Below are 144,179 nucleotides of genomic sequence, written 5' to 3' on the forward strand. Positions count from 1 at the left end.
AGGGAAAGCAGGGTTAAAAATACCTGCCCTCATTTTGTGGTCTTAACTAGGGATTCTCCCAATCGGCAGTCATGTGAATCCAAACAACAAGGTAGGAGGAGGGGAAAGTGACTGTATGGGAGGCGGGAACCTATTCTCTGTTCCCTTTCTTGGATAGGAGGCTCCTTCCTCCAGAGAAAGCACTTCCTTTGGAGTATGGAAACCTTTGTATCCAACCCCTTGACAATAAGAATATTGTAGTATTAGTAGATATTTGGAAAGATTCCACAGTTGTTTGATGCGTCAGCCCTCAATGCAATTGAAAATCTTGTTTAAAGGCTAAAGCTAAAGTAATTAATTAAGAGAGAAAATAACTTGAATATTGTATGAATTTTGCTTCATTCAAAAATGTAAAGATAAAATGTTTTAACAGGAGCTGCTCTTCAGTTAAACAATTGCTCCCAGTTCACAAATTTATCAAAATAACTGCAGCGATGTGTGATTGTTTAAGTTCTGCCAAGACTAAAAACAAAACAAAACACATAAACAAGAAACAATTTCATATCAACACAGGTCATTGCATAGAGCTAAAGGATCGGATGGCCTAGCCCATTACTCACTTTCCCAAGTGTTGGAGCATAATTACCTTTAAGAGGAGATAATTTCAGTTCACAAGGTTTGCTGTTTTAAGTCTTTCAGGAAAATGTGAATTGTCCATTGACAGCAGTTTGAAAATGTGACACTGGAGCCAGAGTGAATTAAATGGAGGAACTACACAGTCTAAACAAACAGAAGTTCTCTTTATCAGAACAGAGGTCTGACAACCATGTGGCACAAACCATGGTCTCATAAGCATTTACACATAATGTACTAGCCACCTTTTTTAAAGAACTTTTAAAAATATTGCTCAAAAAAATTCAGACATAATATGCACTGTAAAGCATCTCTTCTCTTTAAATATCATTCCAAAAATGTTTCTTAGAGCAAATGAATAGACACACTGGTATTTGCAATTATATTTTTGACTCTTTTAAAGTTGCTGTTCCAGAGTAACCAAGAGCAGTGCTCTCCCACCCACTGTTTTTAATCCAGTCTATGTTTGTGTTAATGCATGAATTTTCATGATAGCCTGATTTAATTACATAACTTTCCCCTTCTAACAATAGAAAATGGATTTCCGCCTTTCTCTCTTCCTGTTCACCTGTCCCTAGCATACTCACTGTTGAATCTTTAAAGGTACTACAACCTCAACTGCTTAAAACTGATTCTTATTTTTAGGAAACTATGCTGTTTCTTGCGAAATGCTAACACACAAGCAAATGTGACTTGATGATGTGACTGATGATGGCACACAATATTATCATCCCATGTCCTTTGTCTTTATCAGTCATAAAGTAATGGCCACCATTTGGGACTGATTCCAGAATGACTTTAGCCCCTTTCAGACAACACACACACAGCAGACACATGACGAAGGAAGTGAGCATGTGGCCCCCTTACACTACAACTGATAGCCTCACACTCCAAAGATTGAGTGGGACATCTAAGGAGCGGTGGGGGGGGGGGGCTTGTATATGCACAAGTGTATGTGTGTAGGCTTTCCACAACTTTGGGAACTCCAGTTGTGCAGGATTCCTGATCTGGTGGACAGCCTACAGGTGCAAATGCATAAGCTTCCCTTTCAGATGCTGTGCCAATTGGGTGGACCTTGGAGGTGAGGCCAGGAGGCACAGTGATGTCAAGGGACAGGGCTAGCAGGCACTCTCCCACTGGCCCATACACATGTTCCTGAAAGCATGGAGAAGATTGTCTGAAGGGCCTTTTTATAAAATGTGAATATACCACTGAAGTAATAGCATCCTCCTTCTAACAGCCATTGAGGCTGTTCTCATGAGCAGCCCTACCCAGGCTTGAGCAGCCCTACCTGGTTAGGACTGCTTGTGTGAACAGCCTCAGTGTCTGTCCTCAATGCACCGTGATCCCTCAATGCACTGTGTTCCTAGCATGGTGCATTTAGGGATATCTGGAGGGCAGGCTTCATTTTCCCAGCCTCCACTGCTGCTCAGAGCAGTGTGGATCCTGTGTGTGTGTGTGATCCGTGCACCACACAGAAGACCAATGAGTCTGGGGGATGTAGGTTCGACTCTGCCTCCCCCACTGCCCTCCTTGCCCCAGGTGTGTGAATGGCCTTAATGTGTATTTACCAGACATTTTAGCATATAATGTTATACACCAATTTGTTATTGTTTCCATGTGTTTTAGTTATCCCCACAGGAAATGTTTCCATGTGCTTTATTTATGCCCATTTAGAGCAGCAGCCGTTGTAGCCAGAGGAATAGACTCAAATCAGTTTTACCATTTTCTTCATATCTAAAATGTATGTGATGTATTGAATCCAAAAGAATGTGTAATCAATACAGCTTCGCCCACTGAAATCAGTGGCTCACATCTTCCCATTAAGAGAGCAGAAGAAGGGCTCCACCCTCACAAAGCAGCTGGAGAATAGCTGAATTGAAGGCTTCTCCTGGAGCCCAGTGTGGTAACCCTGAGGGACAAATTCCTACCAGCAAAAAGGGGTTTTGATGGAGAGGACAGAAGCAAAAATTCCTTAACCCTCTTCTTCTACCTGCACGGGGCTCTAGAAGAAGCTTTCAATCCAGCTATTCTCCACCCACTCTGCAAGAGTAGATACCTTCTTCTGCCCTTGTACTGCTAGAAGATGTGCTGATTTTTCACTATCATTTTCTCCATGATGGTGTTCTTTATTCCCTCCTCCACATTGTTTCTCAAGTTGCATTATTTATTTATTTATTATTTGTTATTAAAACTTTTATACCGCCCTTCCAAAAGGCTCAGGGCGGTTTACATTAAAACACCATTAAAATCAATTAATAATTAAAACAAAAATTATAAAGCATAGTTTGTGATAAAGCAGAATTTGTGATACCTATGAGATAAATACATGATGAGGTTATTCTAACGACCTACAAAAACTGTGCTAGGGGAGCCCAGCCCGGTTTTCAGAGGTCATGTTCAGCAACAGGAGCCACATGGCTCTTGGCGGGGGGGGGGAGTCTACTCGTGCCATGGCGACTCATGAGTAGATCCCTGACCAGGAGGCTGCAGCAAACCTCCCACATTGGGGGTCCCCCCAGAATGCCCCGTGCACTTGCTCACGGCATCCTGGGACTTCTGGCGGCCAGACGGCCCCTGATCTCTGCTGCCCCTACTGGCTCCGTGATGGAGCTGGTAATCATGTGGGTGGCTGATCCGGCCACCCAGGGACAGCTCCCTGCTCATGTGCTAAGCCCGCTCTCCCCGCAAACCACCTGGAGGCACTTCACTTTGATCGTGTGAAGTGCCTTAGAGAGTCCTTGTACAACTACTTCATCATGGGGAAGATGAAATCCAGACTGAAAAATAATAAGTAGCCCTAAACAGACAAAGAGGTAATGAGGACCAGCACTATAGAGATCAGGGTTAGCTCCAGGTTTCAGAGGGCCCTCAGCAAATTGCATTCAGAAGCCCCTTCCTATGTGGGTGGGGCACAAGATAGTTGCTCTAATGCCATCACATGATGGCTATGTATCAGAAGTGTCCTTCTGGGTCTTGAATGCCAAGCTCTGATAAGAACTGCTCTTAGGTTATTTAGCCTACAAAGGTCTGACTGTTCTCTATAATGTTGTAACTACCAAATATAAGTAGACAAATTCTTTCTTTTTCTTCTAGCTATTTTCGATGTGAGACAGTAAGTAAAAAAAATACAACCAAAGTGCAAAAGAAACTGGTCTCTTAAGATGGATGCATATTTGAAGAATAGCTTCAAACAGGCTTTTTAAGTAGATGCAATAAATGTTTCATCACCGATAGACCTTTTTCTAAAGAGCAGACGTATTTTAAAGAGATGATTGGCCCATCACAGATGCAGATGAAGTGGGACTACACCAATGTAACTGGTATGTGGTTGTTCAAGGTAGTGATCAGTGCAGGGATTCCTGAATGAAGTTGTTTGACTTATTCAAATATTCTACTGGAGAAGTTCTTTGTTCATAAAGCGAGAAAGACCCAAATCCGTTCTGAATTCTGAAGTGAGCAAGTCTGACAATCAACTTTATTTTCTACATATGTGAGATGTCATAATCATCCCTCTGTCATCTTCCTAGATTTATACAGTGAGCCTTAGGGTGGGGCAAATATTCATATTTAAATATTTGCACTATTTAAAATAAATATGAACAAATTACTTCAAAAGTTACCTTCTTCTCATCTGATCTTGCCAGAATATTGAGCAAGTTTCCTTCAGGGTATAGCTTTTTAATATGTTGTATGCATACTACTGTATATTGAAGACGCCAATTAATAATATTTTAAATATAGTTTATTCTTTTATGCTTTTGCAAGTTTTTAATCCATTGTTTGAGTATCTCTGAAAGTAAGCATGAGGCACAAGAATAGGTGTGTGATGCGACTATGGAGCAGATATGATGATTGAGGGGACTCAAATGTGTATAGACTTCTCTAAAACATGACATCCAGTGGATGGATGAAAGGCGGGCTCAGAAGTGAGGATTGTGATCCCGACATCCAGACATAGAATCTATACCTTTGAAATCAGGGGTTCTCAAACTTAGGTCCCCATAACTTGTTGGACTGCAACTTTGGCCAATGTGATCCTATCTGAGTAGACCCTGACTGATTTGCTTGGCCACCACTACACAAAGGCCAGAAGCACAAAGATGGTCTCAGGCATCAGCAGTGGGCTCATCTGAGAGCTCTGGGCCCTCAGCAGCTGGCCAAAGGTGCCAATAGTCATAACTCACCAATAGGTATAATTTTATAAGTCCCTAATGCTGTTCCCTTATATATTTCTCATTGTGTGAAATTACTGCACCAAGCAGTCACTTAGACCAATAAGCACATACCAAGGCTATTATCACGATGGGGAGAAATGGGGCTATGGGAGCCCAGCCTGGTTTTCCCCCATTGTGAGAACCACCAGGCTTGCGGGTGAGCCCAGTGGGTCAATGGCGCTAGCCTGCCAAAGTAGCCCTCCCCTTAAACAACCCCATTCTTAGGATCATGAGACGGTGTGGCACCACGGAGTGGCTCCATGCCATGGCAACTCGCAAGTAGATCCCCGACCAGGCGGCTGCAGGAAGCCTCCTGGTGTTGGGAGTCCCCCCAGACTACAACACTCGCACAGGACATCTTGGACTTCTGGGGGTCAGACAGCCCCCAATCTCCACCACCCCTACTGATGGAGTGATTTAAGTATTCGTGTGGGCGGCCAATCCAGCCACCCAGGGTGGGCTCCATGCTCATCTGCAGGGAGAACTGTTCGTGTGGAGAGCCTCACCAAGTTTTAAAACCGTTGGCTGACAGCCAGACTAAATTACTCATCAGTAGTCCCCTGAAATTAATAGAATGCCAGTCATGACTAACTTGCCTCATTAACTTCCGTGGGACTAATCATAAGTGATTCAGTCTCGATGTCAGTTAGTTATTTAAACAATTATAAATGAACATTGTAAGCCATTTCTAACCCAATCATAATTGCAACTGGAAAATCATTCATGGAACCAGGTTTATTACATCAACAGAATTGTTTGCTTTTGGTGTGCAGTCATCTGAAAACTTCAGTGCCCTCTGTTGGCCAGCTAATGTGATTTCTGCACAGTGCCAGATTAACATGGTTTGCAAAACTTAAACATGTAAGTAAACCAAGCGGTGCCATGTTAACATGATACATGCAACAAAACTGTGGCAAAACAAGTTAACACTGGGAAGAGAAGGCAGAAACGTATTAATTGGTTATAAACAATAAACTATGGAATAATAAAAGTTAATGGGTAATCTAAAATAATCCAATAAATGTTATGGTGTTTGGCTGTCATTTTTAAAAACTGAAAGATAAAATATGTGTATGATGATTTAATACTAAGAAGGAAGTGAAATTGTAAATCACTCCTCTGAAACATGATTTCAGAAATTATAATCTATGAAAACAATTTCATTGTCAAATGCTAAGCTTCAGATTCCATGGTAAGAGCCATTTTAGTGTTTTGTACCTTAAAATGTAAAGAATCTATAAAATGTAAGGAACATGGTATTTAAAAGCTTACAAGGTTAAAGAGGTAAATGATTTCACAAGAACTGACCTTATTATTGCAAAAAACAACAATAAGAAGAAACAGCCAGAAAAATAATTAGCAAAAATTCCTGTGTGTTTCAGACACATCTTCTCTAATATGTGGATCTCTCTATTCACAGGCAGGTCCCAGCAAAAACCCAACAGCTGGATTCTGTCATTCCTGATGGAGGGCAGTCTTGTTAGTGTAGTGTGACCTCTGGAGCACTAACACAGATAATACTGGCACCTCTCTCTCCTCTAATCTACTACCAGTCTGAGCAATTCGGCAGGGGATGGGGGCATTAAGGCCATATTATTCCAAACAAAATTCAGCAGTGGTAGCAAAGTATTATGACAGTATAAGATGGATTTCAGTCGTCAGAGTCCTTCCTTTCCCAAGATTTTTTTCTTAAGAAGACTGACTATAAGAGATTTCACTGAAACCACAACGTTGACGCGTTTTATGTACAGTTGCCTTAAAGAAGAATAAGTGATTTAAGGACTGAATCTCCAGGGATAGTTTAATGAACTTAAATAATACTGGCCTACTTGCAAGCTAAGCACTTTAATTTGTTGTTTATATGGGTGCAATACACATTCCACTGAAGTGTTTGCATTAAGCACAGCATATATTCAATACGTAATATTAAAACAGTTTTAATTAGAAAATAGTCACATGCCTCCAGAAGTGCCCAGTGAGGGCCTATGACTTTGTTTTGTTTCTACTTTCAGTCTTTCCCACACACCTATCTCCACTATGACCCTCAACCCCACTGCCTGAAACACGGCAGTGTCCAGAGCAGAGAACTGTCTGTGCTGTGACTAGCTGGGAACTGATGAGAGCCATCAAGGAGAATGATTCATGCCTTTGGCTCTGAGGTCATAAGGGCCTCCCACCAATGACTTTACTAACTCAGAGCTAGTCTACATGGACTGCAGAACATGTGTCAAATTGCTGAGAGCATAAGAAATAAAAAGAGCTCTTCTGGATCAGACTAAGGATCTACCTAAAACACACACAGACCCATTGGCGGATCACAAATGCATTTCAGATAAATATTATCCTTTTTCAAGGACGTATAAAACTAATTAAATTGAGACTAAAATAAAGACACCTTCCATTGCAACTCTGTGCTGTTATTGGACCATGAAGTTTCTTGGTTTCCTGGAAAGTGCCATTGAAAAAGGATATTTATCAAAACATATTGGGCTCAGTGAAGTATTCTGTGAGCACCTGAGGGTGTCCTCTCTTTTTTGTGTTTTTCTAGTGGTGCCCTGCCCCCCCCACCCAGTTTTTCCCCCATAAAGGGTCTATCTAATCAGCATCCTGTCTCCAGCAGTGGCCAGTCGGAAGTTTTGAGGAAGCCAAGAAAGAGGGCAAGGGGCCTACATTTCCCCCCACTGTTTGCCTTCAGCAGTCTTACAGCTTCTGAACCCAGAAGATTTATTTAGTTATAATGCGTAATAGCTGTTGATCAATCTGTCCACCATGAACTTAGCTAACTCTTTTAAAAAGTCATTTGGCATCACAAATCTTGTGCTACCAGATTCCATGTGTTTAATTATACATTGTATAAAGAAGCAATTCCTTTTGATTGTCCTGAAACCAATGCCAATCAATTTTATTGGGTGAATCCCAGTTCTAGTGTGATATAGGAAGGTGCTGAAAGGCATCATCTTGCACTGTGCAGGAGGAGGCAATGGCAAACCCCTCCTGTATTCTACCAAAGACAACCACAGGGCTCTGTGGGCGCCAAGAGTCGAAATCAACTTGACAGCACACTAAGGAGCAGGAGGAACTACAATTCTAAACAAAGATACTGTCCATCCCAGGATGGAGAGTTGCGGGGGTGGGTGGGATATGATATTGCTTGGGACAGGTAGCAACATACCAGGCTCATTCACATATTAATAGGGTAGGATAAAACTCCTACCCTAATTCGGGAGCTGTGCATTCTCCCATTTCCTAATAGTCTGTGAGTTACAAACAAAGTTGGATGTGCTGGCAGTGATTCTGTACTAAGCAGCAACTGGATTGGAGGGCTCCCTCTGACACAGCAGCTGTATCCAGGTCTTTAACAAGGTAGGAGGAAAAGCCCACCAACCCAGTTGCTGCTTAGCATATGATCACTGCCTGTGCCTCCACGCAAATGGCCATGGAGCGGCTGCCAAAATGGCTGCCACCACCAGGGAAAAGGGCCAGCTCAGCCAAAAAATGGGCCAAAATGACCCTTGCAGGACTTAGGGGAGGCTGGTGGGGAGAGAGGGAGACTGAGATGACCCCCCCCCATGGCCATGCTAGTACCCCTGCCCCCAGGCTGCCGGACCTGTAGCAGTGAATAATTTTTTATTTTTTTAAAAAAAGTTTAGAACCCCCAGACTGGCTCGAATTAACTGAACCAGGCAAACTAGTTTTGTACCCACCTCTAGTCCTTAGGGGTGGTAAATTGGTGCAAGTGCCTGAGCCCAGCACAGGACCTGTGTAGAGGAGGGGGCCCCAACATCTCCACACTGTTCTTGCCCAGGCCCTGCCCACCCTGCTATGGACGGCCTTGTCCAGAATATTCTGACTGGTCCTTGGGGTTGACAGATCTGGGGAAATCATACCAAATATAGCTCATCCAGTACACCTTTAAGTGAACTGCATAACTAATGTAAAATGTGGATACAGGAGAGCACACATCAAAACACTTTTAGTACAATAAAAAGACTTATTACTGCATCACCTGTTCTAGCACGATATTAGTAAATTTACATAAAACAGTGACAACAAACACAGTCTATCTGCTCAGAGCCATACTCATGCAAAAGCAGCCATGTGAATGCCTTAGTGCCGACTTCTATAATCTGAATTTCACCTAGACCTGCACAACAAATAATGGTTTGTTCCGGCCCACTGGGGCATTTGAGTTGTGCACCCTAAAGGCAGATCACAAACTCCTATTGAATTTCCTGAGGTTGAAACCCATTGCCAGCACTGATGTTCAGGCTCCCAGAAGAGTCTCTGCTCATGTCTGGGACTATAGGCTTGTAGTTCCCACTCTTAACATGCTCAGAGTCTCATGGGATCATGGACTCAGTGTTTGTTGGCACATGGGGACAGGTCACTTAGCAGGCAGTGGGACTATCAACCCCAGGTTCACCAGCTATCAAGTGAATTGAAAGGGGATAAGCCTCATGCATTTCACTCTATTGGGAATGTCTAAGGAGACCTGAGTTAGCCTCTGAGTTAACTCCAAGGTCTCTCTGCCCAGAGACTGATCCTGTTTCCTCCCATCCTTGGTTGCCTCAAACCAGCTAAACTAATCACCTCAGCAGGAAAGCCGATAAGGCACTGTGAACGCTGCTCCATAGGAACTCAGGAGATGCACTTATTAAAAATACTGATTGGTTTACTTGATCCTTCCAACCTGATAGTTAAGTCCTTGCACATCCATTCAGTCCCTTTACATACCGATTGTTCTCGACCTTTTCACGCCATTGTGCTTATGCTAGCACATACAACAAAGACGATGGATTCTTTTGGGAGCCACAGGAATTCCCCTCCTCAGGAAGGAGGAGGAATCAGCATTTTGCCTCAGGGCACATTTTGGGCTATAACCGGCCCTGATTTCATGAATCAGTGTGCTTCCTTTGGTCTCTACCTCAACTTAATCTCTGTCAGCTCATTTCCTGGAGCCAGAATCTTGCATAAATGTATTCTGATGTGGGACAGCTCCACTCTAGCTTAATAATTCCCCTACACAAGCCTGAACACATTTAAGGGTGTTCCGACAGTCATCAACAGTCAGTTCCATTAACAAACCACATGATGCACGTTTTCTAGAATGCAAATACTTTGCCAATGGCTGATGTCATTTTCCTTCAGCATTGCACATATATTAGGGAAGTCTCTAGTAGCAGCTGACATTTTATCCTGAGCCTCATGGAGGGATTACCAAGAAATCTTAAAACATCCATCAATTTTGTTGTGGCAATAATTCCAAAAACATTTGTGGTGGCAACAGTAAACATGCCTGTTCAATAATATACACAAATTCTAGGTATTTGGAGTGCATGCAGAGTGTCCATGCAGATGAACCACCATGCCCCACACAATAAAAGATGCACATAGGAGTGTGTCCTACCCTTCTGCCACCGACAGGATGGATGCACTCTTGGCATGACCCCTTCCTTATCACGCATGCTGGACTCCATATCATCCATATTGGCCGAAACATTTTTTTTTAAAATGCATAATGGCACCATTCCCATTTTAGACGAGTGTTTGCAAAGCAATAGTGCCACTTAACATGGTATTTATTTGTAATTGAATCACAGCTGCTTAAACAGACTTCAAGTACAACTTTTGTGAATGACATTCACAGTACAACTATTTTGGCCTGCTATTTTATTCTGTTTTATTGAATAGTATATTTTGACCCCAGAAACCTGAGCTCAGAGAAACTACATACTGTAGCCCTGATGTTGTTAGTAAATGGCTGGTGTGGGGGGTGGGGGGAGAGAGAGAGATGGCTTTGATTTAAAAAGAATATAATTTTGTAATGAAGAATCTTGTTTGATATATTTCTCTGAATCAGTTGCTGAAAGTCATCACTTACACTTTGAAAAAACAATGGTAAGACAGTTCAGTTGAAAATCACCCATTTCTTACATGGTATTTCCCCTCATGATAGCAATTTGTTTTTTTTCCTTTCTTAGAACCATCCAGGAGCATCTTGGATTTGCACTGATGTAAATATTCTGACATCTCTTAGAACACAATAGTTCAACTGTTAATCTGCAATGTCTGGTAAGGACATGCTGTAGTTCATAGGCTCATTCTTTTGGAGAGTGTGTCATTGTTTTCTGGGAAATGTTTATAACCATTGTATTTATTGTTAGTATGAAGTATGGCTCAGTGAGGATTTTACATTTCAAGGAGGTGAAACAATTTATAATATCTGGAACTCAAACTTGTATAGACAGGCCATTAACCATGCATTATATAGTCATATTGCTTTATAGCTGTTAGATATTAGCATATAATACATTGTCAATGGGAGTTTATACTCCTCATAAAAAGATCCATGCTGCAAGGTGATCTACACATAAAAGAATAACCTGAGCTACATATTAAAAATATGATGTAAAGTTGTGCAACTGTCAAAACTCATACGAATTCATGCAGCAACCAATGCTACTATCTAAAAAAGAAAATTAGTTGTCTTTTGTGATAGAAATGTGTTTCAGTGCACAACTGAAAGCGCAAGGACCCAACCGCCCACTCCCCAGTGTTTTCAGCAATGATCTACATCCAGAGGAACAAATAATTTAGCCCGCCTGGATCTGTTTTACTCAAAAATAAATTGAGTAATAGAATTGAGTACAGTGGTCCCTCGACCTATGAACTACTCGACTTACGATGTTTTCGAGGTACGAATGACAAAAAAGACCGGAAGTCGTTGCTGTTTTAGATGCGGCTTACTCGACCTACGAATTTTTAGATGCGGCTTCCTCGACTTACGAATGTTTTCAGACCTCCGTGGATGCGCCCTTCGACTTACGAAAATTTCGACCTCCGAACAAGCGTTTGGAACGCATTAACATTGTAAGTCGAGGGACCACTGTAATAGTATAGAAGAGGGATTCTCTTTCTATATTTAAAAAGAAAGGAAGTCCCTTCCATAGGGGGGAAAAGCAGTCTAAAGTAGGAATTCTCAATGGTGGGTTTCCAGATGTTATTGGACTTGAACTCCCATAATCCCCAACCAAAGGCCACTGGGGTTGGGGATTATGGGAGTTGAAGTCCAATAACATCTGGGCACCCAACATTGAGAATCCTTGGTCTAAAGGGAAAGGTTTTAGCTTAGCCCTTTCCCCGAAATGCTATTTTTAAAGATGTGTCTGATTCTTCAAAATCAGATTGAGTAAACCTGACCCAAATAGTGTGGCATGGGTGAAGTTTACTAAAGTGAGTATAGCTGAGCTTCTCTGCTGATTGCAATTCAGATGCATGAAATTGGCATTAGAATGGTGCTTTGTTGGACCTGTCTTGGAGGTAATTCTTTGGATACTATTAGTTGAGGTCATTCAAACAATCAAAAACTGTATTCTACCTGGGTTTGGGAGCTATGTGTGCTCCCAGTTTTTGGTTGTGTGGAAATAAGGTAGGAGGGAAACCTGGGTAGCTGGGAGCACATGCAGCTCCCAAACCTAGGTAGAACACAGTGCTTTATTATGTGAATGACCTCATGTTAGGTTTTGCTCAGTTCTGCACTAGTCTTGCACAATAACATCAGAGTTGCCTTGCTGGATCAGCAAAATTAGATCTAGTCTAGTATTCTGTCCTCAACTGTGACTCTCCATGTTCCGTGAGCATGATGTAATAGCTGTACCCCAGTTATTTGGCCTCTATTAAAACTAATATGGGATAATTTCAAATAAACCATAATAATGACAACACAATTAATTTGTTAAACTAACCATAGAATAGCAGACGTTGAGGCAAATATGCCTCTTCTCATGAGAAGAAATGAGCCTATTGAGCATGAGATTTCTAGAATAATCTGGATTCTGTCCAAAAACACTCACTCACTCTTGACTGTCTATTTTGACTACACATTTTTGGAAGATTACTCATAAGACCTTTGCCCTTTGTTTATCATTGCCAACCTTTCATATAAAAGAAAGTTCCTTTTATAATCTTTGCTAAGTATTAATTTTATTGTCCAAACTCTTTTTCCCAAGAATATCACAAAATGCTCTTCAGCTCTCCCTTGTATATGATATGTTTCATATTCAGCTCCATTTTAAATATCTTCCTTGTTTTAATTATTCTTTCTTTCCCTTCTTTTTTTAAATAACAATGTGCAGCATATAGTCCCACCCATATTTTGACTAGGAAGAATTGAAGTAATTTTTAGATTAAGAACATAAATGGTCACAGTTACACATACACAGCCTTATGAAAATTGGACAAGTTCATACAGGTGAAACTCGGAAAATTAGAATATCGTGCAAAAGTCCATTAATTTCAGTAAGGCAAATTAAAAGGTGAAACTGATATATGAGACAGACGCATTACATGCAAAGCGAGATAAGTCAAGCCTTAATTTGTTATAATTGTGATGATCATGGCGTACAGCTCATGAAAACCCCAAATCCACAATCCGAGAAAATTAGAATATTACATGGAACCAAGAAGACAAGGATTGTAGAATAGAACAATATTGGACCTCTGAAAAGTATAAGCATGCATATGTATTCAGTACTTGGTTTGGGCCCCTTTTGCAGCAATTACTGCCTCAATGCGGCGTGGCATGGATGCTATCAGCCTGTGGCACTGCTGAGGTGTTATGGAAGACCAGGATGCTTCATTAGTGGCCTTCAGCTCTTCTGCATTGTTTGGTCTCATGTCTCTCATCCTTCTCTTGGCAATGCCCCATAGATTCTCTATGGGGACAGGTCAGGCGAGTTTGCTGGCCAATCAAGCACAGTACACTGTATACTTTTCAGAGGTCCAATATTGTTCTATTCTACAATCCTTGTCTTCTTGGTTCCATGTAATATTCTAATTTTCTGGGATTGTGGATTTGGGGTTTTCATGAGCTGTACGCCATGATCATCACAATTATAACAAATTATGGCTTGACTTATCTCTCTTTGCATGTAATGCGTCTATCTCATATATCAGTTTCACCTTTTAATTTGCATTACTGAAATTAATGGACTTTTGCACAATATTCTAATTTTCCGAGTTTCACCTGTATATCCATCTCACTGTTGGTTTTCCAGACTAGACTTGTTTTATTAGGAAAGTCTTCAAGTTCATTGAATGTGGACTGTGGGATTCGTTTCTGGTCCTAAATTATTTCTTAAAATTGTATTTTGTTACCTATTGATTGCTGTTCTACATTCTGTCATTTTTCTATCAAACTGCATTAAGCATGTTTTCATGGAAGGGGAAGGTATAGGCAGGGCTAGAGAGAGAGAGAAAGGCTTTTCAAGATCATATCCAAAAAGGCTGATTGGGATATGAGAGCCAAATTACTACAAGCCAGGCTTGACATTGTGCCAGCCCGGTTCATGTAGTCAAAATTTGAACTGGACTGGCCCCCGGTTTGAAGAACCAGCTCACAGACTAGCTCAGGTATACTTGTAGAGGGGAATCGTTGATGATTTTCCTTTACAAGTAAAGGTGGTATCCCTAATCTGGTAAAGGCAGTGAATTGGTGGGAGGAGGGTAGCAAAAGAAAGCAGCCTCAGTTGGCTTCTGTACCTTTAGAGGAGGCCACGGCAGAGATGGCAGAGGCAGCAGAGAAGTGGTGAAGAAGAGGCAGAGCTGGCAGGGGTGGCAGTGGGGGCTCCTCCAAGCCCCCCACCAGCCTCTCAAGTGATAGCCCGGGTCAGTGTGGCTCGGTTCAGGCCTCTGCACAGGCACTGCCATTTTCACGACCTCCACTCATGCACAGAAGCCAAAGTGATGCAAATGTTCTCTGTGCATGCATGGAGGTCACAAAAATGGCCTCCATCCATGCACAGAGGCCCGAACTGGGCTGCAGGCATCTTGGGCTGTCATTTGGGAGGCAGGTGGGAGCTTGGAGGAGCTTCTTCACTGCTTCTCTGTTGCTTCTGCCGCAGCCTCCTCTAAAGGTACAGAGGCCGACGGAAGCTGCTATATTTTCTCTTCCCCCTCCACCTACTGCCTTTACCATTAGGATTAGGGATGCCCCCTTTGCAAGTATACCCGAGCCAGACTGCAGACTGGTTTGTCCCGATTCATTGGCTGAGCCTGGTTTGGCTGAGCCTGGTTTGGCTGAGCCCAAATCTGAGCCAGGCCAGGTTGGTTCAAATCCGGTCTGGATTTGAATTGAGCCGGCTGAACGATGGGCCTCACACACCCCTAACAGCTGAAGGAAGGCAGGAACTAGAGGCAGATCTAGACAGGAACTCTATGTAAATCTGGAACCCGCAGGAGGCAGAAATACAGAAGCTGAAGTCATACCTAGAGGCAAGATCTCAGGCAAGTCAGAAATGCTTCAAAGAATGCAACAAAAGCAACATTACCGAGGATTTTCCCCCCCATTGAACATACAAATTCTAAGTAAGTTTTGTCTGACGTCTTAACCTAGAGGCCCTTACACTTTAGCTCCAAGCTTCTTGGGTGCCAATCCTAAGCACCCAGTGCTGATGTTTTAGGATTATGCCATGAAAGGAACTAATGCACTTACATCATTAGTATTTTTCATGCTTACTAATTAGAAACCTCAGTCGACAGCAGAATCTCCTGTACTGAGGGGCCCACTCAGTGTGAAATATCCAGTAAAATCCCTGTTTGTTTTCCTTCTCAACTTCTGTTCCAAACCTACCTGGTAGATTTATTAGTTGATTTCACTCCAGTAGTCTGGCTCCCTATGGTGATTCCCAAATGTCTGCAGACCGAAACAAGTGCTTACTGCTGCAAAAGATTATGACATCATAGCGGTTAGCAAGAGGATGAATGATGTGGCTAGCCAAGTGCTCAATATTAATGGAGGAGGGGGTTATATGCAAACATGGCCTTTCTGTCAGATGGAATGAATGAGAGATATAATTTGTTTTGTCCTTCCTTTTAAAGTAAAAGGAGATAGTCTGTCTTAATAAGGGCATGCTTATAGTCTTAACCAATGATCAAGGGACATTTTTAAACCATCCATATGTGATCCCATTATTAAATTAGGATGTTGAACCCAATGTAAATTATCAATTTATAAATCAGTCAGTCAGGTAAATTAGCCAGTACTGTACTGATAAATGGGAGTTAACAATGCAATTAGTGCTTTCTGAACCATAACGCATGAGCTTTCATATCATGGCAAATCAGTACCATGAATTATAGTTTATTGACATAATATATGTTTAGCTTAGATATTTAGAGATGTCTGTATTATTGATAGGGACAAAAAAGCTGCAATTTAAATAACATTGCAAAGTAGCAAAGCATCAGAAGTCAACAGCTAAAATCCAGTGCATAATCAGATATATTTACATCTTATTTCAATTTACAGCTTGCCTAACTCTGTGCTGGATTTTGGTCAGTGTATTCTCCATAAAGATTGGCACTTCATTCTTAATCATTGTTCAGGTGCCACATAAATCACACCCAATGGATTGCATCTGAGATTGTCAGTGCTGAGTGATGTTCAGAAGAAAACTATATTGACATTCCTAATATTCAAAGTAGGAACCATAAAACCAATTTGCACTTTGCAAAAGTGCTGTAGAAATGATGGATTTGAACTTATGCATGAACATATGAAGCCGCCTTATACTGAGTCAGACCAGTATAATATAATAGGCCCAGGTTTATCTCAGGGCTGCTCAACTTTGGCCCTCCTGCAGATGTTGGCCTGCAATCCCTGGCTATGGGCCATTGTAGCTGGGGATTATGGGGATTGTAGTCCAAAAACAGTTGGGGGGGTCAAAGCTGAGCAGGCCTGGTCTATCTAAATCAGCATTGTCTACACTGACTGACACTTCAGGGTTTGAGCAAGGGTTTTCCCTGCCTACCTTTCTGTATGCAAAGCATGTACTCTACCACTGAACTAGTGTTACAGTGAAATAATTTTACCCTTTGAGAGCTTACAAGAGTGATCTGTATAATGCATTACTTGATAGACTTGATCCAGCAAGATTCTTTTTATGTGTTCTTATAAACATGCATTTCTTGTGAATTTTTTGTATCACCAGTTTTAGCAGCTCAAGGGAGTTAAAAATGATGGCTCACATCCAGACTAATGTTGTACTAGTGCAAACATGTTGAACTAGTGCAAGGATGTTGTATAAGCAAGCTGGGAGCTTGAGTTACAGGCTAGTATTGCACTGATGCACCAGAATGCATTTGTGCAAACTTTGGTGTACCTCATGCTGTGAAACCTTGAGGCTATTCACATGGTGGGAGAAAATCGGGCTAGCAGAGGCTAGCCCGATTTTCTCCCATAATGAGAATCACCTGGCTCGGCTGCGAGCCCGGTGGTTCTTAAGCGGGTCACCCGCTTAAATAACCCTCCCCTAAGCCCAGGTTAGAGGAGCGAGCACTCCACTAACCCGGGCTCTACGATCGTGAGTTGCTGCAGCATGGTGCGGCTCTGTGCCATGGCAACTCATGAGTAGACCCCCGACCTAGAGGATTAAAAGCAGCTTCCTGGCTTGAGGGTGTCTCCAGCATGCCTTGCGTGCTTGCGCAGGCCATGCTGGAGCTTCCGGGGGCCTTGCAGCCCCCGATCCCCCTGACAGCTCCATAATGGAGCTGGCAGTCATGTGGGCAGCCGGTTCAGTTGCCCGGAGCAGACTGCTGGGTTGTCTGCTAAGCCCGCTCTCCCCACTAACCCTGCCAAGGCAGTTCCTACTGATTGTGGGAACCGCCTCCTTGTTGCACAAGCCCTTTCTGCACAATGAGGCGCTCCAGACAAGCAGTGTGGAGAGCCGGATGGAGTTAGGTGAGGAGAGTGGGCCAAGCCCACTCTCCCCGCACATGAGCACCAGCAGAGCCCTAGGTGGCCGGATCAGCCACTCACACAATTACTGGCTCCATTAAGGAACTGCTAGGGCCTGTAGGGATCGGGGGCCGCCCAGCCCCCGAAAGTCCCAGGATGCCCGTGAGGTCGGGAGGCTTGTTTTAGCCTCTTGGCGGGGGTCTCCTCATGAGTTGCCATGGTGAGGAACCATACTGTGGCAACTCACAATTGCCAAACTTAGGTTAGTAGAGCTCTCACTCCACTAACCTCATTTAAGGGCAGGGGGAACTTAAGCAGGCTAACCACCGGGAACCTCACAGCTCCCGGAGTTTCTCACAACTGCCGGAAAGCGGGCTGAGCTCCCTTAGCCCACTTTCCTGCAGTCATGAGAATAGCCTGTGTGTGTGTGTGTGAAATCCTACTTTTCTTCTATGGGAGATCAAAGTGTCCAAGAGCATGAACAATTTCAAATATTCCAAACACTCCCACAATAATGCAAACAGCATTCAGGAAAAACCAGGAATAAAAAACAATACACTTCTCCTGCTTGCCTCATTGTGCCAGCTAAGTGGCACCAAATTTATGCACATGCATAAGTGTACACTATATACAAAATCCCAAACAGAGATATTGCATTTGAAGTGTGGATTTTCTCTTTTTTTCTATTTAAAAACATATTTTCCCCCTTATGACTGAAATTGTGGACAAATATGTTACCAACCCAAAATTTGTTTGGGGTGCCAGAGATCAGCTAAAATAGCTTAGTGGTTAATGCCTGGAATGGATGATTCTTGCCCTAGTGAATAATTATGCTCTCCAACCTTCCATTATCTTTCTCTCAGCCTATAATAGAAGCTGCAGTTCCCCCCCGCCCCCCTTCACAATATTAGGACTTGAAATCATCCACTTAAATTGATTGGCAGAAGACATAGGACAGACGGGGAATGTTCTTCTTGACACCATGTATAATAGTGTTATCTATTTTGTTACCTTTTCAGTGCTAGATGGTGACTTCTTTATTCTCACAGGCTTGTTAAGTTTTAGTTTTTAGATACTAGTTGTGGTTATTTTGCAGTTTTTTGTGTGTAATGGTAACCTTTTTAATTATAAGCAGTCTTGGAAACCTTTTATTGACAGGTGGCATATAAATGTTTTAATGACATACAATTAAACCCCTGCTAACTGAGCCAAGAGGCACCTTTTTAAAGTGGTGATTCTCTTTATTGAGCAGGGGGAGAGCAACAGGCCCTATCCAATCCCAGCACAGCATTCCTCCAGCGGCTGTTGCTGGTGTCTTTCTTATATTTCTTTTTAAGACTGTGAGCCCTTTGCAGACAGGCAGCCAATGAATGAATGAATGAATGAATTTCTGTATGTAAAACACTTTGGGAACTTTAGTTGAAAAGCGGTATATAAATATTTGTCGTATTTGTATTCATCTCAGCAGCCTTAGGGGTTCTTTGTTGTTAGCCTTCAACCTCGCTCAGAAGCTCTCTTTACTTGATGCTGGACTGCATATAGGAATAGGGCTTAATAGGCTTGAGGTCTGCACAGTTACTAAGCAAATCAATATTTAGCCCATTTTTTTACAGTGGAAGGATCACATGGGATTATTCAGGTAGGCAATTTATAGGCCCCCACATCAACCTTCAGCTTGATGTGCTCCATGTAAAAATAAGAGCACCTCCATCTCTGTTTGATTTTAGGAAGACCCTCAAGCCACACCTGCTGAAATTAATTTTAAACTGTTCTTTTTAAACAGTAAATTTTAAACAATTTAACAGAATAAAAAACTAAATTTCATGGGATAAAAACCATTAAATTGTTTCAAATGTTTTTACTTTGTTTTACTGTATATTTGTTGCTTTAAACTGTGTATACTTCATAGAGATACACATATAAGGGGATATATAAATATGATAGTAGATAGATAGATAGATAGATAGATAGATAGATAAGGGGCTCCATTTAGTCTATGACCATATATTTCTCCTGCTTAAGCCCATTGAAATGTTTTGGGAGGCACAAGATTATCGTTGTGTTCTTTGATCCTCTTCACATGAAACGCGTCACCTGAGATTGCTGCAGTAGTAGTATCTTTAATTTGGTACATTACCAGGGGGGAAAACCCCCAACAGTATAAATGTCTAACATAACTTAAAATCAGCATACAAATAAAAATATCCACAAGTCCATAATCGGTTGTTGCAAATGGCCACAGCCTCGGGAGCATGTGGGAGCCCAACTTCTGGTCTCTGCAACAATATGCCGAGATTGGGTATTTCCTACATAGTCATCAGTCTCAGCATATGCTGCCCTACTTGCAGCACAGAACTGGACATCTGCCTCCCTTCAAATTTAAGTTACAAATATCTCTGTTTCATCCCACTATATAATGTTTTGAGGGAAATTGGCAAATATTTATTCATTCAAAAAGTGTCTGTAGTAAATACCCTTTTTAAAATTAAGCTTTATATTTATTTGTTTTCATAACATGAGATATTTGGAAATACTGTAGCTTTGAATCCTGTAGTACTGAAGAAATAAAGGAACAGTTAACATAACCTCCAAGTGAATGGAAGCTGGTCAGCAGTGTGGATGGTTTTACAATTCACCACTTCCTTTGAACAGCATGGGATCCTCCATGGTTTTGGCATTAATCCCAGAAATATTGCCCCAGGAAAATGGAATTTTCACCTTGTGCAATAGGATTTGCTAATGTCAAGGAATGTCATTCCCTCCAGGAGGCAGCACTTCTGGGAATGATATCATACTAACTTCATTGCCATCAGGAAGATACAGAAATCATAGACCATTTCCTTTGATCTGCTGATAGAGGGCAATTAGATCCCATCTTCCTCACATCTGTTTCAGCCTTTAACTCCTGCAGTATTCCCTAGCCATGGAAAAGTTAAAGTGAATTGTAAAAGGTATGTTTGGCTGGCAAACAGCAGCAAGCTTGCTAGGCTTTCTTCATTAGGGTTAGCTATTTAAACCATCAGCAACATTGTGGGAGGACATCAGACATGTGTCCACCAGATGCCTGCAAACAGAGCCACACTTGGGACCTGACTCAACTTAACAATAATCTGCAGACAGCGGGTGTGAACCTGAGCTGGGCCAACACCTCATCAGGCTGCATGGCTAATTGATTTCAAAATTAGACTTGGTATTTCTGAACAATAATCTTAAAAGGCAGCAATAAAATACATCAAAATCCTTTGAGCTAGGCAAGCTTTCATCCAAACAGCTTATTATAAAGAGCTGGCACACCTGAACTTTGGCATAGACAAATAAATTCCCAAACAGCAAATGGAAACCACATTTGGCACTGGATGTTTTGTCAAGTGAAGTTTGTAGTCATCAGGAAACAAGACCTTGGTTCCCCCTCCCCCACTCAACCACTGCCCTTAGAAACAGGAAATAATTCATTGAATGTGTTTTGCTATTACTCTAGTGGTCTTTACAATAAAAATATACATAATGACTATTCAATAATTTGTATTTGAGCATCTCCCAGTCCAGGATACTGGTAGGCTCCTCTCAAATGCATTGGGAATTACTAATACTAATGATTCATCAGTGATAACTTAGTCACTCCCTTTGAACCCTGAAGGTCTACACAGTGGCCTTGCAGTCCAAAGGGATTTAAGTCTCTCTTTTGCCTGACTATAATAAATTATACCCAGTCCTCTGAGCAATGCTTGGAATCTTATCTGAAAGCCAGGATGGGGCAGGGGAAGTAAATATTGCAGAGTTTCAAAATTCCCGAATACAAATCTTTCCTGGAGTTAGCATTAGCAATTTCAGGTTAGGTAAATTTGGATTCTTCTTTTTAATCTATTTACATTTTGCCATGCAGCCCCCCCCCCCCGAGTATTAGTTAAGAGGAATGTGAGAAAAGACAACTGATGGCTATCAGATTAGCAATGAAATATATATGAGCAATTGAATGTACACTGGGTGATGAATAATCTAAACTGCTGATGTCAGAGGCTGGTACAGAATATGCCGCAGGACTGTAGAAAATACAAGGTTCTACTGTCTGGAAGAGACATAGGTAGGTATTTTAGGAGCTCAATGGGGTATGTAACCCATCAGCAGAACGCATACACTAAACAAATGCAGGCAGGAGGTACACATTTTAAAACAAGTGTATCCCCTTCTGTCACACATCTTCAGCTCAGGTCAGAGAGAGAGAGAGAGAGAGAGAGAGAGAGAGAGAGAGAGAGATTTAGATGTTACAGTTATGAGACAGGCTACTCCAGACATTGGCTTACATCCTGACTAAGTTATTCATTACTACTCCCACTGAAATTAATAGGATAAATAAACTTGTCCCATTGCTTTCAATAAGACTGCTTATGAGTAACTTAATCTGGATGATTAAGTTAAAACAGTGCCTTCAGTAGCCCATGTAATAATTGTAACATTTAAGTGTAAGTGTGTGTGTGTGTGTGTGTGTGTGTGTGTGTGTGTACATAAAAACACAAATTTAAGTGTTAAAGGGAGACAGGCTATTCCAGGCACTGGCTCAAATCCACCCTAAGTTACACATAAGAAGTCTTATTGAAATTAATGGGACGAGTTTATTTGTCTTACTGATTTCAGTAGGAGGAGTACTCAGTGCTAATTTTCTGAAGCTTGTCAATCAGGCTGAGGGGTGGGATAGACTGAGCTTCAGCACTTAGCCAGACAATCAGGAGCAGGGGAGGAGGGTCTTCATCCTCCTCCCTCCCCTTCTGGAATGGACACATTGCTGAGGATGTGTTGGCTTCAGGCTGGCAATTCTCAGATGGAGGACAAACAGCACAGCTGCAGCCTGGGGAGACAGGAGGGCTGTGAATACCCTTGAGAGCCCTTCAAGTACCACTGGGGTACTAGTTCAACCCCTGAACTAATGTATTAAATATTAATTTTAAAAATTCCCATGAAACTAAAGTCACAGATGATGGCCTGTGAATGTGAGAAGGGGGCATGTTTGTAATTGGGAGGGTCTGTTTTATCCCAGCTATAATTTTAAATTTTCATCTGCATGATTGAGACAGCAGCCAGGTGCCTTAGAGCAAAACTACACAACTTGCAGGGCTGCCATGAACTGTAGCCCTTCATTGAGTTCTCAGCACTTGCCTCATAATGTTTAGGTAAACTTACCCATGTTGTCTCCCCATCCCTGTCAGGAAACAACATGGCTAAGTCTGACTCAGTGTTACGGAAAAAAGAAGGGGAAACTTACCTGGGATTTCTGTTTTCATTGGCAGCCCCATATTGCATCTTCTGTCATTCATTAGAGCATAAGAATAACCTTACTAGATCATTGTGTTCCAGGCCTATTTTGTTCAGCATCATGTTTCCCATAGTGGCCCACCAGATGCTTCTGGGAAGCCCACAACCAGGATATGAAGGCATGACCTCTCTCCTGCTGTTGTTCTCCTGCAACTGGCATTCCCTGGAGGCAGTGTATTGCCATCAAAATTAGTGGTCTATTAATCTGGCTAAGCCCCTTTTAAAGCCATCCAAGCTGGTGGCCATTACCACATTCCATGGCTAAGAATTCCATATTAATTATGTGCTTTGTGAAAAGGTACTTCCTAATTTGGTTCCTAAATTTCTTGGCAGTCAGTTTCATGGGATGACCCCTGGTTCTAGTATTGTATTGTTCTATCCTGACTTATGCATCTGACACCACAATAAGTCATGGGCATAGAGTCCATTTGACAAGGGGGTGCAAATGTCCCTGGGTCCAAAGAGTCAAGGCGCCACAAGGGCCCTGCCTTGTTGATGGTGGTAGTGGTGGCAGTGGACGGGCTTTGCCAGCTTCCCTGGCCGGCACGCTGGCCTCCTCATTCCCTGGCCGCCGCACTGGCTTCTCTAGCACCTGTGTGCAGGATATCTCATTGAGTAAGGAGAGTGTGACATGATGTCATGCTCCCTCTACTCAATGGGGAGGCTCGTGCACAGGCATGAGAGAAGCTGGCACACTGGATGGGGAATGGGGAGGCCGGCACACTGGCCGGAAAGAAGCCGGTGCGCTGAGAAGGCCACCTGCCTGCCTCTGCCACAGGTAAATAGACAGGGAAGCATAGTGGTGGGGCTGGAAAGTAGGGGGCGTTGCTTCGGCAATGTGGCACACAGGGAGCCCCCAAAACAACTTTGTCCCTGTGCCACCAGGAGTCTTCCAGCGCCCCTGCATTGTGTCTACATACAAACAAGGACTTTGTGTGTGTGTGTCCAGGCTAATATATATACATAGGCACATGAATGTTCTTTTTCTCAGGGTCTTCATCTTGTCAGCTAAGATTTGCATGCACCTCCATCTGAAGCATTCTAGCCAGAATGTCTGCCTGTAATGTCTTGTGCATCATGTCTATAGCAGTGCTATAACTATTGACACATTCCATTCTAAGTATGTATGGCCAGGGCACAGTAGGTCCCAAGACTGGATTAACAGTCAATTAAATTATGTTAACCAATTAACCAGTTAATTAACATCATTTCCAGTATCTAAATACTGATGGTATTTTGCATATACTTCATATTTAATTAAGGAAAAGGGTTCTTTCAACTAACTGGCAAATCGTTTTGGTTGTGAGAATCATTTAAAACTCTGGTGAAGAACTAGGTCATGTACAGATAACACCTGTCAGCACTGATCATGTTTTCACAGGGAGCAGTGTGTGATTGCTTAATCCATGGAACACACTGCTTAGTAAATTATTTCAATCTTAGTAGACTCTGTTTCACAATGAGTAACAATATTATATTACGAATATTACAGATATTTATATATGAATATTATATAAATTTATTATATAATATTCACAATATCGTATATTATGCATATTAATATTTATATGAGTAACATTACACTTTGATTAAAATATGAACTAATTACAATTAGAATTAATTAAAATTAATTACATCGAAATGAATATATTTTAAATGCTTTCATTTTCTGAATAAGTCTTCAGTTGGTCATAATTGGTATACAATGATAAAAACTCCCCGCCCCCCCGGGAAGCACATTCCAGTGTTAAAAAAAAGTTCTTCCCCTATCATCAGATTAGCATAGAATTATTTAGCTGTTGGTAGTCATCATTCTGCATGTCTTCAAAACTACATATTGAGCTGACCAAAGACCAGATGTACCAATAAAGATATTACAAACAAAATTCTGACCTATGTTACAGCTGTGGAATCCCACGTATTTCTAATGGCCCTGCCTGAGTGTGAATGAGGGCAGAGTTTTACCGTAAACTGTCATGACATCCATCACAATAAGAACATTTTCATCTGGATGTAAGGTACCACACTGATAGAGCATTGATGTGGCTGCTTCAAAATTTGCCTTTTATCATTCTCCATTACATTTTATGTTTTCTCCACTTATAAGGCATATGCATGGCACAGGAAGGCTTTGAAGTAGTACAAACAGCCTAACAAAATCTCTCTCGAAAGTCCTGAGCCAGCTGCTGCCATTTCTTACATGTTTTAGATTAAAGTCGTGAGTCCACTAACACTAGACCACCACAGGAGAAAGACTGTGGGACACTGTGAATGTTCTCATGCAGAGTGTTACGGAAACATCTGTGGCAAATTAATTTACCCTTATCCTCTGTGAAAATTCACAGGGTTTAATAGCTTTCTTACCTGTGAAGGGGTGGTCTTGTTATTGGGCTGCCCCACAACAAAGCATGACAGTGATACAGGTTTCCTTAGCCGTTTTGCATTGTGCATTTTCAAGAAGCAAGGCCCAAAATGGAGGAGACACACCATAAATACCTGATCTAAAATGCTGGCAGATATTGAATTCAGCAAACAGGATTGAGAGAGAACTTAGCTGTCAGTGTAAGACAAGGGGAGACCTGTGCAGCTCTGCCCCCTTTGCGATTTAACAACTTCTCCAATCTCCCCTCCCAACACCTTTTCCTCCATAGAATGTTATACTAATCTAAGAGAGAACTGTGGCTTCCAGATGGAGTGCTTAGCCTGTGTACCACAAGCACATTGAAAGTGCATTATTGATAGGTATCAAAACATCCACAGAGAGGGAGCTACTTGAGTTCTGAAATCTGGATGTCACAACTGTCCTGGCCCGGTCCTGTGTGCCCGCCAATCACACTTCTGGCAGCAGAGGGTCACAGAGCAGAACATGGCCTCCCCAGAAGACCTCAATGGATAAACAGGATCATATGACAGAAAGTGTCCTTTATATATCTAGGCTCCAAACGGGAGCCATAGCTCAGTGGTAGAGTATCTGATCTGCATGCAGAAGGTCCAGGTTCCGTCCTCAGGGTGTCCTGGTATGGCTGGGAAAGAGTCCTACCTGAAACCTTGGAGATCTGCTGCCAGTCAGTTAGACAATACTGAGCTAGATGGATCCATGGTCTGACTCAGTACAAGGCAGCTTCCTATGTTCTTATTATATGGCCCTAAAAGATGATAGCCAGCACTTTGAATAGGGCTCTGAAATGGATCTGTTATAATGAAAGGAAATTTTAAGTCTTGCACAAAGGTAGGACCTTCTAAATCCAAATGTTCATAACAAGTTAGTTGATACAATATGTAAGCTATTTTAGCCCATGGATGTTTCAAAAGAGACACTGCTCATGGTTACTGCTCCAAAAGTGGGTAGGAATTCCTGCCAAGGAGCTGCTCAGGAGCTGTCACTCATTCCCTCTGTTCAGAGAGCGCCCTGCTATACTCTCTATTTCACCAGCAGCTCCTGTAACAGTCCTGCTGTTGCCTTTAAGAGATGGGAGGGCTTAACAGCATGTTTTCCATTTGTCTGCCTGGACTGTCAAGGGGACTGCATGTTTGGTGCAAGCCTTTAAAACAGCCACTGGTGGCTGCTTTCTGTGTAGCTGCCCAGTATGTCCAGGAGGGTCCAGGACTTTACCTTTTGTGTGGGTGGGATGCCTTTAAATTGATTGGACTCCTGAACTGGAGCCCTCCACAAGCAAAGGCATTTTTGAAAAGCCAAAAACAGCACAAATGGTGGACTGTGTAATCAATATATTGAGAAATTAGTGAGCTCTGTAAAGTAACCAGAGATGTAATTTTTTGAGAAGTGGTTCAAGAAATGTTGTGATTTAAAAGCAAGATAGCAATCTGTGCACATTTAGCAAACTGCACAGTTTAGCAACCCGCGTGACTTAATCAGCGATGCAAATTTAATACAATGTGAAAATTTAATAATTGAATAAGGTGGACAGTTTTAAAGGCTGTGCAAAAATCTGGCAGCCTGTACAACTGATGCAAGTTGTACAGTTTATGTGGGTGTCTTGGGTTGTACAATCATTGGGCTTTGTTTTTTAAAAACCTAATATTTGTGTTTGTTTACTATTAGGTCTGTAAATCATATACAATATAGTAATTTAGGAACTAAAGTAGAAGCAGTAGGATGCAGTGGCGACTCACCTGGGTGGTGGGGGTGGAAAACAAGCCACAGGTGCGGCTCGTTTCCACTCTTCTTGATTTGCCCCACCTGCTCTCCCTCGCCTCACTCTGCCACCATGTTAACCCCCAGGTACACAGGCTGGTCATTCATCTGGTTGCGGCAGATAAAGTGTGACAAGAAAAGTGGCAATGAGTCACACCTGTGGCTTGTTTTCCCCCTCTCCTGCCCCACCTGGACAGGCCACCACTGGTAGGATGAATGGAGAGAGAGAGAGAGAGCCTTTTGAGCACTTTGAATAATAGAACACACATTACCAACACTTGAGAATATAAAAAAGGTATATAGAAGACTATAATGGATAGCATCCAAAGTGGCACTTGAGAAAGGATTTTTTTAGAGTTGCAGGGCTCTGCGTAGCTGCACTACTGCTAGTAGAAGAGGAACCACCCCAACACATCTTGTACAAAGAGTTCCCCATTTGTACACATTCGGAATTGTGCACAAGGTTGCAAAGAGGTTGCATTTACACTAGCACAAGACTAGTCTGGATGCTACCCAATGGTTTTGAACAAAAGAAAAATGCTGAACTGGAAAGTACAAATGTTGACTTGTAGACATTAGCCCGATACCCCACTATCTAAAGAGCATATGTTCTAAAGCACACAATTAATGTGGCTTCCAGCTCTATGTAGCTGAAAATAAGACTAGGAGAATCAGGTTAAAGTTTAATAATGTTTATTATACTGTGAAGCATACTCATCATAAGATGACAATCAAGAATGGCAAGTTATTTCTTACAACAAATTACAGAAATCAACAAAGAGCCACTGAATAAACAAGATGATCGAGACATTAATAAGGAACGAAACTCAATAACGAAGACAAGAAAATATTCAAGAAGATGATAATGTGTAGATAAGGCTAATCTCAAAGTCAAATGACACAATGTCAAACAAAACATATCCTTTGCGCTTCTAGTTGTTGTTTATAAATTAAATTAGCAGCCACATTGGGGCCCAGTCAGGATTTGGCCTGAGGAATATAAGGAAGGATAGTAAACCCGTTCTCCTCAAATGGCAGTCCTGACAAAAATGCCCTCAATGCTGTTTTCCTGAGGAGAAAAGCAAGTGGGTGCTTCCCTCCTGAGGCTAATGGCAACCTTGGGAGCATGGCACAAGAGGAAAAGGTTAAACACCCACTATTTCAACACCACAGTTCCAATCTTGATAAAACAGTAGCTGCAAGGAGGGGAACTGTCAAGAGTGTCAAGGTGACAGTGGCATTTAACTTCTCCCCTTGTGACATGGTCTTGAACTTACTATTTGCCTTGAGAGAGAGGCTCCTTTGGCGCCAATGGCAGCTTTCTTCACAAGGTAAATAACAGCTTTGGAACCAAGGCATAAGGGAAAGGGAAGTAATGTAGTCAAATGAAAATTGGTATTTTCAAGAAGTATAGAAAGGAAAAATATAATGTTATAAGAGCCCCAGTAGCGGCTGGTGTGGGAGCCACTGGGGTGGTGGTGAGAGGCACCTGTATGCATAAACAAGAAGGTGCTTGCCTCCACTCCAGCAGCGTCTGTAAGCTGCTCTGAGCTGCAGCACACCACTCAACACTCCCTGTAGTGGGGGAACGGCTCCACCACTCACCTGGCTTCCACAGAGCTAATACTCCAGAGGTGGTCAGGTGAGTGGCAGAGCCAATCCACCACCGTAGGGAGTGCTGGACACTGCGCTGCAGCTCGGTTGCATTTATGGGCTGGTGACCCAGTGACCACTGGACTTGGTGGCACTGGACTATTTTGTGATCCTTACAACTTTAGAGGAATCACCTTTTTAAAAAATTTGCTTAAAAATGAAATGAATATATGCAGATGTATAGACATATGCAGGTCCTATGCCTATCATATCACATGATTAGCATGATAAATCACCCATGAAAAGTCATAAAAGGAACTACAAAATAAAAAATAAGGTATTAATAAAAAATGAGGTATTCAAAAGCTGAGCAAATTGAAAGGTAGGGCTGAAGACACTGCTCGCTTGGGGTGTCTTCAATCTAGGGCTCTAGTCCTGATTAAAATGGCAGACAGATACTGTATATCCTTATTAAAGTTCAGGACCCACATTTTACTATAAGCTCTATTTATGTATCAGATTAGGAGCAAAACATCTTCTTTTATAATTGAGCTCATGTTCTTATTAATTTTATACAAAATTACCTTATATTTAATGACTCTTGTAATGAGTAATTTTATGGAGCACTCTGATGTAAATGGGAAGAATCTGAGTTCATGAATTAGTTTAAAAGGAAGATTAAACATTTTAAATTAAAAGACACGTGAAGGATTCAACATGTAGTTGAAAGGGATTATAACTTCCCAGTGTAACTCAGAAACAGACATGATTTTTTTCGCTTTTAAATTTTTTATTGGTTTTTACAATATAACAATCTCAAGAAACAGACATGATTGTCAAAATTCAGATGTATCGCAAAACCAGAGTTATACAGGGCAGAGGTTGGCACTCCATTATATCTGAATGTGTGCAACTGCGGTTTCATGGTTAAAGTGACCTGCAGTTTGCCTTGCCAAATTCCAATTTGAAGCTTTGGTTTTCAGTAAGGTTCACCACCAAAACCTGAGGTTTGGCTGCTGAAGTGTTACAATGTAGATGCCGCCATAACAGCAGTACCATGCAGTTTTTGGAACTACAATCATAGAGATGGAGGTGCAGATCTGCCATTCCTGTGGTGCTTCTCGCTGGCCGCCTCTCTGAGCACTCATCCCGCCCCTCCTGTCTCAGATCCAACAAAGCAGATGCCCAGAAACAAGGATATAGCCAGTTCCCATCCCAAGCTTGTCAGTCTGTCAAGCAGCAAAGTAATACATGGGCAATCCCTCTCCCCACTCTGTCCCTTGCTCCCTCTTCCTGGCAAGCAGGAGGGAAAGGGGATAGGATGGCAGTATGGGAAATAAGTTCCTTGCTCCCTGAGAATGAAGCGACAATGTTGTAAGTTCACACGCACGAACACTCTAGGTGGCAACATAAGCAGGGCACCCCACTAGAGTGCCGGGACAGAAACATATGGCAGGGTGAGGATACCCAGGCTTGGGTTTAAAAGGCAGCTCCAACCAGGGATTCTTGAACAGCCAATTTCTATTTTTGTACAGAAAGGTCAGGAAGGCGGGAGGGACAGCACTGCCAACACTGAAAGGGGAGATGGCAACAGATGTTCTTCCTGATCGGAGCGCTCACTCATGAAAGGCCATGGGGACACTCCCTCACAACTCATGAGAAGAACCATCTGTGGGGACAGGGGTGGTAGGCTGAGTTGCTAATAATTTGTGACAACAATCCCCCTTCTCCAACAGACAGCTCTTTCATGAGTGTCAGGCCATGAGGGCTGGACGACGATGCTGATCAACCAGGTTGGGGTACCCCGGCAACTGCTCTTCCTGACTTGGTGACTACCGCCAAGAAGCAATCAAAGCATGCCAGTCTGCCCATTTGGACATGTACACCCTTGCTTGTGACCTGAAATGGCAAACCCGCTCTCCTGCAGTTGCTGAAAATTGGAGCTCCCCTCTCCCTCAATTCCCATTGCCACAGATCTGCACATGCTGCAATGCCAGCCCGAACCTGGGAATTTTGAATGGGAGTAAAGCTCTGTCCCTGCACCAGTGTTTCCCCTGTCTGCACACACAACTAGGCTCTGACACATGGAGTATCTCAATCTTCACAGCGGTTGCAATGAAAAAGTTCTATAGTTAATCAGAGAGAATGGGGGCCTCACACAAGCAGGGACCTCTTTGTTGAGTTAGCTCAACTCTTGAGCGCGCAGTCCAATGGAAGACCAAGGGTGTTTTCCCCTAAGGTCCACCCCACTAGACTAGCCCTCTCATGAGAGTACTAATCTTCCAGCAGCAAGCTACTAGGGGAGCAGGAGTGTGGTTTGGTCTGCATGGACTGCTTTGCCAAGGTGAGCCCTCACAAGAGCATCCTAGGTCACAGTAGGACAACCCCTCTCCCCCAAGGTCCTTTCCCATCCCTAATATACATATCCCCTCCTAGGAAGTCATCAAGCTCCCTTTCCTTTCTGACAGGAAAATAGTTCCCCCCAAGACCCCCTCCCCCAATAAATAGTACCTGTGTAGGACATTTCTGCTATGGGGCTCTTAGGAGGGTGGTGCTGCAATCACTGTCAGAAGCACTGGCATGGCATGGCATTAAATGCCCTTTCCATGCCAAGAGTGGGTGGAAGGTTCAAAAAATGCACAATTGTGCTCGGCACACCTCCTTTAAGATCGTGGCCAATAGCAGTGACTCTGGTGACATGCTGATGCCTTGCCCGCAGTCTGGCAACACAAATGAGCTTGCTGGGATGCAGCCTCAGCAGACCAGGAAGAGGGAGGGGTTCCCCAGTCCTGAAACTGAAGGTTGAACATCTGTGATGTGATTTATGGTTTCAAATTGAAACTGTGGGTTCATCAACCTCCAGATTCATGTTACATGTGAATGTGGCCTTTTTGTTTTCTCCATCAGTTAACTAGTACACTCAATCAAGTAGAGATCTTTATACTCAGAACACCATCTTGTGCTATGGTTTTATTTTGAATACCCTGTTTCCCTGAAAGTAAGACCTACCCCGAAAGTAAGACCTAGCAATAATTTCTGATGTACCGCTAATTGCCCTAGTGCATTTTTGGGGGCTAAAATTAATATAAGACACTGTCTTATTTTCGGGGAAACACGGTAGTTGCACAGATCTTCAAAATTGAGGGAAATGATGTCAGAAAAAGAGTTAAATATCAACAGATATGTAGCTTTTTATCCTGCTTTCTACAGGGAAGAAGGCTTCTGGGATTTGTGTGTGTGTGTGTGTGTGTGTCCTTCTATTAACTTTGTGTTTACAATCTGATACAAATAAAATTCATAGCAAATGGGAGGGAACTCTAGGAAACCCTGATGGGAGATGTGTGTGTGTGTGTGATTGGGTTTTTTTTGTGGGGTTTTTTTTTGGCTGATCTATGTTGTTTCAAGATGGTGACAGCTCAAAATATAGGCAATACCTTTTTGTAACTGATGCGCTTATAGTTAGATACAAACCAAATTTACAGCACAAGGGAAGAGGTCCTAGTTAAGATTCACCAAGTAAAAAGAAGCAGAAAGTAGGTTCTATTAGTTCATCTCAGAATTACTTGGTTTCTATAAGCAACACAGAGAAAAGGTCTAAAATGTATATTTGGGCAGAAGGCATATAGAAAGTATTTGGATAAGCAAAGAATTCACAAAGAACAAAGACCGTGAATTTAGAGGAATTTCACAAAGAGTTGTATACAATTAGTCATGGTTAAGTTCCATTGAAATAACGGAGACAAGTTCGTTGTAACTAATTTACATCCCATTAAGTTTAATGGGACTTACTCGTAACTTCTTTGGAACAAGAAAAGAAAGTGTTTTGTAGTTCTAGTAAAATTATCTGTAAGAAGAAGTTAGGTTGGCCTGAAACATATAAGAACTTGTAACTAGACAGACTTTCTTTGACTCAGGAGATAAAACAGGAAAATGATTAGACAACAGATTAGTGAGAAAATAAGAAGCAATTGCAATTTCACCAATGAGAAAATATATTGATAAATCTTTAACTTTAACACCAAAAAAAAGTAATAGCTGTACAGTTTATAAAACATCTATATATATAATTCTCTTATGGCCGACCCAAAAGAGAACTACGTCCGGATGTGTCCGGATGAGTCTTGATCCCTGGAACCATTGCCTAGGGAGGGAGCGGCAGCAAGCGAGGGAGGCAGGCAGAATTGGCAGACTCAGGAGACAGAGGAAGAAAGGAGGAAAGGCAGAGGGGGAAAGGAGGAACCATTGCCTGGGGAGGGAGCGGCAGAGAAGGAGGCAGGCGGGAATCGGCAGACTCGGGGAACAAAAAGGAAAGGAAAAGGAAAGGAAAGGAACAAAAGGAAAGGCAGAGGAAACTGCCCACAGAGAGGGGGCGGCTGGCGGGTAAATGACGGAAAGGAGAACATCAAATGAAGCCTAAATGGGTAGCAGGTAAGGGACCGTTAAAAACCGTTTGGACTGTGAGGGCACGCTGCTGACATTCCCGCCCCCAAAAGAAAAAAACAGTGCCATTGTTCTGGGCCCCCCACCCCCCCAAACACACCAGCCAGTCTTCCACACCCCACACCATCAAAAACAAACAAACAAACAAACCCTCAGCTCCCAGTCATCCCTTCAAAAACAAACAAACAAACTACCAGGGGATTGCGTGGGCCAGCTGCTGGCAGTCCCCCCCCCCAAAAAACCCAGACAGTCTTCCTGACCCCCCATACAAAAAAAGGGAACCAAAGCCCCAAATCATCCCACCAAAAAAGGGACTGTGTGGGCCAGCATTGCCTACAATGCTGAGAACTGTGAGCACAAACAGCTGCCCTAAAGAAAAAAACCTACATCTGGAACTAAACTAAACTTGTGGGGAGGGGAAGAGTGAGCGAAAGAGTTGTGGGGGGGAGAGAGTGAGTGAGAGAGTTGTGGGGGGGGAGAAAGCAAGAGAGTTGTTGGGGGAGAGCAAGTGAGAGAGTTGTGGGGGGAGAGAGTGAGCAAGAGAGTTGTGGGGGGGGAAGCGAGCGAGAGAGTTGTGGGGGGAGAGTGAATGAGAGAGTTGGGGGACAGTGAGAGAGAGGATTGGGGGGAAAGCGAGTAAGAGAGTTGTTGGGGGAGAGAGTGAGTGAGAGAGTTGTGGGGGGGAAAGCGAGCAAGAGAGTTGTGGGGGGAGAGAGTGAGCAAGAGGGTTTTGGGGGGGAGAGAGCAAGTGAGAGAATTGGGGGGAGAGAGAGAGAGTTGTGGGGGGGAAGCGAACGAGACAGTTATGCGGGGGGGAGGGGAACACGGTGCAATGCACGGCTACAAAGGGAGGATGAGCCAAATGAATTCTCTCAACTAAACCCCCAAAAGTAAATAAACTACTGCACAGATGCTTTGTGAGGGTTCAGCTAGTTATTTTAAAAATCCCTATGAAGTACTTAAGATCTCAGTTAGAATAATATAAATACTTTCATTTCTATCTAAGAATAGCACAGCTAAGTGATGATGATAAACAAAGTATGGATCTTAAATTACAGTGGAGGAAGTAGACCAAGCAATTAAAAACCTTAAAGAGCAATAAAGTATCTGAACCTAATGGCTTTACCTCTGATTTTTTAATAAACGGTTTTGGGATATCTTAGCAAACTCTTTGATGAACGCAATTAATGAAATCCACCAAAAAGTAATGCTTCCATGACCATGGACAGAGGGGAGATTAACTGTAATCCTAAATCGTGGAACAGATAAACATGACATTTTATAGACTAGTTTCCTTATTAAACTATGATTCCAAAATTCTTGCAGCTGTTTTGGCCTAGAGCTGAAATAAGATCATAGAAAAAGATATCAGCATTTGATCACACAGGATTGATGTGTAAAAGGACGGAGTGTGATGTATAATGTTCATAAGACAATATAACAGGGTGCATTAAAAAAAGCATAAGATACCAGGTACACTCATTTTGGGGGTGCTGAAAAAAGCCTTCATAGGTGTGAATTGAGATTTTTAACAGTGTTTTAAAGAGAGTTTTACTGAGATTGTTACTGAGATGCATGGCCAGTCGTTCTATGAGGCAGGTTCAGGTGGTCACCTCAGGCATGGGTGTGAGGAGTAGTGCAGAGGGCAGCAACCCCCGGCCACAGAGTGTGCCATTACCTATCCAGGTGCGGTTATTTCAATAACTTCAAATCATATTGTTCTTGTTTACCCCCCAAATCAAAGCATAATATATCAATAATCTTCACTAATACTAAAAAGGTATACATGAGAATAAGAATGTATTATGAAAAATATATGGCATGTTATTAGACTATAATACAGACTACATTAATTTTACGTGACTCATCATAGACTTAATGCAGTGTTGTATTTAATTTAGTAGAGATTTCTCATTTTCCAATAGGTCTGAACGTAAGAGATAATTGGTTTAAGACAACCATGCAATAGCATCCTTCCATAGAAATTGTCCAAGATATATACAAATAATAATGGAAGGTTTTGAATCTGAAAATAAAAGTAGCTTTTTTCATAACTGAACAAGAATAAGCTAGAAAACTATATTCTGAAAAAGGAAATTGTGAATTATGGTAATTATGAATGTTAATTAAACCAGAGATCCTCTATTATTTCTACTGAACTATATCAAATATTTTCTCACATATTATAACAAAATCCATTACTTTAAAATCAAAAGGTTTGCAGAGCAGCTTTTAAAATGACGCTTGGAGAACAGCCGATGGGAGCTGGGCAGTATCCCGTTCGGCAAAAGCCATCCTTTAAAGTGCGAGGGTGCAAAGGATTCAGATAAAACAGAAGAGGACAGAGCAGTACCGCATAAAGAGCAGACGGGAGACTGTGCCAGCTGGTCAAAGAGTCAAAAGAAAGATAGCGTACATCAGGTGAGAGATTCAGCGTATAGGTGCTTATATGCCAATGCCAGAAGCCTCCGAGCCAAAATGGGTGAGCTGGAGTGCTTGGTGGCTAATGCAGAAATAGATATAGTGGGCATAACAGGAACATGGTGGAAAAGTGAGAACCAGTGGGATACTGTTACCCTGGATATAAACTCTATAGAAAGGACAGGGAGGAGCGCCTTGGAGGTGGAGTAGCACTGTATGTTAAAGAAGGCATAGAATCTAACCAGCTAGAAAACCTGGATGGACTGGAGTCCTTCACAGAAACCCCGTGAGTGACAATACAAGGCCTGAAAGGGAACGTGTTACTGGGGATGTGCTATCACCCTCCTGATCAAAATGCTGACAGTGACTGGGAGTTGCAGCAGGAAATCAGGGAGGCGTCAAGGAGAGGCAGGGCTGTAATCATGGGTGACTTCAATTACCCATACATAGACTGGGTAAATTCACAGTCAGGTCATGACAAAGCGGTGAAATTTCTAAATACGCTAAATGACTGTGCCCTAGAACAGTTGGTCTTGGAACCAACCAGAGAGAAGGCAACCTTGGACTTAATTCTGAGTGGCACCCAGGTTCTGGTGCGGGATCTCAGTGTCATCGACCCTTTAGGGAACACTGATAGTGCCATCAAATTCAGCATACATGTGGGGAGAGAATCACCAAGGAAGTCGAACACAGACATTTTGAATTTCAGAAAAGGAAACTTCTCTAAAATGAGGAGGATGGTGAAAAGGAAGCTGAAAGGGAAAATCAGGAGAGTCACTTCGCTCCAGAGTGCATGGAGTTTACTCAAAACCACAGTAGTAGAAGCCCAGTTAGATTGTATATCCAAAAAGAGGAAAGGTACCACTAAGTCCAGGAAGATGCCAGCATGGCGAACGGGTACTGTCAAGGAAGCCATAAAAGGGAAGAAGATTTCCTTCTGAAATTGGAAGGCCTGTCCAAATGAAGAGAACAAAAAGGAACACAAACTCTGCCAAAAGAAATGCAAGACAACAATAAGGGAGGCGAAAAGAGAGTTTGAGGAACATTTAGCTAAAAACATCAAGGGGAATAACAAAAACTTCTTTAAATACATCAGAAGCAGGAAACCTGCCAGGGAGGCAGTTGGACCTTTGGATAATGAGGGAGTGAAAGGGATTATTAAGGAGGATATGGAGGTTGCAGAGAAGCTAAATGAGTTCTTTGTGTCCGTCTTCACGGCAGAGGATACTGAGCATATACCTGTTCCTGAACCAGGCTTTTCGGGAATGGCGGCTAAAGAACTGAGCCAGATAGAAGTGACGAGAGATGATGTTCTAAACTGTGGAAAAACTGAAAACTAACAAATCACCAGGGCTGGATGGCATCCATCCAAGAGTCCTCAAAGAACTCAAATGTGAAATTGTTGACCTCCTTGCTAAAATATATAACTTATCCCCGTAATCTGGTTCTGTACCAGAGGACTGGAGAGTAGCAAATGTAACACCGATTTTCAAGAAGGGATCTGTGGTGATCCGGGAAATTACAGGCTGGTTAGCTTAACATCCGTTCCAGGCAAATTGATGGAAAGCCTCCTCAAGGATAAAATTGTAAAGCACATAGAAGAACAGGCCCTGCTGAGAGTGAACCAGCATGGGTTCCGCAAAGGTAAATCTTGCCTGACCAACCTTTTGGAGTTCTTTGAGAGTGTCAACAAGTGTGTAGATCAAGGTGCTCCAGTTGACATAGTATACCTGGACTTCCAAAAAGCTTTTGACAAAGTTCCTCATCAACGACTCCTGAGGAAACTTAGCGGTCATGGGATAAGGGGACAAGTACATGTGTGGATTGCTAACTGCTTGAAAGACAGGAAACAGAGGGTAGGTATAAATGGAGAGTTTTCGCATTGGAGAGAAGTAAGAAGTAGGGTCCCCCAGGGATCTGTACTGGGACCGGTGCTTTTTAATTTATTCATAAATTATCTAGAAGCAGGGGTAAGCAGCGAGGTGGCCAAATTTGCAGATGATACCAAACTCTTTTGGGTAGTGAAATCCAAAACGGATTGTGAGGAGCTCCAAAAGGATCTCTCCAAACTGGGTGAGTGGGCGACAAAGTGGCAAATGCGGTTCAGTGTTGGCAAGTGTAAAGTGATGCACATTGGGACGAAGAACCCCAACTTCAAGTATTTGCTGATGGGATCTGAGCTGTCAGTGACTGACCAGGAGAACGATCTTGGGGTCGTGGTGGACAGCTCATTGAAAGTCTCGACTCAATGTGCGGCAGATGTAAAAAAGGCCAATTCCATGCTAGGGATCATTAGGGATTGAAAATAAAACTGCCAATATTATAATGCCCTTATACAAAACTAGGTGCGGCCACACCTGGAGTACTGCGTACAATTCTGGTCACCACATCTAAAAAAAGGATATTGCTGAACTGGAAAAGGTGTAGAAGCAGGCAACCAAGATGATCAAGGGCCTAGAGCACCTTTCTTGTGAGGCTAGGCTACAACACCTGGGGCTATTTAGTTTAGAAAAAAGATGACTGCAGGGAGACATGATAGAGGTCTATAAAATCATGCATGGTATGGAGAAAGTGGACAGAGAGAAATTCTTCTCCCTCTCCCTTAACACTAGAACCAGGGGTCATCCCATGACATTGATTGCCAGGAAATCTAGGACCAGCAAATGGAAGTACTTTTTCACACAACACATAATCCACTTGTGGAATTCTCTGCCACGAGATGTGGTGACAGTCAACAACCTGGATGGCTTTAAGAGGGGTTTGGATAACTTTATGGAGGAGAGGTCTATTGACGGCTACTAGTCGGAGGGCTGTAGGCCACCTCCAGCCTCGGGGGCGGGGTGCCTCTGGGTACTAGTTGCGGGGGAGTAACAGCAGGAGAGAGGGCATTCCCTCAACTCCTGCCTGTGGCTTCCAGCAGCATCTGGTGGGCCACTGTGCGATATGGGATGCTGGACTAGATGGGCCTTGGGCCTGATCCAGCAGGGCTCTTATATTCTTATGTTCTTATGCCCTATTTGCTTCAAGATTAATCATTGGTAAGTATTAGAAGGTAAGAACTGAACCAAGTAAAACTGAATGGCTTAGAACATTCTAGGATTTACTTACCTTGGCTAAACTTAAAAGCTTGAGAAAGATAGTTATAATACCAAACTGTAAGAGACAGCTTTTATGTTATATATTGAACAATCTGAAGCTGAATCCAACAAGACAGAAGTACTTATTGTGGGAGATCAAAACTTAGGAAGTGGTTTGGATCTGCGTGTTCTGGATGTGGTTACACTTCCCTGGGGAAAAACAGGTACATGGTCTGCGAGAACTTCTGGAGCGAAACTTCTCCCTGGTTTCTCAGACTGAAATACAAAGTGGTGGTTATAAAGTCCTGAAAGGCTTGCGTCCAAGGTATTTAATAGCAATAGCAATAGCAATAGCACTTACATTTATATACCGCTCTATAGCTGGAAGCTCTCTAAGCGGTTTACAATGATTTAGCATATTGCCCCCCAACATTCTGGGTACTTAAGAGAACGCCTTCTTCTTCATGGACCCCTGCCACCTATTAAGATAATCAGGAGAGGTCAGGGGATAATCGGGAGGATAATCAGGTTGTCATTGGCTCGTTTGGTGGTGACCCAAAACTAGGCCTTTTCTAGGTTTGTCCCAGGACTTTAGAACATGCTCCCAAACAAAATTAAAGCCTCCCCATCTCTGGATTATTTTAAGAAAATTTTGAAAACTTTTTTGAAAAATTTTAAATCAGACTTTTAGTCCACACCTGTAAAGTTTTAAGGTTATTTTTATCTATATTTTTAACTGTTTTAATTGATTTAGTGTTTAATGGTTTTTTGTGCTTTAAAACTGTAAATTGTCCAGAGATTTGTATATGGGCGGTATAAAAATGCACTAAATAAGTAAGTAAATACGTTAGATATTGTAGCAAATAATGCTATATGTTGTACTGTTTACAAGTAAACTAGAATTTGCTTGAGAACTTTCTCCTCAGATTTGTAGTAGATTTGCAGTAGAACATTCTTCCTTGCCCCTAATACATCAGTCACTCAGACTTTGTGTTTAAAAACCAGAACCTCTGGCTCCAAAGAATTTCCTTAGCTTTTCAGCAGTTTCTGTCCTCTCAGTATCCCATTTCCAGCTGCAGACTTCTCCAATACTGCAGAGGGAAAACATGAAAACTTAGAATGGGAAAACATCAAAGAGCAAATGGCATATTACAAATAGAACAGTTTATATTCCATGAACTCATAATTATACCAGTTAACTAACAGAGTTGGCATTGTGCCCAGTAAGTTCAGCATCCTGAGTATTTCAGTTTTAATTTTTTTTAAAAAACAACACCATTTAGTTTCAATTTATTTCCAACATGTATGTTCCACCTTTCAACCTTGCAAAGGTGATTATTGCAAAGACCTTGCAGTGTACAATTCTATCCACATAAGCAACATCAACAATCAAAAACATGCCCATTAAAAACACACAGTACAGCACCCAATGCTAGAAGCAGCATCAAAATAGTTACAGAGATTGATTTATTGCTGGCCAACGCCATGTGAAAATGAACCAGCTTGGCTTGGGTGCCTAAAAGACTAGCTTCCAGAGAACCACCTCTGAAAAAGGTATTCCATCATCAGGATTCCAACACAGATAGAGCTAGCTTCAGTTTCCAGGGGTCCTTAGCAAAGTGCCCTCCATGTACCCTCTCCTACCTGGCTGTTCCAAGAAAGTCACTCCACCATTGCCACATGAAGCCCTAGGCACACAGCAGGCCTCAAGAATCAGCTGTGGGACCTTCTGAGACTCTTTCACCCTTAGCAGCTATCTGCACATGGTGGCCCTGACCACAGAGAACGCTCTATGCTTGGTAGCCACCTGGAACAGCACCTCTGATGAAAATGAGTGAACATACAGGTTCAGGCAGGTGGGCAGTTCTTCTGCCTTTGGAACTACAAGAAAAGCCCTTACCATCACTAAGAAAAGGAGAATACATTGAAATAAAATCCATTCACATTACACATGCCACAGAATTGGTGCAAAGGGTGGATTAATTTTGTTTCTTTTAGCACAGCATGTGCATAGCTTTGGTCACCATACATGACTCACCATACATTACTTTTCCAAAATGCATTTAAAACTCCTCTCAAGTCATTGATATTTCTTTGCTCCTATAACAGCCCTTGGGAAACTCATCTAGGATTTTACTCCTAATAAATTTTCTTCTGATCACTAGCCAGCAATGTATTAATGAACCACTCATAGCCATTAGATCTTATTCCAAGAGTCTTGTACCTTTCTCTCACAACTGTATTAATTCTCTTAAGATGGTGGTATCAATTATCATCATCAACACCATGGTGAACACATGAAACTGCCTTGTACTGTATTGAGTCACTCCATTTAGCCCAGTGTTGACTGTTCTAACTGGCAGTGGCTTTCAGGCAGAGGTTTTTCCTAGGCCAATGACCCCTAATCCTTTTAATGTGAGATGCCAGAACCCAAACCCCTCTACAAATTCCTGACATGCCTTGCTGACAACTTCCTCTTCTTTCAGAAGGTGGAGGAAGAAACAAGGAACTGGCTGTCCTTGTCTTGCCCATAACCAACAAGGATGACAAGCTGGTCAATGTGACTGAAGGAGGGTTGAGTTTGGGGTGACCATGGCAAAATGGCCATATAATGGAAAGTTAAAGGTGAACAAATTCAAAGCTGTAACTTGGATTTCAGGAAAACTTATTTTGATAAGCTCAGAGAAGCACTTTGTAAAATTCCATGGCTGAATAAACTAACAGGAACAAGTGCCCAACATGAGAGGACTTCAACAAGTGCAGTCACAATCAATTCCAATGAGAAACAAAAATGGGAGGTGCCTAAAACAGCCAAAGAGTAGGGGTGTGCACGAAAAGATTTTTTGTGATTCGATTTGTACCCAAATCGAAACACCCCCGTTTCGATTTGTGTCCGAATCTGACCCATCCGAATGAGCCCAGATTCGATTTGGATCCAAATTTATTCGAATCCGAATCGATTTGGATCGGAAAAATGGGTCGTGGGGTCAAAAGAGTGGGGTGGGGTGGTAGTGCCTAATGGGTGGAGGCTACCACACCAATTTACAAAAAAAATGGGCAAAGGGTTGATTTAAATTTTTTTTTGAAGTTTATGTGTCTTTAAGATTTTTTTTTTTTTTTTTTTTGCTATTAGCAGTAGCAAATGAGAGTGGATTCATGGTTTCTCATTGAAAATCTCATATGCAACCAGAGAATCTACACTCAGAACACTTCCAAAACAACAGAACCAAGTACACCATGGGTTATCAAGCCATGGTGGTGGTTGGCACCCTATGTTCACTATGCCACCACTCTCTCTGGGCCACCCAAGTGCCCCACATGTGCAATTCTGGGGCTGCTGAAACCTCCATTCTTCACTATGGGGGGAAAGAGTAAACTTCACTTCAAAAATCAAATAATATTGAGCCCTTTGCCCAATCACTCTGAAACCTAGGTGGTAGCAGGCACCCATTGGGGCACTACCACCCAACCCACTCTTCCCCCTCCAAAATAACATCAACATCACACATCTACAACACCTGCAGAGCTTTGCAAAGAACAAGTTTTGGTCATGCACATTCACATCCACCCCAGAAATGCAATTTATCCACACACAAGAGTGTGAAACAACAACTAACAACAAACACCACACATAAATTTTTAAATTCAATTGCTGCAACCCCAAAGCCCATGCTCCCCTGCTGCAACCCCAGACCCTGTGCTCCCCTGCTGCCACCCCAAAGCCCCACGCTCCCCTGCTGCCACCCCAAAGCCCCGCGCTCCCCTGCTGCCACCCCAGACCCCGCGCTGCGCTCCCCAACCCAAGACCCCGCGCTCCCCTGCTGGCCAATCTGCAGGCTGGAAGGGCCGGAAATTCAAACATATGTCAAAACTCAAAATGGAGACTGAAGGAGAAAGATTTTTTGTGATTGCAAAATGGAGTTCCAAAACAGCCAAAACAACAAAACGTTTTGTATCCAAAGCAGGGACGTTTTGTTTTGGCTACAAAATTTTCTGTTTTAAGCACTGGGTGTTTTGTTTTGGCTACAAAACAGCCGAAACGGCCTGTTTTGTGCACAAAACGTTTTGTATCTGAAATGAAATGCACATCCCTACCAAAGAGGCTGCACAAACACCCTAATGATGAACTAAACATTTTTAAAAGGATGTTAATAAGAAACACAATGAAGGACAAGTCAGCAAGGATTGATAAAGATAAGTAGCCCAGGCTTGTAGGGACAGTGTCTGGAAAGTTAAAGCTCAGAACGAGGTGAGGCTGGCGAGGGATACTAAGAGCAACAAAAAGGGATTTTTCAGGTATGTTCAAAATAAGAAGAAGAGGAAGGAAATGGTAGGCCCATTGCTCGGTAAGGATGGTGGAACTTTAAGGGATGACAAAGAGAAGGTCAGCTCCTATTTTGCCTCAATCTTTTCCCAAAAGGGAAACAGTGTGCAACTTCACATAAGCAGCCTCACAAAAGTTAATGGTGTGGGTTCAAGACTGGTGAGGAGTTGGTCCTGAAACATCTACGTATTTTAAATGAGTTCAGGGCTGGATGAATTGCTCCTAGGGTACTAAAACAACTTGCTGATATACTCTCAGAACTTCTATCTATAATATTTCAGAAATCCTGGAGAATGGTTGAGATGCCACAGGACTGGAGATGAGCTAATGTTGTCTCAGTCTTCAAAAAGGGAGGAAAGGGGAATTTGGGAAACGATGGACTAGTCAGTTTGACTTTGATGATAGGAAAGATACTAGAAAAGATTATAAAGCAGTCAGTCTTGATAGCCACACAATTATTAGTAGAAACAAGACAGCATGTATTTCTCTATAACAAATCCTTCTAGACTAGTCTTCACACTCCCTCACTCTTGAGCGGATTATTAGTTTAGCAAATTGTGGGAATGCAGTAGACCTAATTAATCTGGATTTCAGAAAAGTACTTGATGAAGTTCCCCATGATATTTTGGTTACCAAAATGGTCAGATTTATTTATTTATCATATTTATCATATTTTATACCACCTGATATGTACATTTCTAGGCGGTGTATGCGAGCTAGATGATATTGCCATCAAATTGATTCACAATTGGTTGCACAACTATACTCAAACTGCCTCAGTGGCACCTTATCAAACTGGACGGAAGTTTCACATGAGTGCTAAAGAGATCTGTCTGGGGTTGGTACTCTTCAAAATTTTTATCAATGACTTCACCTTAGATGAAGCTACGGTGGGAATAAACAGATATGCAGATGACATAACTCAGAGAAACAACTAACACTTCAAAAGAGAGGAAGAAAATTCATAATGATCTTTACAGAATTGAAAACTGAGCTGAAATTAACAAAGGTCTGCACTTAGGAAAAAAATTAAATACTTGGGCATTGAAAGGGGGATACCAGGCTTGCAAGTAGTCTATCTGAAAAGAATCTTGGGCTTGAAGTAGATCACAAGTGGATCATGAGTCAGCAAAGTGATGCAGCAAAAGAGCTTTTTTAAAAGGCTGATGCACGTTCGAACTGCATTAAGAGAACTATAGTTTGCACATCACAAAGCAACAGTTTTATTTTATTCCTCACTAGTCAGACCTTAAATCAGACCTTGTCTGCTGTACTGTGTTCAGTTCTGCACATTACTCTTTAAGAAGGATATAGACAAATTGGAACAGGTTCAGAGAACAAAAAAAGATGGAAAACAAACCCTATGAGAAAGGTTAAAGGAGGCTAGAGAAGAAAAAACTGAAGCAGGAAAGGATGGCCAGGTTCATATGTAACACAAAACTGTAGGTCCCTTTACCTCTGGTTTCACTAACCAAATGAACGAATGTGGCAAGCTGCAGTTAAAGGAAAAAAATGGAACCACAGTTTCCCTCCCCAAAGTCCATTTGTCACCTTCGGTTATCTCTAAGTTTCCTCGTCCCAACCTCTGGTTTGGCAGTGCCAGTGTTACATCCAAATGCTGGAACCTCTGTTAGCCTTTTCTGCAACCGGAGTTGAGGGAAGAAGCTCCTCCCTCGCTCCGGCTACTATTGGCAGTGCAGGCTGTCCTTCAGGAAAGATGGAAGCCCACACAGCCAGTTCCCTCACCTCTCTGCAGTCTCACTGACTACAGAGAGGCCCCTTGGCTTCTCTCCCCAATGTCTGAATGTTGACAGGAGAGTGGGTGGAGGGAGATGCAGAACCACGGGTCTATTGGATCCATGCTTCCATGTTAAGTCTGAATGTGGCCAATAGCACTCTTCAAATACCAGGAGGGCATTAAGGTTTTCTACAGAAGAGGTAGAATTCAGCTGAACATTAGAAGAAACTTCTTAATCATATGTGACAAAGGAATTACCTAAGTGGGTGGTGGGCTTTCCCTTGCTAGAGGTCTTCTGTTGTGGATGCTGTAGTTCTGGATTTCCTGCATTGACCAGAAGTCTGGTCTACAAGGCCCCTTCTGGCTCGATGATTCCATTAAGTAACCATTGTATTATGTTAACTATTCCTGAGCTATACTTAGTTTTTGGTTGCCCTCCCTTAGGACTAAGTTTACTGAAAACTTAGGAGTTTTCAGTAAACACATAGAAGAGACAGCTAGTTACATGATTATCTACTTATTTTAGATGGCAGTCTTTGGGACAAAATGTGTACTATTATTATAATGAGAAGTTGAAACAGCGTGCTGACTAACTTATATTTTCATATTTTACTTAAGTGGCCTAGCCACAATTTGATCTCCTTCCTTGTACAGATGTAGTATCTGTCATGTTTTCCATTTGTGAATGTGGGTGGGTTTTTCCTCCTTTGTTGGTCCAATCTTATCAAATCAAGCCCAAAATCCAATTAATAACTCATGATGCCCCAAATCCATGCTGCTGGTGAACAACCACACCATGCAGCTCATTAGAGTAAGTGAATTAAAAGAGCATCTGAGCAGGTATCTGGTGTGTGTCTCAGTTCATTCTTCCATAATAAACTATGTTCTCCCCCTCATTCATTTGTCAGTCATAGGAACTAAAGATTATTATTTTCTGTATGTACGTGACACCAGCAATTTACAAAGCCTGTTGGCCAGAAAATCAGGTTAGAATGACAGAGCAAGAAATTAAGCAGAAGTCTGATGTAATTAGCTACAACAATCAGTGCTCTAATTTCTGATTTATTGTTTCCTGTTTTCTGCTGCACTCAACCCATGCATACTGTATGTGCTTCATATAGGTCAAACAATTGCCTTATCAGTCCCAGTAAAATCAAAAGGTCACAGTTAACAATATTTATTTAAACATGCAGGAAGCTTATCCTGCAGTTAAAAAACTGCTATTACTAATAGTTTGTTGGCACTGCTCCCCCATTTCAAAAAGGCCCAAAGCCCTAGAACCAACAAGAAAGTGGCTGGGTGTGGGGGTGGAAATCAGATTTCCGATTCTCCAGCTATATAGGAGCTCCGTTTTGTTTAATACTGTAATTAAAAATTAAAATAAAAAGAAGTCTCTGAACATCTGCTTAGAAACAATGGGCACATGGTGTGCTTTTGCATTAACTGTGAAGCCTTTTTCAGTTGTAAGCCAAGTTTTGATCCTACTGAGATCAGCAAGAGTTTGCCACAGACTTCAATGGGATTAAGACTTGGCTGTATAACTCTCTATTGGCTGCCACTTTTGCTTTATACATCATTTGAGGTTTTTGGACAACACTATCATTTGTGGTAATCCAGAGCTGTTCGTAAACTGTTGTTATATAATCGTTACAAATCCTTTCTAATACAAATAGCTGTACTTTTTTTCAGACTACAGTTTTTATAGCCTGGAAGAAATCTCCCCAAGAATATTCATTTAACTGGGACTATATTCATGGGGGCACAACAGTGTTAGGGAATCTATCTTCAGCTTTTAAATGATGGGCACAGATCTGGGATATCCCTTAACCAACTGCCTTAAAGACAATACTGTAAAGGCCAAAGTAGGGCTAAATGGTCAGGTTTTGGCTCACAGTGCAAAAATAAAAATAAAAATGTTCCACATAATAGGATGGATCCAGACCTGAGTGCACAGAATGAAGTTTGCACAAGTCATCTCTCTCACCTTTTACTCTCCACTATGCAGTCCCCTGAGAACAAAAGCTGCTCCTGAGCCTATAGCCTAAGAATGTCTTACTTGCCCCTGTACAGGCATTATGCCAGCCATGCACAGAGTACCTATAGAAGGAGAAAACGGGCATATGCTGGCAAGCCACAGCCCCACACTGACTTGCTCCCAGGTGTTTCTAAATTAATCTAAATTTGGAGATACTTGAGGGCATGGCTAGGAGTGCGTTTGCGTGGGACATGTCTAACTGGCCTTTTGATCTTCACTTTATGATGTGTTAACAGCAGAAGGTAGGAGAAGCATAGGGCTTCGGAAGCACACTCCACTGATTTCAGTGACTTACTTTCTAGTAAATATATTTCAGATGGCAACAATTTATACCATATTGGGAAATCTACTTCTGTAATATGTAATTTGCATATTACAAAGCCTGGAGCACCAGGCTTTGAGGGATGCCAGAGGTGTTGGTTTTCTTCAAAATTGGACATTCAGATTGAAAGGCAGGATGGCATTATGACTGGTGGACTGTTGGCTGACACCCTGACCAGTGTTCCCTCAAAGGCGTGCACACACTCACAAGTTTATGGCCGCTCAGGTAATTTTAGATCCCACTCGGGTTGAATCCGGAAGGCCTCATCTGAATGCACATGTGCACACACACACACTGCCTTGATACTGCCGCCCAAAACAAAACCCATTCTGCACATGGATGAAAAAAGTGAGAGAGAACACTGATCCTAACTAACCCTATATGATGCTTCTAACAACCGTGTGCACTCAGCACTAGTCCCCACACTCCTGAAGCGTGGGTGTTCTTGCAAGTACATGACTATGCTTTGGCAGCACTGGCTCTAGTGTGGGGCCTAGCACCGTCTGTGCTCTTCTGTTACTATTATGAATAGGCTCTGCACCAGAGCAGCATTTGTCCTCAACAACTTTTATTTGAAGACCAAACAAGAATAAAATGGAACAGGAACAAAGACTTAGAACCAACAGGTCTGCAGCTGTCTGCTAAAGGTAAGCGGGCTGAATCTCAGCTTACCTTCTAACCAAGAAGAACCTCACAACCAGGAAGCGCTTCTTAAAGCTACAGAAACAGGGGCGTAGCAAGGTTGAACTGGGCCCAGAGACAAGATTTTAAAATGGGCCCTCCCTCACTGAAGCTCAGCTCATGAAGTAAAGAAATCTTAAATGAGGCTGAATAGTGGTAACTAACAAAAAGCATAGTAAAATTTATTCCACAATAGAACAATATCCTAAATTATTTTTTAAAAGGTCTTGTAAATTGTGGACGATGCAAGTCATTTAATGGTACGAGAGAAAGACATGCTGTTCTGGTAGCTCCTGGTCTTAACACTCACATCAATTTCGGAGGATGAATACAACTGAAGGAGGCCCGGGTGGGTGCACAGCTGGGGGAGTCAGTCATGTGACTTTCCTCTGGGGGGCCCCCAAGGCAGGGGGCCCCCAGACAACTGTCTCCCCTTGCCCTATTAAAGTTACGCCCCTGTACAGAAACTGATTGCACAAATTGTTCGATACACCACAGTTAGAAGTATGCAGCAACATTAAGATGTCAGCCATTGCATATAATGAGGCATTATGCTTTATAGAAGTCATCAATCATTCTATGGAGAAAGCAAAATGCATTCTGATAATTAAGATGAACAACACACACACACACACCAGTTATTAAAGCTACTCGGGATTATAGAGATGTGCAGACCTGACAAGTGGCCCATTTCCCCCTGTTTGTCTTAGGTTACATGCACATTATATAATTTTTGCTTCTAATCAATGGTTATATCTGTGCCCAGAAAAAGCCAGTCCTTTTCCCTCAGAGGTGGCTTAAAACTGATCCCCTCTTCCAAAATATTGCCCCTAATTTGCCTTCCAGTTAACTATGGGTGGAAACCACAAGTTTCATTTTGCCTTTCTGATTTAATAATTTAATACTAATATTCCCTCCATTATTAGTTTTACTGGGAAACCAAGGAGCAAGTTGGCGGAGTCCAGCTGTGACCCCGGGGCAGGAACTTTCTGCCTCCTGTCACCTTCTGACAGTTTATGCTGTTAATTACCTCAATCAACTGGAGGACAAGCACCTCTCTGTCTGCCAGCTGGCAGGCCGGGCCTCCGAAAACTGGCAGCCTGAAGATTTAAAACCTGTAACAAAGGACTGTTAATGTAAACAGTTTATTGAATAATGCACACAGGCAATGGTAGACCCACCTCAGTAATCAAAGGTAGGCTCTGCTATCAGGATGTTCTGTCTCCTTCACAGTCACTCTTCTGAAAGGAAGAAGGGAGGTTCTAAAGTGAAAGAAGGCCCATATTAAAGGAGAGTCGTAATTGAGCACGCCAAGGACATATTAAGCTGATGTGTACAATTTATAAGGCAGCATTTTAATTCATTAATGGTTATGGTTAAACTGAAAATGGTCTTTAAGGGTTTTTTAATACAACATTTGTATTGCAAGTTTACTGAATGGGTCTGTTTCAGCAATAATTGCAAAGCAACTCATGCCAATAAAATAAAAACTGGATTAAATAAAATCGGGACCTTAAAAGTGATGATTTTCTTATTTAGCAGGGGGAGAACAATTGGCCCTAACCAACCCCAGCACAGCATAACTTCAGTGGCTGTTGCTGGTTACCTTATATTTCTTTTTAGACTCTTAAGTCCTTTTGGGACAGGGAACCATCTTTTTTTCTTACTTACTTAATTATTTCTCTAAAAACTGCTTTGAGTACTTTTGTTGAAATTGAGTACTGTACTTAATTGAGTACATTATATAAATATTCACTGTAGCAGTAGTCCAGTCTGTCAAGCCTCATTGAAATTCATGATATATAATGAATTGTATAAAAGGATAGCAAATGGTATTTATTTGTCCTCATCCAGAGTGTGGAGTGTACTTCTGTGTGCACAAACAACCTCCTGTGTATCCATTCACTTTAGTGGAAAGCTCAAAGGAATACTCATAAGGCTACCTTTAATTGAAGGGAACGGGAAAATGCCTCTAATGCCTCAAACAGCCATGCCTCAAAGACTGCAGTTCTGAAAATGTTGGCTAGTACTAGTGTGCTGCAAAAGGGACCTCAACATGGCAGGCATGCTTACAGAATGCAGGATGCATGCCATGTTGGATGCATCCTGCACTCTGACTCTCTGGGTAAAGTCAATGGGTGGCTTCACATGAACAACAGCAAGTACAACTCAGCCAGCTGCCAGTTCCCAGCAAGCACAAGTTCTGTGCATTTCGTGATGTCTCAATCCAAATATTTATTTGAAAAACTAGATTTGCAACAAGAACATTGTGTATTAGAAGGGTTCTTTTTGTGCTATAGCATGCATTTGCTTCGAATCCAAGCTTGTGTTCACTTTGTGTTAAATTTTAACCTATCAGCAGGAGATCTGTTGCTGAAAGGAAGGATCATAACCATGCTGTAAATTTTGGAGCACAACTCAATTGAGACAAGCCTGACTTGACAATTTCCATCCTGATGCAATTCTGAGAGGCAGCTGACTCTTCTTGGGATTCAAAACCTGAGTAAGCTTAACACAATCACATTTCAATTCACAAGAAACAATTTATTTTTTAAAAATTGTTAAAAGAAGTTGATGGAGGGGGGCAGAAGGGTCAAATCACTTTGAGAAGCATGGTTATTTTATATAATTATAATAAAGTCTCTGGTATAAAACATATGCTACAGTTAAGTAAGAGAATAAAAAAATCCCAGATGTCAGCATGGCTATATAGCAGTGTCAAGAAACTATCCAAGGCAAGAACATTTCCTTTTAAAAGTAAAAATTTTGCCAAATAAGAACAACTGGAAAGTGTCTAAACTGTGGCAAAACAAGCTTACATTAATTGTAAGGCAAACAAATAAGGAATTTAAAGCACTAAAGACTAAAGGCATAAAAGCAACACACCATCCCCCCACCCTTTAAATCAGTAATGAGAAGGAAACTGGCCCGGGATATAGTAAAACCTTTACACTGCTAAGGTATTAATTGAATACTGAAGGTAGACAAGGAGATTTTAGAGTAGCTTAATGAATAATTTGCATTATTTCTCACTCTGGAATTGTTGGAGCGATATTCACATTGCTCTCCCCTTCTGTTTGAAGCAAACTGTGACTTCCGAAAACATATCTGTGATGGTCACACAGCCCTCAGAGACCTGTTTTGGTAGTCACAGTTGGCTTCAGAGGGAAGGGGAGACAGATGAAAATTGCCCCTTCCTTATAGTGAATGTGCGGTATAATCTGCACACACGCTTTGTTAGTCTGGATATTAACCACTGTTGCATTTCTAAGAGTTTTTTTCATCCTGTAAGGAAATTCTAGAATTCTTAAAGCTGCTATTTTGTTCTTTCATGTTGTTCTATGATCAAGACTATTACTATAGGTTTTTCTTGTTAATATTTGTAATTGCTGACACAGGTATTTTCTATTTGTAAAGCAAGTATAGTAGAGGGGGACTGAGAAGACTTTGAGTGCAGCAGTTAAGTAATTTGTTATAGCAAAATCCTATAACATCAGATGAAATGGAATATAGTTTTAAGGGCCAACACTCCTAAAATTTGGATTCCTACTTCTAAAGTCCACGGCTGATACTTATCTGTGTTTTCTCTTATGGTCATTTTGAAAACGGAATACAGTGTGATACAGAGAGCAAACTAATTACATTTACATATGCATAATTCATAGAGTCTGTGTAAGCCCAACACATGTTTTGTGTTCTTTTGCCTCAAAGGACTCCAGTACTTATGCATTTTTGCTGTTCTTCTGTGAATTCAAACATTTTGCCAGATTAAATTATGGGACGTGTTAGAGACAGAAAAGGATTTGTTTTTACCTCAACCCAAATGATAAACCTGTACATGAAAGTTAATCTTGGCCAATCAAGCTGGAAAAGTCAAAACAAAGTAGCCAGACTTATAAACATGTCACTACAGCAGACAGTAATAAGGACTCTGGCAAACATTTTCATAGGCGTAAACTGTGAAGACTGGACTACATAGGTATATCTTCCATTAAAATGCATTAAAAATAAAACACACAAAAAACTGAATTATGTCAGAGGTATAAAAACTTTGCGTTATGAATTATATCAGAATAATGGGGGGGGGATTCATAGTTCTTCATTCCTTTTCCTTTTTTCAATATACATAGTCAATATTGGTGCATGTTTAGCCTACTTTCCAGTAGGCATTCTGTCTGTGTGTATCTGTCCCCCAACCCATCAACTTTGCAATACCTGGAACCATATGAACCAAATCAGGTACAGTTGTTGTAATACATAGGGACACCTCAATGGCATAGTTTGTGATGATGTCATCCACCCTGATCAAAGATGGTGGACATGTAAACTTCTGAGGCACAAGTGGGCTAACTTGTGAACCGCTTAACCAATTTGAACCAAATTTGCTACAGCTGCAGGGACACACAGGGCTGCCCAAATGGCGTGGTGTGTGATGATGTCATCCACTCCAGTTGAAGATGGTGGCCGCGTTTACATCTGAGGCACAAGCAGGCTAATTTGTGGACTGCCTAACTGATTTAAACCAAATCACGTACAGTTGCAGTGAGTGACACACAGGGAGACCTCAACGGCGTCGTTTGTGATGATGTCATCCACATTAGATTGTGAGCCCTTTGGGGACAGGGATCCATCTTATTTATTTATTATTTCTCTATGTAAACCGCCCTGAGCCATTTTTGGAAGGGCGGTATAGAAATCATTATTATTATTATTATTATTATTATTATTATTATTATTATTATTATTATTGATTCAAGATGGCAGACAAGTAAACTTTTGAGGCGCAAGTGCACTAACTTGTGGACAGTCTAACTGATTTGAACCAAATTTGCTACATCTGTATGGACACATAGGAATGCCCCAATGGTGTAGTTTGTGGTGATGTCATTCACCCCAATCCAAGATGGTGGACTTGTGATCTTTTGAGGTGCAGGTCTACTAACATGAGGACTGCCTAACTGATGTAAACCAAATTTGATACAGTTGCAGTGAATGACACACAGGGACACCTCAATGATGTAGTTTGTAATGATGTCATCCACCCCGATCCAAGATGGTAGATGCATGAACATTTGAGGTGCAACTTGTGGACCTCAATTTGAACCAAATTTAGTCCAGTTGTAGAGACAGTGAAAGGAAAGTAGGTTGATTAGTTCTAACTAGAACAACTTGTTAAAAATAATTTGATGCCATAAAATAGTTGTGGGACAAGTTCCTATGTACCTGCAGAATTCATAAAACTTCACACATTTATGCAAGGCCCAAATTGTAGATTAATGTTCTTAAAAAAAAATTTATATAAATAATCTTAAACATCAGTAGAACAGATCAACAAATAAAAAAATAGCAATAATCTAGTATAATATACCACACACACATGCTCACACATTGAAAGAATGACAAACATTTAAAAGAATCCTGAGATAGGGAACCTATCCATGAGATAGGGAACCTTATGGATTAAAGAGGTGATTGGGGCATGGGGAGTGACTAAGAAAAGGGGGCTTGAAGGTTCTGCTTGTACAAGCATACTATGATACACATCAACAGAGGCAATGGATTTATATAATCCAAGAAGAAAATTCCCAGCCATAGTGAAAATTCAAACATTTCCTGAAATACACCCTACACATACAATGCTATGGTGATGTGGAAAATGAACCATGATGTGGCTTTTTCCTTACCTTCATTGGGACATATAGGTTTTTAATTAGCATATACCCTGTTACAGTGAGCTCTGATACTGTATACACCACATTCAGGAATATGTTCCTTTTCAGAAGGCTTCACTGACATGGGGTATGCCATACATTAAGGTTGCACACAGAATCTTTAAGTGGGGCAGGGAGGATTTGGGCGGGTAAGGCAGGATTGAGCCTACTTTGCCCCCAGATGTTTCTCATTACTTTACCGGAGGTGCCACTCACACACCCATATGAGTGGTGGTGGCAGGAGACATTCAGTCATCTGGTGGCTGTTCAGAGGCTGGGGAAATGCAGCCGGGCCTCCAGATAGCCCTCAAAGCACCACACGAGGAGTGTGGGGCATTGAGGGATTCCCCCTCAGCCGAGGGTGCTTGCACAACCAGGGATACACATAAACGGGGACCCAAGGAGAAGGATGTGTTTGTGCCCTCCTACCTGGGTAAAAACCCAGTGGAAAACCTCTGCCTACCAGCAGGGCAGCACCAGGATTGGTGGTGATCCCAGCGCTTCATATGAGCAGTCCTGCCCTGTGTGAACAGCCTTATTGGTTCATTCAAAATAAAATTTCAACATGAAACATGGAAAGGGAAAGGCCATCTTATGGTAACTTCACCATTATTAATAATTAACAAGAGATTTGATCCAAAGAAGTATGAAAATTATGAGTAGTTCATACAAAAACAACTGCATGAGCACTGGATCTGCTTTTTGGAGATTTGTCCTACATGGAGGTTTGTCCTAAATCTTTTCTCAGGCATGGATGGGTGTGTTACTATTGCCATGTTATGTTCTCACACACGGTACATAACATTGTGGTGTGCAGTATCCCCTAGAAGAAACATAGGAAGTAAGTCTCAGAGAAGAAAGCCAGCCTTGATTCATCTTGGATGAGAACGGCAGTTGTGATTGGCAATGGTTCAAGGTTTCTTTTGTTTGTATTGTTGTCATTCATAACATCAGACTCAAGTATAAATATAGACTTCCCAGAGTAGATGGAAATGTCATGCCTGCATTCGGTACCAAGATAGATTTGTGACAGATCAGGTTGTTGCCCTCTGATGTTGTTCAACAGATTTTACAATAGGGTTTTACAAGCTAACAGAAGTTGTGAATTATAGTTAGATGGACCTCATAAACAAAAACTAAAACTTATGCATACAAGAGTATATTGAAAAGTTTGCAAAATGCTGTCAACATGTGATGTGCCAGTGGATTTCTCTTCCTTCCTTTTATTATGTCTTTTTCTCTAGATAGATGTATGTCTGCCAAGTATGTGTGCATGGATTTATGTTTCCAAATGAAACAAAGCTGTGCAGTTATTATTCCAGAGTCTCTTCTAATGTACCTCAGTCCACATATTACTGCAGGTTTGGCTTTGGCTTTACTTTGCCAGTGCCTGGAAAGACCAATTTAATAAAGAACCAGCACGGCTCAAGTGTTTCTTGGTATTTGACATCATCACCTATGATGCTGCTTCAAGTGGTTACATTAAAAAGGCCAAGAGCCAAACAAGAGGATGAGGAGTTGAAGGGAGCATTATTAGATCAGTGTTTAAATGTGGTATTATTTACCACATATACTGATTTTTTAAGCAATAATATAAATTAAAAATTAGATATTTCTTCCCATTTTATTTTTATCTGTTTGCTTGATAAGTAGCAGCCCACAGTGACCTCTTAATTTTTTCCTGCTTCTGCCTGCACACACGCACACACTGTTTGTACATACTGACAAATCAAAATAAAAATTATGCCTTGGAAAGCCTCTTCTTTCCTTAAACACCAAAAGAAACTGAATTTGTAGAAAGGATGTTGGGTAGGAAGAGAAAAAAGGAGGAGAGAATGTTAATGTACGACAGCAGTGAAATTACACAGATAAATGTCTGAGTTCTTTTATCTTGTAAACATCCTAATTATCAACTTCAAAGGATTGGGGAAGATGTTTCTTCTTCTGTGCCAAACTGGGAGAGATTAGTCTTTTTTAACTCTCATATGGGAGATATGAGGAGCCTTTGAATGGATCATTGCTTTTTATGAGTAGCAATGAGGTGAGAAGTATTCTGGTGTGTGGCACAGGACTTCATTAAAAAGTGTGAATGGAATGGCTTATAGTTAAAAGCAGCAATTTGTTCTAACATATTGCTTAATTGTGTTGTAACCATGCCAGCTCAACAGAGTACATTTTCCATAGTCCCCTCTACTGAATTTGTATGCTTTTTTTTTTGTTCCTTTTTGGGAGTTTTCCCAACAGTTCCTGCTAATTGCTAACTAACAAGTTGACAAAACAATATCTATCCCTGCCTTTGAACATGCATTAACAGCAACTATAAAAAGGGCTGGAAAGATCCTGAGATGTCTTCAATATGTTGCTTGAATCTGTTATGCCTTATGAACTAAAATTCCTTGCAACTGCATTCCAACCACTGTAAATGAAGAGTTAGTTCAGGCGTTACTTCGGGCCTTCTTTGTTATTTATATGACAGATCTATTCACGTGAACAATGTACCATGTAAACCAGGAGCTAGTGGGCCACAAAAGCCACAAATCCTGCAAGGTTTGCACTTCTTGACATTTTGAAATGTATCTTGAAGTTTTGAAATGCATCTTTGAGTTCTTAGAAGTTGTTTTGAGGGAGATCCAGGACCTACTGAGCTGAAAGTGGATAGGAACATGGAGGTACAAAGTACTTGCAAAACATCACGTAGATCTGGCCAAAACATATAAGCTACTTTCATCACTGAGCTTAAAGTCCCAATAGGACACTGCAGACTCTCCAGTAAACATGTAGTCCATCCCTACCCACGAGTAAAATGAGCAGCCCCCAAGAACATCTGACATAGCCCTAATTTAACTATCTTCAAATATGTAGTTTAGCTTGCTTTTAAAAGATAAAGAGGCTATTCCCACGATCACCCAAAAGCGGGCTAAGGGAGCCCAGCCCACTTTTGGGCGATCGTGTGCTGCAACGGAAGCCATGTGGCTCCCGGCAGCTAGCCATGTTAAATGCCCCTCCTCTTAAACGAGGTTAACGAAGCGATCGCTCCGTTAACTTTCTTTTTGTGCTCATGTGCCACCACGGAGTTTGGTGACACATGAGTAGACCCCCTATTGGGAAGCTGCAAGCAAGGCTTGGGGATCTCTCTAGGATGCCCCGTGCACTCATGTGGGGCATCCTGGAACTTCTGCAGCCGCATGGCCTCCGATCCCAGCAGCCCCCACCGGCTCCGTGACGGAGCTGGCAGACATGTGGTTGGCCAATCCGACTGCCTAGCTACAAGCGGCTGCTTGTCTGCGAGGAGAGCGGGCTAAGCCTGCTCTCCCCGCAGAATCCCGTCAGGTGCTTCGCATGTGTCGTGTTAAGCACCTCAAAGTGGTTTACATAAGGTTCCAGGTGATCTTCCGTTTCAGCACTGACCAGACTTAAACCTCCTTAGTTTCAACAATTTGCACCATGTATTTTCAGACTTTACCCCATGATAAAAAGGGCTCAAAATGTCATAGTGACTGCAATCCTAAATAGCACACACAGTTCTGTTGAAATCCTCATATCGCTGGAATTCTTATGGCTATGCATTTCACTTCTAATAAAACCTGCTCACAGGCAGGCCCTGTAGGAAGGTGTGAGAAGAGCAATGCCTGCCACCCACCCATTTCATGTCTCTGCATCCAGTAAATCTGGGTACAGATTAGGGGTGTAGTGAGGCTGAAGGTGGCCCTGGGATAAGATTTGAAGATGGGCCCACCACTGCGTCCCTCCCACCATTACCACTTGCCTTCACAGCCCCATGCCCCCTTCCTGACACCACTCTTGCCCACTCATTGCTGCTGCCAGCCTGCCTTTGCCAGCAGTGCCTACCTGGTGGGGCTGAGTGCCATGCCCAGTCCCAACTCCATGCAGGCTGTGCCTACACAGTCTGATGACATTAGCAGAGCTGCACTGCCACAGATTAGGTGCAGGGTGGCAAAATTGGGTGCCTGGTGTCTCAGGAATGCTGCACAAGGACACACAACATGGCAGGCAGGTCATGGGTGGATCTGCCACAGGTGGCCTCTAGAGTCTGTGGCCAGGGGACATTTGTCCTTTCCTGCTCAATTATACCTACACGCCTGGTACAGATGGTATTTTAACATCGCTTCACACCCAGACTAAACTTCAAGGAAGTCTTCAAGGAAGGGCCACATCTTTAAAGGGACACATTCTCAAACAGCAGCTCAGCAAGATGGCAATCCTCTTTGGAAGACAGAGGGCTTCAAAAACAGATTGTGATATGCATCTGCTGTTACAAAGAAAGAAGTCAAAAAAATTCCACTGGGCATGCTCAAGCCCTTGGATGCACCTAAAGTAACTTTCTGGATCTCTGCCATTGAATGCACATTAACTTTAATAATGTAAGGAAAAAAAGAAAACAGATTTCGAATGCTGTGGCTGAATCCCAAACACATTTACATGGTATGGATTTATGCTTTGATCTGGATAGGAAGGGCTGGTGTGTGGGATGTTCTTGCCTTTTGGCAGAAAGTTGGACTTGCCAGTCTTTTACTTCTTTCCAACTCTATGTCTCTACATAGAAGTCCCATTAACATAAACAGGACTTGTTCACAAATGTGTTTAGAATCAAAGATGGATGCTGGAATTCTCAAGCAGTTTATCAAAATCAGTTATACTATTCCAATTGTGCTATTTGAGGATCATGTCCAGTTCCATTAATGAGGCTGAAAAGATAGAATTATATTCTATAATGGAACAAATAGGTGTTTAAATCTGTGGTGAGTTTTCAAACCTTATAAGGAGTTTTCAGAGCAAATGTAAAATAAGATGAAAATTCTTATAGTGAATCTCAACACAAACTAATAGTCAATATAGCTAAATATACCACCACAATTATTTTACACTTCTGCTAACCTGTCCACCAATTTTCCCTCAACTTATTATATACTTTATTTGAGATGGCCTCTGGTCTATGACATCTTTAAAAATGTCTTGAAATATGATTCTTAGGTTTAGTTGAACTCAAAGACCAAGAGCTTAAAGAAAACCAACAAATTTTGGTGCACTTATTTAAATGATACCTTAAATATGAGGATCAATTAGGCAAAGCAAAAAACAACATACAAGGAGTTCGTCCAAACATCATACAATAATGTAATGAGAAATCTCATTACTAGTGCTTTACAACCAGCAGGAGCAAACTTATTTTGATATTATTTAGAAATAGTAGATATTATTTTGCAAATCAATGTACTCATGTGGGAAAACCCTCACTGAAGTGCTGGGCTTTGTAATAAGGATTTGGTGGCCAACTTGGTCCACAGAATGAAAGACACAGAATGCATAAAATTATGTGCTTTATGGACCAACTAGATACTTAATAACCACCAAAAATATCAGATGCCAACCAGACAGTGCCATTGCCAGGGTGGGCTAATCAGCACCTGCCAACAGTTGGGTAATAGTGGGTCAGGTTGGAGATTCAGCAGCTCTGTTGAACCCTCCCCCCCATGGCCTCCTCCTTCTCCTCTCCCTATGACTCTGGGTAGAAACAGGGTACAGGCTGCATTGCTCCCTCCAGAGAAAAGATGAAGCACACACATGCAGGGAGCTGGCCTCCATGGCTTGGTATTTAAGAGGGATCCCCCCCCCCCTTTTCTTTAACTTTCTTTTAGCTCCTGTGAGTGATGTGAGTTCATTTTCTTCTGGGAAATGAAGTTGTTTTCTGAGGCTGAAACCGTGACTGCAGAGTCAGAAAAACTACCAACCCCAGAAGCACTCACACCACTCAAAGTACTTAGAAGGAAAGCTTTAAAAAAAGAAAAGAAAAGAAATAAAGAAAAGAAAAAAGAAACGAAATGAAACTTTTAAATCCCAAGCCATACAAGGTAGCTCCCTTAATATGTGTGCTTCATCTTTGCTCATCTTTGGTCCCTGCCTATTTCAGGGTCCAATTCAAAGTTCTGGTTTTAATTTTTAAAACCCTAAATGGCTCCATATTCTTATATGAAATTCTCTGCCATGGGATGTGGTGATGGCCACTAGCTTGGATGACTTTCCAAGCCTCTCCTGGAAATAAGGCTCCCCCTTTCCCTTGTAACAAAAGGTAGTAGCTATTGCCTTTGTTTACATTTTTGGAAGAGACCTATGATTATTATGGAAGTCACCACTTTTATATTGGTGACCCAGAAGTAATAGTATTCATAACATATAGTATTCATAAAAGGATACAAGACAAGGGCTTCTGCCCTCACTTTAAGTTTAGAAATTGTGTAGTAAAATGTAAGCTCCTGAAGCATCAGCATTTGGCCATTGCTATGGAAAGGAGGGATACCGGCTGTGATTATAAGGTCTTATTATTGAACCACTTTCTTCTTTGATTGGTGAGGAAATCAGCACAGAACCTTAAATAATTTATTCCAGTATGGGAATTTTTTTTTATTCCCACACATCCTCCAAGCAGCCCAGAGGAAAGAGTACATGGTTATGTTTATCCTCACAACAACCCTGTGAGATAGGCTGGCCCAGAGTCACCCAGTGAGTTTTATGGCTGAATAGGGATTTGAACAGGTCTCCCCAGTCCTGGTCCAACACTCTAACCACTACACCACACTGGCTGTCAGTGTGAAAGAATTGTCTGAAGACTGTACTTTTCCCGACTGCCATTCACAAGAGGACCAGTTGCTTTGCTCTGAAAAAAAGAGGACCACTTGTTTTGCTGGCGGGAGCTGCTGTGAGTGAGTGAAAATTTGGACTGCGTTGTCGATAATTAGTGAAAGCTGGGCTCATTATGGATTTTTCCCTCTTTAATTCTTCTTTTTATGGATTTCATCCATATATGAAACAGAAAGCACTGGCACACATTCACCTTATTTAGAACAACTGGGAGATAGCGCATGTGCACTGCTTTTAGTACAGACTAAAATTGAAAACAGATTTAAAGCAGTGAAATCTAAGGTACTTTACAGCAGAGTATCCAAGAAAAGGGGTGCAATTTACTTTCTCTTAAACATACAGGAGAGTGGGGAAGAACATCTGCATAGCAACAGCCCCAATTTTATTGTCTTTTTTTTTTAAGGACTATATTTCTTGAGTCAGCCTTTCTCCCTCTTCCTACATAAATATTCAATGAAATCCCACCCTCTCCCCATCCCCTTAGAATATTCTCCCGGTTTCCTTTATGTTTGCTTTTCTGAAATGCTTGACTTGAAGTAAATTACAGTGCAGATGAGACATGGTTCCTGCTTTGGTTCCTGAAAGACTAATGTGACATGATATGAATTCATTCCCAAATTGAATTGTTGGCTTTCCCTTCAGCCAAAATTATCCACACCAATCCTTGTCTTATTCACAGTATTCCCCCAAAGCAGTTCAGTTGCAAGAATATGTAACAGGGTGTATATCAGGAAGTACTAACTGTTATCTAACGAATTGTTATGCTTTGTTAATTAGAAGCTTGTCCCAGTGGGGATCCTGTAGAGAGTGCGGTGGGGTGCAATCAGAAAGAAAAGGGAGGGGAAAGAGAAGGAGAAAATGGAATTGTTTCTGAATAAAGTCTTAGTTAAATCTACATAAGATTGCTTTGTGTTTATGAGGAAAGCAGTTATAAAACAACAGCCTTCTGAGTTGCGTTGAAAGTTCTGTTTTAGCTTCATAGAGCCTTGAGATCCTTTTAGCTGGAGTTCCCAGGATTGAACCTGTGACTGTCTGCATGGAAGGTGTTGCTCTACAACTGAGTATTGGCTACCACTGAGGAATAGGTTTTTCCCAGCCTGGACCTGTATGTGAGGCTCGCTTGTGCTCAGCTGCTGAACCAAGGCTTACTGTTCTCTATGCAGGGGCGCACCCAGACCTGAAGGGCTTTGGAGCCTCCCCCCTGCCATTAAAGGGCTTTTTAAAGTTAGGGGGGGCGCTCCAGCACGGCTGCAAAGTTAGAATAGACTGTCGCAAGCCACAATGTCATGGGCTTGCAACAATCCATTTTAACTATGCAGGCACGCTGGAGCACCTCACAGTTCTCAAGGGCCGCTGGGCTGAATGGTCAGGTCCAGTAGCTGCTCCCACTCTGCCCACCACCTTCAGCATGGGGGTGGGGGAGGCCTGCTCGGCACACCCTCCCCCCCCCAGACTCCCCACCCCTAGCCACGCTCATGGTGGCTAGAATTATTGAAGTTTTTGGTGCCGCAGGACCTGCATGGGGGCCCCAAGGTCCAGGGATAAGAGCACCTCTGTTCCGATGTTACAGTGTCATGTGAGAAATGCAGTCTTCCCCCGCCCCCCTCTCTCTCTCCTGGGAGAGCAACAAGCTGTCTCATCATTGTGTGTCTCCAAGGCAGGGAATATGCAGCCTATATTTCATAGGGACATAGGAAACTGCCATATACTGAGTCAGACTACTGGCCTATCTAGCTCAGTATTGTCTTCACAGACTGGCAGTGGCTTCTCCAAGGTTGCAGGCAGGAATCTCTCTCAGCCCTATCTTGGAGAAGCCAGGGAGGGAACTTGAAAACTTCTGCTCTCCCAGAGCGGCTTCATCCCCTGAGGGGAATATCTTGCAGTGCTCACACATCAAGTCTCCCATTCAGATGCAACCAGGGCAGACCCTGCTTAGCTATGGGGACAAGTCATGCTTGCTACCACAAGACCAGCTCTCCTCTCCAAAAAACACAGCAACTTCATCCAAGCCACCTGCACACATAGTAAAGTGTGCCGTCAAGTCGATTTCAACTCCTGGTGCACACAGAGCCCTGTAGTTTTCTTTGGTAGAATACAGGAGGGGTTTACCATTGCCTCCTCCCACACAGTATGAGATGATGCCTTTCAGCATCTTTCTACATCGCTGCTGCCTGATATAGGAGTTTCCCATAGTCTGCGAAACATACCAGTGAGTATTCAAACCAGCAACCTTCTGCTTGTTAGTCAAGCATTTCCCCGCTGCGCCACTTAATTTCCCACGTTATGTTGTGGAGGGACAGCAAATTTCAAGGATTTATGCCATCTATTTCAGTGTAGAATATCCAAAATAGCTTTGTACTGAAAAAAAAAAGCACTAGCTTTTGAACGCTATATACAACATCTGCAGTATTTTGCAGTATGCAACTTACTCAAGCCTGTCAGTAACAATGGCAAAATGATATGCTGAAAGGTATTTGAATTAAAGATTTATTGTTTTGTTTACCTCCTCCCCCCCCCCCACTTTGCAGCATCTTTATACATGCCTGAAGGAAATGCAGTAAGGAAAAAATCCTGACCCTGACCCCTGATCCTCAAGTCTCTATTTATGCCTTTGAGATGCAGCACATATGGTACAGTATGTTACAGCCAGCTGCTAATTAGGCACCTGGCAAACATAACACTTAAGGTCAACCCAAACAAATGAGGACAAAGCTGCAAGACTAATTCAGAAAGAATCCCATGCCAAATCTATATAGTTTCTGTTAGCATGGATGAGCACAAGATCCTCTGCAAAGCATTTTTGTAATTGGCTGAATTCAGTTGGGTTTGTTTTCTATGCAAATGACAGATATGTCCCAGTTACAAATGACAAGCCTAAAGAGCACAATAGATAAGACAGTGACTGACATCCAGACTAATGCTGCAATAGTTATGCAGAGTTGCAGCTCTGCTGGGAGGAGAGCTGGTCTTGAGGTAAAGGTAATGTGTGCTGTTGAGTCGATGTTGACTCCTGGTGACCACAGAGCCCTATGGTTGTCTTTGGTAGAATACAGGAGGGGTTTACCATTACCATCTCCCGTGCAGTATGAGATGATGCCTTTCAGCATCATCCTATATCTCTGCTGCCCAATATAGGAGAGGAGAGCTGGTCTTGTGGTAGTAAGCATGACGAGTCCCCTTAGCTAAGCAGGGTCCACCCTGGTTGCATATGAATGGGAGACCTGATGTGTGAGCACTGCAAGATATTCCCCTCAGGGGACGGAGCCACTCTGGGAAGAGCATCTAGGTTCCAAGTTCCCTCCCTGGCTTCTCCAAGACAGGGCTGAGAAAGATTCCTGCCTGCAACCTTGGAGAAGTTGCTGCCAGTCAATACTGAGCTAGATAGGCCAATGGTCTGACTCAGTATATGGCAGCTTCCTATGTTCCTATGATATAGGTGTTTCCCATAGTCTGGGAAACATACCAGCGGAGATTCAAACCGGCAACCTCTGGCTTGCTAGTCAAGTCATTCCCACACTGTGCTAGTAGGTGGCTGGTCTTGTGAGAGCAAGCATGAATTATCTCCTTTGCTAAGCAGGGTCCCCCTGGTTTGCATTTGAATGGGAGTCTACATGTGAGCACTGGAAGATATTCCCCTTATGAGATGGGGCTGCTCTCGGAAGAGCATCTGAAGCCCCAAGTTGCCTCCCTGGCAACATCTCCAAGATAGGGCTGAGAGAGACTCCTGCCTGTAAACTTGGAGGATCCGCTGCCAGTCTGAGTAGACAATTCTGAGCTAGATGGACCAATGTTTTGACTCAGCGGAGGCAGCTGGTGCAGGTGCTGCCAGGGGGAGGGCGGCGAGAGACACCTTTAACTGTAAATTCATAGGTGTTTACTTCTCCTCCTGCCACACCTGAAAGCTGTTCAGAGCAGTGGTGCACCTCCCAGCACCCACTGTGGCGGACGAATGGCTCCACCATTTAGCTGGTGGGAGCCAGGCAGGCAAATGGCTTCCACACATGTGCGGAGGCCAGCTGAGTGGCGGAGCCAATCCTCCACCGCAGCAGGTGCTGGGAGGCGTGCCGCTACTCTGAACAGCTTTCAGGTGCACCAGGAGGAGAGGTAAGCACCTACTGAGCCAATTTTGGAAGGGCGGTATACAAATTGAATGAATGAATGAATGAATGAATGAATGACAGTTAAAGGTGCCTCTCGCGCTCTCCCTCTGGGGCAGCGCCCACACTGGCGGCGGCTGTGACTCGGTATATGGCAGCTTCCTACGTTCACATGCTGCTAGCGCAAACAACTTGCATTACTGCAAGGATATCACATTGACCGTTCCACTAAGTCGGGAGCTTGTGTTCCAGACTAATGTTGCATTGGCACCAGCTGTGGTGCGGCTCCAGCTGTGGAGCCTCTTCCTAAGTCCATCTACGTTGTAGGGCATGATGCAAAGCTATCCACTCTCCTTGTTGCTCAAGCACATCAAATCAAGCCAATATCTTAGATAGGTTCAGTGCATCAATGTGGGGGAGCGGGGAGTGTTACCTGGGAGAAGCAGGCTCCCTTCCTACATGGGAATGGCCTCTCTTCCTGGCAGCTGCAGCAGCAGTGCTTTAAAATGGAACCTTTTGCTCCCTCTGGAATTACCCCACAATGCTCAGAGAAAGGAAGCAATAACATGACATTGAGTCCTTTTTCATGTGCCTTACCAGAGGTAGGGGTGGGCGGATGGCTGCTCCCTATAGTTACAGGGATCAGCCTTTCCTCCCCCCACTCCTTCAAGTAATCACTGAGGAAAAAATGCAATGTCATGACATTGATTCCTTACCCAGGGCATTATGGGGTTATTCTGCTGCAGCTGCCCAGAAGGCAACTGGTTTCTGTGTAGAAGATTGTATGGTCTATGAATAAATAAAGTTTATTCTGTTCTATTCTATGTAGAAGACAGAAGAGAGTCCGCTTCTTAATTTCAAGTAAGCCTCCATACACCCTACTGATACATACGATACAATATGATACTGTAATGTATTGAATTGTATCTTTTTATGAGATAATTTCTTCATTGGATGATATACAACCCAAAACTATCTGATAAATTAGATATAGATTAGATTAATTAGATATATCTGAAGTGATTTTTATAAGACCAAACTGGGCCTTGTGCTATTCATTGGATGACATGATGAGGAAAATTACTCAAAGTAATCCAATTTAACTACAATTAAATTTGAGTAATTTTCCTCATCAGTTCAGCCACTATAATTAGGCTTCCACTATATTTACCAAAATATTAAAATTTTGGTCCCAGTACTAATAGCGCAGTGGGGAAGTAACTTGTCTAGGGAGCAAGAGGTTCCTGGTTCGAATCCATGCTAGTATGTTTCCCATACTATGGGAAACACCTATAGGAAGATGCTGAAAGGCATCATCTCATACTGCGTGGGAGGAGGCAATGGTAAACCCCTCCTGTATTCTACCAAAGAAAACCACAGGGCTCTGTGGGCGCCAGGAGTCGACACCGACTCGATGGCACAACTTTACCTTTATTTTACTGTAAAAGTTAAGCACTTTTCATTGGCATTGTAAGTACATACTTGGTATTAAAATTCCCTGTATCTCAAATATGCTAATTAGTGCCAGCTCTGTTCTCTGTGAAAGTGAAAGGAGAGATGAGGAAAATAATCTGTGATATAGTCACAATCACATAATGTTAAACGTTCAAATATTAAATTACATATTTAATAGCAACTTTAAACATTTGACAGTTGCCACAGATTTCTGAGCTCCCCAAAGCCCCCTGAGTCATTTTTTTCTCTCCAATGACAATAATTAATCTCACCCCCAGACTGCACAGCCTAACATTTTTTAATGAGCTTGTTAAGTGTGCTTACCTATCCTTGTTAACTCTGGGGTGGGAGAGTTTTATAGGAACTTGGAGCAGATGCTGGCAAGACAGATCTAACGTGTGGTCGTCTAATCAGAAATACTGTGCTATGAAATATTAAAGATAAAATAGTGGCCTTGAATTTTTTTTTTCTTCAGCCAGCACAGAGGCCATTATAGCTACTCCTTTTTGCTGCAGAAAAGAAAACTTAGATCTTTAATGCCATGTAATGGTGTAAATTATTAGTGGTTTCACATTTTCATGTGACTGAGGCAACAACAGTAAGCTCATAAACAAGATACCACTAATTATACAGAGGAGAAGTCATAAAGTCACCAGTGGATGCATGCTTTCTATTTGTGGACACATCATTAAAATGTTCAGACTTGCTATCAAATTCTACATTTAATACTAGACCCAACAGCATTAAACCCTCCCAACAAGAAAATCAGATTGGTTAATGATCCCTTTTTGTCACACAAGTTTTATATGTCTGCTGTTGAAGCAGATGTAGGATTTTCTGTTTCTGGACAGCTTTATTGCTGGATGCTTAAAATAATTTTTATCTGTGCTACTAAGGATGGATATATATATATATATATATATAGAGAGAGAGAGAGAGAGAGAGAGAGAGAGAGAGAGAGAGAGATGAATGACTAAAGACTTTTCAACATCCTGACATGCAGGTAGACATATATTCAGCACATATCCATGTTTTACTTTTTAATTTGTTCCCACATATGTTATCTAATTGGATGGATGGATGGGTGGATTTATTTATTTATTTATTTTCCTGCTTGTGTTGAGGATATATGCAGGTGTAGTTAGATACATACAAGGCAGCTTCACACAATTGCCACTAAGTCAGTAAGCCAGAAAACAGCGTTTCCCAGTGAGTGTGTACCATTGGCAGGCTTCCTGTGTGAACCACCAACCACCGACAAGTCAGTAAGCTCCCACACCAGGTTACCCAGATCAGCCCAAGGTATGCAACAACAACAACAACAACATAAGGGTTTGCACAAAATCGCTTTTTACCAATTTGGTTTGAATCTGAACCAGATGCAAACTGGATCAGACTGGCTCGCCACTGCCCCAGCCTCCAAACCAGGCCTCTAGCTCAGTTCAAATTCTAACTGGCTTGCCCAGTTTGAAGCCCCTACTGAGCAGTAAAAAGGGTTAAAAGAGTTACTTACTGTGGCTGCAGCAGCTGCGGGGGTATCCCCTGTCCCTCGTCAGCTTCCCCATGAGTCTCCAGGGCTGGTCCAGAACTTCTTTGGCCCATTTTGGCCTTTGGCACATTTTGGGCCTCTGCGTGTGCATGGAGGCCATTTGTGTGACCTGGGCAATGCAAATGGCCTGTGCTCATCCATAGCATTTAAAATCCCTTTAAATGGCATGGCATGCCAGTGCTTCACCAGTCAGCAATGGCGGCACCACCTTCCAAAGGGCCCTGCACCTAAACTGTTCCTTACAAGCACGATTTGTGGGCAGGGGGGCTTTGGGGAGGAATATTTTCCTGTTACTAAGGAAAGGGAAGGGAACATGAAGACTTCCTAAGAGGGGATATGTATATGAGGGAGGGCAAAGGATCCTGGGGGGTCTGTGACCAAGGATGCTGTTGCGAGGGTTTTCACCCTGTCAAAGCAGTCCATGCAAACCAAACAACATTCCTGCTCCCCTGGTATCTTGCTGCTGGCAGACTAGTACTCTCAGGAGAAGTCCAGTCTACTGGGGAAGACCATGGGGCTGTAAGCCCTAGTTCTCCTGTCGGACTGCACGCTTATGAGTTGAGCTAACCCAGCAACGGGGGCCCTGCTTGAATGGGATCCTCAACTCTCCATGGTAAAACATAGAACAGAAGCACTGCAAACCACCCCACTTTCCCTGTGAAGCCTTGCACACACCCAAAGTTGATTTGGCTGCTCCATGTGTTAGAGCCTGACTACATGTGTGGATGGGTGCATGGATGGATCGTTAAACCCATTCAAAATTCCCGGGTTCAGTCCAGAAGTGTGCAGTATGCAGATCTGCCGGTGTGGGGAAATGCGGGAGAGGGGAGCCCTGATTTCCAGGGACCCCAGAAGAGTGGGTTCACCATTTCAGGCCACAAGCAAGGGTGCACTTGCCCACATGAATGGACAGGCTGCAGGGGGCAAGCTTTGCCAGCTACTTGGCGGCGGTCGCCAAGACAGGGAGAGCAGTCACTGGGGTACCTGTCCCCGTGGTTTTCCTCCATACAGCAACCTGGCTCCATATAGAGCCCAAATGGCCTGACTCTCACAAGAGAGTAATCTGTGAGAGAAGTAAATAATTGCTTTTAAATGTTCTGTTTTAAGTGGTTTTAAACGGTTTCTAAATTTGTTTTTATTGTTTTAAGCTGATTGTTTTAAATAATTGTTAGTTTTTGTTCTGTTGTGTACTGCCCAGTGCCTTTGGGTGGGGTGGTATAAAAATGTAATAAACAAACAAACAAACAAAGGGCTTGTTTTGTTGTCAGACATTTTTAGCAATTTTGCTCAGCAATTCTCTCCCCACCCCTCTGATGGTTCTTCTTATGAGTTGTGAGGGGGTATCCCCATGACCTGGAACTCTCTTGAATAAGTCCCTAGTCTGCCCCTAGTGGTGCTCTTACCCCTGGACTCTGGGGCCAAAGTCCAGGGCCTCCACACCCCCTGGGGGCCCCCAAATCTTCCTTAGTCTGTCCTGGGTGGTGTGGTTGCCACTGGCCCGCATTGTGCTGGGCGGCTAAGTGTGATTGTGACCTGTGCCAAGTCCTTTAGAGACAGAGCAGGGACTGGGGAAAGAAAAATGTGGGATTGGAATGTCTTTGGCAAGGCAAACCACAGGTTGCTTTCGGTCTGAAACCATGGTTTCATCAATTCAGATGTAATGGAGTTTCAACCTCTGCCCTATTTAACTCTGGTTTTGTGTTACATCTGAATTTGGCAAAAGTATACCGCTGAATAGCAGTTGCAGGAGAGCAACAGCAGGAGAGGAAGTGTGCCTTCAACTCCTACTTGTGGGCTTCCCAGATAGGATTGGACTGGACAGACCTAGACTTGTCCTGCTTTACATCTGGTGTAAGTTTTACCTTAAATCAAGCAACACCGTCACCTCAATTTCACAGCCAAGCTTCCGAGAAATATAGAGGCTTATCTTTTGCTAGTGGTATTCAGTCTGGAGCTAGCAAAAGTTCAGGACTACATGCTGTGTCTTCTGTCAAGAGGAGGGTAAGAGAGGAATATTAGATTTCTGCTTCACAGGCATGAATCTTCTGCAGCCATGTGAAATGCAATATAATACACATGCCTACAAGCTAGGCTCACTTTATTATTTTTATTTCCCTGACTGCAATTCTTTGTTGTGTAACCTGCCCCTTTAATGCATAAGAGACTTACTGAAGTTTTATCTAGTAATGGTGGTAGCTATTCATTCTTTGGTTATTTGAGTGTAAATTAAGTAGAGATGTGCACGAAATGGATTTTTTTGAATCAGTTTGAATTTGAATAGATTTCCAAAAATTCGGTTGGAATCTGAATCAAATCCAAATCTGTCCCAAAAATTCAAATTGAATTTAAATCAAATTCAAATCAATTCAACCCTATTTTGGCACCTTTTTTAACCAATCAGGGGGCCTGAATGGTTTTTTAAAAGGTGCCAAATGGCTCTCGAATCAAATCCAAATCAAATTTCAAAAATTTGATGCAAATCCAAATTTAACTGCCCTTTTAAGGGATGATTTGATTTGAATTTGAATCAATTTGCACATCCCTAGAATTAAGCCCAAGTGATAAAGCTGGAACAACTACATAACCATATAATATGATTTTAAAAACACCCCCCTGGGTGTATAAGTTGCACTAGGAGAGGGGTAAGGACTCTTCAGAGCTAGGGATGTGCAAACAGGTTCGATGTTCGATGTGTTCAACGTCGAACCTGTTTGGTTCGAAGGTTTGGGGTCAAACCAAACAATCCTCTATTCGGTCTGACCCTGGACCAAACACCCACGACTGTTCGAGAGTTCACGGACCTGTTTTTAAAAAAATAGAAATTAAAAAAACTTTTTTTAACCTTACCCCCTTCAGGGGAGTTGATGGAGGTGCGGGGGGGTCAGCGGAGGTTCCTCCTCCCCCCACTGGCCTCCCTTGCAGCCCAAACTGGCCCATTCGGCCAGCTCTTCTGCCTATTCAGCTCTTCCCCCTCCGGCGCGGTGGCCATTTTGGAGGCTGCCGCACCTGCGCAATTGGCCTCTGCATGGCCTGGGTCATGCAGAGGTCAATTGCAGGTGTGGTGTGCTCCAAAATGGCTGCCACACCAGAGGAGGAAGGGCCAAACGGGCTGAAGAGCCGGCCAAACAGATCGGTTTGGGTTGCAAGGGAAGCCAGCAGGGAGAGGGGGAACCTCTGTGGACACCACCACCCCTGCTGCCTCCAACAACTCCCCTGAAGGGGGTAAGGTTAAAAAAAAAATTTTATTTATTTATTTATTTATTTATTTATTTAAAAGGTCCGCAAACCGCTCCCCGAATCGAACCAAACAGGGGAGGGGGGTCGAAGGGGTGCCAGACCGAACTGGCCCGGTCTGGTTCAAGTCCAGTTCAGACTCAAACCAAACCGGGTCAGCCGGTTCCATGCACACGCCTATTCATAGCACCTTCAGGATATCGCCATAAGCCTGGTTCTCACAAACAGTAATGTAGCAGTGAACTTATTTCTAGACTTTATCTCATCAAGATGGGCGCTGATACGATCAAATGTTTCTTCCTACAAAATAATTCCTTACTCATAGAAAACCAGCAGGTCTGAGAGAATGCTAGTAACCTATCCACCTCACTTTTAGTTTTCCTATGTGCAGGCAATCTTGTTGTATGGAGGAACAGTGGATTATGTGAGCCCACACTGGTCTAAAGTAGAACTAAGAAGCAGATTTACCTTCTTATCTACTTTTAATGAGAATACCACTCCCTTCCCTTCCCTTCATCACATCTGGGGGTTGGGGTGGTGTTGCATCTGAAAGGGAAGAGGCAGGCTGTGTTGGGCAGGCCAGGGGACAGCTGCACACAGTCTCATGCTGACTGTGCAATCTGGTGGCGGCAGCAGCAGCAACAACAACAACTACTATATAGTAACATTTCTGCCCCCAATGGTGCAGGTAACAGCACTTGGCGCGCACACACACACTTATGCAGGACTAGCCAGTCACCTTATGTGATAAATCAGAATGTTTTCCTCTTATCTGGATTGGAAAAGCGATTGTGCTTTTTCTTCTTTAAAAAATTATTCTTCACTGTGGCACTGAAAGGGTTTGGTTAATGGTTATGGGGTGGTGCCTATAAATTGCATAATCTCTTGGTCACAATAGCAAGATGGTGCAGAAAGAAAATGAAGGACAAGTCATTCTTGATCATAATTGATGAAGAGGGGATTTTTCACGAATCATTCTCAAAAGGCCTCTGAATAGAATTCCTTTGGAGTTTGCCTGCCTCACCCACATAGAGACCTGGATCTGGGAATTTGGGTCCAACACAGACACCTATGTGTAAGTGGGAGCAATTAAACAACTGCTTCTGGACTTGGAGCTTGGGTAGCTCTCTGAAGAGATGGGGTAGGCAGATGTTGTCTTGGGCCAAGCTACATGTGCTGTAGCTGAGTTCATATACTGCAGGTCTCCGATAAAATAGTTGTGGCCTGAGTTTCAGGGATCTGCACAAAATGGATTTTGTGTTTTGTTTTGAGCTCGAAACTAAATGCAAAACAGCAAAAACATTTGGTCGAAACAGCAGTCAAATTGGCTGTTTCAACAGAACAACTCAAAATGTTTCAAGTATTTCAGACATAGGAGCAATGGAGAAATGTGAAACACCTCATTGTACCCTTTGGGTAGCTCCTAGGGACACCAATGTGGGTTGTGTAGTAGGGCATGATGGGTGCTACCTATACCCAACTCACAAAAGAAATGGGCAAACAGGTGGATTTGGGGAAAATGTTAAACATTTGTTTAAAATTGCCCACTTGCCCATTTTTTGTGGGTTAGGTGGTGGGTTAGGTGGTAGGTAGCACTCATCATGCCCTACCATGCAACCTACTTTGGTGTCCCTAGGAGCTACCCATGAGGAACAGTCTGGTGTTATGTGTTTCCCCATTGTTTCCTATGGCCAGAACAAGCTGCACTCATGGAGTGCAATGCATTTTGCCACCCTGCCCTGAAAAACACTGCAGAAGCACACAGTAAAAGAAAATCTGTCCCTCCCAACACAGAACACGCATTTCAAATACAGTCCAAATGGCTAAAAAAGAATCATTTAGCCAGAATCCACTGCCAGCCACAGTGCCTGTGCTACTGTAACTTCATTGGCACAAGTTGCTCTCTCATACACAATTATGACTCCTTACTTCCTAACATTGCAACAGCTTCCACAGCAGCACCCTTAGCAGCAAGCGGGGTTATAAGTTCAACTAGCGCAACTTCAGCCACATTTTGACTGAGTACACCTACAATGCAGATAGCAGAGCAGACCAGAACACTGAGTGATGCACAAGTTAGTCTCAAAGACAGACATGGAGGCCATCACAGCAATCACCAAGAAATACTACACACACACATAGGAGCCCATTTCTCATCACAAAATTATCTCATGAACAAAACAAACCATAGCTCAAGGCAGGCACCCAGGTTCTGCCTTTGTCAAACTGAGGTCCAGAAAAACCCCAGATAATTATTGCATCAATAGCACAGCATATTATACTCAATGCTGAGAAAAGAAAACCACAAAATCAAAACTTCCCTCCACCTCTCCTGATGTATCCTCTTCAAGAGAGGCATAAGGGCTCTCTCTGCATCCAAGTCCCTTTGAATAGGGTTGTGCAAACAGGTTCGATGTCGAGCCGATTTGGTTCGACTGTTTGGGGTTGAAACGAACCACCCCGTTCGGTCTGATCCCGGACCAAACACCCCTGAATGTTTGGGGGGTTCACAAGCATCATTTTGCAAAAATGTGTGCAGGTGTGTGGCCTCCATAATGGCAGCCGGGTGAAGACCAAAAACCTGCTAAAGAGTGGCCGAACCAGCTAAGGGGGTCATTTCGAAGGCCGGCGGGGTAGGGAGAACCTCCGCGGACTCCCCCGCCGCCTCCAGGAACTCCCTCGAGGGGAGTAAAAAGTTTTTTTTTTTAGTATTTTTTAAAAAACAAAATGAAGGTCACAACCCCACCGGACCAGACCGAAGCGGGCGGGGGGGGCGGTTGAGGGGGTGCCAGACTGAACTGGCCTGGTTGGGTTTGAGGCTGGTTTGGCTTCGAACTGAACTGGCCAGCCGGTTCCGCACACATCCCTACCTTTCAATACATTTTGAAATTCTCTCCTTTTGTCTTCTCCCCTCCCTCCTCCCTCCCTCCAGCCAATGGGGACACAGTTGCCTATGGCAACACTTGATTTGTATAACTGTTTAACTGATTTCAAGGTTTAAAATGTGTTTTTTAGGGAGTTTCATTGTATTTTAACTTTTGTAAAATGCCTTGGGATGCCTTATGAAAGGCAGTATAAAAATTGAACAATCAATCAATCAATCAATCAAAGCCAACCAATAAGCAAGGAGATTGCAAGCCAATCAGAAGCCAGTGCTAGAAAACCAATCAGCAAGATGCTCAAAATGTTTCAATCGAAATAGCCCCCCCGCCTGAGCTCGAAATAGGCCCTTTAGTGAGTATTTTGTTTCAAGCTCTGAACACTCGAAATGACCCATTTCGAGTCAAAATGTTCTGCACATCCTTACTGAGTTTACCACTTGAACATGTCTCCTTTCTTTATTTCTGGTGAGCTAGAAATAAAGGCCTCAGTCAGATAACCTTCTATAAGGGTGGACGTTTCCCTTTCAGGCTAACTGAGCAAAGAGACACCTTTTAGTGGTGATTTTATTAAATTTAGCAGGGGGAGAGTAACTGGCCCTATCCAACTCCAGCACATCATCTCTTCAGTGGCTGTTGCTGGTATCTGCCTTGTGCTTCTTTTTAGATTGTGAGCCCTTTGGGGACAGGGAACCATCTCAATTATGTATTATTTATTTTTCTATTTAAACCGCTTTGAGAACTTTGGTTGAAGAGCAGTATATAAATATTTGTCGTCATCATCATCGGGAGAACAGCAGTGGGTTTGAGACATGTACATGTGAATAAAGCACGCTTAGCATCTTTGGCTGTCAAATAAAGATATAAATACATGTTGTTTTGGAGAAAGAAAGCCATTTTGTGGAATTTCATAGGAAGACAGAGAAAATATATCACATTATACATATCACCTCTCCAAAGGTCTTGTTTCAGAAGTGCTACCATGAATCTTCACTCCATCACTCAGTCCATTTATAGTTGCTGCTGGGGTACAGCCACTGATTTTAGGAGAACTTACTTCCATCTAAATGGCCTTTAGATCACAGCTAGAGGGTGAACAAACAATATGCACAGAAAACACGTTTTAAGTTTTTAAAAGGTGTGCTGTCATGGCTAAGATGTGAATAAAGAATCAATACGTTCATGGTTCAAATCCTATGTCAGTTACAAAACTCACTAGGTGGCCATACATTAAATAATATTTTCTCTGATAGACTTTTTAAAAAATACCCTATATAGTCTATAGTTATCAGACAAGGGTAATTTCACTTTCCAGTGCATTTATCTTCCCTCCCAGCAATTCTCTTTTTAATGGCTAGAATCCGCTAATAATTTACACTGGAGTAACCCAACTGACATCTAGGCCTAAAATAAATGGTTTGGGAATTGCAGCCGAAATCTGTTACTGTGAAATAACAGCTTTGCCATTTTCTCTCTCACTGGCACTTCTAAGTTTTTGATAGATGAATAACACAATAGTATAAGTTTCAGGCTTTTGTTCACTTTTTTAACTTGTTAAAAGAGATCTATCTGTTCTATAATCATTATGCTTCTCCACAAATATCAGGCATATAGTTCTCTACCTCTACGCACTCATATGCTTGTGTACCTATGCTATTACAAACATATCATCATCACTCATTCATCCAGATTCATCCTTTGATTTAATGATTCACATAAGGGCTTAAAAAAAAACCCACCATAAAAATTCTCAGTGTTTTCCTGGTTACTAAAACATCTGCTCATAGGAAGAGAGAAAAATCATCTTTGATTTTATTTTATTGCAGGATGCATACTTAGTTGCTAGCCTGACTAACGCCAAGATGCTGGCGTAGCTGTGGACCTTGCCCCTTTTTGTAGTTAACCAGTGAAAAAGCCGCGTCTGCTTATTCTCAGGCATTAGCGCTACTAAAAGAATAAGACATCAGAGGCCTGTGAACGAGAAGCTCTTTTAAAACACACAAAGCCTTCGCTCCTGAATCTACCTTAACCAGTTTAGGGAAAGAACTTTTGGCACCAAGCCTGCCTTCGGTGAAAGACTGATAATGATCACGAAAGACATTCTGTGGGCTCCTGCTTCACTCACTTCAAAGGCCTTCTCTCTTAATCAACATTAAATCATCATTTTGCCTCGCATACGGGGACAGCTGTACATAATCTATTTGTTTTAAAACAGATTATGTCTAGTTTTCCCTGCTAGAATATATACTCCATGGATTTTTTCTTTTTTCTTTATTTTTTTTAAAAAAACCTTATAACTAGTTTAGCTAGTAAAAGCCTCAAACCATCTGTAGGTTCTGAGTACCTTTCCAGGATCTGGCCGTTATTTATTTTCTCGCTATCACAGTGATGAGAATGATCTTCAAAGCATTCTCACCAGCACAAGAAAGTTGCCATGAACAAGGCTCACCCAAACCAGAACGCCTTGTGGACTGGAGCCCAGGAATTCAATCTTAGGTTTTAAAATGTGGTTCTCATTAGCATGGGCACTTTTGAAACTCCTTCTCTCTACCTTGACCAGTTGCAGGAAGATTTTTGTTTGTTTGTTTGCTTGCTTGCTTGCTTCTCTCTGACTACAAATCATAAGATGAATTTGAGATCATCTGCTCTGTCGTGATAGTCATGACTGACTCATGGGGAGCAGTTACTAATTCCAGGACAGCCAGATGACATTTTATTACCCAATTAAAATAAAAAATAGATTAAAAGATAACGGTTAAATAATTAGTGCAAAGCCCTCAATATCAACTAAACTTCCTTTCCCCAGATCAGTCTTAAAGATATATTGCTTTCTAAGAGCTGTCACTTTGTTTAGTAGAATAAAGGACATGATGACCCTCCAGTGACCCATTTTTAGGACCTCACAACATTCTGATCCATATGCCACACTGTCTCCTTTGCCATTATTTATAGTGGGCCAATTTATACAATCACCAGAATCAAACAGTAGAACTGTTACTGGACTGAACCATTTATGGGAGGGGTGTGTGTGTGGGATTCCCCTACATATACAAAATAAGCATGTCAAAATGAAAAAAAATACTAGGCTAAATTCTTCCCTCTGGCATGCTATTTTTTTCTGTTTGAAAGAGTCTACATTGCACCCATGACTGCTGCCGCTGTGAAAATCTGTTGGTGTGCAGTGCTGTGCTGCATGAAACAGACAATGGCCTCTCACAAAAATGGTAAATTTCACTTTCCTACTCCTCAGTACAGGGGGTATATATCTATTAGCCCTTTTCAACCTTTCCACATTTTCTTTTGATTCCTCTCTATATCTTACTGTAGTGACCCCCCTCCCCCCACCTTCTGTATCATATTCCTCACTATCTGTTCTTTGGTTATCGCTGGATGAGCTGGATTTCTTTTTAATAAAATGTCCTTTTTGGTCAGTTTTCTATACTGTCTTGTTTCTAATCGACCCCCTTTCACCCTTTTTTCAGTATCCAAAATGGCCAATATGTGCATAGCATTGCCACCTTATCAACCTATTCTCGGAGAGTCCAACAGAAGGTTCTGTCCCATGAGCAAAACAAAGGTGCCTCCACATGCAGCAGTACACAAAGCAGAGCTGTCCCATGGAGATCTTGTCATAGAGGCAGGTTGGTTCATCAAGAGGTTCTTGAGATATCTTGAAACTCAGTGGTTTAGAGTTGTTGCAGATGAATGGCTTGCTGTGCAGAGGCAGCCATCCTGATAGCATTTTAAAGCAACTGCCATATTGTTGTTCCTGTGTGCATCAGCTCATAAATCTCAAAGTTTTACCACTGAATAAGTTCTTCTCATTCCTACTTACTGAGATTGAAATAAACAACACTGCTCCTTTTATAAAACAATAAGCCAGTTCACATGAGCAGCCCTATCCAGGCTTGCTGCTCGTGTGAAGTGCTGGGATTTACCCAGGCATGGAGTATGCGGTTTTTTTACCCAGATATGGAGTTGTGTGTATGCTCGGGCTGCACACAGCCTGACCAGAGACAGAACCAGGTGACTAGAGTGCCTGACTCATGGGGGAATCCCTCAATGCACAGTGCTCATTGCATGGTGCATTGTGGGATATCTAGAGGCTGGGATGCATTTTCCCAGCTTCCAGAACATTGAATGGCTTGTGGCAGCGCCAGTCATGTGGGCACACAAGCTGCATGGCTGGGATCGCTGCTGGATCAACTGGGGAGAAGGTAGAAGCTCTCCTGCCTCCCCCCACCCTCCCCAACCCAAAAGATGGTCGTGTGAATGACCTTAATATTTTGTAGCAGCTTTGGTGGCTTGAACTGGGTTTCTTTTAGCATTTAATATTTGGAGTTTGTTCATTTCTCACTAAGAAATCATGCTGGCAAATAATGAAAATGTTGACCAAATGAGAACAAAAACTGAAAAGGCAACATCAGCTTTTTATTGTCATGCAAACATAGCTATAAAAGAAAATGAGGTAGTATCCTAAAAAGTATATAAGCCACTAGTGTAATAAGAGGAGGTTCAGCTGATTTCCATGCTCAACAGAGGTGAGACGGGATAACATACAGGAAAAGACCTTCTTGGTGGTGGCACCTGGATTCTAATCCTTACCCCTGGAAAATTCAGTTGAAATTTTTTTCTACCTTCCATAGGAAGGGGAAATACTACTTTCCCAATGAGTTTCTTAGGACTGCCATATAGAAAAGAAGACATTTCTCCTGTACCTTTGATAGATGCACAGACAAAGGAATTTCAGCAGGTGCAACTTTTCTTCCTTCTACATGTCAAGCTGAACCTGCTGAAATTCCAGCTTCTGTGTTTCTTAAAGATACAGGAGACTGTCCTGTTTTCCATATGGCAGTTCTAGTTTTGCCTGGCATATTGCTTTTGGTTTGGGCTCCACTGGGTAAATTGGTTGCTACTGATCTGCTCTGATGATGTTTGTATTGTTCGTTTCTGTAATTGGTTTTATGTTGTTTTTATTGGACAGCATCCAGACAAACTCTGCCTTTGCATTAGAACATTTTGCAAGCATTGTATTTCCTAATTCCCAATTTCTCCTATAGCCCCTAATGTAAGCCCCTGAGGGGCCCCCAGCCATCTGAGACCTATTCTCATGGGGTACTGAGGCAAAAAAGAGAAATGGAGAATTGGGGAGAATCTTGAACACACACATTTTAATGCAAGGACTTTGCTAGTCTGGATTCTTCCCCCACTGAGATAATCTAGGATTTCATTGTGCTTATAGGTCATTCCGCATCTACTGCTAGCTATGCTGATGATAGAGCACTAGAGAAGATGAGAGGTTCAATTTACTGGCTTTGGTGCTGTTGCATTATAGATAACCTCAACCCAAGACTGATGCTGCGGAAGCCTTCTTTGCTATGCCATCTGCCCCTGCTGCAGCACACAAGTACCATACAAGAGCACTTATCTAGTATTAAGGGAATTGTTAGTATGTTTACGATGACTGTTAGCATCTAAATACCACTGCTGGGACAGAAGAACAGGACGCAAAGTTTAAACAAATCAGTGGCCATCATCCAACTGAGACCATTGAAATAAATGAAACCAGTTTGTCATGACTAACTTAAGTCCCATTAATGTCAATGGGACTTAGATACGACTTAGTGTAGATGCTGACCATATTTTTAAAATTGCAATAATACTGACCCTTTAAATTTTTTCCCCATGTAGAAGATGTGAAGTGAGTTTATCAGCATATGTAGGTGTCTACTCCTGCAAGGAAACGTAAAAACTTGTGAAAGATTTCCAAGCTGTATAATTTATAGATCAAGGGGAAAAAATCCTCCATTTATTTGTTTATTTTTTATTCATTTATCATCATGGAATGAAGACGTTTGCATGTGAGCCAGAAATTAAAGTGAATATTTTATATATGAATGAAACTGGAAAATATGTTCATACGTTTGAATCACTCCATCTGTTTCTGTTGTTCAAAGGCAACTCATCAAACAGTTCTGCTCAATCCACATTCACTACAGCTTCTCACTGCTGTATAAATTGTTGACTTATGTTGCCGGGACTTTAGGAAGGTGAGTGATGGCCATAGTCTCAGCCTGCTTGTATAGAAATACGTCACTCCTTGATGATGCTTTTCCTCTGCAGACACAGGGTGCGATACTAACCACTTGTCAGGAAAATGCCAAAGCTTAACATATCCAATGTATGAAAGGATATGTGATCTTTGCCAAATATAACTCTCACTCATCCCTTAGACATCAGCTCACACTCTGTTTTGGATACTATTTTGAGAACTAGCATTTTAAACAGGTTCTCTTCCAGTATTAACATCTTGTAGCTTTCAGAGTTACAAATGTTTCCTGTTTTCTTATACTAGGGGGTGGTTGAGGGGGTGGGGGGTTGTTCTCATCGAGACCTCCATGTCCTTAGTTGCCAACTGCAGTTTGCCAAATGCTAGAGTGAAAAGGCCATATATTATTTACATATCTTGAGTGCACAGTTGATGAACGTCTCAACAAATTGTGCTTTAGGAGCAAATATTTGCTTTTTTGCCCTTTACAGTAGCTATAGTGCTGTCAGTGATGTTCCGTGTAGTATTGTTTGTGCTGGAACATGATTGGCTAATGCAGCATACTCACGGTCAGAAGGCATATGGTGGAATGATGCTACAATCCTCTCAGGGTCTTAACAGACAATGGTGCTTGTAATCAGCCAGTTCACATTTTGACACATTCTGGGGTTTGCACATTATTGAAAAATTTGCAGGGTTCTGGTACAAAGCCAAAGACCAAAACTGAACCCACTGACTCAGTACTCCCATGTGTACTTCCTGCTCTTTAAAATGATTTATTGGGAACCTTTTGGCATTCCTACTACTTCTTAGGCTAGTAGCCACTGCCAAATGAATATTTTTTTTTTCTGTAGTGGCCCTTAAACTCTGAACCCAGCTTCCCATTATAGTATTTCATGTCCAAAAGCTTGCCTTCTTTCAGAGTGCTATCAAGATATTCTTAGTTAAGCAGACACTGGTTAGTGTTTTGTTTTAGAGCTATGATTTTCCCCTTTGTCTGCTTTATTTATTTATTTTTACATTTATATCCTGTTCTTCCTCCCAGGAGCCCAGAGCGGTGTTCATGTTTATTGCCTCACAACAACCCTGTGAGGTAGGTCAGGTTGAGAGACAAGTGACTGGACCCGAGTCACCTAGTGAGTTTCATGGCTGAATGGGATTTAAACTCAGGTTTCCCCAGTTCTAGTCCAACACTCTCATCTCTACATCACATAACCCTGTGGCATGCTATTGGAGCTTTCTTGATTTTATATTGTATTTTATTTGTATTGTTGCCTCTTGCTTTGAGAATCTTGCCTTGAAAAATAAGTGCTCAGCTCTCCAAATAAACACATCTTACCGGAAGATGCTAAAAACAAAGCATGTGATTGATCAGCTGGCAATGGCCAATATTCACTACATAAATAGTCAGAAAGTGGTATAGAAATAGCTCTTTTATCCTTTGCATTGCTCAGTTTCCACTGCAGGGCCATACTGGACAGTATCTCTTTTTTGTGTCTCTTTTTTCAAAAGAGAAAAGATGACTGAATCTCCCACAAATATGTTCTCCAGTTGGTCATAATGTGGATCCTTTGAGATCTTTTGCCCCCCCCCACCCAGATGATCTAGGATTTCATTGTGCTTGTAGGTCATCCCACATCTACTGCTAGCTATGCTGACAACTGAGCGCTAGAGAAGATGAGAAGTTCAATGTCCCTGCTTTGGTGCTGTTGTGTTAGACATAACCTCAACCCAAGACTGATGCTCTGGAAACCTTCCTTGCTAGGCTGCCTGCCCCTGCTGCTGCAAATGAGTACCATACAAGGGAATTGGTAAAGGGGCCTGAGATAGGATTGTGGTTGGATCCTCTCTGCCTCTTTTCCCCACAGCTAGCATCCAGTATGACTTTTAGGTCAATGTAAATCAAACAAATAGCACACAAATGTGTGTGAGTGTGACAAGAACAGCATGGAATATTTGAAAATCTGGAGCAAAATCTGATTTTTATGCTCTGCTTGCTGAGCACAGAGTTCCACTGCAGCCATAGTTTGTTCCACTGTGGCTAAAGAAGATTAATCGGACCAGTCTTGTCATGGAATGGGCAGAACATCGAAAAATGTTCTGCATGATGTTTATTTTAAAAGTAAACTGATACAGGATTTGCTCAAGCTGAACATGAATCAGCACAGACTCCACAAACCTCCAAACCACCTAGTCTTGAGTAGCCCCATTCTCCTGGACTACTCCGTAGTGTTTCAAAATGCCATGCTTTGAGTTCATTTTGCTCTTCTCTTGTGAAGCCACTAACATTCTTACTATCTTATTTTCAATGCAAACTTCTTGGATCCTTTTCCAGTTTCAGTTTGTGACATTGCCCCAAATTCTGCTGTAATTGGGTGCCTCAGTTTTTATAGAAAGAGTTAGGGTAGGGAAAGAGTAGGACTCTTTCCAGCATATATTTCTTTAAAAGAAAAGAAAAGAGAAAGCCAAAAACCAGAGCTGAGTGTAAAACACTGGCAGTTCCTCAATCAGTTCTCAAATCAACTGTTTCAACACTGCTCCCCTGGACCCCAGTTTCGAGACAAATCTGTAAGAGTATTCAATACCTTTCCTTGGACAATAATTGTTATCACTTTTGTTCAGTTTGTCCATGTTATCCTTGGGACAACGCATCACTGACAGGCCAAAAGAAATATTTGCCATAATAAAGAAGCAGTAACTCTGGATTTGTTAATTACCTACATTGACGTAAATGGCACACTTCTATTGACTTCATTTCGGGCCAGTTCAGATGATACTTTTAAACATGTGCTCAGTATATCTGTGGTGTTTTTTTTTAATACTCACTTGGAAAACTGATTCAGATGAACGGACCAATGTGGGTAGAGTATTCTTCCAATCATGTGTTTAGAATGCTACTGTGCCTTCCTTTCACAGATGCAGGCCCATCACTCCCCTCTCTCTATGGTTCCCAGGCTTCCTTTGTTGTATTTCCTGCTTCAAACATGGCACCTTCCCATAGATATAAGTACATAAAATGATAGAGTCATGCAGTGATCAGCTGTTGAGATACAGTTCTATTTCAAAGAGCTTTGGCACCTTTGTCTTCTATGGAGACATGCTGATCTGTGTTGTATTCTGTCTAGTAATATTTTATTTTGTGTTGCAGAGAAGTTTGTCCCAATGAGGATCCTGTAGAGAGTGTGGGGGGTGGAGTCACAAAGGAAAAGGGAGGGAAAGGAGGAGAAGATGGAGTTGTTTCTGGATAAACCTTTAGTTAATCTACATTTCCTTGTGTGTATAAGGGAAACAGCTATAAAACAATCTGCCTGCTAGCTTAAATACACAGATTAAATGGGCATGTTTGGAGATCAGAGGGCACACCCCAGGCCCTTTGCTTTCTTTCCACGACTTTCCAGCACCCACTTACAGCCTCTTCACATCATTCTCCTTTCTGGGATCTGACCAAGCTGTGAGGTCAGGAGTGAAAGAACAAAATGGAGATGCTGCAAGAAGGTATGGAGGAGCTGTGGGGAAGCTAGACCACCAGGCAGGTTCCTTAGGGCATGGGGGGATCACCCCTAGTCTTCTCTTCCCCAACTTCCAGCACCCTACTTACAGCCTCCTTAAACCCCCCAGTTTTTCTCTCCTAGGAACCTACAGTGTTTTGACCAGAAAGACAGGTTAGGAGTGAAGGTCAGGATTGAAACAGGCCACAAGAGGAGTAGGGCAGGGGGCAGACCACGAGGCAGTTTCCTTAAGTGGATCTGCTTGGTCCCTTGCCTTCACTCCTGCACCTTCCAGAGCCCCACTTACAGCCTCTTCGGTCACTTCCCCCCACCCCTAGCATTTCTTCCTGCTGCGATCTGACAGAGCATTTTGCCCAGGAAGATCCATTGAGGTTGGAGAGAGGTGAAGGAGAATGCAAGAGAAGAGATCCCAAGAAAAGGTTGCATGGGGGCTGGGGGGGGGGGATTGATGAAAATGTTACTCAGGCAACTTTGACTATCCAACTGTTGTTGAACTACAATAAATAAATTGTGACTAGGGATGATGGCAGATGTAGTTCAACAACAGCTGGACAGCCAAGGTTGCCTACTTCTGCACACTCTAGAAAAAGTCAAAAATAAAATAACTGTAGGAGAACTCTCTAGAGAACCAAATAAGAAAGAAAAATGTGCCATAATAAAGAAGCAGTAACTCTGGATTTGTGAATAACCTCCATTGATGTCAATGGCACACTTCTGTTGACTTCATTTCATCAAGGTTCTTTCTTATTTATTTATTTATTTATTTACGCACACTTATATTCCGCTTTTCCTCCCAGGGTCACCCAGTGAGTTTCATGGTTGAATGGGGATTTGAACTTGGGTCTTCCCAGTCCTAGTCCAACACTCTAACCACTACACTATGCTAATAATTTATGAATTATTAGTCACAAATTCAAGAACAGGACAGAGCGGAAAGGGCTGAGCAGTTGTCTGGAGAAACTATGCAAAGGGCATCAGCCGTGCTTAGGTGAACAAAACCCACTAATTTGAACTGCCATTTCTAAGTGAAAAGGGGAAATTGTCAGAAAGATCATTTATCAGAGCTTGTGAGCCTGTATGTCTCACAAAGAAAATAATATGGAAATGGATATTGAAAAAGAAGGCAGGGGAGAGAAAGAACCAATCATAGACTTATGGCTTTTCCCTAAAACAGAAGTTCCCAACCTGTGGTACTCCAGAGGTTGCTGAACTACAACTCCCATCATCCCCAGCCACAATAAATTTTAGCTGGGGGCGATGAGAACTGTAGTACAGCGGCATCTGGAGTAGATGCCATTAGGAACCTGCCCTAAAATATCAACCAAGAACCAGGAATTAGATTGTATCAGAATGGGAGGGTCCTCATCAATATTGGGTGCTCACCAATATTTGCTGGGCACCAGCCTTTGACATGAGTTGTCTACCCATATAAGTGGCAGCATGTTTATGGTCTCTAGTAGTATTAGCAGAGTTTTCAAAGAAAAGACAGGAATTTCCATTTTCCATTTGTGGCTATCCACAAAAGGATCCTTCAGTATCTCTCCTCTTAGGACACAAGACTTTTATAAACAATGATTGGTGGTGGTAGTAGTAGAATGTTGTTTTACTGCTACTTTTAATTTTTTTACTTTTACTTTTAATGTTACTTTTACCTAAAAGAAAATATTTTCTACCAATTATTTTCTTGGAAATTACCTAACTAATAGGATAGCTTTCTTTCCTTATTTTATTCCAAGCTCATGAAACAGACAGAACAAGCCTTTCACCAATCCATTCTTTCATCTACTAACTGGTGTAGCCTGTGAGTACCTCCTGTAATTTCCCCCTCTCCTAAAATCATGTCAGTATCAGCCATAATCACCCATCAGCTAGAATGGGCAGGTAATCTTAGGTATGGGGGCTTCAAAATTACTGAAATTGGCAGTTTGGGTCACTCCATAGTTGTTTCTCAATGAAGACGGGATGTGTTTATTTTCCACTGGCAGGCAAGTACAGAAGTATGGAAGACTCATTCTTCATCGTTTCATGAGAAATAATATTTGTGTTGGTGACAGAACTGTAAAAATATGTAAAGCTAAAATGAGGAAAGTTAAGGAGACCTTTGAGTAATCCTAATTCCCTATCCTTTGCATAAGTTTTGGGCAGTATTTACAAATGTTAAATAAATAACATGTATAAATATGTGCATATTTTACCAGCCCTCATTTGGTTTGCAGCAATGATGCTAGAAAGAAAAAGCTGATGTATTTCCTCGAAACAGAAAATAAATATCAGAATCTTTAAAATAGTGTTGTGTAAGCCCCACTGAAATGAAGCAGGTTTTGGAGGCATGGAACTTTACTGCTTTGGCTAAGCTACAGGTTTTTTTCAAGTTACAGCAAAGGGACACGAAAAAAACACATTTATCCTTGAATACACAAGCTTGCTTTATGATTACATAACATACCCATAATTATACAGTATTGGCATTGCTTTTGCCTATTTGTATGTACTATTCCAATTTGGTAAAAGTTATACTTTTAAAAAGAAAAATCATGGTGATATATGTGTGTGCGTGTGTGTTTTGTCTCTTGTATCGGGTTTGAAATATGTATACATCTTTATATGCTTTTTGTATTAAATCATTCTTTTATACTTCAATTAAAAGGATTTTAAGACATGAAATTAAAGTTAGCTTGCTTTAAGAAGCTGTTTAGTGTTTCAGAGAGGTTTACTTTAACACCTGATGATCTTCAGGTGGGGTTTGCTACAGTTTCAGTCTTTGTGAAACTGCTTCAGTTTCACTTTGTGGCTTTATACATGGAAGTAGCTGATATCTAAGCAATTCTCAAATCTCCGGTTTCAGACAGCTTGACTATTGGACATAATACTGGTCCAATAGTTGAAAAAATAATATTTTTTGAAATAAGTATAATTCACCTCAAAGACTGAATAAATCTCTGCTGTATGCCATCTACAGCAGAGAACAGTACTGTAAAATATTAAACACATGGAGATAAAACTGCATTTTATCACAAATGCACAAATGTATTACAAATTACATGCTAACAAATCACTGAAAATGTCATGATAACAGATTCTCATGAAATCACATTTTAGACTTACAACACTTTTAAAATAACACAACTATTAGTTCTACTGCTAATTTCACATCATTTGCATACTGAAAATGTCCTTAGATGAAGCAAGGGTGGAAATGTACAGTTATTATCTGCCCCTCCCCTCCCAACTCAATACTTTTTTTTTTTTAAACAAAACGATGTTTTGGCTTTCCCTTGTATTTTTATAGAATTTTTAAAAAAATAAAAATTGGGGCACAATCTGCCCCATGTTATGAATGTTTACATCCAACAGATGTGCTTAATTTTCTGCCGCTGAGATGACTGGAAAGGCCTAAAAATTCGGAAGGCTTCTCTCCTATCTATACTGGGAATGCACCCCATTAAACAGAGTGCAACATACTTCAAAATAAACATTAAGATCAGACTGTAACCCTTTCTTGGTTTAAAAGTGTGATTTCCTTTATGCTGATCCAGTTGCTTTGCTTTGTTTACTGTTGATCAACAAGTTTAGGAGGATTACAATTGTATTTGAGAGGTTTCTGCTGCCACCTAGTGGCTGCCGTCTTCTTTGAGATGCAGTCTCAAAAGATTGCCTCTTCTTCATACTGCCAGAAGTTGGCCCAATGAAAGAAATTCATTTTCCCAGCTATGAGTGTGTCCACAAATGCTCTCTGGATTTGACACCATTTTCTCGTTCAGATATTATGGAGAATCAAGACATCATGAAACCATTGCAAACAAGTGTTTTCTGGTTTGTTCTTTTCCATTGCTGCACAGTTTTTACACATGTGCTATATTTTTGAAAATAAAGAAATTGGTGTTTTTTTTAAACCCACTGCATTCCTGTGTTTTATCTGTTATCCCATTTTTGATGGTTTTACTGTCCATAATCTGTTTAAGTGAGTGACAGTGCAATTTTATTATATTAGAATGTGTTTTTAGCTTGTTTGAATGCATTGTGTTAGCTGCTTTGGGACTGTCAGTGAAAAGTGGTCTATAAATAAATATATACAATCCATGTGACAGTTGTGACATTATTCAGCTTCATTTGTGGCACAATTCTTGCATGTGTTGTCTGGTTTAGAACTACTTTCTTACCTTCCGTAAAAGAGTGTTTCTTTCTAGCAGCATGGTTGGTGATGGTATCTACTTTCTATATCCTTCTGATTACATAATGTATTACCTGCCTCCGCTTCCACTACCTTTCATGTGATGTGACATCTCCTTCTGTTACAAGTCAGAGGGGCAATGATAGCCGAACACATTGCTTTGCCACCTCTACTCTTCTCTGTTGCGAGTGAGAACACTGCTTTGCCTGGCATCAGTTGCATGAAGGGAGAGAAAGTCAGAGGAGGCAGGGATAGGAGGAGGGATTTCTGCCCATAGAGTTGGGCTAGAGTGCTGCTGTCCATAAAGTTAGGTCGGCTAGAGTGGTACTGATGCTGGCTCTATGGTGCTGTCAGCTATAGCAGAAGTGAGCATGTGAGGGGAATGGGTTTAGGTCCCCCACTCCTCCAAATTTACCACCTGATTATCTTCAGATTGGTGCATGGTAGGGCCAGTCCTGGACTCATCAGTCCTTAGGACCAGAATGTATTTTCAAATACCACGATAGACACAGAAATCAGAGGTTACTCTGATCATGAGCAGAGTATATATCTTTCACCATCAGACAGTAATCATAAACAGTCTTGATATTTTGGGGAGCCAGAGAAGAACTTGAGGAGTGAGGCCGAAGACCAGCAAGAAATTGAGACAATATAAAGAAATACATCGTTTTCCCCACTACAAAAGCACCTGGTGTCTCTTTTACTCTTGAACCAACACAACAACAGCTAACTCTTCCCATTTTTATGTTATCATATAAATAGCAAATCCTGCATACCATTGGTATAGTTTTAAGGTGATATTGTGTATGCACCTCCAACTGTCTTCAACAGATTTAATTGTACTATTTCATAGGCTGTATTTACCTGTACTATTTCAAAATTGCCTAAACTCTGTGTGTGTGTGTGTGTGTGTGTGTGTGTGTGTGTGTGTGACATCTGGTAGCTGACATCATGCCCAGCATCTTGTCAGTGCTGCAAACTGTGCCGGGGCTGCATAATGCAGCTCTACGCTGTTGAGGATGAGAGGCAGTGCAAGTAGCATAGCCACAGTTAATCCCATTATGGTAAAATGGCTGCTTGCGCAACCTCTCAGCCTCAACAGTATCCTTAAGTATCCACAGCAGTCCCAGCACAGTTCTGCACATCATGTTGGCCAAAGTCCATACTAGGGACTAGATTCTACCCTTATATACAGGGTTTTTCAACTGATTTCTTGATTTTAGTGTGGTGGACATATTTATTTATCTGTCATATTCCTATGCCACCTGGCATGTGCCTCCCTAGGTGGTGTACGTAAGTTAAAATACAACAAATATAAAAACAGGATAAAATGATTAGAACAATTATGATATAAAACCAATTTAAATTAATTAAAAGCCTGAGAAAACAGGTGTGTCTTATGGCATTCCAGAGCCCCAGGGCAGCCACAGAAAAGGCCTGGTCCCAAGTAGCCACCCAACGAGCTGGTGGTATCCATAACTGGACCTCCCCAGATGATTGTAATAGTCAAGAGGGTTCATGACAAAGGAGGCGCTCTCTTAAATGCCCTTGACCCAAGCTGTTCAGTGCTTTATAGGTAATAACTAGCACTTCATATTTCGCTCAGAAACATATTGGCAGCCAGTGTAGTCCTATTAAGATTGGTGTTTTATTGTCTCTTCACTTATCCCAGAGACCATTCTGGCTGCAACATTCTGCACCAAGGGACTACATACAAAGGAAGTAGTTAAGCCTGGAGGTTACCAGCATATGTACCACTGTTTTAAGGTCATTTTCCTCCCAAAATGGGCATCGCTGAAGTATCAGCTGAAATAGTATAAAAAGCACCCCTGGCCATTGCCTCAACATGAGAGACAGAGAGAGTGGATTCAGGAGCACTCCCAAAGTATGTTACTTGTTCTTTCTGGGGGAGTGTAATCCCATCTAGAACAGGCAGATCTAAACCTTTTCTCAAATTCTGACCCCACCCCCACCCCACAGCCAGTACCTCTGTCTTATTTGGATCCAATTTCAGTTTGTTATCCCTCATCCAGCCCATTACTGCCTCCAGGCAGGCATTTAAGGAAGTTATGCAATTAGCTGATGAAGCTGATATGAAGAAATAGATTTGGTTGTTATCAGCATAGTGATAACACTCTACATACACCAAATCTCCTGCTGATCTCTCCCAGCGGTTTCATGTACATATTAAAAGCATTGGAGACAGTACAGAGTCTTGTGGAACTCCATACAATAACTCCCACTTTGCAGAGCAACAGTCTCCAAGTGATTCTATCTGGAATCTGCCAGAGAGTTAGGAATGGAACCACTGTAAAAAAATGCCACCCAATCTCAACTCCCTCAGGCGATCCAGAAGGATATCATGGTCAATGGTATCAAAGGCCACTGAGAGATCCAAAAGGAACAGCAGAGTCACACTCCCTCTGTCAATATCCAATTGGAGATCATCCATCAGGCTGACCAAGGCAGTCTCAACCCCATAGCCCATATGAAAGCCAGGTGGAAATGGGTCTAGAAAATCTGTTTCCTCCAAGACTGCCTGTACTGCACCCTCTCAATCACTTTGCCAATCATGGAAGATTGGAGACAAGTCTATAATTAGCTAACTCTGAGGGATCTAGTGCAGGTTTCTTCAAGTAAGGTATACTAATAGCCTCCTTATGGCAAGGAGGCATCCTACCCTCCCTCGCATAAGCATTTATAATATTTACCAGACCCTCTATGATTGTACTATTGGCAGATGGAATGAGCCAAGTTGGGCAAGGGTCAAGAGAACAGATGGTAGGACGTACAGTCCAAAGCAGCTTGTCCACATCCTCAGAAGCCACAAACTGAAAGTGATCCAATCTGATCCCATAAGAGGAGTAGCTGGACACTTCCCTAATAGAGAATTTGATTAAATATATTAGTAGAGAATTTGATTGTATAGGTTGTGGATTCAGTTCAATTTAGATTTTGTGGACAAAAGGGGAAAACTGCATCTCCATGGTTAGCTCCCATGTTGCTTTGGATATTTTGTCATAACATGTTGTTCCATTCTATATCAGTGCTTCCATATCTGGTCACTGATGCTGCCATCATGGGAAGGAAGAACCAGAGGGACCTCGTGTGATTGAAGCCACAGGGAAGAACTCTAGCTGTGTGCACGGGTTCCAAGAACCCATGCACAGCTGCTGCTGGGGCCGCTGCGTTCGCTGGGATGGGCACTGTCACACGCGGGGTGCCCCTTTTCCTCCTGCCACATGCGCAGTGGCATGGCAGCAGCCCTGACAGAGCAGCCTACAGTAGTAGGCTGTCCTGCCCAGCTGTTCTCTCCCCGTCACATGCGCAGGGGACTCTTCTCCTCATGGCACATGTGGCAGCCAGCTGAGTAGCAGGGGCAGGGAAGCCTACTACCCCAGGCTGTTCTGCCATGGCCACCACCAAGAACGCAGTGGGGAGCAAAGAGGCACCCCCCCACACACACAGCAGGGATAGAAGGGGCACTGCAGGGTGGGGGCTACTGGGTTGGGGGCGGGGGCCCCAAAGACAGGCTACCTATGCCCTCCTTATGCCACAGTGAAGCCCTGCCATGAGAACATGGGAGCCAACCATGGAGAGCAATTTATTTGTTGGCTACCATGCAGCATCAGTAACATCTGAGAATGAATTTTCCCCTCCTTTGAAATGTGTTCTCTGGCTTACTTATCTGTTAATGAGGAGCATGATCCTCATGCGTACACCAAAGATGAAATGTGTACACCAAATATGTCTGTGTGCCATAGCTTATGAAAGCTGATATGTGCAACACAACCGCCCTGAGCCATTTCAAAATGGGGGGTATAAAAATCGAATGAATGAATGAATGAATAAATGTCTGTCCACTGAGTAGCACAAGCCATATTTTGTAGAACTGCTTTGATAAATACTCCTACAAAATACCTTGCCTAAAAAATAGCTTCCCATGTGTGGTAAGAACCAGGGAAGGCTCAGATGTCAGGGGGTGGGGACTTACATACATCTTGGAGCTAAAGTAATTTCAAACAGCATCAGCATTAAATGGGTACCATTAAGACCCAAGGATTTAATTTGCAGTAGGACAGGTGGGGGCAGGGGAATCCCTCCAGTGAAGCGTAAACAAACTTAGGGTGTGTGGAAAGGATGAGACAGCAGCAGCAGAAAGGAACTTGGTAGACATGCACTGAACTGGATCTGCAGCTCCCACTGCTTCTCCAGACACCATGCAGGCAGCTGGATTGTGCTCTGAAGTTGCTTCCATTCTGTTAACATAGGAAGCTGCCTTATACAGAGTCAAACTATTGGTCCATCTAGCTCAGTATTGTCTACACTGACTGCCAGCAGCTCTCCAAGGTTTCAGGCAGGAGTCTTTCCCAGCCCTATCTGGCGATCTCAGGGATTGAACCTGGGACTTTCTGCATGCAAGGCAGATGTTATACCACTGCTACAGGCCCATCCTATTCTAAATATTCCTAAAAGAAAGTTTGATGAATTCTTATGTGGTAATAATTATCATTGCCAATTTCTTTCTGGGCTAAATTAGGGATGTGTGAATCTATTTGAATTTGAATCGATTTGGCTCAAATCTGGCCAATTCAATTGAATTTGAATCAAATCACCCTAAAAGGGTAAATTTGATTCAAATTTGTGTCCATTTGAATCAATTCAATGACAGCTTAGGGACATTTTTAGCACTTTAAAAAAAACCATCCAGGCAAAACACCATCCAGGTCAAAAAAGGTGCCAAAATAGGTTGAATCGGCCTGTTTTGGGCCAATTCAATTCAAATTTGAATCAAATAAACCAGTTTCTATTTGAATTCAAATCAAATCTGAAAATTCGATCCCTGCACATCTCTAGGCTAAACCTAAAGTACTTATGCTTACTTTTAAAGCCTTTATCATCTAGGTTCATAGAAAGTGTCTTCCTTTTTACATTGCTCCCATTCATTGAGATCTGGAGAAAGCAAAACTTCTTGGCAGTCTCACAGTCTAACAGGTTGCCTCACCAAATGATCTCTTGGTGGTGGCTCCAGTCTTAAGGATCTTCTACCAGGTCCAGTGCCTTCTTCTAACTTTGAATCCTACAATGGCATGAGTGCAAGCAACAGTATCATTTCTGGTGTTTTAAAAGAGAACAAGAGATGGTATCATTTAGGACTGCATCTTCTAATGTATTCCAGAGTCCATGATACAGAGCTATTCACAAGACAATATAAACATTGTCTTCAGTTTCTTGCAAGCTATGCTTTGTAGCCCTTGAATGAGAGAGAGTTCAGTATCTGTAATCTGTAGAAGAAGAGGGGGGAAACAGATGCCCTTCAGTGCCTTTTTATTTGAGCTGGCTTTTTAGAAAGTAGCAGGAATGGATTAGTTAGTTAGTTAGTTAGTTAGTTAGTTTATACATACATACATACATACATACATACATACATACATACATACATACTTCTATATAGGGGGCTCTGCCCCGGGTGCCAACAATGAAGGAGGCTAGGTTGTCGTGCACTCGGGACAGGGCCTTCTCTGTTGCTGCCCCCAGGCTTTGGAATGCTCTCCCAGTGGCCATTCACTCCTCAGACTGTCACAGTTTTTAAAGCTGGTTAAATCTTGGCTTTTTATCCAGGCCTTTACATGATTGTTTTATTGCTGCTTCTGTGTTTTTTTATCCATGTATAGTTTTCTGTATTTGTATATTATATATTTTAATATCAGATTGTTTTTATATTTTAGCTAAATACTTTTAATTCATTTTTATTATGTGTTTTAACTTTTGTAAACTGCCTTGTGATTGTTTTTAATGAAAGGCGGTATATAAATCTAACAATAGGTAGATAGATAGATAGATAGATAGATAGATAGATAGATAGATAGATAGATAGATATAGAGAGAGAGATAAACAAACAAACAAACAAACCACCCAAAACTCACATCTCTGGGCGGTTTACAAAATAGTTTTTAACCATTTTAATTATAGATATATTTTAGCATTTTGATTGGTGTTATTCGCCCCAAACTCTTAGAAAAAGGATGACTGGAAAGCATATTTCACAAATACTTTTTTAAAAAACACCCACATTTTATGCAATGACGTTCTAATTGATGCATGGTGATAAGCATCATTTTAAGAGCATTTATTTTTGCCATTTATGTTCACGAGAGCCTTACAGCTCATCATTTTCCTGCAAATGCCAGATTATTTTTAAGTGATAGCCTGGAGGGGAAAAAATGTATGTTCATCAATTTCCTGTTCTCCAAGAGATAACCACTGCATCAGCCACTGGTTTATCTTTAACCCCAGGCAGGAAATGTATCATAATTTATTCTAGTGCATTCTAAATTGGCCTTGTTGATTACTGTTGTGTAAACAATGTGGAGCATTTACCTCAGTGAGAGCCGGGGCTGATGTGGAGCAAAGATCGGCTGAAGAGCTTCAATTTAGTGAAGTGGCTGTAATATCACTACAAATGCCAGTGTTATCTAGCAAATACTGAAGAGCTTTAAAAAGGGGGGCGGGGGAAGGAAAAAGAAAACTGGATACTTGTTCTGTGTAGTGCTAATGGGCCACTTACTGAAATATATCTGTTTGGAGATTGAAATCCAAATGGCACAAGGTTAGATCCCATTAGAAAGTGGTTTCTACATGTACAGCATGATGGGCGGCCTCATTCAAAGGTTACACTTAAGACATTTTGAAGGGTCAGGATGAAAGGGTTCAGTTGAAAAATCTGTTTGCCCTGGCTGTATACAAACATAAGTCATGCATGAGTATTCCCACAGCTTCATAACAAAGTCAGTCCAAATCCAAATAAGATTTTAAAAACAAAAATCTGACTAAGAACAGACTTCCGTTAACAACAGGGGAAACTATTCAGAAAGTTTGAAGATGAACACCAGCTGAACTATACCACAAACTAAACATGGCCAAATACTAAAATATAAATTAGTACTTAATATGCAAGTACAAATATATTTTAATCCACCTGAAAAGCACGTTTCCTTCATAATTTCAGTAGCGATGCATCTTCCTAAGCCAGCCCTTTAACAAGGTATGAGTGGGAAAGCAGCATTCTGTTCCCCAAAAAGAATTCTGGAATGAATGGATTTGTCCAGTCCACTAAACCTCTGGAATTGATCACAGAATCTGGAATGGCTTTCATAATCCACTTTGGTTACCAAATTGAGATGGAAAGAGTGTCCATACAAGACTCAAAGCCTTTAGAACATTCAAGGGTCAATATCATTAACTCCACAACTCACTAGAGGCCTTGCAAATTACCAGAATCCAGTAGAACACCCACAGACTCTTGTAAACAGATTCCTGAGCATTTGTGCTAGCTCATCTACTGGTAATCTGTAATAATGCTGGATATCATCCAGACTAAGTTATTCATGAGTAGTCCCACTGAAATAAATGGGACACATTAATAATGATTTATTTATTATTCATTTATTATTTACATTTGATTAACATGTCCCATTAATTTCAGTGGGACTACAAATGAGTAACTCAGTCTGGATGTCAGCCATTGTGTCACAACACTGGCATCACGTCAGTGATATGATGTCATGCTGCAGAGTAGCCAGCATTTGCATCCTAAGTATTTATTTTCTGGTGCAATACCACGTTTCTTTTCCTGCACAGTCCTAATAGAAACATATTTGCAGTACCATCTCTTAGGTGGGCTGAATCAGTGCCATTGCCCAGGCCCTACACTTTAGTGGGACCCATGCATCAGTTGCCATTGGCAAGCTCCCTTTCCTTCCATGTCATGGACCGTTTGCGGAGCACCATGCCTCTCCTCCTCCTCCTCCTCCTCCTCCAAAGAGCACCAGGTTGTTGCTCTCCTCCAACCCTGCTCTTGCTTCAGTTGGCTGAAAGGAGAGGAGGGGTGGAACAATGCAGCAATAGTGTCCACTCATTGGCCACTGCTGCTGCCCAGCAAGGAAAGGAGGAGAAGGAGGATGAAGAGCAGTTGAACATAATTGTGTGAATAAGACTCACCTCTTCCTGTTCAGAGTGCGTTTACATGCTGCTCCACTCTTTTCCCAAGTTAAGCAATTTAATTCAAGCAGAAATGCTGATCATTACTGAAATGCATCAAGGGAAGAGCAGAGCAAGTCCAGCAGTCATTATGTTGTTCTTTCTCTAATGTGCTTGAGCAGTAGGTCAAAACTGCTCCTTGGTTTAAATTATTAACACATTGAAGTAAAGCCTCATGTGAACAACTGGCTGGCATTTATTGTGCCCGGAAACAACACATTAATTTAATGATCTACCAGAAGGTTATATAAAAACTCTTGTGTGTGCTGCTCTTCATGCCAGCTAGCTATTCATGTGTTGCCTTACTCTGAACATCAGCTTTCAAAGCATTTCCTGTCTGCTGTGTGAATATACCCCAGCATGTAGCCCAGAACTTCAAGCATTAAGAGGGGTTTTGACCATGCACTTCTGTGACACAGGTTGCAACCACCTCAGCTGTGGAAGTACTAAGACAGGTGGTAGCCTGCCAGGTGACTTTTTCAGATGTTTAGAGAAAAAACTAGTGCTGCTCCAAAATGATCCTCCTCTTTTCTCCATCTTATTCCTCCATATTTGAAATGCAGCTTCTATTTCCCCCATGATATTTTCAGGCAATGAAAGTGGGAGGTTCCTTCTGGCAATTTCTTAGGTAGGCCTGGGAAGCTCAGAGAAGTGTCTTAGCTTCCTGATTAAGCTGCCTTTCCTGCCCCTCCGCCCTGATCCCCTCTTGGCGTCACTCCTATACCCATCAAATTTCTCTTGGGCTTGCCATCTTCCACTTTGCTTAGACCGTGACCCCCGGTTGGAGGAGAGGGCAATCAGTTGCTCTGGTTTGGATGCATTCCTGGTGCCTTAGATAACAAAAAGATCACAGTGGGCCAGGAAAGAACCATCTTAGTGGTATAGCTGTCTGCAGGATAGCTTGCAATTTAATTAGATAAAACATACCAGGACAGACTGGTTCCCCCACCTTTGCCTTGCCCATCAGCTTTGGAGAGGTTTAGTGAGTAAGCACCTAAATAAGCACCAAGAGCTGTTCAAGGTCACTGAGTCTTATGGTCACTTGATAAGAGCCCCAGAAACAGCTCCAATGAGTCATGCTTGAGATGCACTTCCCCATTAGCACAAAGCACCTTGCAGGCAGATACCTGCACTTGCTCCTTTGTCTTTTGGGGTGCTCTAATAGGAACAAGAGATCTCAATAGCCTCAGCCTCATTAAGCCTTTTGTTTAGAGTGATTAAGGGTGGTTGCTGAAATGACTCACACCCAGCCATTCCCCAAAGCCACATTTTTACAATGAAGAACTCTTGCTTTTTTATTGTAGCTTCAGAAATATTCTTTCCTTGGCCAACGTGCACTATAGAGAGAAATCCTTTTCTCTTGCATGGGGTGATTTGCAACTTCTTCCCCAACTGGGATATCTTAGAGTACCCCAAGTTAGCTGACTCTGTAATGAACTGGTAATCTAAGGCATGCTGCCTTCTCCCTGCACCAGAAGCCTCTCTGACTTGCCACCCTTCCTCCACAACAAAAGGCCTTCACCTCCTTCCATCCCTCAAAAAGACATCAGCCACTTAATTATCTTCTCTCTCCAGCTCCACAGACCAAATTAGGATAGGAGTATCCATTTCTCTTGGTCTATCATCTCTCATATTTCTCCCCATCCCTTTATGCCAGAATCCCTCTCTTGGAATTTTGTTTGAATTGAGTCCTATTCTTAAGGACCAGCATCATGTAGTCAGATTCTCTGTTTCAGTCCTCTAGGAGATACTCAGCTACTGCTTTTGTCTTGTAAATTTCTGCCCTTTAATAAATTTAGCCTTGGTTTTTCAAAAAAGCTGTCTTGACTGTGTTGCTCCCTTCTGAGTGCAACAACATTGACACTGTCTTTACCTGCAGCCAGCCTTTCTAGACAAAAACGGCACGGCTATATGCATGTTTGCACCCAATTTGAGTTAATTCTCCACTGAAACTGAAGCATAGTCACAAAGCGTGGTGACAGACATGCATCAGAGCAAATATGGTAACACAACATTGTGACATTTCTGCTTGCAGAGACGTGGCATAAACTCTTCAAGGTGCCGGCTGTGGCCAGCACAAAACAGTGGTAAGCCACCACCCATAGAAAATGTATAAGAAACTTCACAAGTATTCCCCATTGCCCTGTTTCATCTTGAAATTCTTCCATACTTTCAAACTGCTTCTAAGAGAATGCTCAGGCAGCTCTAGAAAAAACAGATTGTAAGACACTAGTGATAAGATCAGTCAGGCTCTGTAGCCTGCCTTCAGGCACCACAGCAGGGTCGTAACTATAATAGGGCAAGGGGAGACAGTTGTCTGAGGGCCCACTGCCTTGGGGGGGCCCTCCAGAGGCAAGTCACATGACCGACTTCCCCAGCCGCGCACCCGCCCGGGTTTCCTTCAGTTATATTCATCCTCCAAAATTGTCTTTCTCTATGTCTTTCTCTAGTACAATTAAATGTTCATCCACAATTTACAAAACCTTTACAAAAATAATTTAGGATGATGTTCTATTGTGGCACACACACATGTGTGTATATATCTATATCTATATCTATATCTATATCTATATCTATATCTATATCTATATCTATCTATAGATATATATATACACACACACACATACTATGCTTTTTGTTACCACTATTCAGCCTCATTTAAGATTTCTTTACTTCATGAGATGAGCTTCAGTTGTGGGGGGGGGGATTAAAATCTTGTCTCTGAGCCCACTCCAACCTTGCTACACCCCTGCACCACAGGCTCTTCATTTTTATAGTAAGCCAGCAGATTGAGCTCAATGCAGTAAAGGTGTTGTCTAAACTGCAATGCTAGAGGGCTAATCCCTGCCTACCAGGCTGTATAAATCCTGAGCCTTAAAGGATAATAACAATAACAACAACAACACAACAACAACAACACAGCACAACAACAACAACAAAACAGCAGCAACAACAAAACAGCAACAGCAAAATACAAAGATCTACAAACTGAAATGGAAAGGCTGTGGCAGAAGAAGCCCAAAATAATCCCAGTAGCAATTGGCACCCTAGGTGCAATTCCAAAACACCTTGAAGAGCACCTCAACACCATAGGGGCCACAGAAATCACCGTCAGCCAATTACAAAAAGCAACTTTATTGGGAACAGATATTTTGTGATAATATCTATAATAATAACAATATTGATAATAAAATTCAACCATCCCAGGTCCTTGGGAAGTACTCGATGTCTGGATAAAACAAACCAGTCAATAACACCTGTCTGACTGTGTAACAAAGAAATAATAATATTGTATACTGTCTGATATGTTAATAATAATAATAATAATAATAATAATAATACACTCTATTTGTTAGCCACCCCATATCAAATTGTTCTCTGGGCGACTCACAACAAACATAAAATAAAAACACATAAAATATTAAATCATAACAGACAAAAAAAGGTAAAAAGAAAATACAAAATACAATACAAAGCAGCTTAAAAACTCATTTTAAAATTAGTTAAAAATCAGATCAGATCTGAAAATCAGAATTTAAAAGGCCTGGGTGAACAAAAAGGTCTTTGCCTCACCACAAAAAGAATAAAGTGATGAAGCCAGGTGAACCTTACTGGGGGAGGCTTATCCATAAATGGGGTGCAACCACTGAAAAGGCCTTCTCTGTATTAGCCACCTGCCTCACTTCATTTGGCAGGGGCACATGGAGCAGAGCCTCTGAAGAAGATCTTGCGGTTTGAGTCAGGACATATGGGGCAAGACACTTTTTCAGGTAACCCAAGCCATTTAGGGATTAGAGGTTAAAACCAGGACTTTGAATTGAAACCAGGCCCGGAAACTGAGCTTGCTCCTCAAACTGAGCAACAGCTGTGAGGACACAGCCTAACCCAGAGGCGTAGCTATAACTGGACAAGGGATGTGGAGGACAAATGTCCCTGGGCCTCTGAGGGAGCAGGGCCTACTGGCTGGGTGACAGCTTGTTCTTTGCTCTTCCCCTCATGGCTCTTTAAAGAAGAAGGCAAAGGGGCAGGGGACCATTTTTGCTTTTTGTCCCATGTCCCAGTCCAACCTTGCTATACCCCTAACTTAAGTACTTACTCTCATCCTGCTGCTTACCTTGGATTGTGACCATTGCTATGCTGCGACTACATGCCTTAATTTCTGGCCCCCTGGTTGCTGAATCTTGATTCCTTTATTATTTATTTATTTTTAATAATAAACTTGAAATATTTTTATTATTTATTTATTTATTTATTTATCAATATGTAACAGCTGCTGCTTAGAATATATTGTATAGTTTGCATGTAATCTACTACAAAGCCAGAGGGGGCACTGTAACAAGGAGCTTTAATGAAGGGAAAGGCATTTCCTTCTTGTATCCTTCCTTTGCTCTGTTGTTGTTTGGGCTTTCTGTTATTCTTCTTCCTGTTCCTGTCTCTGAGATGTGTGCATCAGTATATTTTGCATGGACCTCTACCCTTACCCAGCTGTAACCAAGAAAAGTGCTCTGTTAAATGTCCATTGGCATTTGTTCTTCAGTCTTTTAAGATGGAACATAGCGTACAACTGTTTTGACTACACAACTGTTTCTGAGTCCTCTAATCCTGCTTATTTGGAACTGATTCAGTTTTAAATTTGTATGCCATCTTTCAGCTCACAGTAAGCAAAATAAATTCAATTAAAATGCAATTCAATAACAAACATTAGTTTGTGCATTAATTTTATTTGGACCCCAGCTTCCCGCCCCAGCCTTGATAGGCTGTGGGTGCCTTATGGCCACGAACACACTTTAAGCGGTATGCTGACTGCCACTCAAAAATCCCATCTTCTGATAGACACTCCAAGTGCTTACTCTGCTTCAGAGAAACACATTCTCCTGCAGGGTCTGTCTAAGCTTCACAAGATAGGCCTGCCAAAATAGGGTGTCCTGTCTCACAGCACTTCTGTGAGAAAGGGCACTTCAAGCCAGCACCTCAGCTGCGAACACTGCACCCTCACTAGTCTCCATTAAGGAGCAAAACACATCTGCAGCTGCTCTGCTATTAGTCTCCATTACAGAGCAAAACATTTCACAAGGGCGCTTTCCAGATAAGCTGCTCAACAGCAGCAAAATGCTTCCATTCAGGCAAATCACATTCGAAATGTAAACAGCAGGGGGAGCAGTCTTGCAAAAACTGACAACCCCCCCCAAAGCAACAACTTCGTTACGCTGGATATACGACATCATAGCACTATATCGCAGTGATTAAATTGGAAACAAGGCATTGGAAAAATGAACGGCACCCGGCTGTCAGTGTAGGGACTGCAGTGTCACAGCAAAGGAAGTGTGGAAGCACACTTCAGAGATACGTCCTGACCCTTTTTTAGGGTCTAATCTGGAAAGCGCCCAGGAGCAAAAGCACAGAGAATGCAGAAAGGCTTGGACATTCAACCTCCTTCCGCAGAGCCTCCCACTCAAAATGCGCTAGAGGTGCCACCAGTGGGACCGAAGCCTGGGCTGCCTCCACCCCCACAGCAAACACCGCTGCTGTCAGTCCCGATGTTACCTGATCCATTGTTGCAGCCGGAGCTGCCATTGACACTGTCCCCTGTTACTCCGTTGCCATAGTTTCCACCAGCTCCTGCTCCCTTGAACCTAACAGGCAGCCCAGTCTCTACTCCTCTGGCTAAGAAGGGAGCCACCTCTAACCCTGTCTGATCACCTTAAAAGAACAGTGCAAAAAAAGGCAAACAAGAAGCCTGATTGGGCACATCCCTTGGAGGACATGGGGCAGGCAAGAAACACAAAGGCCAAGGCAAAGAAGTGTTCCCGTGCACCGCCAGTTGCAGAGGACACACAGGGAGAGCAACCCAAAAAAAGAGAAAGAAAAAGAAAAGCTTTTTAACACCCCTGTCCTGTGTTCCTTGGGAAAACATCCACAGTTGCCTTCCCCAGAGCGTTTCTCTGTCTCAGAAGAGAGTGTACAGCTTTACAGATCCTTCTTAGATCCTGAGTCCCAATCTGATGACTATGAGGCAAGTGCTGACAGCAGAACCCCAGAATCTCCAGGGTCTCCTCGACACATGTATGAGCACCATTACTGGCATCGTGGAAAGCGCAGATTCTACTCCCCTGATGTGCACAGATCACGCTCCTCCCAGGAGTCATGGAATTATGATGAATATTATGGGCCACATTCGCACTATAAAGACTATTATTTTGAATGTTATGCTCCAGATCCATGCTGTTGCTCCTTGAGCTATCCAGCCTACCATGCCCATAGGAACAAACAAGGCTGTCACCACCATTGTTGCTGTTCTTGCTCACGTTCTAGATCTGCCTCGAGATCCCCGAAGAGACAGGCACATTAAAAAGACAGCCCCCGCAAATAAAGTCCACAGAGGAAAATGTCTCCTCCCCCTCTGTGTCTGCCAGCACCTACTCAGCCAACACGACAAAAGGAAGCATGAATGGCTTTCCTGTCATTCCATCAGACCTGGAAATACCCAGGGTCCCGATGGGGAAACACAGCTCGAGATGAAGGTGGGGAGGGCCTATATGTTGGAGACCCCAACAGAGGAATTCAAGCTGTACACCAAGCATCTCCTTTGCATGGCTTCCTCCCTAGGGCTTGAAATACAGCAACAGTCAACCCCTCTAGAGGACCCAAATTTTGGACTAATGCAGTCTGGCCCTCAGGGATCAATAGCTCTGCCTCTGGTTCCTACATTCACTCAGGTAGTGAAGGCAGCTAGGGAGAAGCAGGCCTCTATACCAACAACTTCAAAGAAACTTGAGAGCATGTATAAGGTGCAGCAAAAGGACTCACAGTATCTCACTAAACATCCCATACCTAATGTGGTGGTGGTGGAGACTGCACAGTCAAAGTCCCATCAAAGATCTTCGTCAGCATCTGTGGACAGAGAAAGCAAAGAGTTGGATGCAATAAGCAAGTGAACCTATTCCTCGGTGAGCCTCCTCTGAAGAGCAGCCTCTTAATCTGGCATGTTGGGCCAGATACCAACACTTCATCCTAAAAATACTAGCCCCTCTCCTAGGGGGTCTCCCTCAGGACCAGGAAGTTGCAGCTCAAACCCTTCTACAGGAGGGTTTCCATGTGGCAAAACAACAACTACACTCTGCCTGCCATGCGGCAGACTGTGGATCACACTTCATGGTCGCAGCAATCTCTCTAAGGAAGCATGCCTGGCTACGCTCATTGTCACTAACATAAGAGGCTAGGGCATGGATAGAGGATTTGCCCTTTGATTGAGAAACTCTGTTTGGACAAAAGACAGATGACACCCTTGAAAGGGTGCAAAAGCTTTGAACCACAGCTTGCTCTATGGGCTTATCCTACTCCTCTTCTTCTACCTCTGGAAACAGGAGAAGGTTCTGGCCTAAACAGCACCAACCTAGACAATCGCCTTCATCATATGATTTGGGCAATTCCTTTCATCAGCATCAGTACTGTTACCAGCAACGAAAGCAGTTACCTTACTCAGCGTCAAAGCCAAGCTCTTCAGCTAAATCTAAGCCATGCTACAGAAAGAGACAATGATGCTACAATCTATAAACTGGATCAATACTACCACACATGGGCATCCATCACCTCAGATGCGTGGGTTCAGGAATAATTCGAAATGGCTACAAAATAGAATTTCAAACCTTGCCCCCAAATTCCGGTATAAGAACTATACCACCATCCTCATACCTATTGGAGGAAATAAAATCTCTCCTCCAGAAAGGTGCAATAGAGAGGGTTCATCAAACAGCTCAGGATGGCATCTTTTCAAGATACTTCACCATCCTGAAGCTAGATGGTGGCCTACAGCCAGTCTTAGACCTGAGAGGTGTGAATTGCTTCATTCGCCACAAGAAGTTTTGAATGGTGATGATTCCATCCATCATGATCCTTCTCTCAGGAAGGGGGTTTGGTTCGCAACTATCAATCACAAAGATGCGTATTTCCACCTCTATTGTCACCCACCACAAAAAGTTCTTGAGATTCCATGTAGCTGGCCAATCTTACCAATACACCATCCTGCCTTTTGGTTTGGCTTCAGCTTTACACATTTCCCCCATTCTGACACCACTTCTTGGATCATATAAGGATCACATTCATACTAAATTTGCTAGGCCTATGCATCAATCACAAAAAATCAAAGCTAAAGCCAACTCAGGCCATAGAATTCTTAGGCACACTCCTAGACTCCCACCAAGAAAAGGCATTCCTCGTGAAACACTGCATTCTGACCATTCAGAAAGCAGTATGCTGTTTCTGGGAATGGAAGGTGCATACTGCTAGCTTAATCCAGTGCTTTTGGGGGCTTATGGCCTCCACGACGGCGGTGCTCCCTCTAGCTTGATACAGCCTGAGGCCACTTCAGGCATGGTTCCTGAGTTGTTTCAAGCCCCATTGCCAGCATCACAACAGGAGGCTTTAAGTTCCCACAAGGATACAGGCATCTACCCTCTGGTAGGTGGACTGTGCCAGCCTGATAAAAGGGAGTTCCTTTCATCGACCATCTCCAACCCTGACAATAACCACAGATGCGTCCACAAAAGGCTGGGGGGGTGCATTTCAAGAACCTGATGGTGGCAGGGAGATGGTCTTGTGCAGAATAACACAGGCACATAAACTACCTGGAGTTGATAGCCATTTTTCGGGCATTAAAATCCTTCCGTCATTGGATCCAGGGATCCCCAGTACTGATCTTGACAGATAACACGACCGCGCATTCCTACATCAACAGACAGGGAGGCACAGGCTCTCACTATGTGTCATGCCTAGCCCTCTAATTGTGGAGTTGGTTCATTCAGAAGAACATATGGCTGGTTGCGGTTTACATAGAAGGAGAAATGAATGCTTAGATGCCCTAAGCAGACAGATTGCCTGTCTCATGAATGGTCATTAGACCTGAGGCCATTACAGAAAGTGTTCCGCAGATGGGGCATGCCTGCATTGGCCTTATTTTCAATACAGTTCAACATGAAGTGTGCCTGATTCTGCAGCAGAGCGAGCAAGGACCACAGGTCCTTGGGTGATGCCTTTCTCAGGAGTTGGAGTTATCAGCTGCTCTATGCCTTTCCACCGATTCTGGTGATCACAAAGGTAATCCAGAAGATAAAGCAGGACAATGCATGAGTCCTGCTGGTAACCCCTTGGTGGCCACGGCAGCCCTAATCACTGCCCTTCTACATCTATCCAGGCAGACTTATCTGCATCTTCCTCTGTCATTTCGACTTCTCATGGAGGACCGGGGAACGAAGTTGCACCCCGTTCCGGACTTTCTCCACTTGACGGATAGAGAGTTCCGTGAACTCAGTGAGGATGTAAAGAGAATTCTTACTGCCTCTAAGAAGCCTTCCACCCAGAAAACCTACGGCCTGAAGTGGAAGCAATTTGCGATTTAGCAATTTGCGATTTACGCCTCCAGCAAAGGCATATCTCCGCAAGATGCCCCCATACCAGTAGTGCTAGAATATCTGTTAACCTTGAAGAAGACTGGTCTTGCTCATTTTTCAATTCGTATTCATTTGGCAGCTATTTCAGCAAAGCATACAGTTACAGGGTTGTTTTGTGACCCAACAGTTATGAAGTTTTAAAGGGTGTGGTTAATGTTTTGCAGTAGCTCCAAAATTGTTATCCTCTTGGGATTTGCAGTTGGTCCTGTCCTGCCTAATAAAGCACCCCTTTGGACCTATGGCTTCATGCAATCTTAATTTACCTACCATCAAAACAGCCTTTCTAGTCACCTCAGCAAGGAGGGTTAGCAAAATAAAAGCACTGAGATGTGACTCCCCATACCTGTTTTTTCATAGGGCTAGAGTGGTACTGCACCCAGACATCAACTTTCTTCCTAAGGTTGTCTCCGAATTCCACCTTTCCTAGGACATATGCTTGCCAGTGTTTTACCCAAATCCTGCAATAGACATGGACAGATCGTATCACTCTCTAGATGTAAGGCGAGCTTTGTCTTTTTATATGGATAGGACAGAACAGCTTTGGCAATCCATTTCGTTATTCATTAGTTACTTTGGCCCCTCTAAGGGTCTTCCAGTCTCAACTCAAAGAATTTCAGCCTGGATAAAGGAAGCTATCGCTCTTTCTTACCAGCTGGTTAAGAAACCCCTACCTTGCCCTTATGGGCCCATTCAACCAGGAGAGTAGCAGCTTCTACAGCTTTTTGGAGCGGAGTTCCTCTGCAGAACGTCTAGAGGGCAGTGACTTGGTCACAGGTTTGTTAGAAACTACGCCCTTGATGTCAAGTCTCAGGCACAGGTTGCATTAGGCTCTGAGGTGCTGCATATGGTCTGCAATTAGGGCTGCCCTCTCTGATGAGGTAAGCCTAGCTTGCTACTATCGCAAGTGTGATGCACAGAGACCACGAGGAAGAAGAGGTTGCTTACCTCTAACCATGGTTCTTTGAGTGGTCTTCTGTGTATTCACACTTGCCTCCCTGCAGCAGCCTATGTGAAAGAAGAAGAAGGGAAAAAATCCTTGGCTCCAGTGGACTCCTAGACTAATGTAAGGAGGGTACTTAGCCAATCATTTTCCTGCTCCTTTTTCTTTGAATGACAAGCTCTGGAATGTTCCAAGGCCATGGCTCTGCGCAGGCGCATACCCAAGTGGGAATGCACAGAAGACCACTTGAAGAACCATAGTTACAGGTAAGCAAGCTGTTGTTCTCTCTGCTGTCCTGAACTCTTCCCCATCCTGCCAAACGAGCAGCCTGCACAGCTCAAGTTAAATCCAGGGCTCCACACTTCTCAGCTGGGGTGGGGGCACTAAAGCCAAATGTCACCTAGGCACCAAAAAACCTAGGGCTGGCCCTACTGGAACCTGACCCCTGCTGAGACTTGACACTGGATCAGCCCAACGCAAGCTGCATCAGAATGCAACGGTGGATGCTACTTCCAAAATTATTTCACCCCTGCCTATGGCGTTAGAGATGTACGTTTTGGGTGGTATAAAAATATGTTAAATAAAATATGTCAAATATGTCCAGAAGATGTAAAATAAAAAGTGGTGAGTGCCTGAGGAAAGGATTGGATACAAGCCTCAGGTACATGACACACAAATGCCAGGCTTACAGGGTATTTTGGTCTTGCATCTGATGCATTACAAAAATGTACATTTACAACCATTTTTTTAACTGCAGCTCTTTTCCAGATACAAGTAGGAAAGTGTAGTAGTGGAAGCATCTGTAAAACAACTTACGTTGGCCATATCAAGATCATGTCGTCTTCTCACTGACATTGAAGCAACCCAGACTAACCATGAGTGTAGAAGATAATGGAATGATGTATTAGGGGACCACCATATAAACACCCACTAACTTCCTCCCCACAGATCAGCTGCTGCACACGTCAACTGCTCAGAGGATTCTGTGGACTCAAAGCAATCTTGGCTCTTATGGAGCTTCTAAGGAAGTTGCTTCATTTGCCTGCTTGAGAGTCCGGCATCAATTCCATTCATCATCTGTTGAGGGATTATGTTTAGCTAGCCTAAGTTATTTTTCTAACAAGCCCAGAAGTGCACAGATTTCCGTGTCTGGGAAAACCAAAGCTTACTAACACATGCAGTGGTTCACTATGTGCAATTTCCCTGCATGTTTCTATATTGTCACAATGCTACTTCCACTAAATCTACAGAGGATTTCCCCCAATGATGTTAATGGGAGTTGGAGCAGTCCCTAAATGAGTAGTGAACATTTGAGCTTTCCTCGATTTATGCTTAATTTCCTAGCTCCAGAGGTTCTGTTTCATCCATATTCCTTATATCATTTTTCATTACTTTCCTTGTTATACTAAGGAAGCAATAATATGTAGAGCAACCAGATGCCTAGATTGTAAAGAACTTAATGTATATTCCCTGTGGTTCAGCAGATTTCCCACATGAAAGGATGAATATATGGAGTATCAAAAACAGTGTTCAAAGTTCATCCAAAATACATAGCTCATTCATAAGCTTATGGTCCAAATTTGTCCATAGGTGCATTTCAACACAGACTTAATATATTATTTTTCTTCACTATTTTGAATAACAGATGTCCTCAGATATGAATGGATGTGTAGATCTTGGATTAATAATTTCAATATTTCATCTAACAAATATTTAAAAAATAGAAAACCTTGAAATTAAAGATAGAGATAGAGATTGTATTACTTTTTGTGTTGTAGTTACATTAATAAACAGATGTTTTTTACTTGTGTACAGGGTTCCCATTCCCTTGTGATAATGCCTACGGGAAACAGGGGATTTATACTAGATTGAGGAGGGAAAGAAGCATCGGAGCTGCAAATCATCCAAAAATCTCATGAAATCTGGGCCATGCCTGTGACCTTAGGAGATTTAATGTACAAGGAGAGACCTAAGGTAAAGGTAAAGTGTGCTGTCAAGTCGATTTCAACTCCTGGCACCCACAGAGCCCTGTGGTTTTCTTTGGTAGAATACAGGAAGGGTTTATCAACCCCTCCTCAACTGGGACCCTATAAAACCAGTTCCTATCTTACAAAGTGGTAGTTGGGAGTAAATAGGTAGTGTCCTACACGCAGTCTGCACCATTAAGAGGCATTTATCGTGGACTCAGCCAGTTACTCTTCATGGAGGCCAAGAAGGTTATTTCTTCATGTTAGTTTTAATGTGCTAGGGGCCAACTTGGTTTTCTCTCTCCCTCTGATGCCTCTGGTCATGTTGTTCGGGTTAGTTTGGCTGGTTGGTCCACTTAAATTAGTGCTCATTATATTATTTGTCACAACTTTCACCTAAAGAGCCAGTGCAGACAAAGAAAAGCACCTGTAAGAGTGTAAGAAAAGCCCATGTAACTGGGAAGGTTATTTTTTATGACTGGTTATACTAGTCACACCAAATATCAGCACAACATGTGATATAGTGTAATAAGCAGAAACCTAGCTCATAACATTGTTATGAGACCAAAATTTTAAAACCCAATGTACACCACCCTGAGTTCCTTGGAGGAAGGGCGTGATAAAGGGAGAAAAAGTAACATCTGTGTAAGAAACGTAAGTGGGCCAAGCCATGTCATTTACTCACCAGAGAATGGGAAGTGATTCTCCACACAACATGTTCTAGTATTTTAGTACAAAGCATGGGGTTAACTCTGCCCCTATGTAACTTTGCCCTCTTTTTTGGACCTTTCATTTAAGATCACACAACACTAGTCATATTAGCTTTGCTCTTCCAGTGTTTCAGATTAGTCATTGTCTACGAATGATATCATTTCTTGGCTTGTTCTTCGTTAGCTGTTCCACTACAATGGTAAAGAATGTAAATTTCATACACTCAGGCACATCTGCTTGGTATATTATAAATTTAATTTAATTTTTATATTTTAAAGGTCTGAATAAAAATATTTCAAGAAGCTAGAGTAGATTTCCAAATGGTACATACATTGCAATTGCTAAACCATTTGTCAGAGCCACCCACTCTTCTAGAACAATTAGTTCATCAATTAAAGCCTCAGACATAAGAACATAAGAACAGCCCTGCTGGATCAGGCCCAAGGCCCATCTAGTCCAGCATCCTGTTTCACACAGTGGCCCACCGGATGGTGCTGGAAGCCTACAGCAGGAGTTGAGTGCATGCCCTCTCTCCTGCTATTACTTCCATGCAACTGGTACTCAGAGACATCCTGCCTTTGAAGCTGGAGGTGGCCTCTAGCCCTCTAACTAGTAGCCAATGATAGACCTCTCCTCCATGAAGTCATCCAAACCCCTCTTAAAGACATCCAGCTTCTTGGCTGTTACCACATCTTGTGGCAGAGAATTCCACAAGCCGATTATGCACTGTGTGAAAAAGTACTTCCGTTTGTTGGTCCTAGATTTCCTGGCAATCAATTTCATGGGATGACCCCTGGTTCTAGTGTTATGAGAGATGGAGAAGAATTTTTCTCTATTCACTCTATCATGTCTCCCCGCAGTCATCTTTTTTCTAAACTAAAAAGCCCTAGATGTTGTAGCCTTGCCTCATAAGGAAGGTGGTCTAGGCCCCTGATCAACTTGGTTGCCCTCTTCTGCACCTTTCCCATTCTACAATATCCTTTTCTAGATATGGTGACCAGAACTGTCCACAGTACTCCAAGTGTGGCCACACCATAGTTTTGTATAAGGGCATTATAATATTAGCAGTTTTATTTTCAATCCCCTTCCTAATGATCCCTAGCATGGAATTGGCCTTTTTTACAGCTGCCACACATTGAGTTGACACTTTCAACGAGCTGTCCACCACGACCCCAAGATCCCTCTCCTGGTCAGTCACCAACAGCTCAGATCCCATCAGCGTATACTTGAAATTGGGGGTTTTCATCCCAATGTGCATCACTTTACACTAGCCAACATTGAACCGCATTTGCCACTTTGTCGCCCACTCCCCCAGTTTGGAGAGGTCCTTTTGGAGCTCCTCACAATCTGTTTTGGATTTCACTACCCCAAAGAGTTTGGTATCATCTGTATATTTGGCCACCTCGCTGCTTACCCCTGCTTCTAGATCATTTATGATTAAATTATGAATAAGAAATTATGAATAATAAATAAATAACAGTTTAACTAAAATGTAATAAATGTCATTGGTAAAATTCCATTGAAAACAAAAAGGAATAAACGTGTTTAAGAGCAAGTGACTCAGCTGAAGAACATTCTGAAATGCATACATCTACACTCCAAATTCATATCTGTTAATACCAAATTATGGCTTCCTCCAAATAATCCTGGGAATTTTTATGCATGATTTCATGAATGTGCTGCAGATTTTCTATTGGACATTCCTAGCTCCTCGCACAGAACTACTGATTCCAGGTTACATGAGGGGAAGGAAATATGTACTAGAACAGTTTATGTTTGTAATGTAGTTTTGCTCTGAGCTTCATGTGTTTTCTTGCGTCCTAGTTTGCAGACTGGTTGCCCCTCAAAATATTTTTTTTACTTCTAGGCCCTTTTTCTTTTCTTTTCTTTTCTTTTTATTTCTAGGCCCTTTTTTGGATACACATTTATATCTGCCTTTTGATCGCCAAAAACCCCTAAGGTGGCAGGAGATCTTCTCATACTAGTGTTGCCAACCCTCCAGGGCTGGCCTGGCGTCTCCAGGAACTGATATAATTCTCCAGGTGACTATTGAAAGCAATCACAGAAATTTTAATGATTTGATATTGTAAAATAAAATGCGGGGGCGGGGGGACATTTGGGCAGGAAAAATTCTTCACGAATAGCTTCACTCAGAGTTGGGAACCCAATTCATACATATCCTTTAAGTCTTCTTTTATACACTCACATCACATAAGGCCTTTCGCAGCTGACTGCTCCTCCAGTATTCACCCTATTCAGATGTTATTTACAAAGACAGTGTGCATGTGTACACGTGTCCCAAAACGCTCCAAAAGTCCCTCCCAGCCATATCACTCACACTCACCCACCATACTCTTCACAGATATGGCAGCATTCTTCGGAAGAGGAAAATGCCATAACCATGATGGTGGACGTTTCCATGATCTACAGGATGGGATATCTGACACACCACTTACAGAAATGGCTGCCATCAGTGCTGCTGCATTTGCCTCTTCTGATAAAAGCTGCCATAACCGTGACGAGTGTGGTAGAGGTAAATGATGTGCCGTGACAGGGCTTCTGGAGCACTTTGGGATGCAATCCTTTCCACTTCAACAGTACCCCCTCTCTCTTTAACAGTTTGTATTGATTTATTTATAGTATGTCTATCTGGTCCTTCCAGCATATTACTGCTCCTGCAAATTAAGTAATGCTTTAAAATGCACGCACACACACGCAGAGAAATTTATTATTAAATTACTGATACTCTTGCTACTGCTTTTCAACAAAAGTTTGCAAAATGGTTTGCATAGAAAAATAAACAAATAAGGTGGTCCCCCTAAAGGGGTGCTCTGTCTAAAAAGAAACAAAAGATAGGCAACATCAATAATCCCTGGAGGGATGCTGTGCTAGGAATGGATAGGACAGTTGCTCTCCACCTACTAAATTGAAGAGAATAAGAGAATCATCACTGGAAAAGGTGCCTCTGCTCAGTTCGCAGGGGTTCTACTGATTAGCTACTGGTACACACACACACACACACACACACACACACACACACACACAGACAGGCATTTGTAGATAGGGGTGTGCATGAACTAAAAAATGTGGTTTGGCTTGAACCTGAATCTAATTTGAGCTGAACTGCATGCTGCCAAACCGATTTGACTGAACCAACTAGTCCAGTCCATGTGCCTGAAATGGTCCATTCTGTTTGCCTGAACTGGTTTGGAGGTTCAGCGGCTAATACTTGTAAAGGGGAATCTGGGTAGGATTCTCCTTTACACTTAAAGAGGTGGGGGCCCTGGCTCATATGAAGGGGCAGCTGTGTGGACAATGGTGAGAGAAGTAGTTAAAAAGGTCTTCTTACCACTCAGCACATCTGCCAGCACCGCCTCTCCCTCCACCCCAGCACAGCCCATATCTGAAGTGTGCACAATCCTCCCTCTTTTACTAAGCTGCCCACACGGATCACACACGCTTCAGATATGGGCTGCACCGGTGGGGGGCAGGGGGCGGTGCCAGCAGCCATGCTGGGCAGTAAGAAGACCTTTCTAACTATCTCTCTCACCGCCCCTCATTTGCCTATTCCATGCCAAACCAGTCCTCCCAAACCAGTTCAGTCTGTGATCAAACCTCCAAACCGGTTTGAGGCAAAGCGGTTCAGCGCCAAACTGTTCATGCACACCCCTATTTGTAAACAGGATGCCTAAATTAGTGTAGGCATTCTTGTGGCGTGTTCCATATTGTCGTAGAACCTGTGTCCAAATGCAGCAGCCTGGGCGGGCATGGGACTTCCTGAGAGGTGACAATGAGTCAAATTTATGAAACATTTTATTGTGAAAAGCAGGGATTCATGAGTATCGAGAACACTCACACACCCACCAACACCTCACAGATGAAAACAAGGATACACTTGTAACAACCCATTCTCATACCAAGGATTACTTCCCAAGCACCCCATCAACTATTGCTAAAGACTAGGTTCCACCTGTTTGATGCGGTGTTTTCTGCTTCGTCCCTTAGTGTGAGGGGCTTAGCTGTAATTCAACGAAAGGAGGGACAAATGTCCCTGGGCCCCTGAGGGAGGTGGACCCACTGGTTGGGTGACAGTTTGCTCTTTGCTTTCCCCCTCGTGCATCTCTGAAGAATGGAGGGCAGGGGCACATCTTCACTTTTTGCCCCAGGTCCCACGCCAACCTTGCGACATCCCTGCTTAGTGTTGTGTATGCATTTATATGCAGGTGCACAAGAGACACATCACTACCAACCACCCACTTAGAGATTTATTTTTTAGAAATTCTGAGGAAGGAGCTGATTCCTGAAGAATGACAACTCCAGCAACTCAGGTGGTAAAAAAAAATTGAACAAGGCATCCCAAAGAGGTAAATAGTGACAGAATCCAGAAAATAAGGCCTGCCCTTGGTTTAAACAAACAAACAAACAAACAAACAAACAAACAAACAAACAAACAAACAAATGGATAGTTGGAACCTATGCATTCAGAATGACTAGGTAGATGACTAGGCCAAGGCTATTATGCATTGCGGTGGGAAACCTCAGGCTGAAGCACTAGAATAAAATGGTTGAATAAAATATGATAGAATACAAATTGATATTCTGAAGTAAGTCTCTTACCAGGCAACACAGCCATCAGCCTTCATACCTCTCTCTCCCTTGAGATGCCAAATGACAAATTCTTACATTGTTTTATCTTTCATGGTCCTGAATCCAAGATTAAATCTATAATGGCAAAACAGCTATAAATTTCTCAGCTCACAAAATTATAGTTACTTTTAAATGAATTTCATTGGATGAGCTTAACTCAGCTCTACTTAACCTGTCTTGAATCTGGTTGTAAATTTCTAGGCCTAGTCACAAAATTGCAACAAAGGGGTTGCTTTATATGTTAATTTTCCAAAACCAAATGAAAATTTCAGCTTTATTGTTGTCACTAAAAACCTGTTTTTCTTTTCAACTGTAATTCCCATGAGAATGCATGTTAAATTAAAATCTTCCAGTGTGGCATCCCTCTTTTTTTTTTAACTACCTAAAGATCAAACAGCTTGACACAGCAAAAATTCTCATGAGTTTGAGAAAAATGCTGATTGGTTTGTTGGCTGGTGGCCGGGGAAATGTTATGACCGAGTAATTATGTGTTCTGGACAGATGTATTAACCAGGCTTCTGACTGGAGCCACTGGGTATTATTTTAGTCATAAGGCTACAGGAAAGGCATCATTTTCAAAGCACTGGCTAACCAGCACTGCTTTAGAGATGCTTCAGCCAATGACTCCTTGGCAACAACTTTAAAAACTTTACTTCTGATATAGTAAACAAAAATGACATTAGAGGATTTTCCATTTCAGAAAAGTTCATTTCTACTGAAATCATTGAAAATGATTGTTGTTAAGTTTCCCATCCTTGTTTGAATATGTTCCTCAAATGACTTGAAGTAGTAATGAGAAACTAGTCAAAAAAATATTTTTAATTGCTGTGTTGGACATCTACTTATGCCATATAACCCGATAGCCAGCAAGGTTCCCTACATATTTCCTTTCTCCTCAAACACATTAATAACCTAGTGTTGTATTCACTCAAGTAATCTGTTGTGTTTTGTTGTTCAGAAGTTTTTCCCAGTGGGATCCTAGAAAGAGAGAAAGAGAGAGAGACAGAGAGAGAGAGAGAGGAGGGGGTGGGGTGCAGTCAGAAAGAAAAGGGAGGGAGGGAAAGAAGAAGGAGAAAATGAAGTTGTTTCTGGAATAAAGTCTTAGTTAAATCCACATGAGATTGTTGTTTTTTTTGTGTGTGTGTTTTTTTTACAAGGGAAGCAGTTATAAAACCTAGCAATCCAGCCCAACTCACCAATCTCTAGATTAAACCAGCCTCTTCCTTATCAAATAATTCTGCCACTCAAGTACTTAAAACAACAAAAAGTATTGTGGCACCTTAAAAACTAACATAGTAATTGCAGCATAAGCTTGCGTGGACTAAAGTCCATTTCATTAGATGCAACAGATGTGGACAAATGTGGGCTCTAGCCCACAAAAACTTATAGTAAAATAAAGGTTTTTAAGGTGCCAAAAGACTCCTTGTCCTTTCTGCCAGAACACAGTTACCTGCTTGATGTTACTTGGCATGGCAAAGGAAGACAAAACTAGCTTTGGTTAGCCTGGCATAAGAGGAGACTGGAGAAACCACTTTGGTGAGGTTTTATAGTGCAGAAGGCAAAGGACTCTAAGGGACATCCTCACTCTGTCCTGCATCATTGACCTGCATCATTGCACAACTGCAAGGTGTAGCCACAGGCCCAAGCCATCAGCTAAGTGCTACTTTCTGAAAGAGAGAGAGGACTACCAAGGCCCATTCCAGTCAGAGACACTCTGATCCCAAGATTCTCACTTCTCTGGCCTGCTCCATCTCATGCCCAGCCTCTTTGGGAAGCAGGCTTTTATAGGGTTCATTTCCATCTCCTGTTGTAGGCCTTAGGAGGCCTCAACTGAGATCTCCCAAATGCAAAGCCAGGAGGTGGTGCTTATGCTTTCTCTTCCCTCACCCTGCAGCCTCCCCTACCCAGGCCCTGTTGCAGTAGCAAATGGGCCTATACCCAGGAGAGTGGATTTTATGATAGCAAGTATGAATTGTCCCTTTTTCTAAGCATGGTCCACCTTGGTTTGAATTCAGATGGGAGACCATGTAATCACTTTCATGCTTGTACGCAAAAGGTCCCAGGTTCACTCCCTGGCATCTTTAGGTAGAGCTGAGAGAATCCCCTGCCCATAATTTTGGAGAGTCACTCAATATAGAGCCGGTCAATGTAGACAAAACTGAGCATTGGACCAGTGGTCTGATTGGTATAAGACAGCTTCCTATGTACAGCAAAAAATTCCTACAAACAAAAACAAATCCAAGGTGAATTTAATAACACAGCAGGAAAAGAACCCCAGAATATTGATCATCTAATATATTATAATTCTCACTTTTTAATCAAGTGGGCCCACTTTCAGCATCCTGGACAGCCCTGGCCCATATACGTGGTGGTCACATATCCGAGCCAGGGCTGCCAAAGATGCTAAAAACCTTAGGACCATCCGTTTGGCTCTTTTTCCATGTTTACACTCTGCCTTTCTCCCTTGCCAGGCTGCTGCTGCTGTCACAAAAACCTCAACAAGCTATTATATCAGCTGATGCATAAAATATGTGGTCTAGATCTCTTTGATCTAGACAGCATAGTGAGCATTCAGGTCAGCAGGGGCCTCAGTGCTGCCTACATGGCTATTCAGGGTATGGATATGACCTGCAAGAAGTTAAAATAGTTTTGCTTCTTTGATAGATCTAAAACTCCATTCCAGAAACTCCACTAGTCATCCAAAAATTGAGCTCAAGGCTCAGTTAGAAAAGTAAAACCACATTAGTTTCTTGCATCACCTGAAGCACCCATTGCTGGCAATCTTGGCAAGCTAGCCCAAGCTTCATGAAACCTATTTGTCAGCTTTCAAGCACCTGTTGGCAGGGGCGTAGCTAGTGCTCTTCAAAGGTGTCCATGTGCACAGACCCTGTCATCTGCCCCTTGTCCCTCCCCCTCCCTACTCCAACAGCTTGCCACTGTGGCTTGCTTGTTTCCAGCCCTGCTACCCGCCACCTCCAGTGTTTGCTTCCTGCCCTGCTGCTCCTCTCTGTTGCTGCTCTTCATCAATACTGCTCCTCACCTGACGCTTGGTAGCTATTTCACACAGAGGTGAGGGGGTGTTCTATGGCTACTCTTTTCAGTCAAATGAGGAGAGAAAGCATAGAAACCCTCAGCACTGCATGAGCCAGCTACAAAATGCAAAGTGCACATGCGTCTTGATGCCTAATCCAGGTGCATGCATGCCTTCCATTTTGTAGCTGGTGTGATGACTCCCATGGGGGCCGTGGAGAAGGATTCTACAAATGAAGCCCCAGAGCAGGGGGACCAGCCTGAAAATCTGGCTGGCTCAACAGAACCAAAGCTGACAGGCTTGCAGGCCCCTCTGCCTCCTTTCCTCCCTTCTCCTGATGAAGCCTCCAAGGCCACTGAAGGCAAGGTTCCTGCCCCAGATCCCCGACAGTGACATTTGGCCAGAGTACAGGCTCAGGAGGAGGCACGCTGGAGGTCAGAGAGGCTAGACAGGTGTCCCAGCTCTAGCTTGATAAGCCCCAACTGCAGTTGGGTGGGGGTCTCAGCACTCTGCCTATTTAGAGCAGCCTAGAAGCTGGGTCTGTGCTGGAAACAGCGGCTGTAGTGACCAGCCCGACTGTTAGCAACCTTGACCCATGTGTTCTTGTCTGACCCTGAGCCGGGTCTCACAATCAGTGAGACCCGGTTTGGGAAGGGAAGTGGGGAGAGCGGGCTAAGCTCTCTCTCTCTCTGCACACGAGCAGGGCAGGAGCCCTGGGCGGCTGGATCAGCCACCCACACAATTGCTGGCTCCATAACGGAGCCGGCGGGGGCTGGGTAGTTTGGGGGGCACATGGCCCCCGGAAGCTCCAGTATGCCCTGCACAAGTGAGCAGGGCATACTGGAGATACGCCCAGAGCTGGGAGGTGGCTTTTCACCTCCCCTCTGGGGGCCTACTTGTGAGTAGCAGTGGCCCGTAGCCGCACCGCGGCTACTCACGATCAGAAAAACCGGGTTTGCGGAGCACTTGCTCCGCAAACCTGGTTTAAGGGGAGAGCTACTTAGGCTGGTTAACCGCCGGGAGGCAACTGGGCTCGGCTGCAAGCCCGGTGGCTCCCACGATCATCCGAAATCAGGCTAGGCTCCCCTAGCCCAATTTCAGCTGATCATGGGAATAGCCTCTCTTTTTCATGTGTCTCCCAATCCCGTTGACTTCCAGGTTTAGACCTCTGGCAATATTTGTGGCTCTCTGATCGTCCATCCTTTGGTGATGCTACAACCTAAGGAGTATACTCATGGGTCAAATGGGCCGTAACCCAAAATTTGGCTTAAAATAAGCCAAATCTGGCAACATCTGACTTTCCGTACCTGTCTTTCCTTTCCGGCTCTCCTCACCCCTCTGAAAAGAGTGCTTTTTGCAGCTGCTGGGCAGTCAGACAAGGCAGGTCATTACAGCTGGCCACATAGCAATAAGAGGTTCTATGGAACGGAATCACAGAACACACACTACACGCACTCCGCTGCATGAACCCACTACCAAACATCAGGGGCAAGGAGTGGAAGGGAAGGAGCAGGAGGAGCAGCAGTGGTGGCGGCAGGTAAAAAAGAGTAAACACAAAAGAAAAAATAAAGGGCGGGATGAAGTTCATTTATTTAATATAGGCCCCTGCTGACCTTGTTGGGAATTACCACTAATGCTAGAAGTGTGTGCAAGAACATTGATCTACAGCAGGCCTGCTCAACTTAGGCCCCCAAGCTGTTTTTGGAGTACAACTCCCATAAGCCCCAGCCACAGGGGCCAATAGCCAGGGATTATGGGAGCTGTAGGCCAGCATCTGCAGGAGGGCCGAAGTTGAGCAGGCCTGATCTACAGCAATAGAGAGGTTCACAAAATATACCACAATCAGACTGTCAAGTTTTTTTTTAGATTTAGAGGTGGCATTAACTTTTTCTTAAAAGCATTTATTATAAGTAAACATGATGGTGCAAATTTATTATTATTTGGAGTACCTTTCCATTTTAGATTTTAAAAAACACACAAAACTCTTAACAGTACAATCCTAAACTTATTTACTCAGCAGTTAACCACAAAGTTCAACAAAGCTTACTCCTAATAAGTGTGTGTATGATGGTAGCTCGAGATAGTAGAGAAAATAGAAAGTTGGAGAGAAAAGAAGAAACCTAGGAATACTATTCAGACTTTGGGGATATATGACAAGAGCATTCAACTATTATTATTGGCATTTAGCATTATTCTATATGCAATCTGTTTAGAATTTTCAATTTTAAGTTTTAATTAAACAGGATGACTGATTAGCATAACTGTAACTAATCTATACTGATGTTTGCCAACAGAAGGTGTTAGTGAGGAAATATATGGGGATGACCAAGTCAAAATTACATCAAACGTTTGATCTGCCCCATACATCTCATCTTTGCAAACCTTTGCCTTTCAACCCAGAACTACAGTGAGAGGCGGAAAGATATACAGCTGATGCTTCAAGCTGAATGACACCACGATAAACTAGGGTTTCTCCAGAAGATAAAATACATCATAAATCGATCCAACACTTACCTCATTTTAAATATTACTGTCTTCTTTTATCAAGTAACACTATATAACCTCCCTTTACCTACCTCCTCCCCATATTTTATTTGGGATTTTAATTCTGAGCAATGATCACAACCAGCATTTAAAAAAAATTAAAATAGGATATATGGTTTTTGAGGTTTAGGTTATCTGACTGAAATATTTAATTAAAAGCTTATAGGGATATTATTTTATTTTCTGCAGAGAATGTCAGTGGAACAGAGGGTGTTAATTCTATTCCATATTTATCATCTAAAGAAATAACCCCCTCTTAAAAATAAAACAAAAACATCAAGGTCTCTTTATGGCTTCCTGCTAGCAATGAATGGACAAAATATTGATCTGTCAAGTTTAACTACTTTAAGCTAGTCAAGTGTGAAATTAGAAGAGTCATTCTCTGTGCTATGGGATACTTGTGCCCCTTAACCAATTAATTGCCATATGTTTTGAAAACACAGAAGTATATTATCATCAATACTAATTATGTATTTACTAATCTCAAATTTTATAAGGTGCTTGGGGTTAGGAACAACAGAATACATAATTAAAATAATAGGATACAGAAATTAAAATGGCCACCAACCTACTTCAATCTGGCCAATTAAAAACAATTTAGTGTGAAGGTATATTTCATATATTAACATGGGGAAGTGGGAATAAAAACTCACTTCTTTTTGGCTGGGGTTTCATACAGTATTATAGCTGTAATGTATGCAAGAGTGGGACCACAAGCACGAGCAACAGAACAGACTGTCATCCAGGTGATCCAAGTAGCCGGGGCTTGTATATATTACAACTGCAATGTGCAGCCTCAACAGAAAGAAACAGGGTTTTTTAGGTGGCAACTCAATGGTGACATTTGAATTTGAGTCTAAAGTGCTTCTGGGGAGTATATAGGCTTAGGATCTGGTGGACATCTAGGATAGGGGTTCCCAAACTTGGGTCCCCAGATATTGTTGTATGGCAACGCCCATCATCCCAGCCACAATGGCTGAAGGATGATGGGAGTTGTAGGCCAATAACATCTGGGAGCCCAAGCTTGGGAACCCCTAATCTAGAGAAAGACTGTCCACCATTGTGGGGCAGCCATTGATAATACCTCTCTACATATGCCTATATGCATAATTAGTCATAATAGTAACAGAGACAATATTAAGTCAAGTAGCCAGCCCACGGATTCTACTTTCAAGAATCGGGGTTGCTTCTGCCATTTCTTGTGCTGATGTGCCCAAGAAATGGCACTGTTTTGGTGCACGCTAAGGTACCACAACACTTGCTACCAAACAGTTTAGAGACTGTATTCTAGAAGCAATATGCCACAGATGTTTTGGAATCAGAAACATGTATTTAAAAATATGTAGGTCAAGGGGTTGTGGTGGCATGAAGGAAGAAAGCAGAGAGGATGGTGGGGGGCGGGGCATAAAGGCACCCTACCAGTTTGGCAAAAAGTGCCCCCTGCTGTTCACTTTTTTCAGGAAAGCTGCCTTCAGTTGAGTAATGCAGAGAGGGCCCTGATTGTCAACAGCAACAGCAACAGTCACGATTGATGTCATCACTGACTCCGTGTAAGGTGTTTGAGAATGCAGGAAATTCTCAAGGTCTGTCCTCTATCTACTAGGAAGCATTTTTCCCCCCATGATTAAATCAAGACCTGTTGACTGTAGTTGATATATAAGCAAGGGTTACTGAAAGACCAGCTTTGCTCCTTCCAGTGTAGCAGAAAATCTGGTGGAATTTCACTTGGAATTTCTTTGAACTGAGCAAATGAATTTTTAAGCTATGAACTCTTAAAACTTAGATTATAAATCACTGCATGAGATTTGATTATTTCAGAAAACATAAGATCCGCACCCTGCTAACATAACTGTCCTTTAATACTGCAAAATCATGCTTTGGAGGGCAACCGATAAAACCACCAAAACCTGTAAATTTTCATATTGTACAGTACCACTGAATTCAATGGAACTACTCTAGAGTAAGCAGGCGCTGTATTTCAGTGAGATGTGTAATTGGGTAAAGAATTGTAGCTTTGTTCTCATAAACTTTTCATGTCCATTAACTAGTTTTTTACACACACATTCAAAATGAATGAGAATAAGCAATTGATTTGTGGGTTGTTGTTTTTCTATTCATTGTATGAAATATGATCCAGATATGTATTGTCTATTTTGTGGACAGAAACATGGTGTGTTATTCCAGCTTCCTTCATTCAAAATAATTTGGAGGAATGTTTTGTACATATTCTTAGCTGTCCACAAATCACTTCAACCAGAGTATTTGCACTTAAAGCATTGTAGAGTGTTAACACCTATCAGAGTCAGATCCATAGCATCTACAAGGTAATAATACTGGCACAGTAGTGCCAGTATAGGTAAGATGAGAAGTTGTTTCAACATTCCACCATAATGAGCCCTGAATATTCTATTGCTCATAAAATCAAAAGTATTAATGTCTGTTTGGATACATCCTCCCCAGCCCAACGTCCAGCTGAAAGACGAAGGCAAAGTGTGGGTGCATAAGTCTCATTTCTGAAGCCAGCATCCTAGACAAGACTGTACAAAGCCTTTACAGCTCATATGGCACAGAAAGTAAGATGGCCACCTTAACTTGCCGTGTCCATGCTTTTTAGAGCATGAGTAAAAATGTAAAGCATCTTAACTCTCCTCTTAAACCAAAGGTTTTTAAATATCTGAATATGTTATTGATTGATTGATTGATTGATTTGATTTGATTTGATTTCTATACCACCCTTCCAAAAATGGCTCAGGGCGATTTACACAGAGAAATAATAAATAAATAAATGTTAACTATGATGTAGGAAGAGATATGCACTCTTAAACTCAACAATTATGTTGCAACAAGGTATGGGCAAGCTGGACATTCACCCAAGTTGCCTACTTGAAGGGGGTGCCAAGTTGGGTTTGGTGACTTGCTGTTTGTTGGGTCAGGTGAACAAGAAAGGAAACAATATGGCAATACTAAGGAACTATTGGGAGGTGGGGTTGAAGTGCAAAAAGCACTCCTCGACCAGGGCAGAATTTATTGTAGGACTTTAGAATAAACAGTGCTCTGCGTGAGGAGTGCCTTTGGCTGCAACTTTTCAATATTCTCAGTGTGCCAGATGAAAGATTTAGATCAGTACTTGGAATTGCCCACAAAAACGATTTGCTAAATTCCTTTCCTCAGTTTTTCTTCAGTTTCCCTCCCAGGATCAATCTATTAGACTCTATTAACCAAAGGCGGAAAGATGTTACCTATGAGCCCTGGGAAGCACTTGCTAGGAGATAGCAAGAAGGAGGCAAGAGTGAATAGGTTTCTTTGTGCTTACTCTGTTGGGATGCAACTTATTAAGAACCTTTTTCGGGTGCACTGTATTGGAAATTCTCTGTGGTGAGAGAACCCCTTTCTCATTATAGCAGAGTGCACAGAGGCACAACACAGAGGAATTTAGTTAGGCATGCCTGTATGCTGAGAGTAAAGTAACTTGGAGCCAATTCATAGTTTCAAATTAATATATAAGGCATTTATTAAGGAACTCCATTCTAGATAGGAAAGTGAGGAGTTAGGATCTCTAATCTATCTATCTAGCTGGATGCAGATGGATTCTGCATCTTTTCTGCACACATGGTACAGGGAGAGGAGCTTGCCATGTTGCAAGGTAGAAGGGCAGGTAGGGAAGAGAGAGAGGAAGGAAGTTGAATCCCTAAGAGTAGCAATCTACATTTCAAAGGGATGCATCAGAGCAGTGGAGAAGTGATGACCAATGTCTTGACCCTCTAGCCCTCTGACTCACTAGTCTGTCCTCCACTGTCTGAGACAAGAGACAGCGCAAAGTCCTTTAACTTCCAACACACTGAACCTATGACATCCTTCCAAAGAGTAGCAACCATATAGTGCAGAAGCTTATGGCAAAAAGGAAAATAATACTAATAATAATAATAATGTAATGAGCATGTGGAGTACACAGTTAACAATCAATGGCGAGACACTTGGACAGGTTAGCATTAGAAGAGGCATTTTCCAAGGGGACTCACTATCCCCTCTGTTGTTTGTAAGCGCCATGACCCCACTTTCACAAATACTAAACAAAACAGGCCTCAGATACCAAACATCTAAAACATCAAGTAAAATCAACCATCTGCTGTACATGGACGATCTGAAGTTGTATGGAAAGTCCCAGTCAGAAATCGAATCACTGCTAAACACTGTCCATATATTCAGTAGGGATATAGCAGTGGAGTTTGGACTAGACAAGTGAGCTACATTAATAATGAACAGAGGGAAAATAAGAAAAACAGAAGGAATAGAACTGCTGAATGGAAGCAAGATCAAGAACCTGGAAGAGAAAGAAAATTACAAATACCTGGGCATTCTCCAGGCTGATAACATCGCACACACTGAAGTTAAAAGAAAAATTGGAAGTGAATACATCAGGAGAGTTAGAAAAATCCTCAAGTCCAAACTCAATGGCGGGAACACCATACAAGCCATCAACACCTGGGCTATACCTGTTATCAGATACAGTGCAGGAATAATAGACTGGACCCAGGCAGAGCTAGAGATGCTGGATCGTAAGACCAGGAAAATCATGACCATCAATCATGCTCTGCACCCCCGCAGTGATGTCGATAGGCTATACCTCCCTCGCAGCTCAGGTGGAAGAGGAATGCTGCAAGTCCATCAAACAGTAGAGGAGGAGAAAAGAGGCCTTGAAGAATATATCAAGGACAGTGAAGAAGATGCACTTCAAATGGTCAATAATGTGAAACTATTCAACACCAATGAAAGAAAGCAGGCCTACAGGAAAGAACAAGTCAAGAACCGAGCAGAAAAATGGAAAAATAAACCACTGCATGGTCAATATTTGCACAATATAAGCGGAAAATCAGACATCACCAAGACCTGGCAATGGCTTAAGAATGGTTGCTTGAAGAAAGAAACAGAGGGTTTAATACTGGCTGCGCAAGAACAGGCACTAAGAACAAATGCAATAAGAGCAAAAGTCAAAAAATCAACCACAAACAGCAAGTGCCGCCTATGTAAAGAAGCAGATGAAACAGTGGACCACCTAATCAGCTGTTGTAAAAAGATCGCACAGACTGACTACAAAAAAAGGCATGACAAAGTAGCAGGGATGATACACTGGAACATCTGCAAAAAATACAAGCTACCTGTAGCCAAAAATTGGTGGGACCATAAAATTGAAAAAGTTGAAGAAAATGAAGATGTAAAAATATTATGGGACTTCCAACTACAAACAGCAAACATCTGCCACAAAATACACCAGATATAACTGTAGTCGAGAAGAAAGAAAAACAAGTCAAAATAATCGACATAGCAATACCAGGGGATAGCAGAATAGAAGAAAAAGAAATAGAAAAAATCACCAAATATGAAGATCTACAAACTGAAATGTAAAGGCTGTGGCAGAAAAAGACCCAAATAATCCCAGTGGTAATTGGCGCCCTGGGTGCAGTCCCAAAAGACCTTGAAGAGCACCTCAACACCATAGGGGCCACAGAAATCACCATCAGCCAATTACAAAAAGCAGCTTTACTGGGAACAGCCTATATTCTGCGACAATATCTATAACAACAGCAACAACATTGACAATAAAATTCTGGCATCCCAGGTCCTTTGGGAAGGACTCGATGTCTGGATAAAACAAACCAATCAATAACACCTGTCTGACTGTGTAAAATAATAATAATAATAATAACAACAACAACAACAACAGCAACAACCCCCAGTGAGGCACTGCCTTGGCGTGGTTGTGGGGCTTGTGTGCTCTGAGGAAGGTGAGAGCTATGCCAGAGGTCCAACCATACTGGACAGGTCTCACCAGAGGAGCCAGACAAAGAGTGTCTCTCCCATCAACAATATGGTGAGATGTAACTTTAATGAATCTATACCGGATCGGTCGTCGCCCGCGTCAACAAGGACCGTGCCAGGTGCTATAGTCCCTGGACATCTGGTGGCAAGTGGGCAACAGGTCTCAGGATCTTCAGTTGAGCAACCAGGGCTGAAGACAGCAAAGTTACTGGAAGAAACGTCACTTAACCGAAAAAAATATACGAAAAATGCCAACAAGGAAATAATGAACTGCTATTACAAGTCTAGTCCAACTAGAAGAGGTTATTTAAAAAGAATGTACCAAATTTGGAAAGAGAAGCATCCAGATACAGAAATAACAGAACAAAGGCTAGCAGACCAGAGAAGATTCATGATAAGAAATAAAGTATTGACAGAAGTTGAGCTGGAAGAACTGCAAAGAGCAACACAGGCTCAAGATATGGAAGAAGAATTACCACCAACTGAAGAAGTTGCTCAGGCGCAGGTGGAGGAGGTGTCGGAAATCAAGGATGCCACTGTTGCTGACCTATTTCAAAATCAAAACCAGGCAACCGCCCCTTTGCCTTCACCTCAAAAACCCAAATGCCATTTAACAGAAAAGCAACAAGAACTAAAGCAAAAAATAACTGAGCACATGAACCAAACAACCACCAGAGTTCAATTTCCAGCTCTAAAAACAGTTGCCAAAAAACAACTTGCTCAGGCATTAAAAGATGTCAATGCTGCACTTGCAGAAATAACAACCAATAATTTGCAAGAAACAAACCAACTAATGTACAGTGCAGCAACAATAACAACACAAGAGCTCGGATATAAGATCAGTGGACCTGTCAAAAAAGAAAGCAGTACATCACCTAAATGGAAGACTAGATTAGAAAATAACATCTCCAGGCTTAGATCAGATGCTAGTAAATTGAAAGATATGAAAGACAAGAAGCTGAAGAATGAAAACACCAAACAGTATCTGATCCAAAAATACCACCTAGATTCAAGGAAAATTAGAGAAGTCCTGGAAATAATAAAGCAGCAAATAACAGCAGTGTCAAAGAAGATTAGCAGATATGAAGCCAGAATTACACAACACAGGCAGAATCTCCAATTCCAGTCGAATCAGAGACGTTTCTACCAAAGTATAGAAGGAGAAACTGCAAGAAACCTAGAAACACCAAATAAAGAAGAAACAGTTCAATTCTGGGGGGAATTATGGGACAATCCAATAGATTATAATAAAAAAGCAGGCTGGATGAAAGAGGTCAAAAATGTAACCAACAAATGCAAGATCTAATAATAACACCAGAATTAATAAATGAAAGAGCAAAGAAAATTAAAAATTGGACTGCGGCTGGCGACGATGAACTGCATGACTTTTGGCTTAAAGACCTAACAAGCCTTCATAAACTACTATCAAAACAGTTCAATCACATTTTGCAAGGAGGAGATATTGAACAATGGCTAACAACTGGGAAAACCCATCTCATAATGAAAGACCCAGCAAAAGGTGCAGTTCTAAGTAATTATAGACCGATCACCTGCCCGCCAACCATGTTCAAATTATTAACTGGAATAATAGCAGATGAAGTGATGCAACACTTATTAACTAACAAACAGCTTCCAGTTGAACAGAAAGGAAACTGCCTGAACACCAGAGGCACAAAAGACCAGCTGCTACTTGACAAAATGATTTTAGAAAATGGCAAGAGAAGAAAAACCAATCAAAGTGTTGCATGGATTGACTACAAGAAAGCCTTTGATTCATTGCCTCACACATGGATACTAAAATGTTTAGAAACAACTGGTGTAAGCAAAAACATTCAGATATTTATTTTAAAAGAGCAATGAGCATGTGGAATACACAGTTAACAATCAATGGTGAGACACTTGGACAGGTTAGCATTAGAAGAGGCATTTTCCAAGAGGACTCACTATCCCCTCTGTTGTTTGTAATCACCATGACCCCACTTTCACAAATACTAAACAAAACAGGCCTCAGATACCAAACATCTAAAACATCAAGTAAAATCAACCATCTGCTGTACATGGACGATCTGAAGTTGTATGGAAAGTCCCAGTCAGAAATCGAATCACTGCTAAACACTGTCCGTATATTCAGTAGCGATATAGCAATGGAGTTTGGACTAGACAAGTGTGCTGCATTAATAATGAACAGAGGGAAAATAAGAAAAACAGAAGGAACAGAACTGCCCAATGGAAGCAAGATCAAGAACCTGGAAGAGAAAGAACATTACAAATACTTGGGCATTCTCCAGGCTGATAACATTGCACACACTGAAGTTAAAAGAAAAATTGGAAGTGAATACATCAGGAGAGTTAGAAAAATCCTCAAGTCCAAACTCAATGGCGGGAACACCATACAAGCCATCAACACCTGGGCTATACCTGTTATCAGATACAGTGCAGGAATAATAGACTGGACCCAGGCAGAGCTAGAGACGCTGGATCGTAAGACCAGGAAAATCATGACCATCAGTCATGCTCTGCACCCCCACAGTGATGTCGATAGGCTATACCTCCCTCGCAGCTCAGGTGGAAGAGGAATGCTGCAAGTCCATCAAACAGTAGAGGAGGAGAAAAGAGGCCTTGAAGAATATATCAAGGACAGTGAAGAAGATGCACTTCAAATGGTCAATAATGTGAAACTATTCAACACCAATGAAAGAAAGCAGGCCTACAAGAAAGAACAAGTCAGGAACCGAGCAGAAAAATGGAAAAATAAACCACTGCATGGTCAATATTTGCACAATATAAGCGGAAAATCAGACATCACCAAGACCTGGCAATGGCTTAAGAATGGTTGCTTGAAGAAAGAAACAGAGGGTTTAATACTGGCTGCGCAAGAACAGGCACTAAGAACAAATGCAATACTGTAAGAGCAAAAGTCAAAAAATCAACCACAAACAGCAAGTGCCACCTATGTAAAGAAGCAGATGAAACAGTGGACCACCTAATCAGCTGTTGTAAAAAGATCGCACAGACTGACTACAAACAAAGGCATGACAAGGTAGCAGGGATGATACACTGGAACATCTGCAAAAAATACAAGCTACCTGTAGCCAAAAATTGGTGGGACCATAAAATTGAAAAAGTTGAAGAAAATGAAGATGTAAAAATATTATGGGACTTCCAACTACAAACAGACAAACATCTGCCACACAATACACCAGATATCACTGTAGTCGAGAAGAAAGAAAAACAAGTCAAAATAATTGACATAGCAATACTAGGGGATAGCAGAATAGAAGAAAAAGAAATAGAAAAAATCACCAAATATGAAGATCTACAAACTGAAATGGAAAGGCTGTGGCAGAAAAAGACCCAAATAATCCCTGTGGTAATTGGCGCCCTGGGTGCAGTCCCAAAAGACCTTGTAGAGCACCTCAACACCATAGGGGCCACAGAAATCACCATCAGCCAATTACAAAAAGCAGCTTTACTGGGAACAGCCTATATTCTGCAACGATATCTATAATAACCAACAGTATTGATGATAAAATTCTGGCATCCCAGGTCCTTTGCGAAGGACTCGATGTCTGGATAAAACAAACCAGTCGATAACACCTGTCTGACTGTGTAAACAAGAAATAATAATAATAATAATGTTGTTGCTGTTGTTATAGATTCCAGGTCTTTGGGAAGAACTCGATGTCTGGATAATGTCTGGATAAAACAAACCAGTCAATAACACCTGTCTGACTGTGTAAAATAATAATGATAATAATAAATTGGGCATCTATAAAATTACAGCACATCAACTACAGAAGGCCACACTATCCGGGACAGCACAGATACTACGACACTATCTTTAATTTTTCTTTAGTTATTCTAGACCCTTGTAAAGGGCCCGATAATTAAAATACCAAATCCAGTCAATAACATCTGGTAGACTGTGTGTAAATATTATCATCATCATAATTAATAATTAATAAAAACTTTATTTGTTAGCTACCCCATAACAAATTGTTATGGGGGAATTAATGCAGGAGCATAATGCAAAACGCAAATATTTCACTTTTGGCTACAAGCCGCATACAGACGTTTTCAAACCACCTGGGGGCACATAAGTAAAGAAGTTTGGAATGAACAGTAGGTCCCAATGTGGTTAGTTGGATTGCTCATGACTAAATTGTAGAAGACCCATAAAACTTAAGATATTCAGATAAACCTTCCCAAATGATCTTTTGTTACATGGCTAGACAGATTCCATAGCTGGTGGCCTTTTTTCATAGACCTTATATATGGAATTGTGAACATCCTTTCAGATATAATATATCAGCCAGTGATAGTTTATATAATGCTGGAGGATGAGCATGTGAATAGGCCCCTCATGCTATAGGTGATGTGATTAGATCCTGTAATCATGTTGCCTGATTTGATTAGGTAGCGTTGGCATTTGGATTTGTTGCACGGTCTGGCTCTTGTGTTTGTGACTCGGTTACAGGATCTGCTGTTTCTGGTGAGTATCTATTTTAGCTTATGGGTCCGTCTGTAAGCAATGACAGGCCTACCACCCAAGCCCTTTTTTGAGGGAAGTGTCATTGTCCATGATGAGCTATAAGTCACAGATGATAGATTGGACTGGTTTTAGCAGTGAGTTGTTGTAGGTGACAACCAGTGGGGTTCTGTGATTTTCAGTTCTGGGTCTGTTCTATAATAGGTTATTCCTGTGTTTCAGTCTGGCCTTATCAATCTTTTTTCTTCTTCACTTTATTGATGGGGACACAGAATTATAGTTTTAGGGATGCCTGTTATAACTCCTTCAGGTGTGAGTCTCAGTCCAATGAGTTGGAACAAATACACTTGCATTGTAGGGTGCTGCAGTAAGTAGACCCATGGGGGTTGCTGTGTATAAGTTTTATTATTAACCAGAGAGAACAGGGGTCCCACACAAGCGGGGGGCCCTTTATTTGCTGGCCTACCTCATGAGTGCACAGTGCAACGGAGGGCCAAAGGTCTTGGAGCCTCAGGTCTTCTCCAGTGGAGTGGCCCTCTCAGTGGAATGGCCCTCTCAGGTCTATCAATGGCTACTAGTCAGAGGCTATAGGCTTTCTCTAGCCTCAAAGGCAGGATGCCTCTGAGTACCAGTTGCAGGGGAGTAACAGCAGGAGAGAGGGCATGCCCTGTACTCTGTAGGCTTCCAGCGGCTTCTGGTGGATCACTGGACTAGATGCTAGACTAGATGCTGATCTAGATGGGCCTTGGGCCTGACCCAGCAGGGCAGTTCTTATGTTCTTATGAGAAGGCTAATCCCCAGATGGCAAGCCAAAATGGGGGCAGCGGTGTGGATTGGTGTTCCTGGACTGCTTTGCCAAGCTTGGCCATCACAAGAGCATATTTGATCACAGTGGACCAGGCCCCAGGATCCTTTGCCCTCCCTCATATACATATTCCCTCCTAGGAAGAGGGCAGGATCCCATCCCAGAGTTTCAGAAAAATAGTGCCCCTTGGAAGGATGGAGGCTTTTGAGATGTGGTGTTGGAGGTGACTGTTGTGCATCCCATGGACAGTGAAAATCACTAACAAGGAAGTTCTAGATCGAGTTAAACCACTAATATTGCTAGAAGCTAAGATTACTAAACAAAGACTGACATATTTTGGTCATATCATGCATGCTGATTCACTCAAAAAGACAATCATGCTGGGAATGATCAGCGGAAGAAGGAGACGGGGACGGCCTTGTCCTCGGTGGCTGGATATTATTAAAAATGACACTGGAATGACCATAGCAGAATTAAAGGAAGCTGTTCAAGATAGGACAGCATGGAGTGCATTGATCCATAGAGTGACTGAGAGTCGGATACAACTGAACGGATAGAAGAAGAAGAAGAAAAAGAAGTGCCCCTTGGCATCCCCCCATTTGCCAGCAATTGTGCTTGTGTGAAACTGTTTTGGTGCAGGGCTCTTATGAGTGCAGCAGTGCAACTGCTGTTAGAAAAAGGGCTTGCATGCCATTTAAAGAGATTTAAATGCCCTTTCACTGCTGAGGGCGGGTGGCACAATAGCGCTTGGCATGCCCCCTTGAAGATCATGGCCAATGGCTGCTGCCCTGCTGACCTCAGTACAGTCTGGTGACACTAGTGCTCTGGAGCTTGCTTGGATGAGGCTTTGGTGGGCAAAGAAAAGAGAGGGGCTTCCCTACCCTGAAACCAGAAGTTCCCGGGTGCAGTTTGATAAACGTCTGTGATGCGATTCACGGTTACAAAAATTAACTGTGGGTTCAGCAAACTCCAGTTTCAAATGCGAATGAGGTCAATGTGTGATTTGTTCCACTTTTAAACTAGAGTCGTGTAGATATTGTGTATCAGTCAATGGGTTTCTAGTATAAGGTGGTATTCATATGTCCATCATGTAGTTGCACTGCAGTATCCATCTGATAGTCATGTGGTTTATATTTGTTTCCTCCTGGACATGTGTGTGTGTGTGTGTGTGTGTGTGTGCATGTACGCATACACAGATGTGTGTATTCACACACATACTCCTACTGAGAATAAAACTTCATGCATCAGATGAAATGCACTGTAGTTCACAAAACCTTTTGCTTCAAGAAATATTAAGTCTTTAAGGTGCCCCTAGAGTGTTTGTTGTTTTTGCTGCCACAGTCTAACATGGCTACTCCTCTGAAAGAGGCCATCCCTCTGAATAAGCTATAGACAAACATGACAACTGGGTTTCTCTAAGAGAAATGTCCCTGGCTTGGTCCTGCAGAAAGTCCCAACCCAATCAGATGCCACGCTCCTAGTGTCAATAAAAGTGCCGGGGAAATTTAGGATGTCCTAGGGAAATCTAGTCCTCCTTTGCCCTGAAAAAGGGTTAATTCCTTTCTAGCGCTAGATTGTACAGCAACTGAAGCTTTTAATCTTTAGTCTTAACTTTTTCATTGACTAGAACGTCAAATTTGTTTGACCTCAACATTTCCTTCATCCTTTTCCTTGGGTGTAAAATTCCCTAGATCGGGGATCTTAGTCCTGAAAGTCCTTGACTGCTGCTGGTCTAGACAGATATTTTAGCATTTTAAGGCCTTCTTAAAACTTATGCTGAAGGAATTGTTTTTCCAGATGCATGTCAGAAGCCATCAGGGAAATCTGCTGAGTTTCACTAAGCTGTTGTGCTTAAGAGAAAGAGCAAAGTTCTTGTGATTGTCACTGACTCTGACTTTCTCATTTTCAATTATGTCTACAAACAAACTGAGGGAGCTATTTAAATTTTTTGACAAAAAGCTGGAGGTTCACTGCATGGACTAATTCTTTTATTCAGAAATATGAATTGTATTGTTCTAGAGCAAACTACACACTGCAAGCAAATGAATGTAACAGTGTGTGCATGTGTGTGTGTGTGCACATGCATGTGTGTGTTGAAACAACTAGCCTTTGGAAGTCACAATGTTGAGTGGAGAAGCAGTGGAGTGCTTAACCTTTTCTCTGTTGGTGGTCACTTTTCCTCTCAAAACCATCCCCATCACTGCTCCCCCTCCGCCAATGGGGTTTCAGATGCATGCTAACAGGGGCATTAATAGCACTAGGCCACCTAGGCATGTGCCCCAATTCAAAATCTTAGTAGCTCAGATTCTTCCATACTTCCTTACAAGCTGGACATGCTATTATGTAAACAGCCCTGGCAGTGGCATTCCACTGTTACTTTTGACAGTCCTCTGCTCTGCACTATGCAGCATCTGTGTTCTCTCTAGGCATCTTCCTTGTCGGCCATGGTCCTGATCCCACTCTCATTTAAGGGGCTACTTAATTTAAAAAAAGATATGCAAAGCCAAATGTCACATGTAAGTTAGCCCATAGTGAGCTCTGAAGGAATTATTATTATTCACAAGCATGTGAATCAGCAATATCACATTGCCACCTGATCTCCCAGATCTTCCTCAGTGGGCTTCCCTGAGAGGTATATCTGTAAATATATGGGACTCATGTGACTGAGAGCCACAACTGATTGAAGATCTTTCCCACATGCAATTCATCCATATTCCAAATGCTGCTATTAAAAACCTAGCACCTGCCCATGAACCCTACCAATAATCCTTAATCTATGTATGCCAAATGTCAGATGTATTTTATAATATATATTATAATATATACAACCATAAGTTGTAGATTCTGAAAATTTCTGTCACAGCTTCTCTTCTCAAAGCCTACATAAGCCTGCACCTGCCTTTTATCAATCTACAGGCAAAAGTTTGAGCAATATCTGTTGAACCGATACAGATTTGATTATTGCTGCATAATACTAGAATGATGAATTGCTAATGCAGCTGTGCAGAACGCAAATACTCAACCTGGATCCTCCCATTGATCTCAGTGGTGTTGATCTGGAGTGAATGAAAGCAAGTTGCCTCTTATAATAAGTTCTATTGGAAGTCTTCTGTTTCAATAGAGATGATATATAGCTTGGGAAGCAAGTAGAGTCAAACAACTGTGCTGCCTTTGACAAGTAAGGTTATGTAAATAAATATTAACCAATGAAGCCAAAGTAGTAACTGTCAAATTATCAGGAAGCAATTAAACAAACAGAAATTCTCTCTTTCTACTGGTTGTTTCTGGATTACATAGGGATTATGAAGAGAGACAAGAAAAATGACTAAGGAAGCTAAACAGTCCATCAGCCCGGGGGCTATGGAAATGGATCTGCTCAGTGGATCAGTTTCCTTCTTCAGAAATAGCCAAGAGCCATTCTGCAGTATTTTAGGTATGGGAGTCTGAGAGCATAAGAGTGGATTTGGGATACAGTAAAATAAAATACGTATCTCCCAAAAGGATTGTCCCTTATTCCTGCAGTATTTATTTGATCCTTGCCTGGTTGGTTGCCATCTGGCATTCTGCCTTCCATTTCAGACATAAGGTCTCCAATCGTTTCTACAGCTGTTGTCGGCACTCTGCACCACTTTGCAGACCCATAACCCTATAATGGAATTTGACTTGCCTCTATTCACCAAATAGGACTGAAACATGCTATAGCACAACCTAGATTTTGGATCAGTTCATACAACCACTTTCTGAGCTCATTTCAATGCATATTAAGCAAATGTGTGCTTGGTGAATGAATGATCTGACTGAAGCACAAACCACCAGTGAAATCTACACATACCTCATTGGCAATTTGTGCCCATGCCTGGCCAGTGCACACAAATTGCCATATATGCATATTTTGTTCATGCAGAACAAAACCATCATGCAAAACAAAACTATGTCTGTACAAAGTAGAAAAATAAGTTTTAAAAAGATTTTTAAAGAAAAATCTTAAAATTAGTTGATCACTTGGAGGTTTTTATTTAATGCAAGTATTGTCGCTCAGCAAGGACATGGATACATATCTTTCTCTAAATATAGTCTGCCATTTCACCTTGTTAGAGATAAAATAAATAAAATATAAAACATGACCAAGTGTCAATAACTATATAACTTAAATAATTAAACTCCTGGTAAAAATTAACAGCAATAAAATAGAATGAAAACACCAGTTTTTCACCTAAGATATGGAGGTGCTGGAACTAGAAGCAATCAGACAGTATGATGTAGGTACCATGGTGTCCCTACATCATACTGTCTGATTGTTTCTAGTTCTAGCACCAATATAGGTACCAGGGTGTCAGCCAACTAATGGCATAACGGGGAAATGACTTGATTAGCAAGCCAGAGGTTGCCAGTTCGTATCCCCACTGGTTAGTTTCCCAGACTAAGGGAAACACCTATATTGGGCAGCAGCGTTATTGGAAGATGCTGAAAAGCATCATCTCATACTGCATGGGTGATGGCAATGGTAAACCCCTCCTGTATTCTACCAAAGACAACCACAGGGCTCTGTGGGCGCTAGGAGTCGACACCAACTCAACAGCACACTTTACTTTACCAGGGTGTCAGAGACAGGATCTGCAGGACCTAGGAGAGCTCCCAGAAAGCATTAGACATGGTTTCAACAAGATCCAGTGTTTCACTGAGACTCCACAACAGGCCTGATTAATGCCCCTCAGGTCTGTCCCTCAGGTCTGATGACTGATTCACATCACCATTAAATGAGTCTCAGGATATGTACCAAGGTTTTCTTCCCGTTTGATGTTATCAGGGCCAAGCTAATTAGATAGTCTGCTGCTGTGCAATTAAATGAAACTTCTTTTGATTTTTTTTAAATTCAGCACAGCTCAGAATAGTGTTGCTTGATCTTTTGTTTTGTTCCCTGAGAGAAGAGATTACATTCTCACAAATGCAGGGAAAGAAAAATGCACTACCTGTCTGTGTCTTTATGAATGTCGCTGCATGAATGTGCCCATAGTGTTACGATAAGGTTTACACAATTTCTACATAGTTCTTCTTAGTAGATTTTAATATTATTTTGCAGATTTCATTGTTATATATATTTTATTTTAACCTTGCCTTGGGGATGAATGTATGAAAAGTGATAGATCAATTTAACTATAAATAAATAAATAAGCTAGCATTGCCCCCAATTACTAAACACAGAAGAGACATTCCAAAAGCAGTTCTAGAGTATGATGACCATTTGTTTGTTGTTTGTTTGTTTGTTTATTATCCTGATTTCTATACCACCCTTCAAAAAATGGCTCAGGGTGGTTTACATAGAGAAATAATAAATAAACCAGCCGACCCGCACAGAGCAACTGCATGCTCTTTGGGGCCTGCTGTTCTCCCACCCCCTCTCTCTTGCCCGCCCTCCCCCTGCACCCTCTCTTGCCCCCTCCCCCTCCCTTCTGCCCCACTCTCTTGCCCCCTCACCCTCTCTCCTGCCCCACTCTCTCTTGCCCCCTCCCTCCCCCACTCTCTCTTGCCCCACTCCCTCCCCCCTCTCCTGCTCCCCCCCCTCCCTTCTGCCACCACAGCCAGGTCCTCCTTACCAGGGTGGTGGTGGGCCAAAAAGGGCCCCACCACTGCCATTCCTCCTCTTGGGCGGCGAACTGGGAAGTCCCGCTGCCCATTTCCCTCCCACCCCGGCCTCCAACGGGAGCTGTGGCTGCGCCCTGCCACCCGTTACCTTTCCACCACTGCTGCCTCTTCTATATCTGGGACGGCCTGGCCAGGCCAGGCCGTCCTGCCACCTCCACCTCCTGCCAGGTCGGGCCACCACCGCCTCTTCTATATCTGGGATGGCCTGGCCTGGCCGTCGGGTGGGTCCTCCTTCCTGCAGTGGGTGGGGGAAGCTGGAGCATGTGAGGAGGACCCACCCAATCCTGGGAAGGTGAGATGAAACTTGGGTGGCAAGGAGCCGGCGGCAACCCGGTCCCAGGCAGGTTAACTCAGAAGTAAGTTTGACCGGGTTCAGTAGGGATTATCCCCAGGAAAGGCAAGGAGTTTGTCATCCGTCCGTGCCTATGTAGCTAAAGCTGCATGTATGCACTTACATGGGAGTAAGTTCTATTGACCAGAATGAGATTTACTTCTGAGTAAGCCCAGGATTGATCTGCGACTTCCCTACTCTTCTGGTGGTAAGAGCTGAGAGAGAAATCAGAAGGGGGCTGAGGGCAGCTGCAAGAAAACTATCAAGTTAATTCAGTCGTCTCCATTTCCATGGGAAAAGTTTCTCCTTTGCTGTGGCAGCTGAAGCGCTCGTGGCTCTCTCTTGTCCTCGTCTGTGGCCCCACCGCCCTCCTGCTTTTGCAAACAATTTCCAGGTAACTTCCTGAGCCCCACCAAACCTCCTTGCAGCGGATGTGATGGGACTGGAAACTGGCAGAAGGAAAAGTCTCCAGCAGAGCAGTCAGCTCATCAAGCATTGAGAGGAGTAGCGAGGCTGGAAGTAGCGAGGCTGGCAGCTGCTGCTGCAACCCATTTGCCCCTCCACCCGGCGTCTGACATCAGATGCGGGGGGGGGGGTGTCTGGGGATTGGTGGGCAGCCCAGGTTCTTTGAACCCTTTCTCCCAATGGTGGCTCCGCCCCTGCCCTCACTCCAGCCAGTGGGGGTACAGTTGCCCATGCCAACACTTGATTTGAATTAAAGCAAGCCAACCAAGAAGCAAAGGGATCTCAAGCCAATTGTAAGCCATTGCCAGAAAACCAATCAGCAAGGAGGAAGAGCCTGTTAAAATGGCGGCTCAAATCACACTAATCAATTTGTGTCGAATCAGGGTTAATTAGATTCTAATGCAAATAAGCCCTTTTATTTTAAGGTAGATTCCATTCATGTTAGAATCACTCAAATTGCCCCAATTCGTGCATACATCGAATTGCACATCCCTAAGTGGCGCAGTGGGGAAATGCTTGACTAACAAACAGAAGGTTGCCAGTTCGAATCCCCGCTGGTATTATATTGGGCAGCAGTGATATAGGAATATGCTGAAAGGCATCATCTCATACTGCTCAGGATGGTAAAACCATCCTGTATTCTACCAAAGAAAACAACAGGGCTCTGTGGGTGCCAGGAGTCAAAATTGACTTGATGGCACATGTTACCTTTACCTTTACTAAAGAACACTCATGTTCTCCTCTTCTGAGCTGGCCAGAAAAACTGAGCGGGAAAACCCACTCTCCATATAAGGTTCCTGGGGGTATAAATGGCAAAACCCTCCCTAAAAGGGCTGAGCAGTCCTAGGCCTCCAAAGGCATGTGACTAAGGCAGACCCAAACTGAAGAGTAACATACTTCAGCAACAAGGATTTATTATCAGATTAAAAGAAAAAGGTATACAATTTTCCATACAATACAATACAATTGTCTTTTCATAAAACAGATTGTAAGAGAGAGTTTTCATTAACCTGTCAATGCATATTCCAAGCAATCAGTAAAGAAAAATAACTTCCCTGACATGTTTAACTTCACTCATCCTTATAACTCACAGGCTCCATCCTTCCTATATCCCCAGCAGCTCTCAGCCTGCTGCTTCCTAGGGCCCTCCTGGAACAGGCTAACCAGCAGAGCAAAGCTTTCTTCTCTCCAGTGGGTGGCTGTGTGTGTAGTTCCCACACAGTCCTCTGGATTGGTTCTTCCACTTTGAATTTCCTGGGTGTTTTTTCTTTTTCTTTTTAGGAAACGCCCACCCTCCCCACAATTGCTCTAAGCAGGGCCTAGTCACTCCTCCAATCCTTACTATCATTACAGAACTTCAAGACCTATGTTATCTGTAACTTTTCTCCACAGGAAGACTTTCAGTTTCCCAAACATGACCTCACCTCTTGGGTGGTGGAAGAGGAAGATCAATTTTCCATAGTTTCCAAGAAAAGAGAGAGATCAGCAGACAGGTAGCTGCTTTGCCTTGTGGTCATGGGCGTATCTATGGTGGGCCAGGCAGGGCACATGCCCTAGGCGCCACTTGAAGGAGGGTGCCATTTTTTAAAATGAATTTTTTTTTAAATGGCCACCGCACATGCTCAAATGGTCCCTGCAAGGCCCTAGGCCTTGCCAGGCCTTGCAGAGGCTATTTGAGCATGCATGGCAGCCTACAAAATGGCCACCACACTGATCTTTGCAGCCCCAACAGGCCCGAAAATCAGCTTGGGATGGGCTGCAGCGGTGAATTAAGAGGCCGGTGGGGGAGGGGGGACCTTTGCAGACACACCCCCCCATGGCCTTTAGGAGGGCCCCAAAGGGGCTACAGGTAAATATATTTTTAAAAAATATAATAATATAATATAAGTCACTGTACACATATTCAGTTAGGCACTATGTACAGAGAATCAGGGCTTGTGAATACTGAACTGAAGCTTATGAGCTAAGATTGTATTCATTTGCTCTTACTTTGCTTCTAGTGATAAGTGAGTTAAATGTGATGTCTTAATCATATGGCTATTAATGGTGAGTTTGTCTTTGAATCATTGTGAAATCCTTAGTATTAATACCCACTAGGAGTTTCTTGCTCTCTTTCTCTCATTTTAACTGTCTTTCTGAAATACTAGAATATATTCCAAGCAGTGACACAGTTTACTCTGTATAGCCTTTAATTATTTTCAGAGTACCTGGGAAAAGTCAAATTCTCCATTTATTTTTAAAACTTATGTAATAGTGATGCTACAATGTACAGTAGAGAATTAGACAGGCACTTCTGTTTAGTTTTCCAAGTACACCTCCAATTAGTATTTGAGTATTTCATGAGCCCCTGCATACTGAAACTTGTAGTTTTCCAGCAATTTCAGTGCTTGCCCTAGGCGCTATTTTCCCTAAATATGCCTCTGCTTGTGGTGGGAAATTTTGCCAGGCACTGAATTCACCTGGGAGACCTTTCCTCTGCTTAAAGAAATCTACTTGTGGAACCTGTTGGGAGAAATACCTTTGGAGAGTCTACCAGTGATTAAGGTGGGGTGAGGGGGGACTAATAATGATGAAAAATTGTGTCCAAACAGTGAAGGAAATGCTTCTGCAGTACCACGTCTTATGAAATATATGGCTGCTGGTTAATACCAATCAAGAGAGGATGCTTAAGATGTGTCAGGATTTGCCCCGCTACCAAAATCTTTCTATGGGTTGAACCACACTGCAGTTAATTGGGCTTGTTTCCTGATCTGAGGTTTTGTTCTTCTCTCACCACATTTGTCTCTTTATTCTTGTAGGCAATCAGAGGAAGAACAGAAATAGGGTGACCTACCATTTAGGAAAACTGAAGGGAGGGGAGGGAGGAGGACGAATACCATACCTTCTGAAGGGGCAAGCTTCCATGCAGTTCCAGTCCATGGAGAATATCACAAAGATGACAAAAGTGTTAGGATCCCCACTGAACATCTTAACTACTGTCAGACCTTAGCACACATCACAGAATCCATACAAGAGAGAAACTGACAATCAGAAGGTCCACCTTATTTGTCATCAGAGACTCCACACAGTAGAAGATGGAAGAACAGCCAGACAAAGGTAGCTCCCTACGTTTGTATGTAACTCAGACCTCAGTTCCAGAAAGTTAATGGAGAAGGGAATTCAGTGAAAAGGCTGTTAAGTCATGGGTGAGATAACAGGAAGGGAGAAACTTGGTCTGTGTTCCTCATGCGAATCAAGCATCCCTCAGAAGAACGCCTCACACCATGAACACAATGGGCTTGTGAGCTTTTGAGTTATGCAGGATTCTTCCTCAGGTGGCATGTAGGCTGCTTCACATCTATCTTACATTTCTTGAAGCTGATCAGGCACTTTTTTGTTAGCTAGATTTTCTGCTCTGATCCTCTTATGTGCTTCATTAATTTGAGTATCCTGTGCTTTCTGATGAGTCTCTTGTTTGTACTAATAAATGCTGGAAATAGAATTCCTACAGCCTCCATTGTTATTGGAAACCTATATTAGGCCATGTACATAGGAACATAGGAAGCTGCCATATACTGAGTCAGACCATTGGTCCATCTAGCTTAGTATTGTCTTCACAGACTGGCAGCGGCTTCTCCAAGGTTGCAGGCAGGAATCTCTCTCAGCCCTGCTTTGGCAACGTACTGTATGCTTCGGTAGTTTGTTGGTTCAATAAAAAAATCTTGTCCTATATAAAAAAAATATCTTGTTCTATCTTGGAGAAGCCAGGGAGCGAACTTGAAGCCTTCTGCTCTTCCCAGAGGGGCTCCATCCCCTGAGGGGAATATCTTACAGTGCTCACACTTCTAGTCTCCCATTCATATGCAATCATGGCAGACCCTGCTTAGCTAAGGGGACAAGTCATGCTTGCTACCACAAGACCAGCTCTCCTCCCTGAGAGGTACTGAGGTAATTATCTCTACCAAACCCTGAGAGATTCCTACCAACACAGAGACTCATTTTCCTCTTCCACTGTTGCTCCCCTGTGAAATTGCTTCTGCTGTTTTTATGTGGTTATCATGACTCTACGTTTATCAGTGACTATCTTCCATGAGTGCATCTAATCCCTTTTTCAAGTCATCTAAGTTAATGACCATCACCACATCATGTGGCAGTGTGTTCCATAGACTAAGGACACATTGAATGAAGTCCTTCTTTTTGGCTCTCCTGTCAGTCAGTTTGACTGGAGATTCTATCCACATTCTACCCTTTTGAGAGGGAAAGAAAAGAACACAGTTTCCCTCTGAATACCAGTTGCTGGGGAACAATGACAGGGGAAGTCTACATAAGAACAGCCCTGCTGGATCAGGCCCAAGGCCCATCCAGTCCAGCATCGTGTTTCACATAGTGGACCACCAGATGCTCCTGAGAAGCCCATAGGCAAGAGATGAAGGCATGCCTTCTCTCTTGCTGTTGTTTCCCTGAAACTGGAATTTAGAGGCACCTTGCCTTTGAGGCGGGAAGGGGCCTATAGCCACCAGACGAGTAGCCATTGATAGACCTATCCTCCATGGATTTGTCTAAGCCCCTTTTAAAGCCATTCAAGCTAGTGGCCATCACCACATCCCGTGACAGAAGTCTCTTGCCCTTACCTATTACTTGGAATAGTTCTATACTCCTTTTCAGCAAAAAGAGTTCTCATGGTGGTTTGCAAAGCACAAGGAAATAGAAGAGGTTTCTCTGTCCCCAAAGGGTTCACAATCCACAAAGAACAAGGGAGACACCAGCAACAGCCTCTGCTAGCAATGTTATACTGGGCTGAACAGGATAATTGTTCTCCCCTTGCTAACGCATTTTCCTAGCACTTAAACACTATACTGTTCCATTAGAACATAGTTCTTTATCTGACTAGCAGGGAGCATCACCATTTTGAATGCTGTCTAAAATCTGACTATGTTAAAACTATAAATCTAATTAAAAGCCTGGGCAAATAAATGTGTCTTCAGTTTGTTTGTTTTTAATTTATTTATTTGAACTATATACATTGAACTATATGCATTGCTCTCTTGGAGGCAGGGGAGGGGGTTGTGTAGAGCAATTACAAATTAAGCTTTGGGCCCAAGACATCTGCAAAGCAGCAGGGGATTGATTCCTAACACCACCCGACTGTCTTCAAGAATATGGAATGTTGCCACCGTTTTCCTTCCCTTCATCTTCAGCAATAACATGTATGAGAAATGCAGCATCAGTCTTTGGCAGGTAACCTCTAGAGCAGGGATTCCCAACCGGTGGAACTCCAGATGTTGCTGGACTAGAACTCCCATCATCCCCAGCTATAATTTTTTGTGCCTGAGGATGATGGGATTTGTCATTCAGCAACAATTTGTTGTTGTTGTTGTTGTTGTTGGAGTACCACTGGCTGGGAAGCCCTGCCCTAGTAGCAATCGTAGCTCTCCAGTTGTTGTTGAACTACAACGCCATCATCCCCAGTCACAGCAAGAGCCGGAGAGCCAAGGTTGTCTGTCCCCGCTCTAGTGTGTAACTCTCAGAAGACCGTTCTTCCCCACAGAGGCCTTACTTGAACTCCATCCTTGGGAAATCCACCCTAGGAATGTACTCCCACCCGAAAATGGCAGGATTTGAAGAAGCATACGCAAGTGTTGGGCTAATTATTCATGGCCACTGCTGGCAAGGCTGTTGCGGGTTTTCTCATGACAGTGCTTCAAGATGTGAGCAAAAGCAGCAGCGGCTCCTTCCCTTTGAACAGGCTGAGTCCATCCCCGCTGGCCAAGCCAGCTTTCCAGTCCACCCAGACATCCCACCATTCCCCATGTGCCTACAGACCGCCAGTTGTCTCGGGTTATTTGGGTTCCATCTGTTTTTCCTCCATCTGAAGCACTATTTATACAAACAGCTTTCGTCTTCCTTTCAATTAGGTACCTACAATTTATTTACTTTTGTGATTCTATCATCCATGCACAGGATTTTAAGCTGCAGCTCATGTCAGTCTGCGGTCATGTTTGTTATTTATTTTTATTTCTGATGAAGCAAGCTTTAAATCATATGTCAGTGTCAGGCGGGGCGTGTAGTACACAGACAGTGCACCCCCCCACACACACACACACCCCACACACACAATCTGTCCTCGTGGTGCCAAAAGGGGGTTGGACTGAACATGTGGAAACTTGGAAGGCCTTCACAATGGGCTTGTCTCTCATTTCAAACCAAGCCTCAAAAGGCTCTATGCAGAAAAATGCCAACCTAATGGTCATCATCATGCTGTTGACTGATTGGATTTCACTGCAAGACACAGCCAAGCCTTTACAAAATTACTTCTGAGCACTCATTGTACTCCTATCTCGTGGTCTTTTAATAGACTTCTCTAAATCTGAGCTGAGGGCCACATCAGATTGGACAGTTAGTCCTCAGTTATAAGATAGGAAACATAGGAAACTGCCATATACTGAGTCAGACCATTGGTCTATCTAGCTCAGTATTGTCTTCACAGACTGGCAGCGGCTTCTCCAAGGTTGCAGGCAGGAATCTCTCTCAGCCCTATCTTGGAGAAGCCAGGGAGGGAACTTGAAACCTTCTGCTCTTCCCAGAGAGGCTTCATCCCCTGAGGGGAATATCTTGCAGTGCTCACACATCAAGTCTCCCATTCAGATGCAACCAGGGCAGACCCTGCTTAGCTATGGGGACAAGTCATGCTTGCTACCACAAGACCAGCTCTCCTCTCTCGATCCCATAGCTATTAAAACTACGAGAATAGTTTTAAGAACTCTCTAGATCTGAATTGAGGGCCACATCAGATTGGACAATTAGTCCTCAGTGATAAACAAGATCTCATAGCTATTCACTCCCTGGATAGCATAGTTATTAAGTACATGAGTTAGAAGCAGGGAAATGCCTTGTTCAGTTCTTTGTGCAGTAGTCATGGCCTTATTTGGTGACTTAGTTAATTAGTTAGTTATTTAATTTATGGTCAATGACCAAACAAAACAGCACCTGAACAGTAAGTACACAATTACAAATCTAAAACCAAATATAATACATGTAAACCCCAGTTTGCAAGCATCTTATTTTGCACACCACAGCACAAAAACATGCAATTCTGTAAGGAGTCTCCTCTTGATGATCTGCTAGAAAGAAAGCAACATGATTAGGTGACTTAGCCAAACTAGTATCTGTCAGCCTCAACCTTCCAGCTTTAATATGAAAATAATGTGGCTGACCTACCTTACAGGACTGTTGTAATGGTTATTGGGGGGGGAATTGAGGTGCGTTGAGTCCTTGGAAAGGCCTCAACAGTAGAATAACTATTATTATAAACATTTATAACAGTAATCCTTACTCTAGTGCAGGGCTGTTCAACTTCAGTCCTCCTGCAGATGTTATCTATCTATCTATCTATCTATCTATCTATCTATCTATCTATCTATCTATCTATCATATTTTTATACCACCTGATATTATATCTCTAGGCAGTGTACAAAATTTAAAATATTTAAAAGTCACAAATTAAAATACATCACAATAAAAACAATAGAATAAAATTATTAAAACAAGTTTTTAAAATTATTAAAATTAATTCTAATTAAAAGCCTGAGAGAACAGGAGAGTCTTGAGGTTCTTCCCCTCAAAAAACAGAGAAGGAGATGCTCTTATTTCAGCAGAGAGCTTATTCCAAAGCCCTGGGGCAGCCACAGAGAAAGCCTGGTCCTGGCTCGCCACCAAACGAGCTGGTAGCAACCGTAACTGGACCTCTCCAGAAGATTGTAACAGGCGGCAGGGATTATAACAAAGGAGGTGCTCTCTCAAATAGCCTGGACCCAAGTCATTGTAGGCCAGGTGTTCGCATACAGCTCCAATAATCCCTGGCTATTGGCCACTGTGTCTGGGGATTATGGGAGCTGTAGTCCAAAAGCAGCTGGGGGGCCTAAATCAAGCAGGCCTGCTCTAGTGCCTTTCCAAGGACTCAAAGCATGTCACATTTGTCATTTGAAAGTACAGATGGTTTTTGGGAAGGTTGCTTTTACACTGTAATCTTTTAAACAACCCTGTTTTTATTGTTTGTCTAATAGGTACAACACAGATCAACAGGTAAATGTCAAGTTGATGGACTGCAGATGTATTGAATAATCCCCTTCCCCATAACACACTGCTGAGCAATGAGTATAACTCACCAGCTTTAAAGAGTGAAATATTTGTATATATATGTATGTGCAGTGTGTGTGTGTGTGTGTGTGTATGTAGTTTGATCTGTCAAAAATTTAATCTGCATGGTAATAACTGAATAGCGCACCCTTTCAAGTAAATATGCTTAGAACCAAAACTAGTGTCTATGGATCATGTCTGAGAATATTTGATGGAT

General features: G+C 42.4%; 3 long non-coding RNA genes across 6 annotated transcripts; 1 reads left to right on the plus strand and 2 right to left on the minus strand.

Annotated features, from left to right (window-relative positions):
• The first annotated feature begins 1,179 nt into the window (after positions 1-1,179).
• Positions 1,180-79,131, plus strand: LOC128326373 (uncharacterized). Of its 3 annotated transcripts, XR_008308008.1 has the most exons (7): positions 1,180-1,215; positions 3,709-3,935; positions 10,811-10,901; positions 35,278-35,482; positions 50,019-50,162; positions 76,724-76,882; positions 78,484-79,131. It is a non-coding gene; the product is annotated as an uncharacterized LOC128326373 (long non-coding RNA). The 3 variants fall into 3 exon arrangements; XR_008308007.1 differs by lacking the exon at positions 1,180-1,215 and having other exon boundaries at positions 3,445-3,935; XR_008308006.1 differs by lacking the exons at positions 1,180-1,215; positions 3,709-3,935 and having other exon boundaries at positions 8,390-10,901.
• Positions 38,491-82,226, minus strand: LOC128326376 (uncharacterized). Its single transcript, XR_008308013.1, has 4 exons — positions 82,117-82,226; positions 74,192-74,326; positions 48,841-48,921; positions 38,491-39,650 (listed from the first exon to the last, which is right to left on the minus strand). It is a non-coding gene; the product is annotated as an uncharacterized LOC128326376 (long non-coding RNA).
• Positions 82,227-99,156: 16,930 nt separating this feature from the next.
• On the minus strand, positions 99,157-117,440 carry LOC128326375 (uncharacterized). 2 transcript variants are annotated; one of them, XR_008308011.1, is made up of 5 exons: positions 117,367-117,440; positions 112,693-112,797; positions 104,801-104,915; positions 101,843-101,902; positions 99,157-99,496 (listed from the first exon to the last, which is right to left on the minus strand). It is a non-coding gene; the product is annotated as an uncharacterized LOC128326375 (long non-coding RNA). The 2 variants fall into 2 exon arrangements; XR_008308010.1 differs by having other exon boundaries at positions 117,061-117,430.
• Positions 117,441-144,179: the final 26,739 nt, after the last annotated feature.

Source organism: Hemicordylus capensis, chromosome 5, assembly GCF_027244095.1.
Source record: "Hemicordylus capensis ecotype Gifberg chromosome 5, rHemCap1.1.pri, whole genome shotgun sequence".
Lineage (NCBI taxonomy): Eukaryota > Metazoa > Chordata > Lepidosauria > Squamata > Cordylidae > Hemicordylus > Hemicordylus capensis.